This window comes from Calypte anna, chromosome 5, assembly GCF_003957555.1.
Source record: "Calypte anna isolate BGI_N300 chromosome 5, bCalAnn1_v1.p, whole genome shotgun sequence".
Taxonomy (NCBI): domain Eukaryota; kingdom Metazoa; phylum Chordata; class Aves; order Apodiformes; family Trochilidae; genus Calypte; species Calypte anna.
In genome coordinates, this window is record NC_044250.1 from 6758642 (window position 1) to 6902820 (window position 144179).

A 144179-nucleotide genomic window follows, 5' to 3' on the forward strand; every position below is an offset into this window, starting at 1 on the left:
CACGATTTCAAATCCAAGTTCTGTAAACAAAATTTGGAACTCACAGATACTATAATATTGATAAATGCATATTGCAGATTCCTTAGAATTACCCCCATCTGCCATACCTCCTTCTTCCAGATCTTGCTGGGTTTATATCTGCTTAATGTGACTATTAGTTTTTTCTTAAGAGCTATAGTAAAAAACTGATGCCTACAACTTCAACAAACTTCAACAACTATTATGGGGATCTAAGGAATAGCTGAAGTACTTTGTGGGACAATAAAATATGATTATTTTATATTGCATAGTTAGAAAAGTTAGCAGCAAAGAAGACATTTTATGTGATGACCTTGACATTTCTTTTTCCTGCATGTAGCTGAAAGATGCTAGGGGAAGACGTTGTCTTCATGTACTCCTTTAAGATATTAACCATTCTTTAAAAATACCAAATTTAGCTTTTCCAACTTGTTTTAAATCAACTTGGTTTTTTAAATCAGTGTTCACATCAGAAAAGGAGGCTAATTCATTCATTGGACGACATCTTCTGAATAACAGATTGGATTTTGAAGCATTCACAGCAGATAACCTGGAAAGAGAATGCTTTGAGGAGCTGTGCAGTTACGAAGAAGCAAGAGAAGTATTTGAAGACCCTGATGCAACGGTAGCTGTTCAGACTGAATTATGTTACAGGAGATTGTTGACTAAATCATTGCTGTATCTAAATACCGTAGCCCTTCTGAAAACAGCACTTAAGATGATTTCTTATTTCACTGTAAAAGTAGAAGGTCCAGTTAGAGGGGGTTATTGCTCTAGATACACAGTGAATACAGCTGATTATGTACCAGCATCTTAAAGACTTTAGATAAGGGCTCCAATTCTGCAAACAAATATCAATGGAACTACAGAAGTGCTGCTTGTGGATAGACCTACCTGTGGGTTCAGAATGTTGCTTTTTAGCAACTTCTCAGGATCCAATTTGAATGTACTCCACATGCTGTATTTATTAATTGACTGATCTTTGCATTATGCCAAAGAAGCATTTTAGAAGAGAGGAGGACAGAGTAAATCTGTAGTTCAGCTGTTGCTGTGTATTCCTATAGCATTATGTCCTAAATCACTAGCTATATATACCTTGGAAGAAGCCTGGTATAAAAAAGAGAAGAACAGATAAAAACTTTCCAGCCCGATAATAGAATGTGATGATTGAAGACTACTGTGCTCTGCATTAGCCTGCAGAAAGAGCAAGGAATACACTCCTGTTGTGAAGGTGGAAATGCTAGTTTCTCAATGCTAGCGTTTTCCTAAGATAAAAGTGTTAAATTGGAATCCTGATTGAGTCTTTTACTGGGTAGCAAAAGTGCAAAATTATATTGACACACATTTAGTGTGTAACAATCATGCAACATAAACGTTTTTCTCTTAAATTAATACCATTTTGTCTTGTAGCTGCTGTGAATTCAGATACTGTTCGTGCAAATGTCTGATTCTTAAGAACCAGATTTTGCCTCACTAATGCTCTTCTGTGGGGATTTATAAAGATTAATTTTAGCCAACTTTAGTCAATATATGCTAACTTCTACTGTTATCAGGCAGAATGAGGTAATATTGGACAGTTAAATGCACTTTTCTGCTTTGTGAAATTGTAATCCTTATGCAAACTTAACTGTATGAGACAAATATAGCAGGATAAGGATGTACAAATACTTTAGCAGGAGCTGCATCTCTTTATGCCATTGTTAAATTCTGCCTACCAGTACCATATAAAAAAAAATTGTCAATAAGCCTGCCAGTTATACAGCTCATATAAGTCTGGTCCTTTGGTGTTTTATAGATGGAATTTTGGAAAGACTATTCAACTAAAGACCCTAGAATAAAAATAGGTGAGTAATATTTTTATTAGTTTCTTATATTGCAATATTTTACATTTGTTCTAGTAGTACATTCTTAAATACATGCAATGCCTTTTCAGCAAAATCAGAATTGATCTTTTGTCTAAAATTCACTGTGAACTTTGAAAGTATATTGGATTATCTGATACAATAAATCATATTCACTGAAATGTCTTAACAGTAGGATCTATTGTTATTCTGTGGTTAAAAAACATATGATTTTTTTTGTCTGTTTCTTTGTTTTATTATACAACTGGTAAACTTTGCTGTAGTTCTGTAGCTGCTTTCTGTGGTTTTGTTTTCTTTCTCCTCCCCCTCTGTTTCCTCAATAGTAATATAACAGTCTGATTCAGGTTCAGAGTAGACTTATGCCAGATATTTCATTAAAAAGTACTCAGTATGACTTGAGGAAAGATCTGCAGCCTGATTAAGGTCACAGTACATGAAGTAATATTTGGAAGGCATTGGAAGACAGACATCTTAAGTTTTATGTGCTGAAAAGGGTGTATCTGCCCACTTTTGCTTTAGGCTGAATGTGAATGATACTCTTGTATAATTCACTACAAGCTAGGTATCTTTGAAAGGAACAGACTTATAGCACAGCAAAATTAATAATTCACACTATATATGGTGTGGATGGAAAGAACTTACAATGAAAATAACCAATGTTTTATCTTCAGGTGATGAGACACTACAGAAGATTAATGTTACAGTACTACTCATCAGCCTAGTTGCTGCTGGAGTCCTGCTCGTTATAACTGGGCTGCTTATCTTCTACTACTGCAAAAGTAGATGCAAATCAAGGCAACCACCAGGGTAAGGAATTTCACTGCTTTAAAACCAAACCAAACAAACAAAACCAAACAAACAAAAAACCAAAACACCTAAACAAACTTCTTCTTGAGAGTGGTATTTAAAAATCAGTTGCTTGGTCTGAGAGTATTCTCAGAGTCCAATGGGAGTTCCAGTTCTTTCCTGGAAGCAAAGTTAAGTGAGCAATGGTAGTAGTTATGCTGAAGTTAATTAATAACACCGAAATGTAAAACATCACTTGCATGGCTGACATACTGTTGGGGTTGGGTTTTTTTTTCATGTTTTTGGTTCCAAAATACTCTTACTAAAAAGATGAAATCATTTTAATGGGCTGGCATTGCAGGCATGCCTGCAATGGAAAGCCTGGTATGTTGTATTTGGTCTTTAGAGTAGGGTGTATGCTCTGTATGGCATGTAGCCTACCTCAGACATGAAGTAGATTGGAAGTGATGCTTCTCTACCAAATTTTTAGCCCCATTGTTCCTTTAAAATTGAAAAGCATAACAGAGGATTCTGTGTTTCCTTTTCCCCATAAATTTCACATTACTGAGCTGCTCTTACATGGTGGCTTGGGGACAGTATTTGTCTTCTGGTCTTTCTGATCACTGAAGGCAAGTGCTTTTTGGTGCTTGTTATGTTTTTTGTGGGTTTTTTGTTTTGTTTTAGTTTTTGTGGGGGTTATTTTGTTGTTGTTTGGTTTGGTTTTTTTACACAACTAAGACTTTTTTCTTCCGTCTTCCCTTCAAAATATAAACTGCCATTTATAATGCTGTTACCTTTGTTTAGGTACTTGGATTATGTAAGAAGTAGAAGACATACTAATTCATCCAGTATCTTCAGAAGGCACGAAGAGTTTTCCTTAAACCCACTTCCTCTCAGAACTGATGATTCAGGACTACCAACTTATGAGCAAGTAGTTACTTCAGATGGGCAACATGATGTGCCACCACCCCCTTATCCAGGGCCCCCAAAATGGGCAAGGGTGTTTAAAAAGTCTATGTCACTTCCTACTCCTTAGTCACAAACCTCCTTCTGGAATGAGGGGAGGGATTACATACTTTTAAAAAAAGTGTGTGCTACCTTGCATATTGCAAGACAGTTTACAAAAACGTGAGAGATCTTTAGCACAAGTAGGGACAAGTGGAAAACCCATTTGGGAAAAAAGGTGATCTGTTGCACAAGATCCTTTGCACAAGAGCATGTCCTTTACTGCCACCCTCTTCCATATGCACTTTGAGCCATCACATCATACTATTGATATTTCATTAGAAAATTCATCAATTTTTTTTTGTTGTTGTTCTGTTTTTTGTTTTCTTTAGAATGATTTAAATTGGTTTTATTTACACTATTTTTGTGGCTATTAATACTTCAAACCACCGTAAGTAGTCTACTTTGATGTTTGATATGTTCACTTCATTGCTGTGTGAATTTTCTATTCATTCTAGAAATAGATTTGAGTATGAAAATTATTTTATGATTTATTCTTTCAAATGTATATATGTTACTCCTTCTGGATTACATTGGTTTGATTTAGACCTTGCTGGTTAATGGACTACTCAATTTGTGTATTTTTGCCATTATAATTTTGGATTAAAAGGAACCATTAATTACATGGCACATTACATGTTCAAATAAAGTATATTTTTATCAAATTGTTTTGATACTCACTTAAACCTGCTTTTAGTGCTGAACAATGGTTTGGGGGATGTTAAGGAAATAGCTAGAAATTTGTCCTTTGTTTAAAAAGCACACAGGTTTCACAGATAATAATTCTGTTGCAGTTTAGAAATTTAAATGTTGAAAATAACAATTAGCTTGTGAAATCAAGGGCTGCACTACAAAGAAGCACTTTAAATAAATAGGTATTTGCTCTACTATGATGACAAAAGCATAACTTTAAGTAGAATAAAACATCATAGAAATCACCAGTATCCACAAAGCAGTCATGAACTCCAGAGAGTTACTGCTTAACTGTATCAACACAATTTCTGTAGCTCCAGTTGTACCCACTCAATTTTAGACCTTAGTAAAATATCAGCCCGCAGCATTATAAGGCCCACAGACCAACATTGCTGTCCCTTCACCTCCTAGGCAATGTCCCTGTCACAGGCAACACACAGGGCTGGTGTTTTCTTGTAATGTGGTGGCTGAATGATTGGACACCTGAAATCAAGTTTCTTAAGAGGCAACAAAGCCCCCTCCACACTCACACATACTCTCATTTACCCAATGCTGACAGCACCAAATGGTGTTTTAATTTGGTGCCTAACATGCACTTTGTATTATACAGATTGAATATTTGTCTGTAATATTTCAATGAATTTTGTTTTTTAGTGGCACTGTAGGTTCTAGCATGTCGAATGAGATGCAGAGGATTGGTATGAGTTTTTTCATCTGTAAATGCTTCTGTAAAGAATAAAATGCTTCAAATCTTGGAATAAAAAGAAGACACATTGAAAGTGCTCTGTAGCCTTCTGCCTGGCCAGTCCTGTACATATACAACATACAAAATATTCAGTTACACTCAGCTCAAACACTGTGACGTTTTTCTGCTAATGTGTTATGCTAACATAAGACCATGGAAGTAATATCTTTGTTGCTCAAGTTATAAATCAGTTATAAATAAATCAGTGCCAAGTATAAGCTGGAGCATTATTCTGGCCTTTGATTTGTGATTGATTGTTTGGTTTTAATTATGATCAAATCACAGAAAACTACCAACTACCTATTAGCACGAACCTGCATTTCACCCAGCATATGGTCAATTTAAACAAAACTAGACCTCAAAATGCAGTATTGTCATTCGGCATTGTGTAACATTATCCTATTTAAATAAAAAGAGGAAAATAGTAAAGTTTCCCTAAGGGGCAGTGTATGTTAGCTAACACAGTCCTGCAATGGATCTGGCTTCATTCTGGCTGAACTGGCTTCAGGACAAAGAAGCCCATTACTGTCCACAGAGTTGAACTGGGAAGCACACTGGGACTCTAAAGATTTCTACACCAAATACAGCATGAACTAAGTCAACACCTCATCATCAGAAGTGAAAGATATCCGCTTTTTTCTGTCATCTTCACACTCAGCTGCTTCTGAGTGCACACTACCACTGCTTGCTCTGAGCCAGCACTTACTTGATGCAAATCAGGCTGACTCAGCTCAGTGAAATTACGGAAAAATGACCTCTGGAAAAAAAAAAAAAGACAACAAATGTGTTCTTTTGCCAGTGGAGTGAATTCACTGCTTACCTTGTGGCCACAGTGCATCACTAGGGTTGGGAGGGTGGAGGGGAGAGTAAGGCCTTCTCCCTTCTCTTCTGGGTGTCAGCAAGCAGCTGAGGCAGCTCAGCCCTGCTGCCACACCACACCTCTAGGAAGCAGCACTTGCTACAGCTTTGAAGATTGCTCCTCGGACCTTAAGCAGATTATTCCTAGTAAAGCATTACCTTAAGTACTTAAATCTATCCCCTAACCATTGCATGAGGCTTTTGACTCTGTAAAGGTCTTGTTATTTTTCCAAGTGGAGACCTTCTTAGGGAAAAAATGAGCAAAAAAAATAAATGCTGCCCCAGGCTGGTGTGCTGCTCAGATTGTGTTACAGTGCTGTAATTTTAAGTTTTGCTCTTAAGTAGAGGGAAAAATTGTATTAGCTTACACTTCAAAATATATTTATTATATTAAATTATTGACTTGAGAGATAAGCACATAAATTATCTTTACTGGCTACAGGCACTCAGTTATGAACTACAGTTCAGAAAGTGTTAAAGCACACTAAAGCTCAGTTCCTAAATGGCAAGTAATCGCTGCATGCAAAAGGAAAGACTTCCTTACTAACACAAGAATAAAAATATATTCAGTATCCAGAATCATTAACATGTCTAATATGTCTTCTAAATACATCTTAAATGTTTACACTTGGATATACAAATTAAAATAACATATGTAATCAACAGAATCTACCAAAAAATTTTTTCTGTCGCTGACAGATCTTTCAGAAAAGCTGTTCAGAAGTATCAGTGATAATAGGATTCTGTAAAAGCCCACACTCTAAACAGGATCTTTTGTTGCCCTAGAGTTACAAAATATCTTTTGGTTACAAAAAGACAAAATGCCCGAACTTTGAAGCAGCTCTCCTAGACACAGGATAGCTGCAAGCAGCAGGGATCAATTTAACGAGAAAACTGTGGAAGTCTCACCAGCCAGTCTCAGGACAAGTAGAATTACCTCACACAGGAAAAGCAAACCACTGGACAAACTGGCTTTATCTGGTGGCTATGGACATTAGCAATCGAGGTTCCAGTGTAATCTGCCTGTATTCAAACCACGTAAAAGAAATTAAAGCTGTCACAATTTCTGCTCCACTCAGGTTCATTGTTTAATGACAAGATAGAGGATCTACTCCAAGGGACATACTTCCCTTGTAGTATATCAACAATTATCTAAACTATGGTCTAAAGAATGTTTCTCTGCCTTTAAATCTGGGCAGGTGCTTGTTGTTTGTGATGTCTCATGTAACACAATTTTACAGCCATACATTTAAAAGTATTAACACCCACAGCCCTTCTCTTCAGAACAATACCCTGTAACAAAAATGCACAATGTTATGGTACCCTACAAGCTTCCTGTCACCATTACTTCAGAAAAATTAAACAAAACACTGGCAGTTTTACAATTTATTAGTATGTCGTTCCACATTTGTGGCAAGAAACTTCTAAGGTAGTTTTATAGCAACACTGGCATAACCAAACACTACAGCTAGGTGGGAAAAGCATTTTGTATCACTTAAGTCCATGTATCCCCCTTCCATCAGGCCATCTTGAGGGAAACAATGCACATTTGCTGTAGTACTATAGATGAGTCAAGATCCTGCAGGGAAATAAAGACGTGGGCCTTTCCCTGGAGATGCTATTTCAATAGTATCCGCAGTGTAAGTGCTTCATCAGCATAAAACTGGAGTAATTTTCTGTCATCAGGCCTCGTTCATATGTAAAACAGTAACCCTTGTGTTTCCCAGGGAAGGGAGGTCTCCCACCCCCCACATCCTCTCCTCCAGCTGCAAGCAATACAGGTGCTGGCTTATGCAAACACAAGGAAAACTCACTCTGCTGGTTTCTGGCTTTGGTTACCTCTTCTCCTTACTCCCTCAGCCCTTGCCTCTGGGTGACTCGGTGCTGATGACTTTCACACCTTGCTCTCCTCATCCAAGGCTGCATTGCTTCCTATAGTTCACTTTGCTTCTTCTTGAAACTAGGCATGGGAAAAACAGAATCTCAGCTTTTCCTCTTCAAGTCTTTTACCCTCCTGCTTTCTGATTTAAAAATCAGTTTTGTGGTGTTTTTTGTTTGTTTTTGTTTTTTTTTTTAACTGTATGTGTAACATCTAACCCGACTCATTGAAGTCAAGTTTCTACACCCTGCATTTCACTACAAAATTAATTTCACTCAATATTCGAGTTCTATATTGCCTGGAGAACTACAAACTGAATCTTCAAAAGACTACTCATTAGCATACACCTTCCTCTTCTGAAGGAAAAGGTACAGTCAGCCTATTTTCAAGTGCATTTCATTCCTCATCTTTACCTCTGAGGCATCCTCCTGTTCATGCCAGCCTGCTACCTGTAACCTGCAGGGAAAACAAGACACCACAGTTCACTCACCAGCCCCCTGCCCCACACGGCTGTCCCCTTTGCTCCCACCCTGTTCTGCACGGCTGCTGCCCATTCCCCTCATACTTTAACAAACACACAGCCGAAAATATAAGAATTTACTGTCTGTGCACTAGGTGGCTTAGAGTGCTCGAAGTACTTGAATATTCTTTCTGTTCTCTTGCTGTTTGACTTCTGGCCTATCCATTGGCTCATTTATGGGGAACATTGAAGTCTTCTGGAAAGCTCTGATATATCTGTTAGAAGCTTTATGTGAGGCTTTTCACTTGTTAAAAAAAAATCGCTAGAGGTCTGTGCTTTTATAATATTTAACCTCTGCAATGCACTCTGAGAGCGATGACCAACCCAAACCGCCAAGCACCGGTATGCAGGAGCCTGAAGCGGCAAAGCGAAGGCCGTGGGGCTGCCCTGAGGGGAAACACAGTGATGACCTTCTCCGAGTGAACCCCAGCCCCACCGAATTCCCTCTTCCGCGGCCATCACCAGGTGTTCGAGGTTTTTTTTTGTCGGCGGCCCGGCCAGATTCGCCGCCGGGGGAGGCACTCGGACGGACGGACGGACAGGAGCGCCGACCCCGGGGAGTGACGCCGCTCCCCTCCGGGCACCTCCCCTCGCGGCGGGGCAGGGCGGGAGGGAGAGCCGCCCTACAAATTGCTTTACAATGCTCTCCCCGTGAGACAACCCCGCCGCCTCGGGGTGGTGGCTGGGGCAGGGCTCCTGTCGGCCTCCATCTTGTTGTTCGGCAGCGGCGGCTGCCCGGGAGACCGCGGCGCTGCCCGCCGCTGACGCCGCTTCCCCTCAGCGGGAACAAGATGGCCCCGCCCCGGCCCCTCCAACAAAGCGCCAGCGCTTCACTTGACGCGGCCCCGCCGAGAAACCGGCCTCTTCCTCCCACCCCGCCTCACCGCCCGGCCCGGCCGTCCCCGCCTTCAGCCCCCCTACCCCGCCCCGGTGGCGGCTACCGCCCCCCGCCACGCTCCCCTACAGCCGCTGCGCTCCACCGTGAGGCCGTGGCCGCCCGTTCCCCAGGCACAGACCTCCTCCTCCGCCGCCGGCAGCCCCCTCCGCCGCGGCCTCCCTGCCCCCCGGCCACGGAGCCGGAGCCCGTGAGCCCCAGTGCGCGCTGGTGGGGGAGGTGCATCCTGGGAAAGAGCAGCCCGACATGGGTCTCCGCCTGGCCGCCGCGCAGCCCCCGCCGCCGTGCGCAGCTCCCCTCAGCCGCTCGCCCGCCGCCCCCCGCAGCTGAGCGGGAGGGGAGGGGAGCGCAGGCAGGGCAGGGCCGGGGGGCCGGGACGCGGCGGCCTGGCCCGCACCGGGGAGGGGGCCGCGGCGCTGCCCGCCCTGCATGAGGCAGGGGGGGGCCGCTCCCACTCGCCCCACTTGGTCCCCGCCGTCGCCGCCCTGCGCGCAGGGCCCCAGCGGAGCCCCCGCCGCCCCGGCCCCGCGCCCTGCCCCGATGATGGACAGGAACTACCCGACGACCCCCAGCTTCGCCGATCCCCTGGCCCCGGCAGCCACGCAGCCCGCCGCCTCCTGGGCCTACGAGCGGGGCGCCGGCAGCCTCAAGCCCAGGTGAGGAGGGTCCACCGAGGGGCTGCGGCAGGAAAGGCCGGAGGACTGGGCCGGGCCTGGCCCGAGGGCGCCCTGGGGGGGGAGGTGGCCGAGGGGCCTCCTCCGGCGGGAGAAGGCCGGGCGTCTGGGGACGGCTCCGCGGCGCGGTCGGGGGCAAGCGGGGCCCAGCGGCGGGTGAGGCGGGGCGGGGGGGAGTGGGTGGCCGGGCCGCGTCCTGGAGGGCCTCCGTGTCTGGGGGCACGGCGCGGAGTCGGGCGGGCGGGGGGCGGCCGGATCGAGCTCCGCTCCGTCCCCGGGCTCCGTCGGCCCTCGGCAGCGACGGGGCGAGCGGTCACCCCGCGCAGGGCGCGCCGCCGCTGCTCTCCGCCCCGGAGGCTCGCGTTGGGCTGCGGCACGGGTTCAAGAGTTCACGCGTCCCTGCCCGGCTCCGGGAGGGAAGCGGGGTTCGGGGGCGGCAGGGAGAGCGCTCCGCCTGCTCGGGGCCGCGGGCACTGGGGCTGCCTCCCGGCCGGGCTGGTAAACGATGGAGCCCGGGGCACCGGGTGACCTGTCCCCGCTCGGGCAGCCCCCGGGCCGGCGGTGGTGGCCAGAGCCGCGCTAGCATCCCCTTTCTCTCTTTCTTTCTCTGCGTCGTTGTTTTTCGCCCTGCTGAGGCTGGTTTGCCGCCTTCTTCTGAAGCGCTGCTCTCGGGCGTGCGGAGCCTCCGCTCAGCCAAAACTTGTCTGGTGCGATTCAGTCCTACGGAGAGCTCTGCAAAGTTCCGGGAAGTGGAGTAAAAATACAGGGTATTTGGCTCATTTCAGAGGGCTTTTGACTGTGTAACTGCCACCTGAAATGAGTATATTCTAAGGTGATGAGATTTTTGTTATCAGCTGCCTTTTATGCCTCTAGCTTGATGTATCTGCAGTTCCAATCTCAACGACGTTTAAAAGTAAAAGATAGTTTCAGGCTAAAAATACACCGTCAAAATAGGTGCGTCTGTAGCTGACTGTGCATTCGGTCCTGAAAGTGGTCAGGTGTGTATTCTCATCTCTCTGATAAGATTAATAGATTATCAAATCATAAGGACTGTTGCAGTCATTTAGTCTGACCTCTTCATAATGCAGGCCATAGGACTTTTTGTTTTTTAAATCGGTGTTGGAAACTGGAGCTTACCTTTTAGAAGGTGCAGTTAAAAATTTTCAGTGAGGCAAAATTCAGCACAGTATTTGGTAAAGTATCCAAGTGTCTGATTTGTGTTTTATTTCTGATCTGAAGAGGACTACCTGTAGTTTCTAGCCAGTGAATCTTGCCTCGTCAGCACTGAAAACCCCATTACAAGCCATGTTTTCTCAAATGTTCAAATGAGTTCTCATGATCTTTGATTAGTTTGCTTTATATTCTTTATATTAAGAAAAATTAAGTAAACTTTTTGACGTTTTCTGCAGTCTTTCTTTTTTCTTAACTACTTCAGTTATTCTCCCTGAATCACTTTGTATTTATTGTCAACCTTCCAGAATTGTGGACATGACATTTTAGAAGCAATTAAGTCAATGCTAAATAAGAAAATGGGGTATGAGGCTTTAGATTCCTTGTTTCCTAGAGAACTGCAAGGATGGTAAGGTTTTTGGTTAAACCCTTGCCCATGAAGCTGTGTCTAGTTGGGTTTTCTGCAGTTGCCTATAGGGTGAAGTAAGGTCTCTTGCCATTCTTTCTAGTATTTCTTCCTAATTGCAGAACTACTTTTGGTCATGTTGCTATGCTGGTTTCAGTGGAAGTCAGTGACATGTCCTTTCTGTATTACTTTGCCAGCTCTCATAATCTATTGAGGATTGTGCCATCTATTCCATGAGGAAGGTTTGGATTTTCCAGGTCATTTACGAATATGTAGTGCAGAAACAAGAGTTAATCCATCTTGCATCTTAGGAGAAACACAACTACTTGATGATTCTTTTTTATATTAAAAACCCTCTAGGGTTTTTAACCCCAACTTTGATCTTTTTAATAGCTGCTATATTAATGCAATATTGTATATTTTGGGAATTCCTTAATTTAATGGCATGGAAAACAGTCCCAAGACAAGTACCATGCAGATTATTGGATCAACACCTGGTACCTTTACCAAATTGTTAATAAAAAACCAAAATTAGTATTATTGAATCTATTCTTGATAAGACAATATTTATGCTATGTTCTGGGAAGCAATGTCAAGAAGACCTCTCAGTTCTTAGGAGAAAGTTTCATCTCCAGGCTGTTTAGCTGGTCATGAATGATACGTTTTAAATGTGCCAATTGAAACATTTTACTTTTTTTATTAACTGTAGCAACGGCACGGAAAATACTAGGAATCATGTTTTGTGCTTGATACTCTCCTCTACTGTATTCTTAGACTTCTAGTCATTGAAGTAAGAATTAAAATACCTTGTCTTCAGCAATATTTAAAGATCTGAGCCACATTGGACACAGTGTTAAATACAGTCTGAGGTTGCATAGGTGTTTCTGGTTCCTCTATGACTGATAACATTTGTCTTTGTATGGATGGAGCCAGTTGGCTGGGGAATTGGGATGTGAGAGTTATGGCTGTCACTGCCAAGACTTGTACCAGCCTGGAAGCAAATTGTGAAGGTATAGAGGTACTGTAAGGAAGTATTCTGTCAATGCTCTCTGCTTCTGTTACCCATCACTTCACATTTTTCAAAACCGTGTTTCTGATTGTGGTTGACAGGTAGTTGTATAGACAGCTGAAGTTGTATTAGCCTGATGTTAAATTAAAAAAATGTGTGTCATGTTCATCTGGTACTTGCTTGAAAAGAATTCAGCCTTCAGGTGATATAGATAACAATATTTCATTCAAATTTCATTTCATATTTATGCTGTTGCAGGCTGTGTCATGACAGGCTGTGTTCCCTTTGTGTAGAGAGCCATGTTCACAGTCTCAGCTCATCAAAATGATTTTGCCTCCCTACAAGCATTGCTGCTGTCTTCCTGCTCTTAACTTCAGCCATCTGGTTTTTATCGTGCTCCTTATTTTTTGCAGGCACTGTTTTGTCTGTACAATGGCACTATTCCTATCAACTGAAGGGAAATGTGTGGTGAAGTATTATGAGGACATAGCTACCAGGCCTGCTGTGACATAACTTTTCCCATGGATAGTGAGGTGGAGATGGGAGCTGATGGAAATCACTTGAATCACTGCTTTAACTGAGCAGATTGCTCCTACTGAAGAGTGTGCTTGGACTGTGCAGCCACAGCAGCCTTGTAGTAGATCAGGAGGGGTGCCTCCTGTCCTCTGAGTTCCCTTTTCCCCCTGCATCTCTTACATAGGCTCTCAGCATCTTGAAGGAAGTTCTGGTGGCTGTATCAGCACGCTGCCACTTTTGACCTTCTTCTGTGGCTGTTAGAAAAACTTTACCTCTGTTACTTTACCATTCTTGTAGTGGCACAGACTAAAGCTAGTCCTGTACTGAATAGCAGATAATATGTGTTAGGCTTACTTGCTACTTGAGAAAAACATGGACTTCAGAAAACAAGTGAATATGTAGTGAGACTGTCATAATTGTCTGGGAAGAGAAATAGAGATTTGTGATAACACATGAGGTTTCTAGTCTGACTTTGGGGTTTCATTCAGAGAAGGGTTTTACAAGTAGAGGTACCTCTCTGTTCTAGTTTGGTTTTTACCACAGCTCTGAGACTCAGATCTTCTGCTACATGTGGGTGAATTTCAGCCACAATTATTTTGAACTTTTGAATTTTATGGGGACTGCTGTGGTCTCTAATGCTTCATTAAGCCTTGTTGTCTTTGTCCATCTCTGCCCCACCCAAACCTATGGGGTTTTATGTAATTTAATTTGTTAGTGCAGCCTTTATTTACAGCAGCTAATCTAAGATAATGAATTAGTTACAGTGGTAGTTCATATGCAAAGTTATATAAGTGGGAGACAAACTTTTATGATGATTTTTAACTTGTATTTTTGCATAGCTGTCAAACTAATACTTGTTATAACAAGTGCATGATAATTGTGATTTAGTTAAGGCTCAATTTTAAATTCTAATGGATTTTTGCATAGCTGTAGAAAACTAAAAGTGCAGAGAGTGTGCTTCAGAAAAGTGCAGAACATTTTCTTTCATCAAACTAATTGCTCTGAGAGTTAAAAATAATGTTTGTTGTTAAACACATTTTCTACAAAAAGTTCCCTATGGCATTATACATTAATTGTTGAAAGGTAAAGCTCATAAACTGTGAATATATTTAGAACATTTGCTATTAAAAGAAAAGGCACAGAAGGATTAAATAAAGTTTATAAACATATAAAAATATAGGCCATTAAATTATGGCAGAAAAGTTGATAAGATTCTAAATCTAAGTCATTTATATGCACAAAATAGCGTGCAGATACCCTATGGTGTAGCACAGATGACTTGCTAGCTTTTGTTGCTTTTTTTTTTTTTTTTTAACTTGTTTTAACCTGTATCTACTGCACACTGAAATAGCAGTTGTGACAGGGTCAAAGATTGACTGAAAAGAGAGGCTGAACACATTCTTGCTGTATGCCCCTCAGCTTTTTCAGTTGCAGATGTATGGTCATGTGGTAAAGTCTTTGCAAAAGTCACAAAATGAGTGAGCCAGGCTTGCTGGGAATCACACACCCCTCACCTCTCTGAGATTTAACAATTACTTTACATGAAGCATTGATGCATTGGGGAATGGTGACACAGAGCAGTGTGCTGAAGGAATGAGCTGGAACTTAGTGTGAGGGTGCAGTTACCTGAGATGTCTGCACTCACTGCTGCTGGAAGGGGCTCCCTCCCTTCTGCCTTACACTGGCTCTGGTGTTTGTGCACCCTGCACAGGGAGCAGGTCTGCTTTGTTAATTTGGGAGAAAACTATCCTAAAAAGGTGAAGAGCTTTCTCTTGAGCTGAGAGCTGCATTGGTGTACCTGTGCTGTCAGACAGGAATCCAGAGGTGGCACCAGGGGATGGGCAGGGAGCAGAGCTGCATGGAGTGAACTGTGGGGACTCTGCTGTCCTGGGCAGGTTTTAGATGGGCTCAGCCTTGCCATGTTCATGTCTTCTATGGGTGTCCCACCCAATCTGCACCACCTGCTCCCCTACCAGGGTCCCTTAGTAGGTGACTGTGTTAGCTGAATGCTTGACCTCTCTTGACATCAACATGTTTCAGAAGCAACGTCTTTCCCACAGAGCCAACAACTTCAAAACAGGTTACTGAATATGTTGTTCTGAAAGAAAGGGGTTTTGTATTCTTCCACCTATGCAAAAAGTCTTTTAGTCCCATATGTGTATTTTACCTTTTATCCTGTTGACTGTAATTGTAGGCGTTTACTTTATGCTGCCAGAGAACAACCTTCTCCCTTTGTTTCTTCTGTACTTTTGCCCACCTATTATTTTTTCTGAGAGATGCTGTTGATTCTGGCATGATACTGTCATAGGAAAGAAGTTGTTTTTAGAAAAATCATTGTTCCTGTCAAGAAAAAAAAGCCCATATGACTGGATTATATTAATTCTAAACAATACTAAAGCTCTTATAGAGTGGGTATGGTTTCTTTGAATTTTTTTCTTGTATTTATTAAAATATTCACAAATTTGCATGTCAAGAAGTTATTTTATATGATGAGTGCCTATTCCATATATTAAAAAACAAACAAGAAAAAAACCCCAAAGTAAAACCCAGTTAAAAATCAACACGTTAGCAATCTTGCTTCAAACCTCCCTTAGCAGTTAGCAGCCTTAAGTGTGACAAAAATAACTTTGAGCAGCATGTGGAGTTCAGCATTACCAGCACAGTACTTCCTGCTGTACCATGCAAATGACAGAGAAAAGAAAATTCTTAGAATTTTTAAGCAAAGAGAAATACTGTGTTCAGAGAGGACAGAGCTCTTAGTTATTCATTAGTAGGTTTACTTATCTCACTGGGCAGATTTCACAGTTCTTGTTTTTACTTCTGCTATTCTCTGTCACCTCTTCTTGCATTACTTCCTTGTTTTATAACTTGGGACAGATTGTTGAGGATGAATGGGCATTTACATCTGAAGCATCCTAAGAAACCTCTCTGACCATGGGTTACAATAAAAAGTGGCAAGGAGCTTTTATTCCTGGATCCATCCCCACACACTTGAAGTTTTGTACTCCAAAAACAATTCAGCAGAAACCTCACATATGTTTAGACAGGCTTTTATTTGCCTGTATTGTTTTTCTTGTTTTTCATCTTCCTTCTACATGCCTACCTCTGTTGTTCCTTAGGACTTGTGTAAGTGTAACTAATTACACTCAGCAGGAAGAAAGCACCCTTAGGCATCCTTATCTTAGAGTAATAGTATTTACATAGAAGGATACTAAGGAACATTTATTCCTTAATAGCCCTATATGAATTATACTTGAGGCTGTCATACATCTAGATTTCATTGGAGATAGCCCTCTTTTTCCCTCGGTGGTGTTGTGTGAGAGGAGTTTGAGGCCTCTAGCCTTTCATCTAGCATTTCCAGATGTCTGACAATTTGTCCTGAAAGCTTTGGGCACCCAGAACATTCCAGACAAATGTCCATTGCTCCTGTGTGGTTTGTGTATCAATGAACTGGGGTTTGGTGGTGACACTGAGTGTATTGGTGTGTGCTGCAAGGTTGGTGTTGCACTTTTTCTGACCAGGAAATCCTTTTCAGAAATATGGCAACTTCATGTTTCACACCACATCCTGTTTACTTTCTCTCCTTTTGGTGTTAAAAATTCCAGTGCTACACAGTGAATAATCCTTCAATGCCTATGTGCCTCCCATTTCATGATTCTTTCCCGAGTCTGCCAAAGATTGGATTTTTGTTAAGTACCTTCAGTTATTACTGGCACTGATGACCCACACGTTACCAATGCTCAGCAACACTGAAGAGAGATGGGATTTATTTTTTTTTCTCCTCCAAAGGACTTCCTTTTGTAATTCTCTTTAAAGAGAATACAGATGTTTCACAGTTGAAAGATTTTAAAAATTTGTGTGTATTTTTAATGTTTTGATCTCTATTAGAGCTTATTTTTGTTTAGACAGCTCCCTGAACACCATGAAATCTTAGATCAGTACCTGGGGCATGCTTAAGGAACTTGTTTTATGTAGTAAAGTTTTTCCTATCTCAACATAAATGCCATGTAGCTGTTTTCCTACAGTTCTGCATAGTGCACCTTTTCTAGTTGAATAAAAGAAACTGAGTTTGTATGATATCATCAGCTAAATTATAATTACAACGTGGTAGCCAGCGTCCTCTTTGCAAGATTAGAAATGCAAAGTTAAATCTGTTTTAAGATCAAGAGTACAATGGTGAAGAGATACAAGCTAAAATCAAGGACTATGCTGATTTTTCCCAATAAAATTAGGTAGTAACATCCTGTGATGCTTACCTCAGAGTAAAGGACTCTTGCTGCTGCATTTTACAATGAACTGTGTGTTAACATGTTAGATCTTCCCTGGGCACACCTCCTAAATTGGGATAGAAGTGGTGTTAGTCATAGGGATGTGTCTTTATTGGAGGTAAAGGAGCTCATATGAGTGGCTTAGCCCCCATGGTGTGTGGAGGAATGGGCAGAACCCATGCTGGAAGGCTTAGAGCTTATTTAATGGCCTTGAATTGTAGGCTGGATGGATGAGCAAGGATATTAAGGTTTGTGGTCTCAGTGAATGGAGAGCTCTGCAGCTGTGAGCCATGAAGTCATTGATCTTCACGGTGGTTCAGAATGTTGTGAACTGAGCTCTTAGAAGCTTTAATTTCAAAACATTGAGAAACTGACTCTTAGTTCTGAGTGTTTGAAACTCTTGTTGTGAGGGCTGTAGATCTGACTGGGTTAGTGTTTGTTTCTTAATGTCTCTCTATTAAAGAAGGTATTTCATGGGTTATGGAACTGCAAAAGGCTTGGAGATTTGGTAATGAAAAGAACTGTTGCCTAAGATGACTCTGACAGTTGATAGGACATTGGCATTTGCACTGCTTAACTCTTTTGTGATGAGTATCTCAACTTCAACATCATCTTTTCCACGTAATTGGAAAATAAAGGTCGTATTGAGAAATGGGATCTCAAGCATTCCTATGGTATCCCAAAGGTAATACTCAAGCTTTCCACAAAATATGACACAGTAATAACTGTGGGAGGATAAGAGCTGAGGAACATTTCAATAGCTGAAATGAACTGTAATTTTAATAAGGTACTGATGTGGCTAATACATACACTGAGATCATGCTTTCCTGATTTTTATTTTGAAATAAAATTTTATTACTAAAAGTAATGAAATTTTTTGTATGTATTTTGGCCAATTGTAATAGAGGATTATGCTGTGTTCTCAACTGTTAATGCTGTAATAATCTTGAGAGGAGTTTCTGATATGTTAAGGGCTGCTTTTGAAAACAGAATAGCATCAGGTACTGAGGGAAAAACTCCTAGGTTTCCATTGTTTGTTACAACAATCCCTTGAAACTATGAGTGAAGTTCTATAGGAGAGGAGTATTACCAGTCTAAAATAACTACAGGTATTGTCTGCATGCTGGGTACAGAGAAAGTTATTTCATATAGAAAAGGGAAGGGAGAATGATAAAGAAATGTGGTGACAAAATAATCCAGTGCTTTAAAAGGCAAGAAAAGATTGCAGTGTTTTCCATGCTGTTAACCACACAGGCTGTAATGGGTACTTGGTTTTCTGCAGGAAACAGTAGAGTGGAAGCTGTTGGGGGAGACACATGAACCTCCAAAACATTGCTTGGCAAACAAAGGTCTTGGAATTACTTTTGAAATTTCATTATAACATAAATTGAGTGGTTGATGTGGGCATACCACTGTCTAGATGTGGGGAGTGATGATCCTGAATTGGTAAGGACATCAAAGTTACGCTTCAACATTCAGAGCATGAACACTGGAAGCTCCTCTCCAGACCTTCAGTTTTTAAAGTGGCTCAAAACTGGCATGGCTGTAGAATAATTGAGGCATGTCATAGCCCTGTTACAGTAGAAGAGAACCAGGGGGAAATGTGCAAGCTGTAAAAAGCTTCTTAACCAGTACTGCACACTGTAGTCAGTATTTTTTGCAATGTTCATTTCTAAATGTGATTGGCATTTTTTCCTGTGGGACGTTTTGTGTTACCAGTTTTAATCCATTCCTCAGAAATGCCTGAATGGTCACACGAGGGTCTCCAGCAGAAACCTGCCTCAGCCTTCAGGGGTAAGGCCAGAGGTCAGTGGTGTGGTACTGCTGTGTCACCCCAAGTCCTCCAGCCCTACTTCTAGACGTAAAAAAAGGCAAGTTAGGTTGTATAGCTTAAAAATAAGAACATGAAGTAGTTTGTCCAGTTTCTCCATAGTAACTGAAGTTGAAGTCTATAAATAGCTAATTTCTATCAGAATATTAGTTTTCACATACTTTCAAGACATAGTTTAACTGATTTCATGAAGAGAATTACAATTGTCTTTGTTATTAAGAACGCCACAGGTTACTTAATCAGACAAGCCAGCACTTGCACTGAGGTATTGAAGCACCAGTAAGACTATTTTGGCTTTTCTGAAGCTGTTTTGGGTTCTTTTATTTTTCAAAGGATCAAGCATAAGGATTTCAGAAACATTAATATGGTAATAAAAGGGAGAGGGACCTTTTTTGCCATAAAATCTTTTTTTTTTTCTCTTCAAGATTTGACACATATTTGAGTGAATAATCACAGGAAGAGCATGAAATTTTCCTTATTCAGGTAGTTCCCTACATGTAATTTTCTGCCTCAGAATCTGTTTCTTAGAAGCTCCTCAGGTCTTAGAAAGCAAGGAAGTCATTAATGTTTCCTCTCAAAAATACCGCTGGGCTGTCTTTGGTCCACATCTTCTGTCTTGTAGAATAATATTATTGGATAGATAATAATAGTTTAAAATATTGACATCTGTTAATTTCTTGTGTGAAAATTAAAAAACAGGCTAGGCAAATGCTAAAGATGAGTGCTGTACTGAAAGGAACACTTTACATACCTTTAAAGGTTTTTTCTAATATTAAAATAATTCTAAATAGGGACCTGCCAGCAGATAATGCTTGCCAGAACTTTATTTTACATGTTTAAAATCAAATATGGTGGGGAAAACCACATGCAAGTTGCATATCAATTTATGTATCTTATACTTAGGGGAGTATTTAAGATTTAGAAATGTGTTTGTCATTTTTGTGTTTGGATCTTAAGCAGCTTTGCTTTTGTCCTCTGGCTAGAACTCAGTGTTGCGTAGTTGAGCAGCTGGGGTAGAGGGGGAAAACTGAGTAATATTTTGCCTATTTCACATACATCTCAAGTCAAATAAAATGCAAAGGGTGGGTTTTCAGGTATTCTCATTACAAGGTTATCACTTTTTTAATCTCCTTTTTGGTGACTTAATTAGAAGTGGACTGTATGCCCTAGCCATTTTCCCACAGGAGTCAGAAAGCTCCTCTTGTTTTCAGGTCAAACAGGCTGCCCAAAGATGAAAATCAAATTCTTTCACTCATCTACCTCGAATTTGTTCACCTGTATGGTGGGTGCTGGGTTGCTGCCTTTTGTGTTTTTCTGGATTTGGTTGGTTTGGATCTCAGACTTGTTATTCTGTTATTTTGTGCAGGAGCTGGAGGTTGGGGTCCTGAGGCTTCCCCTTGGGGTGGCTTGAGCACAGGTCCTGCTCAGTTCTCCTGCTGTCAGGAGTTTTTTGTGCAATTTACTGTCTTGTAGGTGTCCAGTTTCACTCTGAGCATAGCCTGCACCATCTGAATACTTTGAAAAGGCTTTGTGATACAATTTGGCTTTTTAGTAGTTTTCCTTTATATAAGAGGCAGAAATTACAAGTGCCTAAAAAATCTTAAAAATTGCAAAGCCCAAATGAAAACTGATCTAGAAAATAAAGTGGAACAATGAAAGTGCCCTCTTTTCATGTGAGGATACTTTTTGTATCGAGTATTAAGTAAATTAAGATACTTATTTGAGGTGCTTCTGTATTTCTTTCTGTATAGATGCCCAGAAGAACCAGGGTATTTGAAGAAAAATGAGCAAATTAAAAATAAAGACCTATAAGAAAAGTCCAGTGTTCATTGCAATTAAATTTTGTTTCCTTGGAAAAGTGATACTTCCATTTGAGTCTGAAATTAAGAAATGCATCTATCACTTGTGTAAAGCAAAAACCAGATAATTGTGTTGGCAGAGAAGGAGAGTGGAGAGTGCAGTGTAAGCAAATAACCTTTTGCAGGTGAAGACTTAATTAGATTGGAGAATGCTGTGGAAATAATTTACAATAAGAATAGCAAACTAAACAGAAACATGAAGAAATTGGTTCAGGGAAGACTTTATCTGTGCTAACTAAAAAGACTTGTAAATCAAGGCTGAGGTATTTTAGTAGCACTAAAGTGCAACAACTATACATTTTCCTGAAGAAATTTTACTGGAGAGATAATAATCCTTTATTAGCCCAACTAGTGGAGCTGAAAAAGTCAGATTAATATTCAAATAGTTTCACTTCTATTGTTGTAAGGAATTTTTTTGATTGCATTGTTACAGCAATGACATAATGGTGGCATCACTAAAATGACACTATGTATTATATTAAAATTTAATGGACTTTTTAGATGGAAAATACTTCAGGGGAAACTATTTTCCAAACTGGTACATCAAATCTATACTATTCTCTAGCAGCAATCACTCTGTTGTGCAGTTAACTGTGCCAGTAGAAGAGAGAAATCACTCTGATGTATCTGTGATAAGGGAGAAGTGGTTTTGGAACACTGTATAGCAACTCATGATAACAAATAACAATGTACCAAGTAATGTGAATGTGTTTCTTCAATAACTAACTTGACATTTTAATACAAGGGAGAACTCATGGAATTTTAACAAACTGAAACCAGCGTACAAAAGGCTAGATATGATGTTATTTGCCATGCATAATTTTTGACATGTGAATAGCATGCTGTGTAAGTTCATCTGTTTAAAAGCTAAATTTTATAAGAAGAAACCCTAAGGCTATAATCTTCTTTCAGATTGCTGTGTTTGTGTTTAGGATAAGCAGATATAAACTGAAAGCATATATGCAGGGTTTTTTGGAGATAAGAATCTACATTCCAGCAACTAGTAATTATACAATAAACAATTAAGTGTTCTAATAAATACAATGTTTTATTGAAAGATAGTAATTTTTGAGGTTGCGGTTGCACTATGACCTCAGAGTTTATATATTAAAAAAAAAAAAAAAAAAAGGCATTGTGTACTTAATATTCTTACCGTTCCACTAGAATATTGATATTCTAGTAATTAAGGTGATTTTTGTGCTAATAAGTCTGGCAGTTATTTTGCATCCCAGTGTTAACTCCAGTGTCCTCAGGGTTACAAAGTCTTTGTCCAAGTATCTTTTACAATTAGACCATTCTGCCTCACATCTACAAGGTCTGGTGTTAAGGGTGTCTTGTACTCCTTGTGTGTGCTATACCTTTCCTTTGTAAATAAGGTGTTTATTAAAAGGGAGCAAAGAGAGGGAAGTGAATCAGTCTGCACCGAACAACCAGAATGAAGAGAAAAATCTTGTAAAAATATTTGCATTTAAATTTGCTTTATTGCATGCATAATGTTTTATGTGCAGAACACTTGTAGGTTTTTTTCCCTCTGGACATATTAACATTTTTTAAATGCTGTAAATAAAAAATTAACTTATGTATCATGCAGTCATGCCTGTCCATAGTAATGATGCAAAATATTAGATTTCAGTCAGCATATAATAGAAGTCAGTTGCTGATTCATAGTGCTGAACTTTACAGAAATCCTCTTCAACATAATGCAGCGTCAGTGGGCTGAATCTGAATTGAGGTTTAGTAATTCTTTTTGCAGTGAGAAAGGGTTTTTGTCTGTTTGTTTGGGTTTTTTGAAGGATTTTAGTTCCTTCTTCAGGCTTGTGCCTGGCTTGCTGACTGTAGGAGCACTGCTATGCTGCAAGTAGCTGAAATGAAAATATATCCTCTGTTAAGTGGATCTCAGGCATGGAAATTAATCTGTAAGTCTAAAATGTTTGAGTCCCTTAAAAACAGACTCTTGGTGGTTCACAGTGTGTGGAGATCACAGTGCTCTTACAGGCTCATCAGATCTCCACTTCCTCCTCTTGTTGTCTTAATGAAAACGAAGCAGATCAAGTAGCATTGCCAATTTTTATATTATTTGGTGACTTCTAGAAAAGTTTCCCATGATGTCATGATTCCTGGCATCAAGTGTTCAGTTTTTCCCTTATGCAGAGTGACTGCCCCCTCATCCCAGGGGATGAAAGCTGGTAGGGGAGGTCTCCCCCACAGCAGCCAGCAGGGAGGGCTGTGGGTTTTGCTGTTTGGGATTTTGGCATCTGTTTACAATTGAATTTTGAACCTAAAGCAATCTCACATGTGCACTGGAGGTAAGGAGCAGCTACCTATAAACTTAACGGCCAAAAGGGAAAAAGAGAATAAGAAACAGTTACTTGATCATGCTGGCTTTCATTTTTTTCCATTTGACAGGTGGTACACAGAGCTGAATCTGGAAGCTTAAAAAGCTTCATGATTCTGCTTTGCTTCCCCCTCCTTTTTCTGCCTTTTAAGTTGGAAATCATTAGTGCTTTTGGCAGGTTCATAATGTTGCTGGATGTTTAGATTGCATTTCTTTAGTTTCTGCATTATTGCTTTTGCATGGGTCCAGATGCTGTATGTTTTCAGTTAGCTTCCATTAAGTGTGATTAAAACATCATGTTAATTTCGATGTCTCATTTCAAAATGTTGAACAAAAACTGTGGATCATTAACTTATATTTAATGCCAGGATATCTGAAGCCTTAGCTTTGTCATTTGCTAATTCAGTCAGTTTTGTTAGAATCATAACAAGATTAGCAGATCTTTAACAAACTATTGCTCTCTCAACTTCCTAGTCATTCCAGCCTTTGTTAAATGTGGTTCTCTAACTTTTAATGGGAATAACGTGTTCCCCCCTCCCAACTTGGACTCTTTAGGTTTTGTAGTAAATTTTTTTTTAGCTGCCTAACATTTTATAGTGATGTCCTAGTAGTACCATGTCTGTCATAACTTGGGCTTATATTGTTTGGGGTTTTTTCTACTTTTTGGCTTGTTGTTGGGATTTCAGAGTTGTACTTTGTTTCTATAGCTGTTATATTCTTGTTAATTATTTTTAATTTCTTTCTTAGCTTAAGTTATGGAGGTGGACATTCATCACATTCAGAAACAGATCTCCACAGACAGACATACACAGCCTCTCATCAGCTTCCTGGATACTCTGCTGCACACCATCCTGCTGGTAACTGTCCATACAATGAGGTTATACTTTATATAGCTAAAGAAAAAAACCCCCAAACTGTTACATAATTTAGTTTCAAGTTGGTATATTTTATGATTATGCAGGTCGTGGCAAGTGGTATGAGAAAAGCTGAGTTTGTAGTAAAATGTTGTATGCAGAAAGAAAAATAGAAGGGTGGGGGCTTATGCTCATTAAGTTATCGTTGGTTCTTAAAGAAACTGTTCTTTAGAATACAGTTTTTCAGGATTTGGCCTATTGCATAAGGGCCAAATGTAAAGTATGCCTCAAAGCCAGATGCAGAATCATGCCAGTTCTTTTAGATTACAGCAAATCACAAAAATAATGCAAGTTGGAACAAACTGTTGCTAGTACTTTCATGTGCAAACTAAGGCAGTGCAGAGGGAAAGTTAAAATTTACTTTAAATGTAATAGCATGTTAGGCTGTGTTACATCTGCATCAGGATCCTATCTTTGTGCTGATGATCCCTGTTTCCTTGAAGGGCATGACCTCTTCATGCTCACTTTGCAACCCAGTTTCTAAAGAAAGATATTTGAACTCATGTGCTGGCTAGAACCTGCAGTCCCATGGCCAGGTCCTCCATGAGGACAAGAGAGGGTCAGAACTGCACGTTTTGGGGTGCAGACCCTGCTGTCTTGACATAATCTCAGTTGTTCAAAAGTCTATTTCTCCAATAGTTCCATTAAGCCCCCCACTACTGAAAGCTGTGAGCAGAGGAGTGCACATCAGGGTGTTTGTTGAAACAGGGAATGCAACCAAAATCCCTTTTCTTGCACCAGTCTTACAGAGAAGTTGAAACCTCTCCAAACTGCTCAGAGGGGAAAAAGTTGATACAGAGAAGTTGAACCCATCTTAGAAGGAATACTGTTAAAAAAGTTAATGCAAAAAGTGGAACAGTGAATCTTCAGATGAAGGGTCAATATCACTGGTTGACCTAAATACTGTTTTTAAGCAGCATATTTGATATACATTTAATAGTATATTTTATAACATATACTCAAGTTCCACTTTGCAGTTGCAACACAGCAAAATTATTAAACACTGGAAATTTGTATTTAATAGTATAGCTAATGTTTCATAGATTATTTTTAGTGAATTATGAACATATATTCATGTTATTTGATTGGACTCCTTATAAATTTATCTGAATTGTCTGTTTTGCTTCATTTTCACCCATTCTTGTCTAGGTCTTTCAGGAATATTTGATACCAGTATGCACAGTGCTGGAAGCAACACTAAGGAAACTTCTTCAGTTATGAATTTTCTCTCGGCTATTGAGTCTCGTACTGCTCAGGCAGTCTCTTCAGGATCTACCCTTTTACCACAATTCAGGGCTCCTTCCTGGCAGACAGGTGAAAAACTTCTCTTGAAATAAAGTTTTGTCAGTATTATATTAAATATTTGGGAGAACTTGAAACAAAAATATCCTGACTAGCTGAAAAAGCTACGTGTTTTCTATCTCTTTTCCATCTTGGTATATAAAACCTGAAAAATCAATGAAATTTTATTAGCAGAAGAAGAATCATTATGAGCAGAAGTTCTAATTACTTAGAAGGAATTTAGATATATAGGTTGTTATTTTGTCAACTGAGTCAAATTTATTCTCCAGCTTTGTTTGGATTTAGTCTCCCCAACACCATAAGCATACTCACCTAGACTACCTGTTCACTGTAGCAGATCTTTAATTCTCAAACTCTGTACCCTGTCATAGTTCTTCTGTGATATTACTACTGAAAGTCAGCAGGTAATGTCAGCCCCTTTGTTACACAGAAGCAATGAGCAAGATGTTCTTAAAAAGAGGGTCTGAGGTGCAAGTCGCATAGAAATAAGTGATCTAATTTACAAATAAACAAACATGCTGTCTTTTTTGGCAGACTGACTGCCTCCTATAAACCTCACCCATCTGTCAAGCCTTCTGTGCAGAGCAGGAAACTGCATATAATGAGGCACATATAGACAGCCCCAAGAAGATGTGTTGATTCTTCATTTGTGGGTAGCTTCAAGTTATGCTTAATCTTCTGTGATGATTATGCAGCTGTGCAGTGAATTAGGTCTATCCACAGAGCTGACAGAAAATGTTTGGGTGGGTTTTTTTCCTTTGGTGGGATGATTTTCCACTGTATCAGCAAGCTGGTCTGTTTCTCAGTGCAGCTGTATGATCAGTGCTTCTGATTTAGGGGAGGAGGCATAAGGTAGGAAGCAGGAAGACTGGAACAATCCTTTTGTGTACAGTTTACACCTGGTCTGTTAAGTGTAATGTGCAGCTTCATTTGTGAAGAGCTACTCAAAAGCTGAGAAGAGGGAATGTGGCTTTTTAGTCACCATGGACAAAAGCAGATACGTGGGAGCACAGATGCGGATGCTCACTATTAGTCGATCAAAAAAATCTTAATATCAGTGGTGTTTAGAGTTGTGATGACCCATCCTCACATCAGATTGTCAGCTGGGAAGAAATCTTTTTTTCTCTTCGTCCTAGCATTTTCTCCATTGCAGCCTGCCTAACAGTGAATTGTGAAGAATGGGGAGACATGCTGTGGGTCGGGTTTGATGTTGATACCAGTGATTGAGAGACTTCTCAGTACTCATTACTAAGAACTCATCAGTAAGCCCATTTTCAATATTACCAGTTCTCTGAGCTTTCTGTTGTCCTTTAATACTTTTGCTGCTTTTTCTGTATCCCCCAAGTGTCTTTTGAGAGCTTTGTCTTCTGTAAATTTTTTTGGATAAGGGAAAATTAGTGCTGTTTGCTCTTCAAGGTGACATTTTTTTTTCCCCAAAATGCTGCAACTGCTGATTTGGGGTGGGGGGGAGAGGAGCACTGTGTTATATTATCCTATCAAATTTTCCTTTGGTATGTAGTATGTGTTATTGGTGTTCCAGTTTCTTAGAGTAGTGGGAAGTGTCTGTGTACAATTTACCACCTTTGCCATACTTTGTGTCTGCTCCTCTACAAAATGAAATATAAAGTCTGGCAGTTCTGCCAGAATAGTGCTTCTGTGACTGGCTTAATATGCAGAAATCACCTGCATATTAGAGTATCCAGGGCTTTAATTTATGAAGAGAAGGGCAAAATACAGGTTAGATGATAAGTGAACACATGCAGTTAAAATAGGTATAAGTGCCCTTCTTTGATGCTTCTGCATGCCCTTACTTTATGTTAGTGGTAGGGAATGGTAAAAAGAGAACCCAGTTTTACATGATGCTGCTTTGCTTTTTTTTTTTTTTTTTTTTTTTTTTAGTATAGGGAAAAAAAGCATTAAAACACTGCTTATGCTTTCTTACTCAAAAAGACCTTATTGTTGACTCATTAAAAACACCTTGGCATTCCTTCAGTATCTCGTCTTTTCATATCAGCTGAGCTGAAAGGAAAAAACAAAGACTTTCTTTTGCAGCTTCATCTGAAACTTTCAAAGCAATTGTGTGATTAAGTTGCAATCAGTTTTAAGAGAACTTAACGTATTTTAAAATAAAGATTGATTTTTTAATTTTTTTTTTTTTTTGTAACTGAAGTATTTGTCTCAAAGCAAGCTTTATTAGCTGAGAATTTGTTTTATTTAGTCTTAAATGGTCCCAAGCTAAAAGCTGGTTTAGGCATCCAAGAGGAACTGAAAAAGGTCAAATTATACCAGTGATTTTAATTTTACTGATTTGTGTAGCCTTGTAAGTTTCCAAGTGGAAATTGATTCCTTTATAAGAAGGTTAAACCTCTCTGAGAATAAACTTGCCTCTTTTTTTCTGTTTATAGACGTTAGAAATAGTACACAAACTTCACCAGTATGTACAGGTTACAGAGTGAAAAGCTCTGAATAATACAGATCACTGCTGTAAGCCCCAAAGCTTGCAAGGTAATTTCACACTCATATTTCAGTTGGAGTAGTATATTCTGTTGAGAAATCGTATTTAAGCCAGGATATCATGCCAATAGCTAGATGCAAATAAGTAATAGTATACCTCTCAGTTGGATAGTTGTGGTTGCACTGTGGAGGTGGTTGCTGTCTGTGGATTATTTGGACTCCAGTGTTTAAATTTAGAAGGTATAAATCATATTTATTCTTTAAATTGAAAGTCAAATCCCTCCTTTAAGAAATATCTCACAAAGAGTGTAGACTATTAACTATTTCACTGTAAGCTTTAAAATGTTGAACATTGAGTTATAAAATAACTATGTAGCATAGTATTAATATAGGAGATGAGATTATTCCTTTAACTGTATGTATAAAAACTGCTATGGTGTAATTTTTCCTTTTTACTCCTTATTAAAGGTGTCCAGGCATTTTCATCAGTTGTCTTCTACTATGAACTTCTTTTAAAACTGAACTAAAACTTAATAAAGACCCTTCAGTTCCAAAGCGGAATTAATCTTGTACAATTTTTTTTCTCCACAATTTACATCTTAAGGACATAAAGATCTTACAATTAAATGAGTTGTAGAAATGCAGAGTGTTGTAACTTGTAAATCTCCCTTATGCTCTTTTTCCCTTCTTGTTTTGTTTTTGTTTTTTGCTTTTTTTCCCAGGTATGCATTCCTCAGCAGCCACGGAACTGTTTGTTACTGGAGCTTTGCCAACATCTGGAACATTTCCACCAACATCTGCTTTATCAGCATATCAGCATCCCAACACTTTCAGCAGTAGAAACTTTGCTACTAGCCCTTCTCTTACTCTTCAAGATAATACTTTCAGTGCTACATCAAATGGTCTCTTAACTACCCATGACCCTTTACTACAGATTAAAACATCACAAGGCACTGTTCCAACTGCCTTGACATTTGAGCGCCTAGGCAGTTCTGTTTTAAGTACCAGTATACCACCTCAATCATCAACATATCGTTCTGCTCAAGAATCTGCACCCCATCTTTTGCAACCTCAATTTAGTTTGTTGCCCTCAACCCTAGGAGGAGCTCAGCAGGTTTCTCAGGCATACAGCACATCTGTCTTTACTGGTTCCACTGCTTCTATCGATAGAGCACTTCAGCGAGAATGTAGTGTTATTAAACACCATCAGCGGCCTTCAAGTACTCAGTCTGTTCAGGCTCAAATGACTGTTTCACAGCATTCCTTACACAGCTATTTAACAAGTACAAGTGGAGTTAATTTTCAGGATACATCTAGGCACTCAACATTATCCTGTAGTCCAGTTGGAGATGTTACTCAGGTGAGCAATGGAGGACCACAGCAGAAGACTTCTCAAGTCACAGTGGAACTTGCTCAGTCGTACACATCTGCAATTCCATCTCCTGGTTTTCCATCTGCTTCTACAGCAAAAGTGAAAAACTGTTCCACAAAGCAGCCTCCAAGGTCAACGAAAACCCCCAAGCCCCAAAATGTAGCTCCCACTGTGCAGACACAAAGCTATGCCAAAACTGCACAAAACCAGAGTTCTGTCATTACGGGCCAAGCACAGATCTATTCTACAGCACAGCTCCCGAGCCTCTTGTCAGTCAGCCAGTCCCAAAACTATGTTTCATCCCAGGCTCAAAATGTGCCACCTGTCAGTCACTCACAGGATTTCTCATCCACCAAGGTTGAGAAGCTACCCTCACTGTATAAAACATTGACTTTTTCTGGGCAATCACAAACTGTTACTTCTGATAGTCAAACTCTAAGTTACTCCTCAGAGGAACAGGTATTGACTTCAGTTCCAAGTGAGAACTACTCTGGGCAGACAAGAGAACTTGCTTCGGTCAGCCAGTCTCAGAGCTATTCTTCAAGTCACTCTCAGGGTTTATCTCCAGTTAGCCAATCCCAAGTTAGTTTTTCATCTCAATCACAAGTTCTCTCAGCTGTTAGTCCTTCAGAAAGCTATTCTTCAGGGCAGTCTTTAACATTAACATCACCTTCTCTTTCCTTCAATGCCTCTCCTCAGATACAAAATCTTCCAGCCTCCAGTCCTAATCAGAGCTATATTTCTTTACATTCTTCTCAGAACTCTCAGTCACAAGACTCCTCCTCTCCGCAGTCTCAGAAGTTTTTGCCATCTGTCCAGTCTCCTCCTTTTGCATCTCCAGCTCATGCACAGACACTGCAGAACAACAGACCTTCCTCAGAAACAAAGTCATATGTTAAAAGGAAGTCTGACTCTAATTTGTATGCCTCATCAAAACAAGAGGAGGAATTATCAATGCAGAATATGCAGGCATTGCAACAGCAAGCTACTCTTGAATCTTCCACTCAAAGGCTAACTGATGAGGAAATCAATGTTCAGGATGCATCCTATAGGGTCTCAAAAGCAGATGACAGATATTCTCAAAGTGTAATCAGAAGTAACTCTCGCCTTGAAGATCAGGTTGTTGGACTGACTCTTCAAGGAACAAAAAAAGATGAAAGAATGGTTAATTCTGTGGAACAGCTTTCCCGACATATTGGCCATATCACTAGCCTAAGCCATGATATAGAAAAGACAGCTGATTTAATGCAAACAACACAAGTAACTGTGAGTGCTAAAGAACTAAACCAGCAACATTCCCTTATGCATAAGGTACATGAAAGTAAAGCTCAAGAACAGCAAGGCCAAGTCATTAGTACACCACCACAGGTTCAGCCTCATGCTTTAAGACATGGTCATCAGCTGTGTTTGCCCAGTGCACAGGTACTTCTGGAGTCAGCTTGTGACTTGCAGATTCTTCATCAGTCAATACTGCAGTCAGGTTTAGGACAAGTGAAGGTATCACCACAAGTGCAAAGAATACAGAGTCCTCAACAGGTGACACATCCATTCCTTCAGATGGATGGTCATGTTATTCAAAGTAATGGGGGACATTCTCAGCAACAGCTTCATACACAGAATTCAGAAGTAATGAAAATGGACATTTCTGAACCCTCAAAACCACTACAGCAACATTTGACAACAAAAGATCATTTTACTCAGGCAAATCAACACGATTCAAAGAATCAGTTTGTTTCTCTTAGTTCAATATGTTTTCCAGAATCTATACTTCTCAGCGATGACAGGAATATCTTATCCAATGTAGATGACATCTTAGCAGCAACAGCAGCAGCCTGTGGAGTGACACCATCTGACTTTGCCAAATCAGCTTCTAATGAAGAGGACATCCAGTCTGTTGAAAATAGTGAGGAGTCTAAAACACAGTTCCGATCAATGGATGTAAGACATGTGTCTTCTGGTTTCAGTGCCTCCCCTACTGTAGTTGGAAAGCCAGCAAGCATAAGTAATATTTCTCTGAATGGAGGGCAAATTACTATAAATCTTACACCAGTGTCAACAATGCAGGCAAAGACTGTGAACCTTGATCAGCACCACATTGAAACATCTGATCAAAATATACCAACAAGAATAACCTCTCCCAACCTTGGCCCTAGTCAAGAGGAGCAAGAACAAGGGTCTGCTCCAGGTAAGAAACAATCTAGCATCAATCATGAATCTGAAGAAGATAATGATGCTTCTGCTGATGGAACACTGAATGCAAGAGACACAGAATTTGTTTCAAGCAGTAAGAGTCTAAGTGAAGAAAGTGCTGCTTCAGAGAATGATTTTAGTATGGGTGGTGATGATGGTACAGTATCAGGTAACCAGTCAAAGGGTTTATTGCAGCCACTATCTGTGTCCCAAAGTGGAGATGGAACCATTAGAACTGAAGAGGAATGCCAAGATTTAACTCAAGGGATCCTTCAGAAGAAAAAAAGCAAAGGAAAAAGCCAAAACAAAAATGTTGCAGAAGATGACAGTGCAATTCAGAAACAGGTAAGAAGAAGTGGACAGTGTAAACGTCAAAATTCAAGAGGAAATGACTCCTGTTTGACGTATTCCTCTCCTGTTTCTGAAAGTTATGATACTTACCAGCATCAGGAAAGAATGAGACAAAAAATTAAAGAAGTTGAAGAAAAACAGCCTGAAGTCAAAACAGGATTTATTGCATCTTTTTTAGACTTTCTAAAGTCTGGGCCTAGGCAACAGTTTTCAGCTCCAACTGTGCGAATGCCTAACAGGACTAGGAGACCCGTTACCCAAATAGTTCGTGCCCCTTGCCTACAGTCCTCTGCAAAGCCTCAGACAGCAGCAGCAGCACCTGTAGCTGGTGAGGTTAGTGGAGAAAGTCCAACCAAAAAAGTTGATGAAGAACTTAAGAAAAATTTAGAATCGTTGCCTTCATTTTCTTCTGATGAAGATGATTCTGTAGGGGGTAACCATGATCTTCAGAAGAGCATCTCTACTGCGTTGTCAGCCCTGGATGATACATCTGACAGAAAGAATAAATCAGGTAAAATAATGACTAAAATGTGTATCTTGAAGGAGATTTCTGAAGCTGATGAGAGAAAAAAAAAAAAAGAGTAATTGTGGCTATCTTCAGGTAAAGGTATTGATTGGTTTTGGTTTTAATCACAACTGTAGTAGAGTTTTGTTCAAAAATTGTGTTGACTGTGAACTAAACTAGTGCTTTTCACAATTAAGAAAATAAGTAGATAAACTTTTTCATGCTACTTAAGCAGAACTCTTATAATGGCAAAATGTTATTTTTGCCCTGAATTGGAGTAATGTGTCTGTTCTCTTCTTCTCTGGCTTAGAATGCTAAATATGATATTCATTTGAAAACCTCAACAAGCTATCATGTCAGAGGTTTAAAATCTTAGTTTTAAAAAATTCTGGTGAGAGAACATATTAACAATTGCCAACAAGCAGAGGTTATGTCCTTCCTACTTAGAGTTAAACATGATCTTTTTGTCATAGTAGAGTTGCACAGGATCTTTATGAAAACAGTTTTTTCATTTGTAAACTTGAGCGCTGGTTTGGGTAGTCTTGGCCAAGATGGGTGTCATCTGACATCATGATACATTGCTAAAAGAATGACAAAATCTGTGAAGGGTTGTTTTGGGTAGGGAGTGGCAAGCAGCACTGATCACACACTTCAGTTTCACTTGTGTTACATCTGTGCTGTGCTTGACATTGGCAGTGTTAATAGCTTTTATCTGATGCTGCTTTGTTATGAAGTATTCAATGAACAACGAAATATGCCAAATCTGCAATGATGTGATATGATATATCCAGAATTACTTATTTCATGGCTCAGCAATCTTACTGACTTGATTTCATTAATCTTCACATACCAGATACATGCTTTTGTATCAAATAGTTTGTTTGGATCACTTTCACTAAGTATCTGTCATATTATCTTTGTATTTTTTCAAGTGAAAAAATCAATAAGGAAAAGTGATTGTAACAAAACTGTAAAATGGTTACTTTCTCAAGTGTAAAGCCAGTTGTCTAAGTGATATTAGTAATGTTAAAGCTAATATAACTTGCTATCTTTTAGATCAGCAAGTCTGTTAAAAACTAACGTACAAAAGAGCCTAAAGTAATATCTAAAAATATTCTAATATTTTTCAGGTGAGGAAGAATAATAATTTTGAAAGGTGGGCGTTTCCTTTGGCTCTGGGGCATAGAGGAGAAGAATGATGTTCTTTCTCTTTGTTTTGATCAACAGTTTTCATTGCTTATCTCTGTTAATACTAAAAATTAGGATATTGCCAAAGTTTTAATCTGGAACTTCCAGTTATATTATTGCAAGATATAAATGATAAATGTCTAAGAGTCATACAGCAAATATTCATTTCTTGTGCATTTATCTTTCCTTAATCCAAGTTTTAAAAAGACTTCATGTAGCAGATTGGAAACAAGATTCAGTGTTGTAAACTTTCGTATTGTATTTGCTTAGGCATACAAAGTACAGCCCTGTTTCCTGCTGATCATATGTGTAACTATCATTCATCTTTGTTATTTCTAGATACTAACAGATGCAGCAGTTAATACAAACAGATGTATACTAGATCAATATTTTGGATTTTTTCTAGGTTTGTTTGTGGCCACATGTGATGCTTTATTTTAACTCCTAAACCAGGGATTTTTCTGTGATTATTTGTTTTTATTAATTATTTTAATAAAAAAGAAGAAAAATAAATCCAGTTCAATTTTTATGTTGCTAATCCTTGATAATTTGACTAAAATTTGGATTTTTTTCTTAAGAAGCTGAAAAAGTGGCAGTTGTTACTGCTGCTGCCTCTACTGCTGCCATAAAACAGGAATCTCCACAGACAGCTGCTTCTGTAGTCAATGTGCAGGAGAAAGTGAATCCAGCTGACCCCTTAAAAGTAGCTCAACAGGATCCTGTGACTTCAGACCAATTGGCAAAAATACAGACAACTGTTGCAATAGAAGGATGTACTGATGAGGAGAATACGGACAGTGGAGGAGAGGGCATGTATAGAGAACGTGATGAATTTGTAGTGAAGATTGAAGACATAGAGGCACTAAAGGTAATTCAAATATTTGCTGTGACAAAGAACAAAAAAAATAGCAGTCCTTCCTGCATATGAATTTACCCTCAACAAACTACCAAAAGGGAAAAGGCTGCAGATTAGTTTTCTGGTTTTATTCTCATATTCCCTGTCTGCTGTCAAGATGCCTTAAAGGTGTCTTTCCAGTGTGGGTTATGAACATGTTTTGTATGTACATGACCCACTTTATACTACATACATAATACAGGTTTCTTTTTTCTGTTGTTTCAAGTTCTGTTGTTGTTTTGGGCTCTGTGTGTGGGGTTTTTTTATGACAGTAAGCTTTCAAGTGTAAGGTTTTGATGAAATGACTTCTGGGCTTTTGAAAAAGATCTTGGAGTTGTCTTTTTCTCTTTTTTGAAGAGGCTCTGTTTCCTGTTCCAACAAGAAATGGCTTCCAGAAGGAACCACTACAGATCTTCACAGGAGTATATAGGAATGTTCTTTGTCTCTTTGATTTCTTGTTTTATTTTGCTTTTGTTGCTTCTCCATTTTGAGTTCTTCTGCATGTTTACATTCCCTTTTGTTGTTATCATTGCCAAGAATATTCTTGCCATTAATTATTAGTAGTTTTGGTTACTTGTCTATGTGTTTATCCTGTTGAGCTTAAGTTTAAGTTAATTCATGTATCTTTGTTACATGAGACTGATATTACCAGTTGTAAAATATTCCTCTGTCACTACAAAATTGACTACGTTTAGTTATGAAATATTTTGGATTCTAAGCTCTGTGGTGTTTATTTCTTTCATTATTTAAACAGTCATGAAAAAACAAACAACTGACAGTACTTGATTGTATGTTGTCCAAAAAGAGTGGTTTTGAGCAAGTAGTTTGTGTGAAGAATTTGTAGAAAATCCTTATTAAAACTAATAATTACAAATTTGTTTCTGACATAATTAATTTCTCAAACTACATGAAAAACGAGATCAACTCAAAACTCATTTTTGTTGCAGTGAAGTTGAACTGAAAGTGTAAATTCTGTTCACTAATTTGTTCTGACCTCTTGTCACATTACTACAAGCATCATGCTGTAATGTACCTGGGCTTCTGCTACAGAATCTCTAGGGACCTGCAAAGTTTTTGCTACTTAATGCAATTCTTATTTTTGTTTAAAAAATACTTAATAGAGCAAAAGAATAAAAAGCTGTAAAGATGTTACATTGTTGTTAAAAGTAGTTCTGTGGCTCAGTTGTATGTTACACCAGTTAAGATGTAACACCACAGGCAGAACTGGCTGGCACAACTTCATCACTGTGAAAGAAAAATTTGTAGATCACATTCTAGTTACTACAGTTGATGACATACTGTCTTGATGGAAATGACTTATAGTGCCTATGGATTTGGAATTTTGAATTACTTATCTCCATTTTACCCCAGGGTAACTTGCTTAAAAAACACAGTGCTCAAACAAACTCTTAGAAGAAAAGTAAGCACCCTTTTTAGCAAATAATTTAATTTTCCTACAGGTTGCTTTGCAAACAGGAAAAGAGCCTCCAGCTATCTGGAAAGTACAGAAGGCTTTATTGCAAAAGTTTGTTCCTGAAGTGCGAGATGGACAGAGAGAGTTTGCTGCAACTAACAGTGTGAGTCTTTGTTCCTTATGAAGTTTCATGGGAACTGATTTCCTTAATGAAAGTCTAGGAAACAAAATAAAATGTGATTTTGACATAGATTCTTAGCAAGCATAGAATGACAGAATCATTGAATCATCATTGTTGGAAAGGACCTTCAAGATCTTAGTGTCCAACCATCAATCCTTGGGGAAAGGAAAAAGAAAAGCTTCTTGTTTCTTTAAATCTATCTCTAGATGTATTTATGGAGAGATGCTTTGCTTTCCAGCATTAGTTATTTGGTACCATTCAAGCTGTGTAAAGGAACAAGTTCTCAAAACCATAATAAAATCAGTGGAAACAGAAGTGTGAACCAACTGCTTTCCACAATGGGAAGGATACAGATAGGATACAATTTCAACAGACAGACCTTTGCCAGGCAGATAATGCTTTTCAGATAACACATGGAGAGGATTAGGAGAAAATGAAGCCTAAAGTACCTCTTGCCTTATTTTCCTACTTTTAATACTGTGTGGCAATCCTTTGGAGAATTTATCTTAAATTATAAATGCTTGTAGGATTGCTTATCTTTGTATGTAAACAGGTTGCCATTAAACTAACTTTTTTTCTTTGCTATTTAAATTTTTAATTGTCAAGTGTTTTAGTTTAAGTAAAATTATTTAGTGTATTAATTAATTTTTTTTTTTTTAGTATCTTGGATATTTTGGGGACGCAAAAACGAAATACAAACGAGTGTATGTGAAGTTCATTGAAAATTCAAATAAAAAGGAATACGTCAGAGTATGTTCAAAAAAACCACGAAGTAAGCCTGTACAGTCAGCAAGGTACTTTAATGCCATCTGTTAATTTTATAAAATAATCATAGTTTTCCTAAAACTAGCAAGGATTTTGATGCTCGCTCTTTCTTGGGCTACAGGAGATTGTTCCAGAACTTGTTCTGCCAGTGTTCAGAAACAAACCTGTCTTTTAGCCAAAGCATGATCATGACTAACTTGTATCCGTATGTTCTCCTCTCAGTACATTTTTTGGCTTTTATTTCTGTCTTTCCCTGGTGGTTTTTGCTGCATGATGGATTTCTGGAGAGCAGTCAGGTTCCACTTCTGTCTTTGTTTCACTAAGCTGGATTAATCAAGGTCTTTCAGCTTCCTCATCTAAGGCAGACCTTTCATTCCACTAGTATATATTGTCTCCATCCATCTTGGTTTGCAATCTTCATCACCTTCATAGGTGATAGTCACCTTCATAGATGACTCGTTTTCTCAGTGTTCCAGAAGATACTGCTTCTACTACCTATTTCCCAGCTTTCCCAGTTGGACAAAATAATCTTGCCTGGCACTTCCCAGGAGTGTATTCCCTGCCATGTTCTCAAAGGTGTAGTCCTATTAAAGTCATATTAGTCCTAAAGTACATAACTTTGTATTTACAATATTAAGTTTCCTGTTTCTTTTCCTGTTTTGAGTGGTGGGAAGAGAAAGGAGAAGAATTGTCTCATTTTTTAATTCCAGTCCTGAGGATCTTGCATTTCTCCTGTCTTTGTATGATTATAGCACTCCACATTCACTTTATCAGTGAATCTCATTCATTATTAGTATTTGTTCAAGTCTGCCAAGTCTTGATTTTTTTTGCATTAAATAATACATTTTATTATTTGCTGTAATCTCTGAAAGATCATAAATTCTACTAACATTGGGCAATTTAAACTTTGTCTGTTACATAGTTACAAAATGGGAATACTGCTTAATCATGGGTAGTTGTAGTATAGTATGTACAACATAATTCCTAGTTATATGTGGCAATTAAAGAAGTCTATATAATCTGTTGGCAATATATTCTGGTTAAGTAAGGCTGCAACTATTTAAATAATGGCAAAACTTGTGTGGTAATTATTTTCATAAATATAATCTTCGTGATATTGCAGGCCTACTCATTGCAAACCCAGTAGTGGCAACAACAAAACCCCTGATCCACCAACACCAAAACCAACAGCAACAAAAGTCTCTTCTGTGAAACCCAAAGCTAAACAGCCAAAAGTAAAGGCTGAACCACCACCAAAGAAAAGGAAAAAGTGGAAAGAAGAATTTTCTTCTTCCCAGTCTGATTCTTCACCTGAGGCCCAGAGTGATGAGGATGGTGAGTGACAATTATTGTTAGCATTTAGGCCTACTCGAACTTAACTGAAAATAGATAAAAACAGGTAACTGATAAAAACATGTTGCTCAGTCTCTCAAACTTTTCTTTACTACTAGCCTCAGAAAAAAATTATAAAATCTGACAGTGCCATGCAAAATTGATTGCTTAAACATTTTTACTTGTTGTTTGTGTATGAGTAACTGTGTGCAGCTGAAGTTACTGCAAATGTAGTTTATCAGATAAATATGTTTTTAGTACTTGATTTCTAAGACAAGTAAAATTGCAGAAGGAGCTGATTAGATTTTCGAATACATTTCAAGAATTGAATTCTTCATTAATTTTCCATTGCAGTGCCATGCCATGCCTAAAATAACATTCCTGCAGTGCCTGTCTGCATGCATATGTGGGCAGAATTCAGATGTTACTGTTTTGTTTTCAAAATCCAAGGAGAAAAAGCAGTTCATTTTTTGACTGCTTCATTGCTTGTCTGATTGCCAGCTGTTCCAATGCAGCCTGCTGAGAGGTTTGCTCTTAAGACATTCATAACAAATACAGAAGTGTACTATGATTATAGAAATTGGCTGTGCTAACAAATATACAAGTACATTTTGCAGGTTTTTTGTTAATTTTCTGCATGTTTGGAATTAAGCTCTGTAGTACCCATGTTTTGTATTGCTGCATTTCCAAAGCGTTTTGTCCTCAGTCACTTCACCTATTAGGGTTGGTGTACTAGAACAGTGCTGAAGTCAACCCCTTTAAATAGTAATCTCTAAAATGTCATAATCTAGGTGCTGATTATGTTACAAGTAAGTGTATGTGTTTCTATGAAAGGTTTTTTCTACCATTTGTACTAGCTTTTATATTTTTGCCTCTTTTTGGCATGTAAGTAGTAATTTTGAGTATTATTTCTGATTACACTGAGGTTTAATCTCTTGGGTTACCAGTAGAGGTCACCAGTGCTTTAAGAAAGACTTCAGTTTTGAAAAACAATTATTTGTAGGATACTGAAGGGAAAAAAAAATACATTGTATTCTGATTAATTTTCAGAGCTTGTGCCTTCGGCTCCCCTTGTTACTCGCTTTTTGAACACAAGAGCTATGAAGGAGACTTTTAAGAGCTACATGGAGTTGCTTGTTAGCATTGCTTTGGATCCAGACACAATGCAAGCCTTGGAAAAGAGCAATGGTACAGCATGTTTAACATTTGTACGTTTTTATTAGATTGCAAAATCAGTAATTAGTAAGGCAACTGTACTTTTTAAAAATAAAGCCCACTGAACTTATAACTACATACCCACATCTGAAGAACATGTAACACAAATTACTTATGTTGTGTGCATATATATATACAGATGTATATTTGCACTATCTCTTTGAATAATCAAAGTAATTTGGACAAGCTGTTTTGTCTTCTCTGTTACATTAAATTTGTGTTGTGAATGTCAGAATTGAGCTCTTTGTTCCTGCTATTATTATTGTCTTTTAAAGTCTTAGGAAACATTTACTTCAGATTAGTCTTTCAAGTGTGTGTCTACTTTCCTGTGAAAAAATTTCTGTATTTTGGTGCAAAACCCTTATAAGTAGTTCCAATTCTCGGTACTGGTAAAAATTCTCAGACTCCAAAGGTTACAATTCTGGTCCAAGACAATGACATTCCACTTTTTCTTGGAGAAGAAAATGTACGGAGTTATTTACCATAGTGGACTCCAGTATACATGTTAAAACTTCTATTTCTCAAAATTTAGCAAAACAATAATGTATGAAGGTCCCAAAAGAGCAATCATTTAACTTATTTGTTGCAGGCTGTTGTTGGGGCTATATTCTATTTTCCTATATTTAAAAAAAAATCTATTTTCTAGAGTTCTGGTTGTGCATCAGTGCATGCTTACCTCAAGGTTTCATACCTATGCATTATGTCAATAGTCTCCCTAAAAGAAGAGGAATCAACTTTATAAATAAATGGCTCCATTCTGAGCTGTAAATGTTCATTCATTGCCACATACCTACATTCAAACACATTCAAATGTATAGTGTGCAGTTTACACTGATTTATCAAATAACTTTCATCACTTAGCACTTTCCTCAATTTCTTTTGTTATAAGTGCCAGTGAGGTCATCTCCAAAAACACACACTTGTCTTTGTAAGACTTCCAGTTGTACTGCACAGAAGAGGATTATCTAGGAGAAGTTTTGAAAATTATCTCCAAGATTTGCATTCTATTTTGCTCTATCTTTGTTTTTTCCTTTTAACAAGGAAAAGTTGGAGAAGGAGCAGAATTGCAGTCAGTGATTAAACTGCATAATATCTAGACCAGTTTAGTAGGCTGATCCAAAAATAGTATAGATTGAATAGGAGTCTCATTACTGTCTTGAGCAACTGCTATGATTGTTTTATGTGTGTTTTAGATGAGCTACTTTTACCTCATATGAGAAAAATTGATGGTATGCTGAATGACAACAGGAAACGGCTGCTTTCCAAATTACGCTTGGATCATACTTTCAAGGTATTCTCATTTAAATTCTACAATTTTAAAAGTAATGTTATAAGTGAGTCATTTAAAGCCTACCATGCAGCCATAATTTAAAACCTGAAAGGCAGTCTTGTAACAGAGGTGAGTATGGATTTGAAAGAGATGCTATAAATTCAGTGCTTGCATATGGCATTTGGAGAACATTCTGTGGTGGAAGATGATCCCTTGTTTTAGGGATGAGATCATCACTAAGCAGTGAAACAACTTTAATTCACAGGATTCTTGAACTTTTTTATTGTTAGTTATGCTGTTTTCCCAATAGCTGTATTAACCCTCAGTTTTTGGTTTTCTTTCATAGTAAGAGTTTTGTGTTAATAGCTATGTCTTAGCAGCTTATTTTAGACCTATGCATACAGAGCAGATAGGCCACATTAAGGTAGGATATGAATTTGTAGAATGTGTAGAATTCTGGTTACATTCACAGTACACACAAAATGAGAAGTAGCTTTTTTTCCCCGCAGTTTAAAGGGGAAAAGACATAATACAATCTTCTGTAATACTGCCATGTAACTACAGCTGCTTATTCTGTTGTGGTTCATAACTCATATAATAGCTTTGCTGTGTGTTCACTTAAAAGTAGATTATGTTTCACATCTAAAATTAGCTTAAGCCTCTCTTTCATAGTGTGATCTGTAAAAAGTTAATGGGGTTATGGATGTAAGGAAGGGGTCTGCTTTTGATGTAAACTGTGAGATAAAAAGCCTTTTATGTTTGCATTCTGGTATGAAAGTACCAACTTTTGCCATCCTTGGGTCAATATTTTGGGTAAATGTGAAATGGTTGTCATCATGAGTGTGTTGATTATTAAAATGTGTTTGCTATTTAAGATTCAGGTTAATCTGATGATTAATACAGGAAAGCCTGCCTCTCTTGATTCTTGGGTAGTAATGGAATGAAAGAGTCACAGATGATAATCTGAAATATAATCAAAGAGTCTTCTAATCTTGAAAAATTACAGTAGTCTAGAACAGGTAGCTATGTTTTTCAAACTGTTGTTGCTTGATCTGATAACTATCAGGTCTGTGTGGAAGAATAAATTGTGACATGATAGGCTGCACACTTAACTTTTCAAAGAAAAATGGCCAGTTTATCAGCACTCTGGGTGCCTGGCCATGCTTGAATTTTTTGTAATCCTTTTTTCTGTATATTCTGTGTTTAAAGAACGCTTTGGAAAACTTTCCTGAACTGACAGTGATCACTCGGGATTCTAAGACAAAAAGTGGAGGAGCGTCTGTGTCTAAGATCAAAATGAATGGTAAAGCTTACAACAAAAAAACACTGAGGGCTTCTAAATCGGCCACTAAATTGGCACAGGTGAGTTCAGCAGGTTTATTCCTGCTACCATCTGACTTTTGATATGATAACCACATTTATATAAAATACTGCTCTATGTTTTAGGTTTTTTGGGAGATTTATCAAAACATAAAATCATTGGTTAGTGAGGTGTTTTTCCTGTAACAAGAGAATTCTAAAATAACATTTCAGCAGTATATTAAATTGTTGTTTTAACTCATTTGTGAAACTTAGTTGTATTCCGGTAAGGAGATAAAATACAAGAAATCATTTCATAATCATTCCCCTTATTTAAGTTCAATGTTTAGACCCAAATACAGGAAGTTGTCTGTAGCAACTACTCCAGAGTGCAGGAGGATGAAGCAGTAGTGTGCTGTTCCTTAATGCAGGGAAGGGAGAGGTGAGTTCTGCTCTTGCTGTGCTTCTCACTCCTGCTGGAGCCTGCTGTGCTTCTGGCACCACCAGAGCAAGGACTGAACCTCAGACCCAGTTTCTGCATAGCAGTCAGCCTCCTGGACTGTTGCTGAAGCAGCAACCTGTTGCCTTCAACACTGCAGTTGTGGTAAAATCACTGGGTAGCTAACTCGTAATGGTAACAGCTTCTTAAACTTGCTGCAAAATGTCTAAAGTAAATGATATATTTTTTTCTAACTAAAAAATGAAAAAGAAAAAGGAAAAAAAAACCCCACAACTCAAAAACAACTTTAAAAAAGTATTGTGGTAAAGCTTGAAATTTACACATTGTTTATTTGCATACTATTGCTAGGGAACACTAAAGCTAGAGTTTGGTATGTACTGACTCAAGTAGGCTTCCCTCCCAGCAGTAAGTAGTGGCTAGACAAATGAACTGTAAATACAGCCCACACTCTTGACAGAATAACATAAGTATAGAATCAGGTCTTCTGAAGAACAATCTATATGCTTTTTTGCAACTATACCAAACAATCTTGTAGAAACTCAGTTAAGCTTTGGTAATTCTTGCAGTAATTCTTGAGATAGATGATGTCTACTGCTTTACACTTGAAATGTATTCAGGAGGACTCAGTGTTCTTAAACCTAGTTTTGATAAAACAACTTGGTAGGAGAAGTGGAAATAGGAGATAATTGTGGTATAATGGGAATTACAGTGCATGAAAATACTTCAATTATTTGAATGAAATACTCCATTTCTAAATTGTTGAAAACAAAATGTTTCCAGAAGAAAAGCCTTTTGTACTCTGCCAGGGAAAATAACATGAATTTATGTAAACTCATGTTCCTTTTGCAGGAGTTTACGGTTGATCCAGAAAAAATACAGTTGTATTCTTTGTATCACTCACTCCATCATTACAAATATCACATATATCTAACATGTAAAGAAGAGGTAAGTATTCTCTTTGACATACTTTTACATCGATTGAGGGAATTGAGTCCACCTAGAGGGACTGTTCTCTTCTTGCTAAATCATTATGGATTATGCCTCCTATCTTAATTAATTCTTTATGGCAATGAAAAGGATATGCTGAGCAAGTGTATTGCTCCTAATGGGCACTGCTACCCAGAATGTTCAGATGTATGAGGCTTACATGGTCGTGTGAAGTCAGTTTCCCTCAGGTTAGGTAGGAATTCCTCACTTATTCAAAATAAGCAAAACAAATTTTACTGGTGTGTGCAACTTGTCAGATCTAGAAGATACCTTTTGTCTGAATGTGAGTGCAGAATATTATAAAAATAAAAATCTGGAAATGCTGGCAACCTAACATGTATATGCATATGCATTTTATTCCCTCTTCCCCTTCCTTGTGTTTTTTTTTTTAAATAGATTTCTTCTGTTCAGAAGAAGAGTGCAGATCTAGGGCAGGAAGAGATTGTGCAGCTGTGCATGAAAAATATGAAATGGGTGGAAGATCTTTTTGAAAAATTTGGTGAACTTTTGAATCGTGTCCAGCAGAAATGCTCGTAACAAAACTGTATCCCAAATCTCACATTTTTATACAGCACTAACCTGATGGAACAGAAAGCTCAGAGAAAGGCTCTGATTTCTTTTACAATGCCAGACTGCGTTCTTGTTCATAGCCATTTTTATTTCTCTTTATGGAACTTTGTGCCTTGGCTCTTGCTGAGGAAAAGTGATGCTGCCAAGGAAATCAGTCCTTTGGAGGTGGAACTAAATGTAAACCTAACCATATTTTTAACCTGAAGAATTATTTTCTATTTTATAAACTATTGGATAACTTAGTTTTATTTTCAGAAATGTTTTTGACAAATGATAAAGCATGCACTACATATACTTTTTCTTTATTGCTACAGAGATAACAACACTTAAAATACTACAGATTTTTCCATCCCTGACTGAACGACAGTAAAGTCAGTGTTGGAGTGAACTAATTTTTACATGTCTGGCCACCAAATTTTGAGTTTTGTACATTTTCTGAACAGAGCCAGAGAGACATCAGTTTCTGCATACATTTATTGTCATCATAAAATCCAGAAATGTCATTATGCTTTATGGACTCCTTTTACTATTGTCATGTTCAGTTTACTGAACATGGAGTTGGTGCAATCTTATGACTGCTTTTTGTGTCAAATTATATTGTAATGAAAGACAATGACCCTAACTATTTTCCTTGTTTTGAAGAAAAAAAATATTTTCCTTTATACTGTGTTTTTTTTTTCTTTTGGAAAAAAAAATTTCAATTGTACATTTTATCTCACTAATAGTTGTATTTTTCACAGAGAAAATATTGTGGTTAAAATTGTTTCATGTATCTTTGTAATACACTTTCCATTGTTTTCAGTAAATTCTATTCATTTATATGTTGATTTCATATTGTAAACAATATATCTTGAGGTAACCCTTTTGTTTATACAGGTTTGCTTCAGTGTTAACCAGAATAATGCATACTAGACTAGTTTTGCTTTAAGTGTAGTTGTGTTAGACACTGCAGTTATTTTCTGATACGTGAAAATAAATTTCTTACTAAACTAGCACTTGATTAACTGAGAGTTTAAATGAAGAGCTACTACACTTTGTTTGTCAACAAAGATTGATGATTGAATAGACTATATGCAGTGTTAAACACAGCTTACATATTGTTTGTAGAACTGGCAGTTGCAGAGCTGTTCTCTTTTTGGTGCCTTTCAAGTCTTCAGACATTTTTGTAGCTTTTTCCCTCCAGTTTGTTAACAGTAGTGCCACTAGTCACACTCAGACAATGAATGTAATGGGCTCAAATCAGGAGAACGTTTTCTTTATATTTGCCAACAGAATGCCTTACTGAGTCATTCAGAATATGATATGAACTCTACTGGCGTCCTAAAAAAAAAAAAATCATGTTGGTCTTTTTTCAGATAATATAGGAAAAAAATTCACTCCTTTATTCTTTCACTGCCACTTAGTGCCTTAATTTCAGCCAAGAAAGCAGGGTTCACTATCCATTGGCCAAATGAATAAAGTTCATTGCCATTTGACCTTTTTTCCCGTTACCTGTTTTGATCCTATTTAGTTGTTAAATATTCATTAGACTTTAGAACTATAAAGAGTTTAATGAATAGATGTGAAAATGAAATTATTTGATCATGAGTAATCAAATAGAGGTTTGAATATTAAAGTATGTATGGAATTTTAGCAGATTAGTTTTAGAACCTTGTAGGATGTTTACCATATTTCCAAAGCTTTTCATCTTTTAAAAGCAATAATCCTCCTTTAGAATTTGTATGCAGACTACAGTGAACAGGAACAGATATGTGCCCTTGCCTTTTTTAAAGCCTCTTCATACTGGTTTTGCTTTAATAAGGAAGGTCACTGTTATGTTAATAGATGTGTTGTGCTACTGCTGTGTCTACTATAATCAAGGAGAGCAAGATGGGGTTTGGTTTAGGAAAAATGTACAGATTGTTGGAGCAATCATGAAGCTAATTCATTTTCACAGTGAAAAGGAGGGTATGCACAGGGTTGAAGAGTTGCTGTTGTTACAGTCATACTGTTTGAATTTGGTAGGAGCTCGAGTTTCCATGGTGAAACCAAACAGCAACATTACCAACATTAATAACAATCAGCTAAAATTATTTTAATGTAAATATGCACACTGGAGATGTAGTAGAGATGTGCCTGGTATACTCTTTAATCTGTAGTGCAGATTCCCAAATTTACTTAGTGTATTCCCTTATTGGTGGGGGTGGTTGGCGGTGTGTGTAGATTCATGAGTTATTTACTTGCCCAGGCAGAGTTCTGTCTTCCCATTGTAGTGACATGCACAGCACAACCTGGGAGTTCCTAATCTGTAGTTTTATTATTAGAGTGCAGGCTGAAGGAACAGTAATATTGGCTCCTGGATGGTATAGTGAAGAACTCATCAGGCTTTGTGTCTCACATATCCTTTCCTAATATGACTACGAAGCAACTAATTAAGAGGTATCTCTGCTTTCTAAATTAGTTCTATACTGCTACTGTAGACTTACTCTAGATTTTTGAATCTAGAAATAGCTTTAGGAAGCTACTTGTTTTAAACCAAGTCTGTAGAAGCTTGAAAAAAGAAATGAGGCTTTTGGAGTAGTTTGTACCTATTTAAAAGGAAAGTAATTTTAGCAACAACCATTTAAAAAGCTCAAACAACAAAAAACTGGCCAGGATGCTCTGCACTGTCATAGAAGGTAACCTGGCTTATTTTTGGCTGTTTTATTCCCAAGGCTGGTTAAATAAGCACTGTGCCTATGAAAGACAGGAAAAACCTGTCTTGAGTAAAAGTAACTACCAGACTATTAAAGATAATATAATGGAGCTTCCGTCTTTGTCTTGGGCTGCAAAAATAATAGCTGATTATTTTAATTGACCAAATTAAAATAAGTAAAACCACAGAATTCTGAAGTGTGTTGAGGGATCGTAAATCAAGATAAAGCTTTGTTAGTGGGATTGAAGAGATTTTTTTATACTGAAGCAAACTTAGAAAAAAAAGTCAATGTACAAATTACTTTATTGCACAAATGGTTTGCTTTGTTCTGTTGCATTTTAGATAATTAATTCTGCACCCACACCTCAATCTTTTTTTTTCTTTTCATGAAGTAACAATGAGTTCTTCATCCCTTAACATCTGACAGTGGAAACAGCACTCATTTGACTGTGTGAAAAGATGCACTAAGAAGGAACAAAACCCTCCTTAGACTATGAATTAGCAGAACAGAAGTTAACCTAATTGCATGATTAATTATTTGGGTTTTAATTCTGCTATTTTTTCATATGTTATGGCATCCCTGTATACATTAGGTTTGTTTTTATTGAAATACAATATTTCTCTTAAAGACAGGTCTTCTTTAAGATGCTACTTCCAAAGTTTTGCTAGCAAAAAATCAAGAGACAAAATTGGATTGAAAAACTATTTCTGAAAATGGCTAAGGACTTTAGGGTCTTCAAAGTTCTGTGACATGTGTCGTATTCATATATTGTCAAAATTAAATACTACTTTTTAAAAAGTGAAATTTTACAGGCTGTCTTCCAAGTAAATGATTTCCATAGGGAAATATATTTTAAATGTTATTTAAATATTTACTACTATTTAAAACAATTTTAAAACAGAAAAGCTAAAAATATGGTCACAAAATGTCAAGTGTGTCATCAACCATTTCTTCTTTTGTTGCCAACACTTGACATTTGGTCTCTCTTATCCTATTACATATCTGTGCACTACACAATGCACGTTCTGCCATATTATTGTTTAAGCTAATAACAACATGGCATTGTTAACAAATGCATGTTTTTCTGTGTGTCTCTGCTACATATGGCAAAAAATGAAGCTAGGGCTAAGTAAGAGACACTTAATGCTTTTATTAGTCCAGATTTTCAGGTGGTCCGTAAAACAATGTATGGAAATGTGAAAAAGGACGGGTTTGTACCATTCATGATGTTATTAACTAAACCCATTAAAGTGACAACACTTTTTAAAAAAACAACTTACAATGCTTAGTGATTTATTATTAAAATACTAAATCTTGAGAAGTTAGACTGTTGGGAAAAAATGGCAATTTAGACTACATTCTGATCTCTCTATGAAGAAATACAGTTCTAGGGTGGGTTGCTTTGGGTTTTTCTATTGCATGGATTGAGCATGGGTTTCTTTTTTTTTTTTTTTTTTTTTACATTGAAAAGTTCTAAATGTTCTGAATTAATTTTCACAATGTATCTCCCAGGTCTTAAGCTGATGTGATAAGTGAGGAGCCAGACAATTGGGGTGAGAGAGACTGCTCTGAATTATGTGGGTTTTAGCTATAGTATTTAGTTTTGTTCTCTTTCTTGCTAAAATATCATCTCTGTGTATCTGTGAGAAGAAATGTGTAGAAGGTTTCAGTTTTGGGGTTTTGTTGACTTTTTTTGTTTTTTCCCTGCAACAATGAATTATTCTAGATGTTCTTACAAGTATTTTTCACAGACACAGAGGGCCAAAGTCACGTGTGGATAATGGCCATGATATATTGTAGGCCTTCTCTGAGCTGCTTACTGGCAGAAAAAAGGTAAATCTAAAGGCTGGAATATTTTATGTAATGGTGCTGTGTAGAAGAACTGCTCGCCAAACCAAGGTGAGTATAAATGAGACATCTGCCTTTAGAGCTGATTGTTATTGTCTCAAAACCCCACACTTTTGGAAATGTGTAGGCACAGAGTATGTCTCATTGCAGTGTGAAGGCTCATGCTTTTGATACTGCTTTCCAGATACAGGTTATATTTAATTAAGGGTGTTTTTTCTTAAAGAAAAAAAAAAAGCAAGAAGCAAAGTGTATGCAACTTTCTGAAGAACAGCAGCCTTAGTATCTGCAGTTTGTTGGTAAGTATATTAGGCAGTCAAAATAACTTGTTCTGCGTTTGCCTCTCCTATAAAAAAACCTAACTATTCTTTATTTCATTTTTAGAAACTAAAGAACAGAAAACAGTTTTACAGTTCATTTTATTTGATCTCTTTTAAGAACACAGCAATAAATAGAGAGAACAACCTGTTTATAAAGGAGAAAAATAAAGGGTGAGTCAGAGAAAATGGCAAACAAAGAGTACAGCCCTGCAAATGTTTATCTTGTTTGTCCTGGGTATGTCTTACATTTCTGCTTTTAAAAGTTTCACTGGGATATTTCTTTTGTGTGTATGTGTGTTTAGTTTTGGTTGGGACTTGAATGTAGCTAAACTGCTATTATTTAATCAGTCCACCTGGTTGGACTTCTTGGTAAGATGAAGATGTGTATGGTAAGCATACCCTGAAGCAGCCTTAGAAGAGGGGCATTCAAGAAAGAGCAGATTAGTGAGAGAAGGATTAACATGAAAATGTGTGATTAATGATGCTAGCAGTAAACTAAAATTTCCACCTAGTATACAGTTAATTTATGAACTTCAAAACACTGACAGAATACTCTAACTAATGGAACAAGCTGAGCAGTTAACTATAAATCATATAGTTTGTGTAAGAGCTTTAAAATGTTATGTAAAAACTATGTTTGTGGCATCATCCTCTCCTTTTTAACTGTGGTGGCTGCTAATGTGATTTGCCTGTGCATTATTCATGTATCCCATCTTTTTGCTCTGGCAGCAGAAGAGGAATGACACAATAATTTAATAAAAGCTGAAGCATCAGTGTTTTATGTGTTTAGGTGAAAGTGGTAACTCATTCAAAGCTCTGGGAGAGTAAGGATTTAATGCAGCTTTGATGGTTTAGGAAACCTCTCAGACTTTTTTCTTTTGTTGGTCAGTACACAGAAATTTCTATCCCTACAGCTTTGGTAACTGAAGACAGTAAATGAATGCTTTTTATTTGCTTCAGTGCAAAGTCCAGCAACTTTGTATAAATAGCCAGGGAGGTAGTTAGGCCAAAGTCAATGAACTTTGCACTAAAGGAGTTGAAAAGAAAGATTGTGTGTTCTGTGAGAATCCAAGTGTTGCAATACTAGAACCATATTGTTGGAAAGAGAAGAAAAAAAGGTAATAAGAAGTACTTGGCTGAAGATTTTTCCTTTTTTTTTTTTTTTTTTTTTTTTTAATGTGAACTCTGCATCTTCTCTTTGAGTGTTAGTGGGTTAGCAAGGCTCTCTGCTTCCAGAGGCATTTTCCCTAAACTGTGGCAAAACATGGCATAATTGAGTTTAATGGCCCCAGCACATTGTACAGTAATATAAAAAGTGAATTATAGGTTCCTGCTTGTAGTGTGCATAAACAATAAATCCAGTTGTTCTAGAACACAGGCCTTACATTCAGCATAAATTAAAATTGGTATGTAGCTGTTTCCCAAAGAAGTGAAAACAAGTCACCGCTCAGAAAACCCAAGAGTTATCACTTTTTCACCCTTTATTTGACAACTCTCCTTCCGTCCCATCCAGCTGGTCCCACCAGTGGCCTCTCACTCTGGGAGCAGGGATGTGAAACTTGTCCCTGGTAGATCAGTGTTACCTCACCACACTTCAGCTGGAAATCAGTGCTCATTCAGCTGGACCTCCCCTAACTCTCCACGGCTGTGTAAACTTGTAGAGCTGCTCCCATAATTCTTTGTGAATTTACCTAAAGCAACTTTCAGTAGTAACATGTGAGTGTGTTTGGTTTTGTGTTGCAATATGTGGGAGTTCACATTCAGTGACTGCAGCTCACAGTGGTGACTCCCAGCTGGGCAGATGGCAATATTTCCATTATTTCTCTCTGATTGCATTTGCTCCTTCTGGCTGGACAGGTTTCTGGTGTGTAGATGATGGTGTGTCTTTAGTACTCTGTGAGGAGTTTTTTATCCAAACAGTGTTGCTAGGATCATGCTGTCCTGTGCATATTTAGGCAGGCTGTAATCAGTCTCTGATTATAACACATAATTCTTGAAACTCTCAACTTCTATAAGAGGAAAGTTGAAAATTTCATTTAGACAAAATTCCTTAGTATAATTAAGACTGAGAAGCAGTCCCTATGGTTTTGGTGACATTGCTATTAGTATTTGCCCCCCATACACTTCCTTAGATTCAGCTGTCTCAAGTAATTCTGGCTCTGGGTTGTTCCCTTTCCAGCCTGTGTGTGGATTCTTCCTCAGAGTGCAGCGTGCTCTGCCAGAGGTCACTGTGCACCAGCTCAGCCTCAGCCTGTCTCCTCCCTGCCCTTCATTTGCCATTCCCCTGCTTGACTTTGTCCCACAGTCACATTGGTATTCCAGCCCAGGAATGGGAGGATTGCACCCCTGAACAATGCACCCTTTGTCGACACAGTCATCCAAAAGCGTCTGTCCTGGGAACTTGTTTATTGTTCCAGTCTGCTCAGAAATGCAAGGGTGGAATCCTTACATCAGTATAAAATGCTGAATTTTGTGCTTTGGGAGTAAATCATACCCTTGCCCAAGCAAGAGTGCAAGTAGCCTCTTCATGATGGAGCAAATATTGGCATCAAGAGCTGAATGGATGGCAGGATGGCATCACTGCTTCCCACAGCACCTACTGCTCTATGATCTTCATAATTCAAATGTAGATGTGAAAAGGGGAATAAGCAGAGTGAATCTGTGAATAACCTGCTCTGCATCATAAGGGAGAGTGCCAGTCCTCCAGCCCATGGAGTTCAGCCCCAAGCAAGCCTCTGATATTCTTTTGTACAAATAGCAGAATGTGTTAAGTAAAAAGACAGATTCACTGTGGGAGTTCTTTCAGCCTCCTTTGTATCTGTTTAGTGTATCAAATAGCCTTTTGCAATAAAATATTGCACGAGTAGATGTTAATTTTCTTAAATCTGGGATTAATAAAGGTAGAAAAGAAAGGTTTCTGAATTTTTTAGAACAGTTTCATTATTTTAAAAACCCTCACATTTGACTTTCTATCTTCATGCAATGAACTGGAGGAGATTTGGTAATGTTATGATAACTATGACTTAAAAAACAGAAATTTATGTAACTGAAGCTGTTGATTTTCCCTTACATGAGTATGTGACAGTGAACCATATGTTAAAATTTCATTTGTCTCATTATTTGTGAATGGAACGGAGCAACATTTCAAGGGTTACTGTTTAAAATGTTCTCTTTTCATCAACTTCAGCACTGCAATGAATACAGGCATTGTAGATATTTAAGTGGGGAAAAAACAAAAGAGTAACTGTTCTAAATAACTGGAATGTTTTTCTGAATTTTTATGGTAATTATTAATTGCTATGCTTTTTCAGAAACAGACATGAAGGTTGGGTTCAGTAGATCTTTGTGATTATACCAATGAAGTTGTATGTATATATAAATTTAAGCTGTGTTGACAGACACTTAATCTTTAAGGCTTATATTGTTATGGGATGACATTTGAAATCTAAAGAAAAATGTTTAGAGGTATAAGAGAGGCTTCTGTAGTCTGATGTTTGCATTTGAAATGTTAACTCTTAAGAAAAGTGGGATCTAAATTCATTTGAAAATAAGAAAGTAGATAGTATTCTTCTGCAAGAATGCCCCTTTATTTCAAAGTATTTTAGGTGACAAATCAATTTTTTTTCTGTTTTTGGCACATAAATATGGATAATAATGGGAACATAAAACATTTCCTGGGTTCAGAACATTTTATTTTCCATGTTTGATGTCCTTTCAGTTTTTCTATAAATACTGAAGTTGAAACAGCCTTTTTCCTGTGTTTCTTTCAAGAATACATAACATTTCCCAGTCAGTTAACTAAGGGCTGATCTGCCGTAGGTAAAACAGCAGCATCCCATATTTCTACTGCATGCTTTCATCTTTTCCAGGCAACTTTTGTGTTCCCAGTGTCATTACACTGGAAGACTAATCACAGAGTCTTGTATTCAGTTATGTTTCATTTCTTTGTTCCCAGAATACATGGAAATTACAGGCACTCTAACTACTGGTTGGCTGCCCAGCTGCCAAGTTCATTACGGAAAAAGCGAAACAGCACTTTACTTAAAGGTATCCATCAGTTTCTCACTCTGTGATGAGATGGGTTTCCATTTTGCCTTCTCTCTCCCCTTAAGCAGAGAAGACCATAATGTGGTTCTTTATCCTTTATCATTATCTTTATCCTCAAGCAAACTGAGTAAGCTAATCAGATCCTGAGCAGCAGACATGCCTGAAATTGTGGTGGTTGAATTTGAATATTCCATTTCCTCTGCATGCTTCTAATTAAACCCTACAGTTCTTCTATGAGACTCGCCAAAATTTCTGGAAACTTAAGTCTGTAAATTCTTCAAAACTCTCTTAATAATGTTGTAGTTGGCCGAAGCATTTCTAGATGGCCTGAAAATAAATCAAAATAGATTCTTCTTTTGCTTTTCCTCACTATAAAAGTCTTTTAAAGAGTTTCAAGTCATTTGACACAGCTACAAATTAGGACCTAGCTGGCATAATACATTTTAGTCACCATACCTAGGTCATAAACTGTTCTGTGCAACTAAACATAACATTATTAGAAAATCAATGGTAAAGCTTTCCATATTAGCAAACTTCCTTTGCTGGTGCTGTTTATAATCTCACTTGCAGACCTATACCCTACAAACCAGGTTTTTTTATATATTTGCCTACAGGAGCACCTGTCTCTGTACGTAGTCCTGTATTTTTCAGTGGAACTGCTTTTGGAGCAGGGTTACTATTCCACATGTACTTAGGAATGCCACTAAATTGGTCCTAAGTGATTTGGCAAATGAATTACATTAATCAAGTTGTTGTAAATGGCTTTCTCTTGAGCATCCTCTGTTCAGCTTTACAGAGAGTAATTTGGGGAAGCCATTGTGGAAGGGGAAGCCAAATAAAAAATGTACTTTGATCCTGAGATCTCTGCACTGTAGTTTAAGGAATTATACCAGTGCACCACTGCCTGGATGAGACTGCGGTCTTTAAAATTACTATATACAGTATAAATTGTGTACATATTAATAATTACCTAAAAGTATATCTGCATTTTATTTTATATATATTTATATATTATATAAACCATTTTATAATAACATTACTGGAAGAATTACTAGGAGTTGTATAGCATTTTTTTACACCCTTTGATACCAGATTCTATTTGACAGCAGCTGGCTGTTACAGCTGCCATCTGCCCATACAGTTGTGGTTGTGATCACTGTGGGGAAATATGCAGGCAAAGGCAGAAATCTAGGGTAGACTGCTGATCACCTAGTCATAAAATGCATGGATAAAAAGCTTATAACCTGCTAAATTAGCAGCTCGTGGGCATTATACATGGTTCACTCTCTTCCCCGCAAGCAGTATTTGAACAAATTTTCCTCTCATATAATATGTAATGTTCTCATTAACTGATTGCTACACCTCATCTGAAAATGTTTGTAGATCTAAGTTAGATCAAGATTGTGGTGAACCACTGCAGAATGATTGCATAACTTTATTTCAGAACTATGCAAAAATAAGTAATTTTTTAAAAGTTAAAATTAACTCAGGCATTACTGATTTGCAGTTAATATATTATGCAATGCATCAGAAAAAGTCTAGCATCAAATTATTACAAATGTAAGGAGTAATAAAATATCATGGATATCCCCATTTACCCCGTGCATTACGTATTTTTTAAAATGTCTTCCCCAAGAAAGAAATCTCTGTTTGTCACTTCCTGTTGTTGAAAACCAATATGAACTCTTATTTTCTAAGGCTAGCATTTTGCTACACTTTGAATAGATTCCTTTTTCTCTGGGCTTAAGACCAGACACTTAGGACTTCTTGTTAGGTTTTTTTCAGATGAAGAACTTCTACCCTTTGAGTTCCATTATTACTTTACTGCTGTTAGGGAACACGAAGAAATGTTTGTCTGCCTTCAATTTGTGATATCTAGTTCCCTGAATCCCATTTTTCACATACTAAAATTTGTTCACTCATTTGTACAGTATGAAAAATCAGTGTTCTGGCTTTAAGTGCGACAAATAAGGTTAAAAGAAGGATGACTCGAACTTCACTGAATAGCAGATGTCCTGCACTTCACACCTTCTTCCATGGAACTTGCAAATGGGCTAAAGTTTCAGAGAGGGTTGGGTTGGTGGTTTTTTGTTTTTGTTTTTGTTTTTTTGCAAAACTACCATCAAAAGTTTGATAATCTGGAGACTTAAAATGAAATTTTGTATCTCTTTTGGCATCTATACTATTCGGTCTTTAATGTGCATTATATATTTTTGAGTTTGTGTGTCATGGATATAAATGTGGCTTTGTGTCTGCTCCTCTTGTAATCAGTCAAAAACATGAATTTTATTTTGAATTTTTGTGTTTGTGATTATATCCTGTCACCAAGTAGGCATCATCAAAATATTCCCTACTTTGTAGAAAACCATGTTGGATCTCTCAGCTGTTTCCTGCAGACAGAAAACTTTTATTACTCTGGAAGTGAATTCATTATTTCATTCCAATTAATGAAATTGCCTACTGGTTGGGCAAACAGCTCATGGGGAGGGAATCACAGGGAAATGTCACTCAAGTGTGGCTGTGACACCAAGCCGTGTCTCCTGGTAGCGAGCAGGGACACAGATCAGTTGTTTATCCAGGGGGAGGCCTGTTCTCAGGGTTAGCTCAGAGCAGGAGGACTGATCGCTTTTTTTTTTAATTACCCAGCAGATGAAGGGGCCAAGGTGCGTTCTGTGCTCTGACACCAGGGCTGCGCACGCCGGTGCTGGCAGCGCGGGGCCGGGGCTGCGGGAGGCAGAGGGGAGGGAGGAGCCCTTCTGGCTGCGGGCTGGCAGCACCCTCTCCCACCAGGACCACCAAGCGGGTACCCAGGCTGTTTGCTGCGGTTTCCCCCCTTTTCTCCGGTGGCAGTCACCAGTCATGGATCCTGCTGCCCTTCGCATTCACAGTAGCGCGATCTCGTAAACCTGGCCGCCCGCGGGTCCGGCTGCGCCCGGTTGGCGGGGGTGCCGGGACACCGCTCTGGGGCGGGGTGTTTAGAGGGGCTTTCGCAGGCCCTGGGAGTGCGGGCGCCCAATGTCCCCCAGGTGTCCCCTCAGTGTCCTCCCCCCTCCCCGCGCTGCCCGCTCCGCTCTCGGCTCCTCGGAGGCGCCCGTGGCAGCCCCGCAGCGGCACGCGCACAGCCCCGCAGCGGCTGCCGCCTCGCACGCCCCGCCCCCTGGGCCCGCAGACAGCCAATAGGAGCGGGCACGAGCTCGGAGGCCCCGCCCCCCCGCGGGTTACCTCTGGCGGCGGGCGCGAGGGGCGGCAGTGTGCGGAGCCACCTTCGGTCATGGCCACGGTGCGGGAGAAGGCGGCGGCGTTGAGCCTCAGCGGTGTCTGCAGCCCCGCCGTCAGGCCGCCGGGTACGGGGCTGGAGGGAGCGGAACGGCGGCTGAGGAGGGCGGTGGGGTGGGGGAGCGGGCTACGGGGCCCCTTCGGGTGGAGTGCGCCCAGCTCGGGCTTAGTGGGGACAGCCGGTGAGGTGAGGTGAGCTGAGGCTGAGCGGGTGCTCCCCGCTGGGGGCTCGGAGCCGTCTCGCTCTGCGCCTGGCCCTGTCCTACCCGGAGCTCCGTGCCGGCGCCTTTACCCGCTCCACAGAAGTTCAAAAGTTGGCCGCTCTCCGCCGCCGGTGGAGGGAGGCGTTTCCGCCCGGGAGGCCCCGTCAGGACGTCGCGTCTGCCCCGACACCGCCGTTGTCGCGGCGGGGAAGCCCCGCGGGCCGGGCCAGGGGGCTTGAACGCGGTGCCTGCCCGCGCCGCCGGGGCTGGCTGCGGGAGTCAGGGGGGTCCGCGAACAGCTGTTTCTGTCTTGAAAGTGAGATAAAAGGCAGGTGGCTCGGTAATACGGTGTAAAGGGCTAAAGGTTTCTTGTTGAGAGCAATTTTTGCTTTTTCCCTAAATTTTGTGAAGCTTCGTAGCCTGTATGCCACGTTTAATACCACTCCTCCCTCCAAAAACATAAAATTACTTCTGGGAGCGTGTGTGGAAAGAAGAGGTGATAAAGCAGGGGGTAATAGTAGGAGTGTAGTAGCATTCGCTGATACTTTAGGAACATGAAGTGTGTCGATATAAGTTCGGTTGTGTTGCATTTGGTTGGCTTTTTTTCCATTAACACACATCCTGCTGACTGGAAATTCTGTATTCTATTAAATTTTTTGTGTCTACCTGAAGGTGTCATCAGGTTAAAAGTATCAGCAGGGACCTATTTTTTCCTATCCTGTACTTCTAAAGCTTTGGAAATGGCACCTTCTGGAAGGTTTCTACCTTGGCTGATTCAGTGCCTTGCTTTAAAAATATTTTTTTCTCTGGTGTAAACATCTTCAGAAAACAGGTGCTTATTTGATAGTAGCTCTGAAGATAAGATAACTTGCTGTCTTCTGTAATAGTATTAGTGTGTTCATATGCTATTATATTCTTTTTTTATTTTCTTTTTTTTCCCTTTCTTTAATTTTTTTTTTTTTTTTTTAGTTTTACCCCCCAACAAACTTTACTGCCCCCTTAACTTCCCCCTCCTCCAGTTTGCTAGTTTCTGGGCTCTCTGGTAGATGAAGATCAGATGGAAATTCTGTATTCCCATTCCCAGAATGAGAATACAATTCTCTAGTGCCACTTCAAACCAAACAGGAAAAATACCTCCTGCATCTCTGTGGAAAATGTTCATGGTAATATGTTCTAGAATGAGTTGTGTGTTGTTTTTTCCTTAAACACTGCATGACACTGTTAATTAATTTGGTTTGAGGTCCGTCATAACCCCAGATGGCTTTCTGTAGGATTACTGCCAATTCCTCATTCCATATTTTGTCCTTCAGCATCTGATTTCTCTCCTCTTCCTCTGCTTTCTGTCTCAATAAATTATTCATCTGACTTACTGAGAAATGTGTATCCTAATTCTGACATCTCTAGGGGCTGCAACTCTTCCCAGTCAGGTGCCACCTGCAAATATATTCTGTACTTTTAAATACTTGTGCAGGCTAAATCTAGCCTCTGGCCAAACTGTGAGTTGCTAGCATGCTATTATTAATCAGATTGGTAAATGAGTAATAGTTCAGTAGTTTTACTAGGGGAGGGAAGACTGGTTGGCTCAAGGAAATGGTATTGAGTACACAGACCTTGTGATGCAGTTGAAGCTGTGGTGGTAGAAAGTTGTTCTGTGGGTTAAGTGTCAAATGAGTGGTGTCTGAAGAGAATACTTGATTCTGAAGAGAATACTAAGAGAATACTTAGTGATACCCTAAGCACTAACGTTGGGTAGCTTGTATGTATGTGCAGTCTAGTAGGAAATAAAGTTGTGGTGTTACTCTTCAGCCTTGCTTCCCTATTCCCTGCCCAACTGTATAGGGTTTGTCAGGAACTGAGAGTTGTAAGTGCCAGCAGCTAGCTTTTGGTTATGGGAACAGGTGTGCTTAGGAACAGGTTCTGCAAGTGTAACCATTAGGTGATGGAGGAGCATGCAAAAGGATAGTGCCACAAAGAGACTCCAGGATGCAAAGCTTCAGGCTAATGTCAGAGTGAGACACATTTGGTACAACATTGGTACAAGGCGATGCAGGCAGACTGGCCTAGGAAAGTAACAAAATGCTAATTCATGAGCAACCCACGCCAAGCTGGAAGTCTCAAAGACTTTTAAATCCTTGCAAGATTGATGCAAGCTAGTAGCCAGAAAGGGGGCAGTTCTGTTCTAATTGCAGCATGAATCCAATCTTTATGCTTTCTCTGTCCTTAGGCTTTAGCTTGGCGCAGAAACCATTCGGAGCAACGTATGTCTGGAGCAGCATTATCAATGCCCTTCAAACTCAAGTGGAAGTGAAAAAGCGTCGCCAGAACCTGAAGTGCTATCATGACTGCTTCATTGGTTCAGATGCTGTGGATGTTGTCTTTGCCCATCTTCTACAGAACAAGTATTTTGGGGATGTTGATATTTCCCGTGCTAAAATAGTGCGTGTGTGTCAGGCACTGATGGATTGCAAAGTATTTGAGGCTGTTTCTACGAGAGTCTTTGGAAAAGACAAACGCTCTGTATTTGAAGACAGTAGCAGTAGCCTCTACAGATTCACAAGTGTCTCAAACCAAACAGAATTTGATAAAGATTACCAGCAATGTACACCACAAAGGTTAGTATGTAATGCAGATTACATGCAGATAAGACTTTTTTTTTGCCAATAGGAAAATATTGGGGGAGAGAAGGGAAGAAAACTCTTGTACAATAACAGGATTGGGGGTGAGGGGGTAATCGGATACTGCAGCAGTGTTTGTGGGTGGGAGGTAGGTAGGAAACAGCAATTTGGAACAAATCCATTAGCATGCGTAGCTACTTGCTTTCTGTGTCTATTATCACGTTGCCTTGGGGGAATAGGAGGGTAAAATTAAGTGCATTACAGCTATTGATCTATTTGGCTCTAAACCAATATTAGCAACTGGAATTCAGTTGCGCCACAAAGGATAATGCAATGGAGCAATCTTCAGCTGCTGCATGCCTACTCTGGGATATGCCATGAAGCCATCCAGTTTTTAAGGAAAATCAATTAGAAGTATTTTCTTTTTATAATCTCAGCTTTATTACACTTCAAATTTAGCATTTTGAAATGTTTTCAGGTGTTTCTTCATGCAGGTATGACTTGCTCTTAGGCTGGGCTGCAGGCTGTTATGCTACTGCATTCCATTCCATTGTAGAACCCAAGGGAAGTGCAGTGGTGAGGTTTTGTTTCCTCATCTCTTTAAGAGTGAGCAAAGAAAGCCCTGATACTAACTAAATCATCACAAAACGAAACACACACAAAGATGATACTTTGCCCAACAAGTTGCCTTATACAGTTTCTGTCAAGTGTTCATCTCTGAACATATTCTTAAAAAAACTACATTTGTGTAGTTATTGCAAGAGTTCTAGCAATACACACTTTTGAAAATTACAAGTAGTATTGACCTAAAAAGAAAACACCTTACATGATTGATATGTTCGTGAGTAGCAAATGTGGAAGTGCATCAGCCCAACTGATCAGAAAACTCCAGAAGCAGATAATAAAAATAGTTCCTGGTCCTGCTTCTCCTTTTTCCTTTTCCCTGAGTAGCTCTTCGTCTGCAGTAAAGCAAACTGTCATAAGCCTTTATTTAGACAGGGGAGGATTAATGGCAAATGAAAAACACTTGAATCAAATGTGGTATTTAAAAAAGTATTCATCACAAGGGCTTTTAAAGCAACATTTAGAATATATCATACAAACAGTCACGAAACAAGGTTATTCATGTTTGAATAGTGTAGAATGAAGGTGTTTTTTCTTCTGGGCAGGGCACAGATCCATTGAATTACATTTCTTCATTTAGCAAAAGGAACAAATTGTTGATACAGATAGCTTGTCACATACGTAGAAAAGATAGTGGACATCAAAAGGATTTTGCAGTGCCATAAAACAGAAGCAATAGAAATTAAAATAAAACAAATATGGAGAACCAGTAATTTTGTGACTGGTGTTGTTATGCTAGCTATTCAATAGCATATGAAAGCAGATGTGAGAAGAAACAGCTAACACACAGAAATGGGTGACAGGTTTCTGAAGCCTTCCATTAGTTGATGGCATGAACAACCCACATAACTTTGGGAGTGGCATTGCTAAGAAACATCCACAAGCTGGCTGATTCTGGCTACAAGTTCCAAAAGAGGAACTATGCACTTGTGTGCAACTGTTGTACACAAATAATTCTTTAAGGTATTCTGCAGTCTCGTGTGACTTGGACAGAGGAAGTGTCAGGTGGGAGGAGGGGAGAAGGTTATATAGATATCTATATGGAGAAAACATTTTTGATGTCACAGTTGTCCATATCTATATGCTAGACAATGTGTTTTGTTACCCACATATATGGATATCAATATATATACAAACTGTTTTTTTTTATTTCAGATATGAGAAGAGCATGTTGTTTCAGTCTACTCCTTTTAAACCAGAAAACTTGGAGGATCTCTGGGAAAACCTGAGTTTAAAGCCTGCAAATACCCCTCAAGTAAACATTTCAGACAGTTTGTCCCGTCGAGGTAAGCCAAATAACATCTCAGTCATTTGTGGGAGAAGGAAGATAATAACTGTAGGACTGGAAATACTTAGGCCCCTTGGATTCAAGAGGGAGTCAAACTGATCCTCACAGTATTTTGTTTTGAACACTGTGCCATAACAAAGGCAAGTTTTATATCCTAGAATAGTTTGGGTTGGAAGGGACCATTTAGGTCATTTAGTTCAATGTTTCTGCAATGAGCAGGAACATCTTCCAGTAGGTCAGGTTGCTCAGAGCCCCATCTATCCCAACCTTTAAAGTTTCCAGGGATGCAGCTTTTATCACCTCTCTGGGTAGCTTGTTCCAGTGTTTCACCACCCTCATTGTAAAGCATTTCCTACATACTTGTATCTAATTTGAATCTATCTTGTATCTAGCCTCTTTTAGTTTAAAATCACTACCTCTTGTCCTATTTGAACAGGCCCTGCTAAAAAGTCTGTCCATCTTTCTTATAAGCCCCATTTAAATATTGAAAGATCACCATAAGGTCTCCCTAGAGCCTTTTCTTCTTCAGGCTTAAAAAACCACCATCTTTCCAAGCCTTCATAGGAGAGGTGTTGCCATCCCTGTTTTGTGGGCCTGCTCCAACAGGTCCATTTCTTTCCAGAGCTGGATGCAGCACTGTGGGTGGGGTCTCATCAGCACAGAGCAGAGGGGCAGAACCACCTCGACCTGCTGGCCATGCTGCTTTTCATGCAGCTCAATACACAGCTTCCTTTTTTTTGTTTCTATTTCATCAGCTAGCACCCATCATCTCTAGCTGAAGTAAATCAGTGTTGAAATTCGTTGAAAAGAATGCACCATTGTATAGAGCTTGATTTGAGATGGAAATGTTCTTCATAACACTGTTACCTGCACTACTTCTGTGCTTGACTTAATCATGGCAAATCATCTGCTGTTAGTGAAACTCTTCCCAAGCTTTTTAAGCTATCTGCAGTGTTCAGTTCTCCTTCTCTGTTGTTGTATGGAAACTGTTCTTCTTTGTGTCTTCTCTGTCAGACTAAACCATGATCTAATGTGTTTTTCCCTTTGGTTAAAAATGCTGATGCATCCTAGAAGCTCTCAGAACTCAAGCCAGATCATAATTGTGGAAGCTGTGATAAGGAGAGCGTCACTGTTACTTTTTTTTTTTTAAATCACTTATCGAGAACAAAGCCTACTTTCAAATTAATGCACAAAAATTGCAAGGCACTTCAGACTTATCAAAAAAGCAGTTCTCTGACACTCTAACTTAACAAATGGCTAATTCTTTTCTTTTGTGGTGATAAAGTACACTTAAAGCTGACAAGGGCCACACTCGCTGCTACTGTGAATCTTTATTTCCATAAAAATAATCTGTTAGATTAGGGATGAGAGGATGGAGGAATTTTTTTTCATAGTATCTTGTTCTGCATATGCTGAATTTCTGTGTGCCTTGTGTGTATTCCACTCTTCCTAGTTATTAATGAAGTATGGCAAGAACAAACAATTGCTCGTCTGCTGCAGCTTGTAGACCTTCCACTCCTCGAGTCTTTGCTTGAGCACCAAGAGATCAGACCTCAGCTTTCCCAGCCGAGGAAGGGAACTGGATATGTCATCACGAGTAATTACCTAGACAGAGAGATTCTCAAGGCTTTCAGTGACTCACAGTAAGTATCTGTCACTCAGTCTCTCCACCTTTTGGAAATAACTGTTGCTAAACTATACCAGAAGTAGCTAAGACAATTTCTGCTGAACACTGGAAGAGTTTTTGAATGCAAGTATAGGATTTGATAGTATTCAGAGGGGAAATTTTTTGATACATTGAGGGAAGAATAGAGCATTTTGCAATCATCTTCAAATTTCTGTCTTAAACATAAGGAATAGTTTAGTTTCTCCTACTATATTAAAAAAGCCAAGAATATTGTCTGAAACTGTATATAAATACAGTAAAAAACATGGTCTGAAAAACTTTGACTAACCTGAATCAGATCAAGGTGCATGTTTCTGTTTATCTAGCAGTATCTATGTCCTTGACTAACAGTGGAGGACATTGCTAACGTTAGATTTAAGTGCTTGTGACTGTTTACCTCTGAGTTACTAATTCTTAATCTTGATTGAGTTCATAAAAAAGAGGTAGATGGCTATGGTCTACCTCTGTGTGTCAGGAAAAGTCCTTTTTTTTGTGTGTGTGTGTGTGTGTGTGTTAATTTCTAATGTACCAACACATGCAGTGAGAAACCAGTCTACTTAACCTTTCCTGAAAAACAATGCAACCAACTCAGTACATAATGCTACAAAGTTAAACCACTCTGCCTTGTAGAACAGACGAATGGCTCTCAGCAGCAATAGATTGCCTGGAGTATCTTCCTGATCATATGGTGGTAGATATTAGTAGAAACCTGCCTGATCAACCGGATAAAGCAGACACATGGAAACTTCTGCTGTTTGAAAATATTGGTAGATACTATGGCCAAAGAAAGGAGCCACTGTTAAGCCACGCATCAGAAATTCACTTGGGGATTGCAGAACTATTAGGTAAGCAAAGTGAAGCTCTGTTACTAAGCTTATGTGACATATGTGCTGATAAACTGAGTATTTACTACAGCAGCCAAGCTTAAAGGTTGACTTCTGCAAGTTGTTTAATTTCTAGTAATGATGGTTGTGCTCTGAAATGTTGATCCTGAAGCAGTTCAGTATTTTGTGTTGGGGTCTGTAAAATGTCTAAAAGAGGAGTGCTGTAGTTCGGTAGTAGTTGGCATCCATGGCCAAGTACCTATGGGAAACTAAATATATATATATATATGGCCTAATATTAAGTATTTAGGCTGTAAGATCTAAAGTTAAACTGTATGAATACTTTATCCTGTTCACAACTCTCACTTCTTGTCCATAGAATTGTGCATTTCTTCAAGTGATGTCTAAACATAAAGCTTAGAAAGCTTTTGATGTTTTAGTCCTCAATTAACATCCTGTTCCTCCTCATTTTTCATCCTTCTCTGCCTTGATGATTATTCTTGTTCCATGTTTGCAGGAGTATTTTGCATTTATATCCTGCTCTTCCTCCTTGCATGATAAAGGGGGACTACTAAATGTCCCCCTTCATGTAAATAATTCACACATCTAAAATGGGTGTTCTGCACAGTAAGATCACTTAAAGCTTAGCAAATCTATACAAAACAGTTGGCAAGTAATTTATCAAGCTCATCCATTTCTCTAGGACACATTCCTCATTTCTTGGGAGATCTCTGTTTCTGCAACAAAAGGTCTTTCATTTGCTTAACAGAGCTGTTTTCCCTTCTCAGTATTTCACATTTCATTCAAGATGGCTGAACTAAAGTGACTTTTCTGAAATACCAAGCTAAAAGCCTGGGTGTGGGCTGTTCTCTGTTTGTATGCAAAAACTCTTGTCAGCCTGTGAGAAGTTTTTGTGAGGATGAATTGCTCTGATTCACCAGTTCTGTTTAGAGAGATGAACATCTCTTCAGTGGCTTAGATGTTTTATTGTAATGTTTATTTAAATAAATATGGCAGTAGATACCTTTGTCTCTCCCCAGTGAATGGGAAGATGGAACAATCTTTAGAAGCTGTTCAGCTCTATTTGAAACTTCTAGACAGCCAAGTCAGGGAGGAGTTCAGAAGACTACTGTACTTCATGGCTGTTGCAGCACATAATTCTGAGCTCAAACTGCAGAACGAGGTACATGTGCATACTTAACTGTTACATGTTTATTTACACTTACTGAAATCTAGAGGTCCCAGATACTGGTCCAAAAATACTTTTGCAGCTTGAATGTGTGACTACAGAGAAAGCAATGACTCTAGAAGAACAAAGCTGGTGCACTTCTTAAGGGGGAGCAACCAAGTCTTCTCTCCTGGTCATTATTTCACATTATTCTTTAGAGTGACAACAGGATGGTTGTGAAAAGAACATTCTCTAGAGCTATTATCAACAATAAAACCTTATCCAGAGGGAAAACTGACCTCCTGATCTTGTTCCTTGTGGATCACCAAAGAGATGTTTTGAAGGTAAGTGCTAGAAAATCACCAGGTGTTTGTTATCTTGTATGTTTATCAAAAATTACCTTTTTCTAAGCTCCTGTTTAATTTTCTTGTCTTTCTATTGAAGATCCCGGGGACATTGCATAAAATGGTCAGTGATAAACTGCTGGCTTTGCAGAAAGGCCAAGATCCTAGTAAGATAACAGGTAATAGTTTTCAACTGAACTTTTTATTCTTGTCATGCACCCATATAAGAAACGGAAGGGACTAAGATGATGCAAAAATCCTTGCTGTAATTTGACTGATTTGACTCTAGAGGAGGGTGAGTCTGTAGATTCTTGAGGGTGGTTGACTGTGGTGTTAACTGTATAAATGTCTCGTGTTTCCTTTCAGGCTATACCTTTTGCCAAAAACTTGATGAAAGAGAATATCGCTCCAGTACAGAGAAGACTACAAAAGATGAGCTATTATCTCTTTTGAAAACTATTGATGAAGATTCAAAGCTCTCTGACAAAGAGAGAAAGAGACTGCTAGGTCAGTTTCATAGTAGTAATCCAAGTATTTTCATGCAGTATTTTGGAGACAGAGTTACTAATATGTGTGTGTGACTTGAAATGTATTTTACTTTCTATACTCCAGCATTGGAAATACTAATATATTTGTAAATCTTTTGTATTAATGTATCTAATAAAATTATTTTGTTGAAATAGATGGAATTTACATAGTTATTACCAAAGCCAACAGTTCCCAAGTTTAGCTTGTACTTAGAGTTTATCTTTGATTATTCTTAGTTGCTTGGGGCCAAAGTAATCCTTTCTTTCTCTTGCCTGAAGACAAGTCTACTGCCACCCTCTCTTCAAATATCAAAATTCCTGAGATGGGAAACATCTCTCTGTGGATGAGGTGTCTCTGCCTTCTTTTGCCCCAGCACTGAATTATGCTGAACAGTTTTTATAATAGTCCCTCATTATGTGACTCTCATGTAGCATTGATCTTTGACTTGCTGTGTAATGGGCAGAGCTGAGTAACATCTGCTTGGCATTCCACAGATTTTCGTCAAGCTTACTCTCTGCGTATGACACATTGCTGTGCTGTTTTAAGCTAAAATGGCACCTTATTGAGGAACTGTCAGGGAAGATGACTGACACTTCCAGCTGACTCCTTCTGTACCCTGAGCTCCCATTGACTCTCATGGGATGGTAAAAATGTTCTGTGATTTGTTTTGTTGGTTTTGTTTTTTGTTTTGTTTTTTTTTTTTTTGTCTGGTTTTGGTTGCTACAGACTGTACTGGTTTTGTCTGATTGTCTTCATCTGCAGTATTTTGTTCTGTTAGTCTCACTGATGTCACCAGCTGTAACTATAAAAGAGCTGGAACAAATTAAAGGTCTTTGGGTTTCCTTACACCTATGTACTTTAGCTGTGCCTAGTCTAGAGCTGTGCAACACTGGCAATTGCAAACAGGAAAATATATAGCATGATCAGAGATCTAATTTTGACTCATTTGGAGTGATCTTTGGGATGATGCCAGTAAAACATCATTAGAGTTACTGTTGCAAGAAATCCTGAACTTTTTTCCATATGCAGTGTTGGTAGGGCTCTGGTATTTTATTTGGGGGTAAAAGGTAGTTTGATTTGGTTCAAAGGTAATTTAATCATGAAAGCAAAGCAGTAGTAATTGTTACAAACCTATGTGGTGAGCTGATTTTAAAAACACAATCCTATTAGAGGTACTGCTCTGTAATACATCACTAAGTGACTCTCCTGACTGCTTCTCCAGAATACTTGCTCTGAAAGTGAGATGCTGACTTGGTGTGCAGTAGGACAATGTATTACTGTATTCTGATGGGGGATGGAAAACAAATGTATAAGAGGCTTATTCTAGTCAGTCAGAAAGGACTTCTAAAAGATAAGCAGTTCTTGAAAACTAATAGTTTGGAGGAAGTGTAATCCTTTTTAGTAGTTATTTTTAGTACTTCTAAGTTTTAATTGAGGACTTTCAATTATAAATGTACTCTCACAGAAAAAGTGGATTAACCCACATGGTAAAATGTGGGGATGGAAAGGTAGTTTCTTGTCCTTTAATTTCTGATCATACTTAAGTTACTTGGGCCGATGCACTGGTTGCCTCTTCAGCAGACCTGCATTGCCTTCCTGACTCCTGATTCTGTGTGCTGTCAGGGATGACCTCATTGTTTAAATGGATGAGATTTCTATCTTGAAAATGGGTTCCTGCCCATGGGCAGTGCCTGCTGGAGTATAAACTCTGAATTACAGATACCTCTGCATTGTGTGAGTCACTGGGTTGGCTCTGGTGCCAGGCTTGCACTCAGGCTTCTGGAAAGCAGTCTGCAGGGAAGAGCGAGGTGGGAGAAATGCTGGGGAGGAGTCTTCACTGGTGGGTACAAGGCAGAGCCCGTGTGGCCTTACCTCTACTTGGGTGTGATATAGCTCATCTTAACAGTACCACAATTTAAGTTTGACTGAAGGGACTGATGGTCACGGTGTGAGCTGGGTTAGGTGTCTGTAAGCAAGCACAGCCCAGTGAGACAGCAAGGAGAAACCGTGGCTTCTTTCCGGGGTTGTTCTTGGCTTAAAGCAGGGCTGTCCCTCCCTGTCTGCATTTAACAGAAACAAGCAGCGTGCAGCAGGGCCAGACACCTCTCACGAGTGCAGGTGGAGCAAGAGGGGTGCAGCTCCGAGTGCTGTATGGAGCTGCTTCTTGCTCAGTTACATACAGACAGACCCCCCAGAACCTCGATTGCTCCTACACCCTGGGTACAGACTAGAGTGACGCCATACCCCCCTCCTATAGGCCCATTTTGAGGGGAAAACCCACAAACCCCAGGGAAGGGCGGTGGGAGCTCCTCGCCCCGCCCCGGAGCCGAGAGGCGGCGGGGCCCGGCGCGGGGCGGGCAGCCCGGAGCCGCCTCTGCGGCCCTCCCCTCAGCTGGGGCTGCGCCTCCGGCCCAGCCTCGCACCGCTGGCCGGCAGGAGGGAGCCGGGGTTGGGTGCCCGCCCCGTTAGAGCCGGCAGCCGCGGCTCCTTCTCCGAGCGGCGGTAAGGCGGCGCGGCCTGGGGAGACGGCGGGACCCCGAGGCGGAGGGCGAGGCGGCTGGCGGCGGCGGGGAGAGCTGGGGAGGCCGCCGGGGCCTCCGTGGGCCTGGAGCGGCGGGGAGGGCCCCGGGGCGGGCGGGGCTGGGTGTGAGGGCTGGGCGGGGGTCTCCCGGTTCGGCGGGGCCTGTTTGCTGGGGAAGGTGTCTGGGGTTCCCGGCTGGCTGAGGGAGGCTGTAATAGCCTCGTTTCTCTCCGTGCCTCGCCCGTCTGGAAAAGCTCCCTCCCAGCTGCGCTTCAGGGGCTCCTTTTCCGTGTGGCCCATTTAGCAGCCTCCGTGGTACCTGTGCCAGGAGCTGCTGCCACCACCCCGGGCGGGCAGTGCAGGGAAAGCGCCTTGAAACTCCCGAACCTGTGTGGAAGGACTGATTGCAGGATGGTTTGTGCCCCCCGGAACAGTAACCCTGCTGCCAGGGCCTGACACAGAACAGGTTGCAGGCAGAGCAGCAGTTCTCAAGCCTCCCTTTTAATTGGGAGGAGGGGCAGAGGACGGGCTGCAGCTTCACAGAGCTGAGGTGTAGCTTGCCTTGCAGTGGATGATGAGGGATGGTGTGTGGTGTGGCAGGTGAGCAGAGGAATGAGGAATGAATTCAGCGTCTAAATATCTGGGAGCCTGCAGAAAGGTGGCCTTCAGGGCTTGTGTGCCTGGCCTGCGGGCAGGGGGAATGGTTTAGTGTATCCCATACAGAGCAGTGGGGCCACGCGTGAAACCAGGAGGAACTCCTTCAGTCTTGTGTGTATTCCATAGGACCACAGTGAGGCTTATGTAATGGTGGTTGTGTCAGATAATTTGAGGACCTTAGATGAAACGAATGTGTGAAAAATATTTTGTTAAAATTTTAATTTGTGGTGATTTCTCTTGCACTTCTGTTCTTATTTAAAATAAAATGAAGGAAAATGCTAAGGAGTAGACTTTGTTCTATTAAGACTCAGCTGTTTCTGTGAAAGGTGATGATCATGCTTTTGGAAGAGGTATTGTCAGGCTTATTTACCCGGTGGAAAGGGGATTTGTTCTAGATGTGTTCTCACAAATAAAAGCAGTAACCCAGCAGAAAAGAGTACACTGCTGCAAACTAAACAATTAAACCAGCAAGTGTGCCTGTTTACCTCATCTGCTGAACAGGTAGTGTGGCCCAGTTTATGTACCCACTTTCCACAGCTGAAATAGGACCTTTTTTTTTTTTTTTTAAGCAAATGATGTTTAAATGAAATCTCAAGTTTGTTTTGAGACAGTAGGTCTTGGCCTGCCATTTTATAGACAGCCATGGTTTAGAATTTAGTCTACATGCTATGAATGATGGCCTGGTGGGCAAAGCTGGGTGGGGGTAGTAATCATGAAACTGATTATCATCTTGGCCCTAGGGTTAGTTGTAAGGAAGTTGGGGTTTTTATGAAAGGCAGATTCTTCCTGGCCTCCTATCTATTTTTCTCTCTCAGCTACATGTGTTATGGCAAGGGAACAGTTTCAGATTTTTGGGAGCTTACTAGCAATGCAGATTAAGGAAATGGTAGCTGTGTTGAAAGCAACATTTCTTTTTTTATGTGAGGTGAGAAGTGAGTCATTGTGTCCAGGTCCCCTACTGTTATGGGAATGACATCACATAATTCCCACAAGATTTCTTTTTTCATAATCACACAAGATTTCTTTTGTTTTTTAATCAGGAGAATTCTTGTGATGTTTTCCCACTTACCCATGCAAAAAAATGCTCATTCGTTACATTTTTCATCTTTTTTCCTTTTCTGAAAAGAACCAGCTGAAAATGTCTCAGAATCCTGACAGGCCACATTCAAGTGCAGAAAAGCTGAGTGGTTCAGAGGATGGTCAAGAGGAGAGCCTGGACAACCCAGATCAAGCTATCAGGAAAAGAATACGACAGAGTGCCCCAGGGTCACACAGAGATGATACACCAAAGTGTAAGCAAAACTGCTTTACTGAAAAAAAAAGTAGTAAATTCTATTTAATTTTTTTTAAAATCGTGGTCCTTGATAGCAAGTTTGATTGTTTTGCAATTAAATATTTTGTGACTCCTTACTATTTACTTTAAAACTGTAGCACCTTTCTCAGGATTTTAGAATCATAGGTTGGTTTGAGTTGGACCTTTAAAGCTCATCTAGTCCTATTCCCCTGGAATAAGCAGGGACATCTTCAACTAGATCAGGTTGTTCAGAGCCCCATCCAACCTGACCTTAAAAGTTTCTAGGGATGGGGTGTCTACCACCTCTGGGCAGCTTGTCTGGTGTTTCATGACCCTCATTGTAAAAAATTTCTTCCTTCTCTGTTGTCTCCATCTCTCTCTTTTTGTTTAAAAAAATCACCCCTAAAAATCACCCCTTAGGCTCTTGCAGAAGATCCTGCTAAAAAGTCTGTCCCTATTTTTTTATAAGCCCCACTTAAGTATTGAAAGATCACCATAAGGTCTTCCTGGAGTCTTCCCCAGACTAAACAATCCCCACTCTCAGCCTGCCCACACAGAAGGGGTGTTCCATCCCTGTCATAATTTCTGTGGCCTTCCTCTGCACCCACTCCAGCAGCTCCATGTCTTTGTGCTGTGGACTCCAGGGCTGGATGCAGTGCTATGGGTAGGGTCTCATCAGAGGGGGAGAATCACCTCCCTGGACCTGTTGGCACACTTGTTTGGATGCAGCCTAAGAAATTATTTGCCTTCTGGGCTGTTATTGGATGTTATTTACTGGCTCATTTTGGTTTAGCCCTTATTTGTTCACAATAACCACGTTGCTCTGAGCCACATATATCTCAGCTACCTCCACGTGGCTGCACTCATGGAAAATGAAAGCACTGCTCCAGTGTATTAGAGGTGAACTATTGTTGCTGTTTGCATTATCAGCTGAACCTTCTGGATTGCTGCAGCCTCTGTTCACACTGCAGGGCCGAGGAAGGCTGTTATCAAGAAAAAAATGTCATCCCACTCCCAGTACAGAAAGTTGTGTATTTAATCTAAATGCTATTTGTAGTGTCAAGAAGGACTCGGTATTTTTAAGTTTATTCCTAGGAAATATTTTTTCTTTGTGGTTTTGCTCTTAACATGAGAAGCTGGATGCAAGGTGGCTGCTAGTTATTTCTGGCAAATCTATAGACAAAACCAAGGGGAAGTTTTTTGGTCCTAAGGATTCAATGCAAAGAGGCAGGACTGCTTAGATAAGAAGTTCAGAATCTCTATAGAGAGTGTCTCAGTCTGTAATATTTTATTTGTTGTATTCTTTTTAATTTTTAAGGGTGCTCTTTATTACTTGAGGTTTAGTGTTGTGTTCAGTGTCATGCAATATAAGAATGAGGTAACATGATGTAAGAGCTCTCTTAGGTAAACGAAGGAGTCTGAGCTTTTAATGCATCTACTGCTAGAGTGAAGTCATTTGGCAGTTGGACAAGAGCACAATCAACTATAAACTTTGTTGTCCTTGTCCTGCTGGTTCTTCTCAGGATATCAGTCCTTGCTGTGTTCCCAGAGTAACTGTGCAAGATTAAGCTCCAAGCAGAAGGAAATGAGGGTTTAGGAGAACTGCACAGAAGAACAAGATGTTAAGGAACAATCAGCATTTTGGAACCATGCTGTATATACCTGAAACAGCCTTGAAAGGCAGACACATGATGGACAGTTACTTTTAAAGGACCTTTGCTATGTTGTCAGTTAAAGTCCAGTCAGACTCAACTTGAAGACGTGCTTGTTGGACTGGGAGTAGTGAGAATAATTAGCTCAGTGTTAATGGTGGTTTGTTTGCCAACTGCTTTAGAGATGAAGTCACTTCCTTGAAAAGTGTAAAATTGGAATGGCAACATCTGCACAATAATTGGGGAAACAGTGCAGTGAAAATGCTGGCATTTTTAACTATTTCTTTGTACAGTATTGAGGAAGATGCTAAGATGCTATTAAGTAGTCATAAAGAAGTGGGAGTTGGTTGTTTTGAGGTTTGTTTGTGTTATTTTTGAAAAGAGTTTGATGGAACTTGGGAGCAATTGACAAACTGAGCCTAGAACATCAGCTGGGGTTCACACCTTTGCTTTCTGTTTTCCAAACCTGTGTCATCCACCAGCTGGGAAAGCATGGGAAGGAAAGGAGAAGAATTTTCAAACGATGCTGTCTTCTGGCTCTCTGTACTACTGTCAACACTGTGGAAAGGGTCCCAAAATACTAGTGGAGTTTTTTCCACAGACCTTATAGATAACTGTCTGACAGTATAAATTGTGTTGCAGCAAGTCCTCCTCGGCCTGTGTCAATAGAAGAGCTCATGGAAGCAGCTAAGGGAGTAACCAACATGGCATTAGCACATGAAATTGTTGTTAATGGAGACTTTCAGATAAAACCAGCTGAATTACCAGAACACAGGTAAGATTGTTACCAACCAGGTATTAATTTTTATTTCATATTATTACTTGGTGTTCTTCTGGAGTTGCAGATTATCTGTGTAAGTTGGTGCACAGACAAGGCTCATATATTTTACCTGGTCATATTTACCCACAGCTTAGAAAGAAAAGTGAGAGATATTGTGCATAAAGCTTTTTGGGATTGTCTGGAAGCTCAACTAAAGGAAGATCCACCAACATATGACCATGCAATAAAACTACTGGGAGAAATCAAAGAGGTGAGATGATGTGATTTCAAGGTAATTTATTGGATTTTTTGCAGCTGCACTGATATGAATGTGAAAAAGAAGTTTTTCTTAAAGGACTCTCTTGATATTTTTCATTACTGTATTATTGTATTCACAATATTATACCGCAGGAGAGAAATTTCAATGTAAAAACAAAACCAACCATATATGAATAAAAGCTAAGTATCATTAGCTTCATAATTTCATAATTCATAATCCTGTCATGTTATGATAGTGGTATTAGTTACAGAATGAATGGGATGTCCTGACAAAAACAAGTACAAAAGTCTAAAGTATGAACCGTACTACAGAGCATTAACCACTTAGTCACTTCATTATGTTATAGAATGGGGTGGAACATTTGGAGTTGGTGAATAGTTGGTTAAAATTAAAAAAAAATTTAAAAAAAGGAATGAGATCCCACTTTTAAATAGTAATTAATTTAAATAAAAAGTGGTTCAACAACCACTGTTGTAATCTTTGTAGTCTTTGACATGTACAATTAATGCTCTGTTAAAAACTTTCCATTTCAGAATCTCCTGTCTTTCTTGTTGCCTGGTCATACAAGACTGAGAAGCCAGATTACAGAAGTTCTTGATTTGGATTTGATAAAACAGGAGGCAGAGAACGGGGCCCTTGACATTTCAAAGTTGGTTGAATTTGTTATTGGGATGATGGGGACTCTCTGTGCTCCAGCTCGAGATGAAGAAATTAAGAAACTGAAAGACATTAATGAAATAGTTCCTCTGTTCAGGTACTAGAATTGTATTTATTAGTCATGTTGAGAGTCCCTGTTAGACAAGGTGAGGCATTCCAGCAGGGCAGCCTGCAAGTCTTTGTAGGAAAAAACCCAAAGTGATAGGAAAGGGAAATAGTTGTGGGTGTGAAGCAGAGAAATGCTCCAGAAGTCTTTCCCCAGGACCGTGGACCCTTTTTGGTCTGGCAGACTGGAGTGTTTGTCTGGCTTCTGCATGTCACTTAAGGTCATTTTCTTGAATGCCAAACACATGTAAGCCTGAAGGTAGCAAATGAATGGCCTGTTTGTATCAGAATGTGATATAAACAGCACAAGGGGGATAAAGCAAGCAGGAGCATAGGAAAAAAGTATTATTGATTTCCAACCAGTTCTTTCTTTCCCCCCAGTTTGAGCTGTCTATACCCACTTCACCCTTCTCCTGGTATAACATCCTTTCAGTTATAAAGGGAGTGTAGATGCCACAGAGCACAGAGAGCCTTCTGCTTTGTCTGTGTTCTCAGTTGAACAGCTCAAGGTCTTAATATTTAGAAGAAATTTCATTAACCTTGTCATTTTCTAATTTGATAAGCCTCCAAGAGTTCAGGATTGACTTGGAAGAAATATTGCTAGCAGGAATTAGGTTGAAATTAAAGTGGGTTTCTTTTTTTTTTAATTGTTGTTTACTCTCTTGGGTTTGATTATGTACTCCCTGCTGGCTGGCTTTGTCTGCCAGCAGTGGTAGTGTGGGAGCTTGAAAATCCAGATATCTTCTTATGTTATTCAACACACAAGATTTCACATTGTGGGAACATAACCTATGGAGCTGGTAAAGTTAATGCCATGGAGGCTTTTACAAGTGCAAGTTTAATTTCCTACTTGGAAGAGGCACATGCATGCATATACATGCTTGCTCAAGCTTCCTCTCTGTCTTGTGCTCTCAGATTGTAAAGCACCCTGTTAGTGTTTTCCATGCATGTTTTTGCTCTTTCCTTAAATGATCTGTAATAAATCTTGTAAAAAAGTACCTCGTAAACATCTGCAGCCTTGAATAACTTTTTCTGTTTGTTTGTTTAGAGCAATTTTCTCTGTATTAGACCTAATGAAAATGGATATGGCAAACTTCGCTGTCAGTAGTATTAGGCCAAAATTAATGCAGCAGTCTGCTGAATATGAAAGAAAGAAGTTTCAGGAGTTTCTTGAGAAACAGCCAAGTATGACTTTGTTCCTTTCTTTCTTCCCCTCTGACCTCCCAGTAAAGTGCGTGTCTTTTCTTGTAGATCATGAAAAGAAAGCAGATTATTTTATAAGTTCTAGGGGTCATGTGGTAAATGACAGCTTGTGCCCTGAAGCTGTAGTTTGAAAAAATCTGCTGGAACAACAGTTCTGCACTTAAAGCACTGGAGTTTGGTTTTATTTCAGTATGGCAGAGGGCATAATTAGCTGGCAGCATCTCACCTCCAATTTGCTGTAACTGTGTGGGTTTAACTTTGTTTTAGATGTTCTGCTTAGTGCAATAAATGAATTGCATGTCAATAACTGATACCATGGGTATTAGGAATAGTGACTGGTGGGATTATTTGGCAATTAGTGGTAGAAAAATCTGACTTAGAAAAGGATTTTTCTTAACAAGACATTTTTGTCCCTGCTCTTCCAGATTCTTTAGACCTTGTCACAAGGTGGTTGGAAGAAGCAGCAGATGATCTTGCAAAGCTGAGATGTAAAATGTTGCCTCCCCACTGCAGCAGTGATGGTGCTACTGCTGGAGATTCTGCCTTGTGCTCCACTGCTGTACAAAATCAGGCCTATCTGAAGCTCCTGAAATGGGATCATTTAAACAGGCCTTTTCCAGAAGTAGGTATTCAACAGAAAAATTGATTTATGTGCTTATTCTGCCTTTCTAGAGTATAACAGAAGTTATTTGGGTTCGTAGTCTTGCAGTAAGTATAGTATTAAAACACCTCGTGATTGAAAGCTCTTATAGCTCTTAGGTACTTCTTTTTCAGTATTGAAACTTGCTTAACTGGAAAAGAGGAGTTAATTCCTTCCATTTGGTTCCTGATGACTCTCCTGCTGAGCACGTGTTGCTCTTTTTGTCTTCCCTTCATTGCTGTGAACAAGCAGGCATCACAGTGTCACTTCTGGGCTTTCTGAGTTTATTCTGTGCTGGCTTCCTCATCCTTTGCAGACCGTGCTGATGGACCAGACCCGCTTTCAGGAAATACAGCTGGAGGTGGAGCAACTCCTCCTGCTGGGGACAGTCCTCCTGGTCACCTTCAGTGCAGCCGGCTCAGCGCTCGCTGATGTGCCCGGGTTTGCTGAGAAAATCAAAACCATTGTCAAGGTGCTGCTGACAGGAATGCATCTCCCGTGAGTATGGAATAGTGCTGGTCACACAGGAGCAGGTGTAGCGCAGTTTTTACCCTCGTAAGTAAGCAGTTTACACCACTGTCTGTAGACCCCAGATTATGTAGAGCAAGTGCTGAGGGCTTTTCACAAGCCCAGGCTGATGATTTTTATTCAGCTTACTCAGAACTGTCTTTTCTTGCTCTGTTATTTTCTGCTACACACATGCTCCTTTCTTCAGAGTACGTTTTCCATGATGCCTGACTGGCACATGAGGATGCAAACAGCTGCCCATCCTCACCCTTTGGGCCAGGCTCCCTTGACAGTTTGCATCTTACAGGAAGCTGCTTGCAGATTTAGTGATTGCTGTGCACATCATGGGTTGCTAACTGGGTGTTGATGTCAGAGCTGTCTGTGCAGGCAGGAAGTCAGCTCTTGCTTGGATGGATTGTTCAGGGTGGAAATTTTGAGTACTATCCTGCCTCCTGGTTTTATAGCTCAACTTTATTTTTCATGTCTAAAACATGTATTAGTCTTTATAGTTCTCTTTTTTTGGCTTATGCTTCTTCCATTATATGTGATAAATAAGGCAACTGTAATTGGGTCGTTTATTTTTAAAAGGCAGGGAAAAAGTGAATAACTAAAATACTGAAGTAATGCTTTACTCCACATTCTCTAGGTCCTTTAACCTGAAGGAATCTTTGGCTACCATCGGTGAAAAGGTGTGTGCTGAAGTTAACAGCTGCCTCTCCCAGCATGGGTTTACACCATTCTCAGCTGAGAGAGAGACTGTACTTAAGGGACAAATCCAAGCAGTGGCCAATCCAGATAACACCATATGCAAACTCATAGGTAGGCTTTGAAAAAATGCTCTGTTCTGTCCCTGTAAAACAGTTGGTGGCATGTCATGCATGGCTTCTCCTTGAAGCTGTTTCAAAGTCTTGTTTACTGTGTTCAGGCTTTCTGTATTTTCTGTGAGATTACTTTATTTCTGCTTGTCTCTTTTGAAAACAAACCAAAGCCCTTGGTCCAATTTTTCCAGATGCTCGAATTCAAAAGTTTCTGGAGAATTATCTTGCATCTGGTCACCAGAAATCATTACCTGCTATTCCTGGAGGATTAGGCCCTATTCAAAGAGAGCTGGAAGAAATTGCTGTCAAGTTTGCTCGTCTTGTCAACTACAACAAAATGGTCTTCAGCCCTTACTATGATGCAGTCCTTGGCAAAATACTGACTAAGGAAGAATCCCAACTTGTAGGGAAGTCAGAAGAATCATAAAACCAGTTTGCTCCTGATACGGTATTGTCAGCTATTTTTAAAAATTGCACCAATATTTGTCTAGGAAAACAGCTTTCTGTGTAAATACTGGTTCCTTTTAATTCACTAGTGATGACTGATAAGGAAAATACATGAGTTGTAAAAGGTGTTCTGAAGTAAATGGTGAGAGGAATATATTTTTAATGTAAGCATGCAACCTAAGGGGGTATTGTCTTGGTAGTTTTCTGGCTGCAATTTTTAGATTTTTGAGCTGATGCTAGGTAGGACAAGTTTAAGAACCAAACTTGGTATTTAAGTGGCTCATTTTAGGGCATTTTACTCTAATTTACTGTGAATTTAGTTTAATTATTCCAGAGCAGACTAGCAATGGTTGTTCCCAGAAAGGGTGATTTGGCTTTAGAAATAAAATCTTACTTTAAAGACTTAAGAAGTAAGTTAAACTTCTAGGTAAGAGAAACTTTAAACAGGCAAAACCAAAAGCCAAACAGCACTTTATTGTAACATTATGATTAGTATGTAGGCTAGTAGTTTTTTCTGCATTTTACTGCATTTCTAATAGCATTTTTTTGCTGTTTGTTTACCTGCAGATCTTACAAAACACATAATATATTTTTGTAGCAAATTTTCTGGTTATTGGGTAACTGTCCTCTGCTATGTACAGTACTTACAAAGGTGGCAATCTTATAGATTGCAGCTGTATTTATCTCTTGTAAAGACTTAAGAAGGGCAGAGCTAAAATGTTTTGATAAAAGTAGCATTTCTTACCGGTTTTTTTTGGCTGGTAGTTTACTCCTTTTTATGTGAAATACTAATTTTGAAGTAAATATTTGTCATTTTCAGAAGATGGATTTAGAGTGTGTGGAACTTTAGGCTGAAAATTTTACTTGTTTTTTTTTTAAACTACAACTGGAGATGGTTGCATATTCAATCATGTCTTCAAAAATATCCAGGAAGTGCAGAGCACTGTGGGAGGTACCAAGTTATTTCAATGTACTGTGAGCAGTGAGTGGTTTAATGTTGGTTTGAATACACAGGGAATCTTTTCTGTAGACTTCTTTCACTTTGTAGTGGTGTTCTTGAAACTTAAAATACTTGTAGGTCTTGAATTCATTTAGCTACCTGTTGTACAGATGAGTGTTTGCAGAAGAGCACAATGATCTTAAGAGGCTTTTTGCAATTTCAAACTCAGTTAGGAGGTAAGGACATAAGAAATTTTCCTCTAGCTGAGCACAAGGCTGTGATACAGTAACCAAAATTTGATTTTATGAGTACCTCCCCAGGGAGCTGGGGCAGGCCTTTCAACAGTAAAGATCTAAAAGAGAATTTTAACAAATGCCCACAAGTGGAAATCACATTAGTGATTTTCCCAGGTTGCTTTTTTGTTAAATGATAGTGGGTTGGAAAATAGCTTCTCTACATTGTCGTGAAAAGAAATAGGGAGGTACAATGAGGTGGGAAAGCAAAAAAAGGAATTCTAGGATTGGTAAGGTCAGGCCCTACCTCCATGTGCACACTTGTCTGTAGACAGGAGCAGGGATCTCCAGCCTGTCCTGCTGGCAGTGGGAATGTTCCTCAACTTGGCTGAGTGGTGCTCCTGCTCTTGTCAGAGTGCAATTCTGAATAGTCAATTAGAAGTTAAAATTTAAAGTATGCATAGAAGCTGCTTTGAAACTTCATATAGTGTTTTTGTTATCTTGTTTGAAAATAACAGGTTAAGCTGTGTAGAGTATATATTAACATGAAGCTTTGTTCATTAAGTGGAAGAGCACTGCGGGTACCCAGGAGCAGACTGTGTCAGCGTGCACTCCTGGACAATCCACATCAGAGTCTGTTCTGAGTTTGTCTTCTTTCAACAGCCATGGAATTAAAAGCAGAAGTATACTGTACCCTCTAGAAAAAATGGAAAAAAAGCTAAGTCTAATATGTATGCTCTGATCAATTTCCTGTGATGGTCTTATTAACATTGCTTTTGAAGTGGCTGAGTTATATTTAAGAAGTAACTTGTTGTGTTTGAATAAAACCAGAATGAGGCATGATGTTATGGATATCCTTTTATTTTAAAGGAATGTTTTTTCCATTTTCAACTACAAAACAGATTCCGTACATTCTGCCATAAATAAAAACAAACAATAAGGCAGGACACTACATGAACAAACTGAGAACAACTGTTTTCCAGAAAATGTGAATTAAAAATGCTTCACAAGTATAAGCCATCCAGTTTTTAAAATAAAACTGTTGAAAACCCACAAGATTTCAAGTGGTAGATGTGAACACCCTTGAAGAACAAAATGCAGCGTGACATTTTGCACTTTTGGTTTTGAAAAACCTCATTTTGTTCAGAGCACATTCTATGGTTGTTCTGGTTGTTTGCAGATCAAGAACCATACGGGAGAAGAGGCACCACAGTAACAAAACCATTTTCAAGATTTTTCTATGTTTGCAGCTGTCCCTTTCAAACGCTTGACTTTTAAAAGGCTTTTGATGGACTCAATGCAAGTCTTTGTCTCTCAGGGCAGAGCTCCAAACTTGTTTCACCGGATTCTCTTCTGCTGCCGTGCTCTGTAAATGTCGTGTACAGGGGGAACTACAGATCCTTTCTCCTCGTCGTCGTCAGAATCTTCGTGTGGTCTCTTAACAGCCTTGTTGAGCATGGCATTATTTTCCACAGGTCCATTGCCTTCCACAGCTATTTCAGGTAGGCCTCCAGTAATTATTCGTACAGCTTCATCAACAGCTTTAGAAAGAGAGAAATTTGTGAAACTGAATTCCCCAACTGAAAATCAGCACACAGACAGGGACACCAGGACACCACAGATAAATTGTGGTCACTGCTGAAACATGTGACAGTTTCCTGCCCTGTTCAACGAATGTTAAGAATTAAGCCACAGCTGTCTAAAACTCCAGGCTAAGGCAAACAGAACCATAAAGCACAGGCTGCTGCCTCAGCTGGAGCCCTCCCTTTACACAGGCATCGAGGTCATTTGCAAGCTTAATGAACCAGAGAAGCCTATGGGGGAAAGAGTACAGCCAGTTCATGATTCACCAGAAAGTATGCATAGCAAGTCTGTTTCTACTTATCAACAGAGAGAGCTTCAAAACGACCATGTGCAATTAAAGCAGATGTTTTATTTTCACTCTAAAAGAAAGGAAATCCTAGCTTGCTTTCCCTCTGATCCCTCGCTCCTTAAACTACCAGAGTGCAATGAAAACGAGCACACTGTCATCTGCCACATGAAGCCTGGGGTATAGATAGGTCCTGGTTTTATACTTCAGATCTCTGCCTTCTCTGGAGCAGCTTGGAAAATGCTGTTCTTGGATAGTTCTCAAGCAGTGCAACAATGCACAGGCAGAGTTGTGCCTACCAATGAACTGACTGTACAGCAAATTTGTCATTTCATGTTACAGTTACAGTGCTGCTAGAAATAATGCCTTGCTTCTTTTAAAGCATATTCTGGACCCCTTCATTTATTTCTTCTAATGGTTACCATCAAAATGTTATTAAAGTAGCAGCTGCTGATACTCAGGAGCTTTTTGACCTTTTTTTTTTTTTAATCTTCCCACAGGTAAATGTACAAACATCTCTATGTAGATTCCAACCTATAAGCATAGCCAATTCAACAGTGTACTCTTAACTAATAATTACACATCTGTAAATGAGATCTGGGTTTTAGACAGCAACATCCATATGTATAAGGAATCACAGACTCCAGAGCAAACAAATAACTTACTGTCTGGCAGCTTGCATCTTCTAAATATCTCCATGAGCTCATCCACTTGAACAAAGGGACCCTGATTTGTTACAAAAAAAAAAAAAAAAAAAAAAGTTTAGAGGATTATTCTCAATCAAGTGATACGTCCTGTGGGTCTGTTAAAACAGAATCTCTTCCACAACTTTCTGAAATTTTCAGAATTCATTAAAACAAACCTGAAAACAAACAGGAGGTGGCAGGAGCTTCATGAGAACTACAGCTGCTGGTGGAACAGGAAATACACCACCAGGGACAGGATGTAAACCTGGAGCTGTAGGAAGAAAAACTGTGTTGAAGCCAGTGGAAGACAGCTAGGCTTTAATTGCTTCTGCAGCATTATTATTTGATGCAAGTAATTACTACCCAGTCACTTTTGCCTCTACTAATTATTGAAGTCTATGAGCAGTGTGTGTAAGAGCTTATTACCATTTACCAGGCCCCCAACTACTTGTATTTATTTCCATTAGTAATAAGTAAAATATATAAGCCTTTAGCAATCTAATTAAATAGCAGCCTAAAATTTAAGTACATGTTTAGATGACTGAAGACAAGGAAAGTCTCTGTGATTAGGTTTGCTAAACATACAGGTTAATAACTGTCTTCCAGGTGAAAAATAACCACTTCCCACTGAACACCTGACTTACGTGCTAAGTGTCTTGGCTGAAATGGAATCATTTGTTGAGTGTCTGGCTTTGGATATTCAGGTTTTCTGTCTACTTCATCTTTGAGAACAGGCACGATGGAAGGTGCAACCACAGGGTCTGGGATTATAGCTGCCAGCTTGGCACGGGAGACATCCTGCAAAAGGCAATTAGAGAGCATGAACTTGGCAGGAGCACATTGCTTGTTTAAATTACAGAACAAAACATCTCTCTAGACCACTCGCTTATTCTCACTTTGCATCATTATCATTTCAGATGTCTTCTTAGAAGACCATCTGGGCAAAACTTGCATGTTTTCATCCAACATTTTAGTCCTGCAGTGTCCCAGCTGGGAGTGGAAACACTTGTTTTTGTCAGTGAATGGGACCATATTTGTCACTTTTGAGTGGCTCGTTTTATGGTGAAAGAGATTTAGGTGAACAGGTGGAGAGCACTAGGCCTTCACAACTATCATTTCTCCCCCATTTCATTCCCTAGATTGCTTTAGCTGGAAAAGAAATAAAGCATAAGGCAGTCAGCAGGCATGCAAAGCATCAGTTCAGACAGGATTATATTTTGGCATGTTACAAGCAACAGAAATCAGCCCAAAGGCTGAATCACCTCAGCTCCACACCACCTCACGTGCGTTTTATCAAGCTGTACTCTCTCATGAGCACATTTTAACTTCAAAATAACTTTTTCCTGGTGGCATTAAAAGTATTCAGTGTGTGAAGATCAACAATTCAGCTGCCTTGCTAACTTGGGATGACTTCTGTATTTTCCAAAAATTACTATGTAAGAAATGAATGGAAGGTGAAGCACTATTTCTGAGCCATGAATGGAAGCTTTCCTGTTCATGCAATTGGGAAACAGAAGTTCCTCCAACAGAGATGTTTCTACTTCTCTGGCAGTCTATTTTACACCATGCTTAATAAATAAATATATCTATTATTCTGTTCTAATGTTTTTTCAACGTTACGGCCTTTCACATGACTAAAGTAGAAGTTAAAATACATGTGGCCAGAAACAAGATGAAGGACCCCCAAATACAGGTGTCTGAGCTAGATTTTTAATTCTGAAAAGCAGCACCTGAGCCATAATAAACAATAGGATAAAAAGCAGGCAGCCATTGATCTCTGTAGATAAATTTCCTCAGCCACTTGCAGCAGTCATTGGGTGCTTGTTCTGATATGGTTCTCAGTGAAGTGAGCAAGTTTTGACTCATGGAGTTGAAGGGCAGCCAGCAATGTTTCATACAGATGACCTGATTTAACAAACCTCCAGAAGAATTTTAGTTTTTAAGGGAGCTCAGGTTTAAGTCTGAAGTAGAGGCAAGTCCTAAACAAGGAATTGCTTAAATTTGCTAGGAAAGAAATGAGTAACAGTAAAATGAAGTTTTCTTATCCACTTACCTTATAACCAAGGGCCTTCAGTTCGCTAGCAGAGCAAGGGTACAAATCCATGAACTTATACCTGTCGACCAGCAGAGCTGTTTCTTTGCCCTCATATTCCTCCTTGAATGCTGTAAACCTCCGTTTTTCAACTTTCAGAATACTTGCTAGATCACCAATGTTACTTTCAAAAGCTAAAAAACGAGCCCAGATTTCCCTGTAAAAGAACAGATAAATAGAACTTGACTGAAAGAGAAAAATTTACCCAATTAAAAACATGAGAGATTCAAAGGAGGTAAATCTGGGAGGACATGGCCATTTTTGTTATTTGCTTTAGATAAACCTATAACATTTATTTATGTCCCAGTGCCTTCTGTAGTTCTGTAGAAGCATTCCATCTAGTGGACTGTAAAGGACTTTTTTATGGAGAGGAAAGGATTACTGGTAAGTAACCAGCATTTGAGGTCAGCTTTTATCATCAGTGTAAGTGCAGAAGTAGATTTTACTCCACAGAATTTTTGGCTCTGGTATGTGAAGGATTTCTCAGTATAGCTCATGATTCAGGTCACCTCCACAACCTGCCATAGCTTGGCAGGCAAGAGCAATGCCCTGAAACACAACAGGCAGCACTTCAGAATTTTACATTGCCCAAAATATATATCATTGCTGCTTGTTTATCTGAAAAATCTCTAACCTAAGCAACATCTGACCAAATTTCATTTTCATGTTTTCATTTTGGAGTCCATCTTTGAAGAAGATTAAGCTTTTAAATTCTTGTTCTTTTTACCACTTTTAAATTGGACATAAAAATATTTCTCACTAAAGATGAGAATTAAAGTGCAGAACGAATCTTCACAGCAGTGAGATGTTTGATTTCTTAGGTTTGATGCCTGTATCTACCAGAATTATAATGGCCAATATTTGGACCACGAAGGGTTTGATAAGCATTTTTCCAGAGAAATAAATTTTTTAAAGTAGCAAAGAAAATGTGGGGGTTGGTGATTAATCCAAGTCTTTTCTGATTCTTTCCCTATTTTATTTTCAGTTGGCTGGGAGATATTTAACTTTCTTCTTAATAATTTCCTGACTCACCTGCTACAACAATGCTCCTGAAAGATGTCCCAGTGCCCCCTCTCCCCATCGAGCTAAAGCCCTCCTCTGGTGAGCAGTAGATGTCATCAGTCACCCCACCTGCTCAAACCATTGAATCCTTACTGCACAGAGGGGTTTTGCACTCTATCCTTAACACTCCTGTGACACTGAGGCTTTAACCAATAAATCCATGAATTTCACTGCAAGAGGGACAGGGACTCTGATACATCTGTCACAGTTAGACATTATGAAGAGGGGAAGGAGCATCTGTACCCTAATTTTGTCCTGCTGTTCAGTTTTCTAATCTCTTTAGGATGTTTGTAGTTGAAAGATGTTATGTATCCTTTTTTAGTGTAGTGGAACTGCTTTTGCAGACATACCCAGATTTCTCAGGTGGAAGGCTCCCTGAAGTTAAAACACGTTCAAACAAAACTCTTGTATTATTGTCCTCTTTAAAAATAGAAAGAAAAAAGAAAAATCACACTGAGTAAAGTATATTAAAGACAATTTAAAGTCATGTCTATTCAAAGAAATATGTACATTGAATTAAATATAAGCCTGACATTCTGATAGCAGGTTTTGAATTTCAGTAAGTAGAAAAAAATTCTGAAACCCCTACAGAAAACTTCACCAATGATAAATTCTACAGTGAATTTGTTATTTGAAGATCTATTTTTGCTTATAGCAACAAACAGTTCCTAAGACTGTTCTTTTATAACAACACCATTATTGCTTGGCATCTCTACACCATCTCTGTTTTTTTCTGTTTTCTTTAATTATCACAATGGCATAATTTGGTTATTTTTAATTCCCATTAATTACTTCCCTTTCAAATTAGAACAATATTAATATATTTCTTCAGAAATCCTCCCAAAATTACTAGGCCTGGTTTCCAGTGAACAATGAGATATTGCTTTTATATTTCACTCATCAATTTGGGGAAAACAATTTTAATTCTAGTAGGCACCAACTAAGCCATCACTCCTTGTGCTGATTCCAATCTCTTAGACCTCTCTTTCCAGGGGATTTGGATTTCTCAGTGTACTTCCAGCTGTGCACTTTACAACAGATGCTGTAAACTGCTGCAATGCCAGTGAGAGGTGGGCTGCAATTGGGAGTTCACTCTCCTCTGTTCCAGAGAATCAAAATCTAAAGTTACTAAATTTCTGGAACTTCAGTAAGGACAACACAGCAGAGTTGGAGTCTTTTTATCAAATTAATTGCAGAATTTTATGAAGAGGCTTCATTGCTCTTCAAGACAAATTAAGATTAAAATACAGCTTGGTCTGAACACAGACTCCCAGGGAAGGCACATTAATGCTTCATTAGCCCTGTCAGAGCTTACCATTGAGGTGAGAAAGGTAGTCAATATATGCCAGCACATATTCTGGAATGTCCCCGTATTTTTTCAGCCCCAGCTCAAAAATTTTGAAGGCCACAGATTTATCCTGCAAACATTACAAAAAAAAAAAAAAAAGTTATTAGCTTCAGTGAGCTACACACCCTCTTGACAGTAGTATCAAAAGGAGCATCTATGATTACCTTACTACAGTAATACTCCATTAAAGCTGCTGTGACATAGACGTGATGGCGGGTCCGGGTGTCCTCTCTTGCTTTCTTAAATATCATTCTTCCAGATTTTATGCCTTCTGCTCTCCTTGCAAATTTCATATATTGGATATAAACCTAAGGTGCATATTAATATTTATATAGTATCAGTGCTAACAAAGAATAATGGGATACAGTAAAGCTTATGACTCTAACTGAAATAATGTCTACTTACAAAACACATCTAATTAAGTCATAATAGGAAGATGATTGTGTTGTGCTTCTATGTTGCTTTGCCATGAATACTAAGGCAAAGCTTTTTGTAGACTTTTTTCTTTTTAAAATGGAATATACCCAAGACTGATTCCCTGAAATTACAACAGTTAAGACATTGATTTTTCAAGGAAGGGGAGGTAAGTAGATGGATGTGATTCACATAAGCTGGTGCCTTCAGAGAACTAGAGGCTTATTGTAAAAATGGTACCTTTCCAATAAAGAAATCTAAGGCTAAAAAACTTATAGTCACTAGACCTGAAAAGGCATTTTACTGTACATTATACAATCCAACATACAAATCAGCAATATTCTTCAATACTTATATGGTGGACTGCAAACCAGGTGTAGACAATACAGTGTTCTTTGTGTAGAGAGAGCAATGGGCAAGTGCAATGTGGTTTTAATCAGTTCAGGGGAAGCAAAGTGAAATTTTAGTTGTACCAGCAAAATATACATCATGAAAACTTTGATATCTTATAACTTCATTGCTTGTTTTAAGAAACTCTCCACAAAAGACAGAGGAAAGTGCACGTGGTTTAGTGCATCTAAGTGGATTAAAGGCTATAATTATCAACCTTGCTGAAAATTTAATTGAATTCTGTCATCTCAGTACTCCACCTGCTCAGTCATTCTTGTGATCCAATGAACTCCTGCAAGTACTCTCCCATTCTTTGAGTGTACTCAGGTGACTATCCATGCAAATGTGAAAAACTCAATACTAAATATCACCTTACCAGAGTGGGATCAATGTCTTCAATAGCCAGGAGTCGGTTGTAGATGCTGTGTACTTTCTCATACTTCATTCGACTCTGGGTAAATAAATAGGAAATACAGACTGCTTGGTAATACTATTACAAATCACCTGTGAGAATGCAAAAACCACTCTGAAGTAAAAACTATTTTTTTTGTTTCATTTTTCACCCAGCTGAACGCTATGTATGTCAGTCCCTTAACATAAGATGCTACTTTTTGTCTTGTGCAGACATTACCTCCCACATTCATGTCTCACTAGTGCTTACAGACATGCTTTTCAAAAGTCTCTGAAGTCTTTTTTTTAACTTGGTAATAGTGCAGCAGTACTGCTGTTGTAGGTGTTTGGGATAAGAACACTCTCCTTTACTTCCATCTTAAAGTAATGTGCAGAGAGAGAGGAAAATCACCTTCTTCACACTCCAACCTATGCACTTCTAATGATCCATTCAGTTCCAGCCAGAGGCAGCCCCTCAGGTTACATTGTGCAGCCTTAAACAATCTGAATTGCCAGTACACTTGGGATTCAAGAAGCTGCACTGCAAGCCAAGGAAGACTTTTTCTTTTAAGGGCAAAGGAGGTTATTTGCTGTTGTCTTCAGCATCTTTCTGCAAAGACTCTTCCATGTTATGGTAAGTGGATAAAATATATCCTGCAGAGGATTCCAAAGTCCTCATCTGATCAGTGAGAAACAGTCATTATTCCTGATGGTTCCTGTCTGAACCCAACCATTGTCAGGGCACTACTCATGTGCAATATGGCAGTAGCCTGAGTAAAGAGACTTCTCAAGAAACCTGCAGTCCAGGTGCCTCCCCATCTTCTCTCACAGCCATGCAAACACAAACATGAAACACCCCAGATTTAGGCAGGAAAGGTGTTCTTTATCCCCACTTTAAAAGTGAGGAAGCTGGTGGTCTGGTAAACATGAATCTATCAGCCTTTCAACTTCATCATAATTTGAAAAAGAGTCAATATTTAAGTGGAAAGACAGATTTTCAAAATTTTGTTAACTCATACCATGGGCTTTTCCTCTCTGTTTTCTCAGCTCAGCCTCAGAAACAATGAATAAGAATCAGTAAAATAATTCTATAGAAGTCTGTGTACTCATTATATTTCAAATGAATGACACTGAAGGGAGATGTCTTTGGGTTTTAACATCAGTACATCACTATTTTTGCTCACCTCTTCATAATCTGCATATGCAAAATAAAGAAGCATATTCTTCTTTAATAAAGTGCTGATCGCTCTTTCATAAATATTAGCAGCCTCATCACTGAAAAGTTTAGCATTGTTCATGTCCTGTTATAAAGAAGTATGATAATATAATTGTTCAGCATCTGTGACAATGAAGGCCAATCTATGGAATATCTTCTGTGTGTGAAAAGTCCCAGTGAACTTCCATGCAGTTCTCCAGTAAAGAGATAATAATCTCCCCAATACTTAAGTAATCGCAAATTCAGGCCAAAGAAAAACCCCAAACAACGTAACCCATTCCTAAAACTGGCAAATACTGAAACAGTTTTTCATTGTTCTTATCTCAAATGCAATTATGTTTTTTCTTCTTAAAATTAAAATTCTGCACGTGACACAACTTATGGTACTAGATATTTTTCATTCCCCCCTCCTTGGTTCTTAAGTATTTGAGGAAAAATTAACAGTACACCACGATGAAGCAATGAAATAAGAAAAAAAAAATTACAATTGGCTTACCCCTTTTTCTGCTAGCAGTTTGCTAGATTGCTCGAGGTACTGTGCAGCTTCATACCAGATATCTGGGTGATGTCCCAGAACCAACAGGCATTGCTCATAGGCAAACATAACTAACAGGAAAAATGTAAGAAATACTCTTTGTATATTATCAGCAAAATGGCACCATCAAATACCAATAGAAGTATGGAATACAAAAACCAGCAAATAAATCAGACATTATTAACACTATTTGGCTTTGAACACAATGATCACAACTGCAGGTTTTTTTATATTACCAGGAGCCTCATGAATCATAACCAGCAGCTAAAAGCTGCTTCCTTCACAAAGAAGTAGAACTCATTCAAGAACACAAGTCATTAAATCAGGCTGTGATCCATTTCCTGCCCTCCAATGGAAGTTCAGTAGCACACAACTGTTCCCCAGTGGCCCACTGTCTCCCAAAATCCATGTATTCCTTTCAGCTCAGCTTGGACAAAAGCTGAATAGTAGCTCATAACTCAAGAAACCTGATCAACTTCTGCTTCACCACGTTGCCTGAATGACCCCTGAATCACATCATTACTTACAGTCCTGGGCATTAATGGAGCCAAGGAATACAATTCTCCATGTCCTAGCACAATATCTAATTACCTCTTTTTGTTATGAGAGTTTGATCTTCTGTACGCAGGGGATTGCTCTTTTCCCACTGGATGTATTTCTTCCACATGTCTACCTGCTGAGCCTCCTGGGGGGTGTTTTGTGGGGGGACAGAGGGAGCATTGCGGTCCAGACCTTTCATCACTGTCTCATATTCCTGAAACAGAAGCAGTGTTTTGAACGGCAGATTTAAACTTGTTTGATGCTTATTTCAGGTTCTGCTTTATAACCTGAAACTTATGCTTTTATACATAGGCTGAGAGAGTTGGGGTTGTTCAGCCTGTAGAGAGAAGGCTCCAGGGAGACCTTACAGCAGCCTTCCAATACTTCAGTGGGCTTGTAAGAAAGAGGGGGACAAATACTCTAGCAAGATCTGCTGTGACTGGACAAGGGGTAATGGCTTTAAACTACAAGAAGGTAAAGTGAGGCTTGATAGAAAGAAATTTTTTATAATGAGAGCAGTGAAACACCAGCATGGTTTGCCCAGAGAGGTTGTAGGTGCCCCATCCTTGGCAACATCCAAGTTCAGGTTGGACAGGGCCTGAGCAATCTGGTCTAATAGAAGGGGGGTTGGACCAAATGACCTCTAAAGGTCCCTTCTAACCCAAACCATTCTATGATTCTATAAAACGACTGTGAGTATTTTAGCATACCAACCTTATAAGTCTAATATGCTTCTATTAAAAAAGAACCAAGTTTAATGACAGTAGTAGAATTAAATAGAACAAAGAAAAGTCAACAGAAGGTTGTACCTTTGCTACACGCCGTGCATTCATATAATCTCTACTCCTGTCTTCGATCATCTTCTTAGCTAAGTGAATATTGATGCCCTGGAGAAGGGTGAAAAAGGGAATTGGGAATGTGCAACTTCATTTGGAAATACTGAATCTGATTTTATACAGGGAAGAATTTGAAAGGGATGCAGAAGTGAGAAGGAAGGAAAATTTTACAATACTGATCTCAAAAGATAATGCATTTCTCCCAATAAACACATGGGCAAGAATTTACTTATCAGAGAATAAACTCACTACTGAAAAACAATTGATCTAAAGCACCTCATATTTTTAATCTCTTGCAGCTTTCAAAAATACAATGAACTTGACATAAACCTGCTGGGGGAGAAAGTGAAGACTGTATTTGTGATTTACATTTTTCATTTTAAATCCTGACTGGTGCTCAATCAGAGTCCCAGCTCCCTGCCCAGCTGCTGGCTGCTGCTCACCAGGTGAAGACTGAGGCAGCACATGAACAACTGCATTTTCTTGGACAAGGAGTAATAGAGATTGACCTCAAAGCTCAGCCCTCTCTGTTCCCAGAGGAATGGACAGCTTTTACAAGAGGTTTTATTCAATACACACCCTGTCATACATGTACCTGTGTCAGATGAGAGACTTGAGACATGTCACTGCAGAGTGTCACCTGTCTAAGACCACACACATGTGCAGATGGCCCTACTGTGCTGCTGAGCAAGAGCAGCAGGGGATTTGGGGCAGCCAGGCCCCCAGGTACAACCCAAATCCCAACAACAGCAATACAGGCCAGGGCACAGGGTCCCAGGCCCAAACAAAATCTCTAAGAACAGCTCTTATGGCAGGATTGGCAACTGTCCTTTTGTTTGCCTGTGTCAGGGTGAATTTTGCTGGTGTAGCCAGCCAGGACCTGGGAGAAAGATGAATGAATCTTTGAGTTCTATTTCAAACAGATACCTGAGCTAGGTACTGTCTCATCACAGAAGTGAGACACCGCATGGGCTGTCTGGGCCCATGTAGGTATTTTCCTACACAGTGCTGTCTGGGCAAGTCAGATTACAAAACCAGCAATGTCCAAGTTAACTGAGGACCAGGCTGAGGGTGCAGCAATGTTCTGCCAGAATGCACTCCCAGCCTTGTGAGGTGCAGCTGTGTGGCTTTGTCAGCCAAAGATTGTCACTTGTCTGTCTCTCTAGGGTGTTAACACTTCTGCCCATTTGTTTAATTAAAGATACTGGTGACTGACAGGCTGACAGGGCTACCCAGTGGCTGCCAGATGAACTAAAGGGAAGTCTGAGAGTATTTCAGTTGCAGCAGACAGCCAGTAACCTTCATAGCAGGACCTGCAGGTGACCTCTATGTTACTGATGTGGGGAATCACTTCTCCCTCAAAGAGCTCTTCTGGTGAGGAGCATTCTCTTCCCTGTGCCAGGACACCTGTACACAGCAGCTCTTTCCTTGGGCTTAGCCTGGCCAGGATGTGCAGAAACCCTCATCCAAGCAGAGCACTGGCCTTTGGCTCCCAGCAGCTCTGAACAGCCCAAGGCACTGGCTTGTGTTACAGCTGTCAGTCAGAAGGTACAGAATGACTGTAGGACAGGCTTCAGCTACTGTTCTGACAGTTTCCCTATGTATTAATGAAGTAGTAGGAACCAGAAGTGATTGCTATGTGGGAGGAAAAGGGGAGATTTACAAGGAAGTTGTACTGGGTATTTTCCTAAGCAGGAGAAGGGATGTTGCTGGGTCCCTTTCCTGGTGGTCAGCAGGCTGGGGTTGCCTTCTGAATACCAACAGGATGGTGAGGGTTTACAGTACACTTGTGGCTGGGGATGCCAGGTGGTACTCCCACTGACTAAGCACAGTGGCTTTATTAATGTCAGGTCACCAACCCTACAACTTGCATTAATTAGCTACAAAGAAAGATAGATGGTCCCTTTTTCCTGGCTCAGTGCACAGCTGACCTGCAGCATGCCAGCATCTGCTGCCTCCGGGGCAAGGAAGAGGACTGAATGAGCATCCCTGCTTGATGGTGCTGAGCACCAGGGGAACTGCCCTCAGTTCTGCATTCTCACCTCTGCTGATGGGCAAGCCATTACCAAACTTGTTTACACACTATAAAGGTGTAGCTACAAATTAACTTGAAAGGTCAGTGAGTTCAGGTTATGCTTGCTGAAGAAGGGGTGGTTGCACACTCACCTGAACTGATGCTGCAATAGCTTTGGGTGAAGGGTGGTGAGGAACATTTTATATGTACCTGAGACAAAGGTACATAAAACTGCTGGGAAGTCCCAACCATCATAGCTGACTGCCATTTCACTCTGTTCATCTCTGACCAAGAGGAGGGGAGTGCCTCCTTGGGGAAGAAAGACCTCATTGCCAGCTGATCTGCTCTAGCTTCTATCAGATACATTCTCCAACACTGATACCAGTGATTTCTAATCCACTAGCAATTCTACTGGGCCAACTGGGAAATGGGACGTTTAAATTTATCCTAAAGAAAGTCTTTAAAATAAAAAATAGTTATCATTCTGGTACCTGTACAGTTTTGCCACAGATTTTGGTACCCACTACATAGGCAAAACATATTTATGCTGCTGGTCACCTCTTTTATACAGAATTATTTAATGGATACAGTTTGGGCACGATACTTAATTATATGGTTAAATGTAACAAATAAATTTAATGTTCTTGGTTACCTCTTCGTATTTGTTATAATCTCTCCAGAGCTGTTCTATGTTTATCATTGGATTCACACAACCACGCTGGTAAACCCTACGGACAGCTGTTATCCTCTGGTTTTCTGCATAAGATCCTACAGCTTCTCTAAACAGTGGGGAGAGAGATCAATGTCAGCTGTTACAGATCATAACTGGTATGAACATCAACATGACATAAACTAAGCTTAAAAAATTCTTTTAAGGTACTTACACGCCCTTCAAAAAATTGATGTAATCCACCCAGATCTATGTGAGAAAAAATATTACAGATAATGAAACCAATGTTTAACTGTACTTCTTATAAAGTAAAAAAAAAGTTGTTTTTGATAAAAAAACATACCTGGTATGACATGATTTCCATGCCAATCTTATCCAGAGCAAAATCATATGCCTGAGCCATTTTTTCTCTGAGGAAAAAAACAAACCACAAAGACCATAGAGCAAGTCTTTAGTATTTTTTAAAAAAATCTTTATTTAAGAGTATTCTTTTATGAAGCAAATCTAAACAAACACAAGGTATGAAAAGTATCATTCAGCAGCTGAGAGTGAAAAAATTGGCATTCAGACAGCTTTAAATTCTGCATTTAGAGTTTTGTTTGTTTATTTTTAAAGAAAATTATTTAAATCCATTGATGACAAACACTCTAACATTTCCTGATAGCCCCCTCCATAAGTAAACAGATATCCATATGTACCATGTGCACTGAAGTTGAACAGAAAGAAAACAACTGCTCTCTGTATCTTCTTAGTGGACAGATGTACCCATGACTTTTTTTTTTTTTTTCCCTAGAATTTCCCAAACCTTTTTGTAACTCTCCAGCAACACCAAAAGGCTGGGGCAATTAGGAGTAGCTCCCCTGTGTGCAAACTGGACAAAATCTTTCATGTGATTTCTTATCCACCCAAGTTCCAAGTATTTTTCCTCAAATTTAAAACCCCAGGCAGGTTCGTCACCCAACTTCCTTCCCACCCCCTAATAAAAAAATCAAGAGCTTCACCACAAAACTGGAATAATTCAGAGGAACTCTGTTAACTTACTTGTAGCTAGGTAGCTTCCCCTTGGTTTCTCGTACATAGGAAAGGTAGCATTTCCATAAATCAATGTGCAAAACCTTCATAAGGCATCTCTGAAATAACTGTTCAATACATCAAGAAGATGTGGTCACGATTCCAGATACAGAAATTATGTTTCTACTTTTAAAGCTATGCAGTATGAATTAAAATAAACTTTGTAATTATGACTGAGATTTTTTAAAAAAGAATAATTTAAACTACTCCTCCTTTGTGATTGAAGCATCTCCAATGCTAAACAAAGGAATGGGAGAGAATTAGGCAGACAAATTCCTCTGCACTCTTTACTGATTACAGCTTGACAGCAATGTCAAACTGACTTTAGTGATAATTCTTATCTGTGTTTTGAATAGCATATTTTAATGACAACTATAGTTCTTCTCAATCTGCTTTACCCTAATCACAATATAGTTGTTATGATTATATTTTATGTATATTGATAGGACTCACCTTTTCCACTTTGTCATAATTTTTTGCTTTAATCTATAGGGAAGCAGAAAAAAAACAAATCACTTAAGAAACTATTTTAGAATAGTAGGAATATATTCTTCATACAGTCCTATAACATTCCAGCTTGTGCTCTGGCTACCTAAACTAATTACATTGTAACCACATAGTGTTGCAAAACATAATTAAACAGACAAATATAATTTACTTTGCTTAGCTTTCTCAAAATCAGTGTTGGGGTTTTCCTATTTTTCACAAGGGCCAAAATTTAGGTATCAGTATGCAAAGTTGCCTTTCTATAGCCTAGTCTGGACACTTCAGCTCTTCAAGTACCCTGCTCCCTTAACTCATCAGGCTTAGGCATCAAAGCCTCCAAATCAGGATTTAGTAAATTCAAAATAGAGTATCATATGTACAAATAAACATATTAGATTTGAATATTTATTTCTCAAAGCACACTGGGCCATAACCTGATACTGAGTAAAGGGAGTAATAAACCATAGAGAACAGGCACCCCACAGGGGCAGAGGGGGAAATCTAGTCTTGAAGTAAAAGGTTGCCTTTCATTCAGGACATGGAAACCATGAGCCAGATGTTGATGGCAGACTGCTACCCTTCATTTATTTACTAGCTCCAGTTAACATTAACATAATAGGCAACCTGTAGAGACACACCTTGAAGAAACAATGAAAATCTACAGTGACTCTAGAAGATGCTTATCTGGACTGAAATAAGGATTTGTTTTGCTGTATTGGGTATTTTTTTAAGTATCAAACATCCCTTTTAAATCTCATTTATAATCATTTATTTAGGGGACTCACAACCCTTTCTGTGTGTTTGTGTGTGTGTGAAAAACAAGAGCAGCTCTGAAAGCCTTTCCTTTTCCCCAGGAAACACAGCAGTAGGCAAACAGCACGCTTTTGTACCAGATATTAATTCAATAATTCAAACAAGTCTTGCAAAAAACTTTAATGGCAAACATGACAAACCAGACCCCTGTGTCCACACCACTTTCAAACTGGAGCAATACCCCACCCAGGTCCAAATGATTACACAAAAATCAAAAAGACTGCAGTTATTACACACTGCACACACAATTTTCACAGTGTCTTTCTGTTCAAAGTATTCAGTGAAAAGATAGCTGGCCAGAGAAATAATTGTTTACAGAAATACCACTGCTCTGGGATAACATGACTGAAACAAAACAGGAGGTGGAATGTCTGTGATACAGACACCACCTCTAAGCTCTGCTCTAAGATTCACAGACCCAACACACCCCAAGCTACAGGTAAATATCCTACTGCCACCATCTCACAGCTTTTTGTGAGATGAGCACAATCTTTCAACCTTTAAAAAGAACTTATAATAACTGTAGGGCTGTTTAGACAGAAGTCTTTTGTGGACACAAATTAAGGAGTCCTTAATTTACCTCCCATTTTACTTCATACTTTTTGACAGCAAGAGTAACTTTCTGGATTTCTCAACACAAAATATGATGAAAAGGGTTCTTAATCACAAATGAGCAAGAGCTCTCAGCCAATGCCTGCCACCCCCCTGCAGACTCTTTTATCTTCAATTACACAGTGGAAAAGACAAAACGAATCTTGGTTTGTATGTCTAGCACAGAACACAGCTTCCTACACTTTTTTTCTAGTTGAACTTTTTCAAGTAAAATCTTCAACTATAAAAACAGAAACTTATTCAAATAAATAAATAAATAGAAAGAGTGAATCCCAAGGAGATAGCATAAATACTTTTTCTTGTGAAAATTCAGTAAAATTAATTCATGGCTTTGCCCCTGACAGAAGGCATCACCTTGTAGTTAATTCAATAACAAGACCAAAAAAACACTTTTAAAAACTCTGAACGAAAGGGTATAAGCAAGCAGGGAAAATATTAATGTGCCTTCCAGGTTCAGCCATGTAAAAACGTGTTTTGCACATCCACCTTGAGTTACTGTACCAACAACAATTTTTAGATGTAGCTGACAGGGCTGAGAATGCTGTCTGCCTGCTTAACACATCTCCCTGTCCCTTGTCACACAAAAAAACCCAATGACAAACAGTGCTCAGTGTCTGTGATCCAGACTGACCTCAGTAATTGTGTGCAGCACCAAGGGAGCACACAGTAATCCCACTTCATGGTTCAGCAGTTTTATTACCATGTTGTAACCCTGGCACCCAGCACCAGCAAAAAGACAGAGCACAAGGAGTACTGAGCAGTGAGACTACATGCATTTTCAATAACCAGAGACCTTGAAAAGTAAACTATTTTGCTATTAAAAGAAAGCTATATTCTTTATTTGCATGTGTTATGACTCAAAGAGCAAAATGCCTTCGACAAGGTCTATGAAAAGTATCTGTTCATATCTGGACCTAAGTCCAGTTCATTGAACACACACAAGTGGTTTGATACTGATACCTGAAAATTCTGAAAATTCAGAAATCTTGGTACCAATGAAGTTAGGAAGTTGGAGATTGGCAGGATTTGTTAGAAATAAAGGAAAAGAAAAAGCAGTATTGGCCAATTCTTACTGGGTGTCTCACTGAGAATTTCTGCCAAGCCCCCTGAGGCAGAGGTGTTTCTTGGCTGCCCATTCCCAAGCAGGCAGCTCTGGAACAGGGATGGGGAAAGCCCATCACCAGAGAGGGCACAGATCCCAGGTCCCTCTCCAGGTCGTTTTTCCTATTACAGACACAGGGACAGGCAGAGATGAGGCATGGACAGGCATTTAAGGGTTGACATTAATACTATGTCTTTGTCCTTAAAAGAAATACAACAAAGTGAAGTCCTGATCATTACAACAGATTATCCTTTAATTTCTAACACTGCCTATAATCCTATTCCAATTGCTTTAATCAAAGAGGTAAATTTACCCTCATGGAAGCTAATGTACAGGGGTGTCTCCACCACCTACAGATTGAGCTTAGGTGTATTGTCATTAGAAGGTAAAACTGCTGTATATGAAGATCTGCCCTACATCCTTCAGAGTATACAAAAGCCACCTAGTCTGGCCAGTCTTGGACATTCCTGTAGTAAACCACATCTGACCTTGCTTTTTTTTGCCTGCAACACCAGGAAATTCCACCTGTTTTGCAGACAGAGTAACTTCTATTTTGGTGCTGCAATAGGAAATCTAAGTCACTACTATATTGGATTTGTCAAAGAATAATTTATAATAACAGGGTCAAACTTCTTCCCAGAATAGAACAGGCTTCCCAATAACAAGCTTCAAAAACATTCAAGGGCAAAGTTTAATCCATAAATTACACTGCAGTTCACCCTTTTTAACAGACTTGTTAAAATACTTATGTATCATTTATGATTATGCAAAAAATATGGTTTTATTCATCTAAAGATAAAAGACGACTTGCAGCTTCTGGAAACTTACAACACAAACCTAGAAAGGTTGCTTGTTTTATTTTAACCTGTCAGTGTTTTTCTGATTTGACCAAGCTCCTAAGGAAGCAAGGTCAGCACATGGCTTTTCCTGTTTCTGGGCCTCATCTATTTCTGTATCTCAACTACCTCTCCTTTTTCAGTGGTTATCTTTCAAGGAAAGAAAATATTTCCTCAAGCATAAAAAAAATGTTCCCTTATCCATTGCCTTCAGCTCTCTCTTGGGTGAGGTAAACCCTCTTCCCTTCCCACTGCCCTTGTGCTGATCTCCAACAATGTTTGGAACTTCTTTTGGAAAAGGGACTTGAAGAGAAACTCTGTGCACCACTGGCAGAGAGCATCAGAGAATGAGGGATCACAGGAATGAGAAACACCACAGCAGTGCCAGCATTAACTTTCCTAGCATTTAATTCACAGTGGCTGCTATTTTTAGAATGACTATTTCCCAAAATCTAATTTGATTACAAATACTATAGTGTATGCAACATCTTTAATGTGGTTTAAAAACACAAACAAAACCAAAACAAACACACACACACACAAAAGCAAACAAAAAAAAAGTAACAACACATACAGGACATATGTTTCAGAGTACAGAAGTACAACCAGAGCATACATGTCTATCTTTGAAGTACTGATTTTGTTTATTAACTGAAGACAGCTCACTGTTAAAGATCTCAATTCATTCACACAGCTAGATTAGTAGGTCGTAGGTAAGTAAAAAGTTAACATTTTAAAAATAAAATCAGGCTACACAAAGTTTATCAGTACTGAATCCACTTGGGTTGACCACAAAAATGCCAACTGTCAAGCCCAATGGGATGTCATTTGGGGTCTCTACTAGTACAGATATATACAGGTGTGTGTATAAATATATATAACTGTAGGTGCAATAGAAGACATTTACATTTCTCTATTTGTTTCCAAAATATAGGCTAGGATTGGCTGGAGAGATGTTCCCATTTTATTTGCAGAATAAATACTACTTGGACAATAGCAGTCCAAAGTTGTCAGACTGCCCCCCAAAAATGTGCTCTTTGAAAAGGAAGAAGAAAGTCCAACATGCTAATTCATTCTTTAGCACATTCAGTCCTTTGTTATTTGCTGAGGTTTCCAGTCAGTGACTAATAGCAGAAGCACTTAACAGGACAAACTCATTTCCTTACAGGTCAAATAACATCAATGACTTTCGCAAACAGCAAACCAAGCTCTGCTCTAGTACATGAAAAGCAGGTGAATTGCAGGACTAACAGCAGTGGTCATTAACCCAAGGAGGCAGGATTATAACTGCCTAGATAACGAGATGTATGTATGTATACTGAAAAAAAGTATGTATTTCATTTATGCAAGACATACCAAGTTTTAATGGATTAAATTCTTTAAGAACATTTGCATGTAATTGCAGATGTAATTTCTGTTATATATCATTTTACTACAATTTGAACCAGATAAGGATTGAATGATTCACTATTTCTGCAGTTTTCAGTCAGAGTTTTAATGTTCCTTGTGAAAAGATAGCTTTTATCTTGCTATTATTAGTAAAGACAGCATGGTATAGATATTACAGTACACTGACTATGAGAAAACTAATTTTCTCAAAATATAAGAGGATGACATTCAAAGTATTTTCATTCAGTATGGCATAATTTTTCACATTCATATAGTTATGTGTCTCAAAGTCTGCCACACAATGGGATTTAAAAAATTCTTTGAAATTATTCTAAATGAAATGCCTCCAACTACAACTACATGTATTATTTCTAGAGCTTCTCCAACCATGGCATTTCATAAAAATTTTAAAATGGTGTTGTTTCCACAAGATGTATCATTCCTAGAAAAATAATCTCCTTACAGGGTGAAGTTACTGTTGCCTTATTCATGCTACCAAGTGAAAGGCACCATTTTGCAGTCTGTTTCCTAATCACAACCATCTTTTAGGTTTCACAATTGTTTCCTGATTAAATAGTGGCCTACTATATAAACTACCTTGTATTTACATTTATATTTAGATATATGTAGATGTACTTCAAATTTCCTTGCAGTATTTAAGCATTAGTCAACTTTTCAGTAACTAATTGTTTAAGCTAATGAACAGGAACTGTAATTCTCCATATCCTACATATATAAATATGACAACAGGCTCTTACTGGGCAGCTAATGAAGATGTTAACTTTCTACAGCAAAATTCTGGGCCACATCACCATTCTATCAACCTACAGGACCAGTTTGGAGAGACCTCTCTACATTAACATTTCCATCATCTCACTAACTGTAAAAATAAAAGATAAAAATAAAAGTGTGTGACTGAAGTCTTGAAAAGAATATTTCCAAGACTGTGAGCACAGAACTAGATTTATCTGGAAGTTTGGGAAAGAGAGGAACCCATCTGCTCCTGCCTGGGTGTGATGAGGGAGCAGCTCTCAGCAGAAGTCCTTGCAGAAAAGAGAGGAAACAAATTGTGAAATGATATTTGTAAGATAGAGCAACATTACATTTCCTCTGCAAGTGTTTTAAGACAGCAGCTTCCAACAGTGTTTGATATTAGGTATATAATCAATACTATATATATATAAATATAATCAATAGGTATATAATCAATACAACCAGTGTTCTTTGCTTCTTTGGTATTTATGGAGTTCTGTTGTACAAGACATCTTTATCTGTGGTACTCATTCTTCAATAGTTTCTCCAAATCAGGAAAGTTATTACCTTTTTCATTTGGGCAGTTTGCCCATTATACAATCTAATGTACTATTAACTGGATGCAGTAATTTACAAATGCTAACTATCCTTCTATTTCCCACTCTTTCTAGCCAGAATCAACTTCATACCTAGATTCTCAATTTGTCTGCAGATCTCATTTTAATAAAAAGTCAATTTTCAAAATACCCTGTGGCTTCTAATTTCCTCTTCAATTTCACACTCACTTTAAGCCACAGCAGAAACCATCACCTCACATTCACACAAACTACCTTGCTTCATTCCAGACTTTAGAGTTTTGATTCTTCCTACACACTGCAATTCTCAGTGTATTTTATATTTTACAGAAGCAGTGAAGTTTTAAAAGTGTTTTGAGATCATTAAGAGATCTACTGATATCCTTTGCAGTCATTAGGAAGTATGTAATTTCACAAACCAGTGCTTTTTTTTGCCTAGCATTAACTTCATATTGGTTCAAGTATCCGAGGAACAAATTCATAGGACTAAAAGTCATATATAGCATCTTTAAACATGACAAAATGGAATGAGGTCAGCTAAAGACTTGCTCTTACTTATATGCCAGATCACTGAAGTAAAGAAGCTAAATTAAAAGGGAAGCATAAAAGCAAGGTACTTGGCCTATCTCACTGGGCAAGAGATCAACAATTTGTAATCTCAGATAAATTACACCAGTTGTCTACCTCAACTGCATATCATAAGCAGTCAGGTTTATTTAGGTTCCAGTATCTTACCCGTGGCTGCCAAACTGAGGAGCACAGACGCACTGCAGTCAGCAACCACCACTAGCAAGGTACTAACCCTGTAATCAAAGCTTGATTAAGTATTACTATCTAAAAAAAAAAAAAAAAAAAAAGCCAGTTATTTTATTATACCTTGCACATTAAAATGATCTTGCACCTTAAAATGTTCTAAGATCTAATTTAAGACCCTGAACCAGAAATCTAGTTGCTTTTTACTTCTATCAGCAAGAAGTGTTCATAACACTAACATACATCTCACAAAAAAAAAAAAAAAAAAAATATATATATATATATATATATATATATATATATTCTCCTTTGATTTTGGTATCCTCAAGATGTCTCAGAAAAAGTAAACCAAAATTTCCAACAAAGTGATGGTTTTCTATTTATTTTGATGATACAGCTAAGGAAAATGGGACATTTTAGGGGGCATTAAGTTCCCCACAAGGTTTACAGTTTAATGACTTCTCACTACAGTTGTTGCTTGCCTACACTTTTGAATGTATTCTTTTCAAATATGGTACCATCAAAATGGAGAAAAGTATAAATCTGATAACCATAGTTGTTTCACACTGTAAATTATTTATCAGAGGAATCATTTTTGTAGCAGTTATCAAATAATACTAATTTTTGTATGGAAGGTTTTAAGAATTCTTTATTCATTCACAGAGAATATATGTTAAAAATACACCTGAATAAGCTAGAATTTTGAGGTGATCTTACATTTTAAAGAGATCCTTGAACATCTATTTAAAAGAAGAAGCAACACATCTAGAAGGCAGCAAAGGTCCCCTTAAACATTCTCTACAGTGACTTGGGGAAGAAAGGGCTAGTAGTCAAAATGAAGAAATTTAGGACCAAAAATAACTTCTGCTCTTTGAGTGGTCAAATTCATTCAGAGATCATGCATTAATGTCTTCCATTTTATAGAATGGACCTGGTCTAATAAAAGCCCTCTCCAAAGTAAAGATAGCCAAACAAGCAGTTTTCCTAAGAAAAAGAAGCACAAATTGTTCAAAGAGTAAAAAATGGTACTAGGAGATGAATTTGTCTCACACAGCATAACCTTCTGACTGTTACTCTATCAGCACAAGACTTGCTTGGCCTGTCAGCTGAGGACAAATTTTCTTAATGTTTTGTCTCCATGTCTTGAATGTAAAAGGCAATCTTCCAATAATCTGTTGCAGAAATGGCCTGAAGAATGGTTTTCAACTCATTCGATTGATCTTAAGTCTCCAAAGATGCCCAGGGGCTCTAATGTTTGACCACAGAAGACAGTCATCTCATCACAGGAAAACAAGAATCAGCTACCTAAAAGTTAATTTTGGAGAATAATGCTCAGGCACAAATAACTCCCTGCAACCACATCCCTGCATAAATTTGCAGTTGACAAAATACTTACTGCATTACAAAATAAACCTTGCTAAATTCCAACTAAGTGCACTTGAAGTGCCATGCTACAAAAATAATTTTTTAAGGAAGGGATGTGGGTCCTGGCTTTGCCATGGATTTCCTATGAAATCATTAAGAAACATTTCTTTTCCCAGATGTTTACTAAACTGGGAAAATAAACTGCCTCAGAGATCTAAGATTAACCTAATGAGTGAGCTGGTGTTGTTCTACAGCTAAGCCACACTCCAGCTGAGGCTCAGGGAATTTGTATATTTTTCAAATCCAGGCAGCTGCTTAATCAAAAATCTGGCATATGTCTGCTAGAAATCAAGAAAATGCTCTACTGTTTCCTTTCTGAGAGCATTCTTAACCTTAGCTACTTGAAAGTCTCACCTATAATGTTAGAAAAAGGAAAGACTGTATTTTAGAAGTCAATTACACAACTAAAGTGCCAGATTACTGTCTTCGGGCAATGAAGAGGAAACAAAATTCACTACAAAAGTAGCATTCAGAACTAATACTTTCATTCAACCTACGAGTTCTACTTCAGGGTCTTTTTAATACCAAGTTACCAAGTCTGGAGCAATCATAGACAGCCCAATCTGAAACCACATGAACAATGCAAATCCTTAGTTAAAGCCTTGATCCAAAAAACATTTATGTTCAGACTCTGCACAACTACCCTGAGGCCTCTGTTTTCAGAATACTTGAACTTCTCTTTGCTAATCCAACTGCTCAGTACATTAAAAAAAAAGTTTTTCAGAATATTTAAATGCTATACTGCTTTCCTCACTTAAAACACTGTACAAGTATAGGGTTTTTTTTGTCTACCAGTTTCAAGCTCTGCAGGCTCCCAGCTGACTTCTTGCATTTAAATTGCACAGAAGCACACACAGGATCTCAGAAACACTAAGATAGTTCTCTTTTGTTATGACTGGATGCTGTAAACTAGGATGCCAAGAGTATTATTTAGTGTGATGTAAAGATACCAAGTACACAATAACAAACCACTGCCTGTAAGAGCAATTTCTAACACAGGAGGCTTACTGATAATCTCTATCACTGGCAGAAAGTTTTTAACTATAAATAGAACTGTAACTATATGTAAACTACCTAAATTGAGAAGATGCAGCTCACACAGCAAGGTAAACAAGGTTCTCAAGAAAAGGCATGGAAATTCCCACACACAAACTTTAGCCTAGCTTTGGAAAATGAAAAGTGCTTGAGTTGGTTTTGGTGTCATCATGGTGAAAGCAGCGTGCTTGAAAGTCCAGTCTGAAGATTCAGCAACATGGTGAAGCACCACAAAACCTCCCTGAATCACTGAATAAACCAGTGCTGGAGCAGAGAACTGACCTCATTTATGGCAGAAAACTGCTCAAAAAGATGAACAAGATGGAAGTCTAGAAATGTTTTTAACAACTCCGCCAGCCTGGAAGAAGGGCAAAGCACAGATAATACAACTGAATTTGACAGTCAGAGCAACTCAACTGTTGGTCATGGCTTCTGTCTTGGAGTCACAGAAGTACACCCTAAGAAAAATAAAAAATGTTTGACTATAAAGCTTTTAAAGGAATGATGGACTGCTGTAAGTCTGTTATGCAGACTGATGATACCCTCTCATCAGTAGAGTGTCTTCAGTCAATTCAGACCAAAGATCAACAGTTTATCTACCTTACTTAGCAACACTTCTGTTTTTCTCATAAGTAAATTCAAAAAAAGTTTTTAAATCTTATTTTTAGAATTTCTGCAAATGGGAAAGAAAAAATTCTGGGGCTAAATCTGAACCTGAGAAACATCAATAAAGTGACAAACATAATACTTAGCTTTGTGACTTTTTTTCTAAATAGGTGAGATTTATTATGCAATAGTCATTTTTTTAACAGCTAGCAGCAAGAGCAGCAGAAACTGGCATTATGAAAAGAGAAACTTACCTCCATCTGCTTAGTGCTAGAAAAATATTTCTGCTGAATTAATTTGTCAGCTAATTTTAAAATTTCACACCACTTCCACTTTAATAATCATCTTTAACATAAACAAAAAAAGCCATGTGGGATATAATTTTAAAATACCAATCTTAAATTGAGTTGGTTTTTTTTAAGCCTGAATTTTGTTTAGTCACATCTTATATGGAGAAATTAAAATTTTATCCTCTAACTAAACTGTAGTCAGTTTCATGCTCAGGATTACCAGCACTGAGATTTTATAATGGGCAAAATACTATAGAATATTCTGACATTTCAAAAGACTACTTATATTGTCCATTCTGCTACAGCACTCCTGTGCAGAATCTCAGCACATAAACACATTAAAAACATCTCCCTGAACAATGCCAGATAGTGGGCAACAATAACGGGCAAGTAACATACTTACCAGGGCAGCAATTCTGTTTTTTAGGGGGTGGAGTAGGGCTGGGGACACTGCTCTGTATTAAATATTTTAGTTTGCAGCCACAGTGATTTTTCAGGTGATTTGCAATCAACAATTAATACAGTGAGTACTATTTTAGAGTGCATTTTCCTGAAAAAAAACCACCTAAGTAGCTAGTAAGGATGTCAAGGGTATCTCGCTGTCCTTTTAAAGATTTATCCCAGCCTATTTAAGACCAGTCCCTCTGAAACTCTACACACTTAGAAATTTACTGTACTTTGTTATTTTTTTATATAATGATCAGTCATCATCACCATGGAACAAGCATTTCAAGCACAATTTTACAATTAAGGCAGAATTTATAATTCCCAAAGCTACAGTCAGTGCGAGAATGATGAAATTCCCCTAGTAAAACCACCAGACTAAGGCTCTTGGTATAAGGTTTGCCCTTCTAATTTGGTATGAAGGAAACCTTTCTTCATGTCTGAACTTGTCAGCCCTGCCAGATTATTGAGGCAGACATTCAAAGCATAATGGTTGTCCTAAAATTTTTAATTACTGCAAATGTTTATGGAAAGTCTCGAGAGGGGTCCATGGTCATAGCTGAGGGAAGGAAAGCTGCAAGCACAACTTCCACCAGCAAGATGTTACAAAAGCAATTTTCTGTGAACTTACTATTACTTATCTACAACTTACATGAATTGCATGTTAGTAAAAGTGCATAACACTTTAAAGCAGATGAAAGTCTACATGTATTAAATTACCATAATTCTATTCTCTACAATAACAAAACATCAATGGAAGAGCTTCTGGCACCTCAAGCTCCTGCACGATACAACGAAATTAGTTTTATCTTCATCACTTTGCAAGTTATCTTGTTAGTTGAAATGCATGACTTGCAAAGTATTTTTAAAATAGTCATTCTCACATAAACCAACACAGAAATATCAGTTTTTATAGTAATGAGTTTGTTCTGCATTGGTCATGGGTTACCACTTCAAAGGGGGTACACTAATTTTCCTTTCCAGTTTCACAAACTGGTTATTTCTTATTCTCTATTTCATGTACTAATTCAAACCATGAGGAACTGGAGAAGGTAAGATACCCTAATTAGAAACTCTATGCCTTATACAGTCAGATTGCAGGGATCAAATGAGGTGAGACAGCTGACCCTCCATCACACTACTTTTCAAATTATTTGATTCTGAGGAACAGTTTGAATTACCAATGATAAAGCCTATACAATTTACACACATGCAGAAGTTCTCTGTTTCGCTGAAACAGTGAACATGAAAACAGGAGTGAAATTACCAAGCTCCCTCAGCATATCAGTAATTCTAGCTCTCCTTTCAGAGGAAACTGAAGCTGTTAAAGCTCTGAAAGCCTTTAGCCCAGCAATCAGTGTGCAAGACTTTTGTTAACAGGATCTGCTCATAAATCAGCAACGTGTGCTCACTGGACCCTGTCAATGGCTCAGTACAATCTGGGTTTAGACCCAAACAAAATGTTTACTCTTCAGGTTAGGAGTTCTATGAAAGAATACAGTCTCAAGATGTGAACATATTCCACCCTACAGCTGTATTACTGAGAACTGTCCACAAACTAAATCTAAATAGAACATCTTTCTACTTACAATGCCTATCCTTAAACAGAAATATTTCTGATGCCACAGTTCAATAAACTCTGAAAATGCTCCCTTGCCTCTAACATTATGAACATTTGTTACTACTGAACTAGTTAAATCCCAATATGATTCCCAGATTCCAATCACTGTGAGATCTCATGTGTAGTTAACTACATGCATACAATGTGCCACAAAAAATGTGAATACAATCTGTGCAGTATGCACGGTACAGTTATGCACAAATGCATTTCATTTCCTCTCACTTTTGTTTTATGTAAGTCAAAGTTTAGTGTATTAGGCTACGACACTTCACTGCAGAAGTCCAAAACTGTTATTAGATGTAGAACACACATGACACATTGAAACCCTCGGTCAGAAAAACTATCCCAGCAAATGGAAAAAACAATGCACTCATAAATGAAGCACATTTGTACTGAAAGGGCACAGGAGGGCCAGAATGAATGGTTTGCCTTCACAGAACTCTTTAGTCAGAAGCCACTGGATTTCATCACAGTGACCCAAAGCCTTTTCATAGTCTGCAAAGACACCGTACAGCAAATGAAGTCAAGCACTGGTTTATGTAGTGGCAACTTAGAGATCAGCTTTAACAGAAAGTTTTTTATCAGTCATCAGGCTTCTCAAAAACTGAACAGAGTATCAGGCAACTCAAGCCGCTGACATCTGGAAAAGACATAGAAATGGATGAGAAATTATAATTAAAGTTCCCTCACCCATGCAGATGAAGATAACCCATCTGTAGCTAATATGAGGTACACAAGTAAGCTCTGTATTTTTACCTCTGGTTCTCTCTGGTTTAGACATGAGAAAGTAGCTCAAAGTTTGTGCCTGACCTAAGACATATATTTTACCCCCCAGCACATTAACAGAGGGACCAGCAAATGACTTCCACAAAAGAAAGGACACAATGAGAAAAGTCTTCACTGTCCTCATTACATCTGAGAGTGAGACTTCAAAAGTGATGTGAATGAGATTTTTATATAACTAACACTTCTAATAGGGATGTTTCTGCCACCTCACATGGAAAGAATACAACAGAACAAGAAGCAGTTCATGTTTATTCATGTGCAATTAGCAACACACTATAGAAAAGAGTTCATAATAATATCTTCATTAGGTATCACTTCCAGAATTAAAACTCCTAACACTTTCTTATTATATTTGACCAAATACAGACAACAGAATTACAAAGAAACCCAGTATAGTGCTATACCACATATCTTCTGAAGCTACATATGTCAATTATGTGTATAACTTTCTGATATTATACAACTTGTATGACTATGCAAGATGTACATGCCTGTATTCACATACTGAGCAGAAAAGACAGGAAAGAAGTTGCATATTCACTTTCTAGTATAGCAAATCTACAATAATCACACAGACAGAATGACATTTATTAACAGAAATGGAACAAGAGTCCACACATAAGAAAAGATCATAAATACAGTTGTAAAAAAGATTTAAATTTTCAGACTGAGGTAGTCAAGAATGTGCAATGTAGGTGTCTGTACAGAGCACCTGTACAGCAGTTTCTCAAAGGTAGAAGTTTACTATGAGAAATGTGGCAGACTAGCAGGTGGGCACAGATTATAATGAGTATGTCTTCCATTAAGAAATCAAAGATCAGTGTAAAAAGAATCTCAGCCAAGAAAGTCTATTCTACTTTGACTTCTGATCACCCCAGCTTCATCCTGACAGAAGTCAGTTCCCATTTTTCCCCAAGCAAAAGAACTTTGGTGTTATGTATAACATTTTTTTTCTGAACTCAGAATGAGACTAAAGCAAAACGGGAAGAAAATGCTTTGAAGAAACACAAACATTTTAAACAAAAACAGTAATTTTTCTAAATGGTTTTATTTACATTTTTCATATACAAGTATGTTAAATGATACATTCTGACTAGTATCCACACCAGTGTGAATTACATGAATTAAAGTACTGATGTATTGCATATTATGAAATGCAAAACAATCAACCCTAAGCTTTGGTCCCACTCTCTGAATCCTCATACAGCATCTAAGGCATGTAAAATTCAAAGTGTTCACTTAAAATAGAAGTTAGCTGAACAAATGTATCTAGTTTCATTTTTTTTAAACAAGCAGTAGCACAGGACTCTTACTTGCAAAACTCGCAAGACGAAAAATACATATTAACAGCCAAACACTTTACATGCATGTTCCTAGCTTTGTATTTACTGTTTCTAGGCTTGGGGTATTTGCACAACTGTCTTGTGCTTATGATTTTTCATCTTAAATTATGGCAGCCTTTCAACCTCTACTAATAACAGTTCAAAGTGATCAGGATATAATGCAATAAACTCAACAATAAAAAAGGTAAAAAGGTGTGGTGTTAACTGTCCTGAAACACTCAGGACAATTACAGATCAAAGTTTCCACTTAAAGCAAGTGGACGTAAAAATTCTTTGGATCATCAGAAAAATGTTGCATATACATGAACATAGTTTAGTAAATGTACTTAAGAGGATTTTCAAACTGGTGATCTCTCAAAGGAAACTAGAAGAGAAAGAGGTGACAACTTCAAATGCTTGCTTCAGAACTACTGAAATATTTACAGTAACTGGCAAAAGTTCTTTCAAGTGTGTAAGAAGCATTATCAAGTCTTTCTGTATCTAAAAAGATGGCTCAAACAGTTGGAGAGACAAAGGAAATTGACAGCGGAGCCTATGGGGGTCACAGGGTGTATTACATCAGAATTTATTTTTACATTTCTGTAGCACCTTTTAGCCAGATGCCAAAAGTACTTTAATAACTAAAGTGAGCCTCACAACAACCCTGTGAGGTAGGTAGGAATCTGTTTTTAAAATGGCAAAACAGGTTAAATAACTTACCCAAGGAGACACAGCAAATCAGCAGAGCAGGCTAGAATCCAGATCATGTCATATATGAATTTAACATTATGGCACATGTGAAAGACTTACATGCTACTTTTAAAAACTGTGTAAGAGGCACTGATGTGAACTGATTCAAGTTTTCTGGAAGTAGATTGTACAGTCAAGGTATCAAGAGGAAATGTGCAGCTAGAGAAAACGAAGAGTCTGAGCAAGAAGAGTGGCATTACTGTCCCACTTTCTAAATTATAGTAGTAGACGCAGAATAGCAAGTTAACTATTTTACTTGCTAAAATATGTATCAGAAATAGATAACGTAGCTTGTCAATTTCATAAACAAAACTATTCTCACAAGTCTTAAGCATTCAAATGCTATGACCCAAAAGCATTGAGAGCTGGAAGCTGTTTCATTCAGTTCTATTATTTCAATGTCCTGCAACTGCTTCTTTGAATGTCAGAAGAAATAAGAGCCAGTGTGAGAATCAAAATTTTTTTATAAATTCAAACTTTAATAAAATTCCCATTAACAAACTGTCAAAGCATGCTCTTTCCAGTTAATCTCCATGTTCTACTAACTACCAAACCAGTCATAACAGAGACACCAGAGCATATCAATTGGTGTTTGGCAAATAAAATGGAAGCATGAAGTATTCAATTACTTCAGCACAGTCTGTATGTCAGTATCATTAAGTCAGACAACACACTAAGTTCTGAGAAATGCTTTAAACTATCTCAGTGGGGATCAAAGTCACATAAAGGAAAAAGTCCATGAGCTGAAAAAGCATCATCATAAAATAGAGGCAATCATAGCAGTAAGGCCTACATTTAGTAGTTTTACATTAAAAAATGAAGAGGAATATGTCAAGGAAACAGGTTTTGTTCATGTAGATTTTAAACAATGATTTCTACTTCCCGATTGTAAATGACTAAAAAGAACACATTCCTCAAGTTTGGCAGAGGGAAATGTGAAGATTTCTAACAATTTGATAAAGAATACAGCTGTTAAGGGCTAATTACTTTTCTGTAAGGTCATAATAATAACCTTGACCCTAGACCATCTTCCAGTAATAGACCACCACTGTGTAATGATACTCAGCTCAGATTGAAGTAATTTAGATGCCAGAATTCTCTAGTGAAAGCAACCTCCCAGGAAATAACCCCACTTTCCTTTCCCTTCTGGTCTTTTTTTGTGATACAAAGAGGAAACATTCTCATTTAAGGAGAAAAGTATTAGGCTCGTTTTAACATCAGGAAAAACACTGTTTAGAGATGACTGCAGATTTGGCAGTTTTCAGGCTTAAATACCAAGGCAGTGAAAGTAAATCCAAAGTAATGCTAAGCAAAGGTTTACCACAAGTTTCCTTGCCCAACTCAAGGCTGCAAAGAGTTGTACTTCTGAACTATACACGAAAAACTGTGTAGCAAAACACTACTAAGATTTCCAAGGAAAAAACATTTGGGAAATACCTTCCCGATATTCCTTGTACATCTTAAAGCAGCAGTAGAAGAAGCTTCAAAACAATTCCTCTATCTCAGGTAGGCTTCAAAAATTAGTTTGTCTTAATTTATATTAAGCTACACTGTTCAAATAACATTTGAGAAAACATTTCATTTTTATTTTACTCTAAGATGGGGCTGTATACATAACAGGTAACTTAAAACAACTCTGACATCAGTGCCCAATGGTGTGAATATGAGTTTTCTAGAGAGGATGTTGAAAATAAGGTTATTTATGTCAGCTCATAGCTGTAAATGGTTACATATACCGGGGGGGAATAAAAAACCTGAGATAATGACGTTGCCTGTCAGTTAAATTGGTCCCTGTGTAGGTTTTGAGAGAAATTACTGGAACCAGGAAAGAAAAGTTGAAAATTTGAAAATTTAAGTCAGAACTGGAATAGAAGATAAATTTCTGAAGAGTAATTTCTTTTATTTCTTTCAACTATAACCCTTTGCAGTTGTAAAACTGAACTCTACAGTTTGCTTTCCCATTGTTTTGAATAGAAGAATCATATATTTCATTTCTCTTATATTTCAAGTGTAGTTCTAGGCAGACACACACATTCAAGATAGTGATCTTTCTTCCAATTCTTTCCTTCCCCAGTTTACTTTGTATTACCTGGTTACCATACCTGTTTTGTTGAAGCTGATCTTCCTTGAAGAATCAGGTAAAACCTTACACCCTAGACTGTTGAAAGCTTTGCCACTGTTAATGTTTCTGAATACTAATAGATTATAAATTAGCTAAAAGCTGTCAATTAAGGAAGTCAATGTCTGTCAATCAATCTCAATGTGGTTCAAGACAAAATTTACATTGTTAATAGTATTTTCTGCTGAAATATCTACAATGTAGGCTTTCAGAGGTGGTCTTATTCAACCTTGTATTTGAGGCACGGAAAGATAACGTTTTTAAATAAGTACAAATTAGGTAACTTAATGTAATAATCCAAATATATTAAGTCTAAAGTCTAGACCCCGTAGCAAACACTGCAGGATACAAGAGGCTAAGAGATTCAAGTGCAGGATGCCAAGAGGAAAAATACACATCTGTATGTGTTAGCAAATTCACAATCTCCATAACATGTCCAATCACTGACATTCCAAATACTACAAAGTATTGAAAACAAAATAGTGAAAATTCTATATTTAACTAGGTAATGTTAAATTTAGGTTGCACTCTGTTACACTAACATCTTACTATAAACTGCAACATAAAAAATTCTATAATTCTATTACATTCCCATGTTCTCTATTTTATTTAATAATCTTTCAAATTTTCTGCCAGAATGCATTTGGATATGTAATTTAATGTAAAATAACTACACAGTGCAGTTTTGCTACTTAGATTGCTGCTTAGCAAGTTTCAGATAAAATGGAAAAGAATTCTCTAATTTCTCATCTACACAAACTGGTCCCCACCCCTGCAGTTCAGCATGTAGAGTATCTGTCTCTTAAAAAATGTGCAGCTAGAAGATGCTCACAAAACGCATGTGTATTAGTAGTAAATATCAGCTACAAAAAATTAAATAATACAATTATACAGCACATTTCATGGCTTGTCATTAAAGATCATTTAAATGATCAATACAGTTAGTGGGAAGTCTTATGTAGTTATGTAAACACATGCAATTCTGTTGAGATTTTTAGAAACTAAGGAGTTGTGCTAACCCATTTCCCCAGCATTTTCATTCCAGAAATGACCTTCCAACCCACACCCTCCCTAAAAACACTGAAACACTCAAAAACCCCACAAAAATTAAAGGACCCAGACATTCACAGAAAGTCATTCAAGTTTGTATGTATAAATAAATAAAAAAAAGTCCTCTAAGTAAGTGACACGGAGGCAATAAATTGACACGACAAGTAAATAAAAGGCTAAAGCACTCCAATACCATTGAAACGGTTTTAATGTTGTTGCAATTCCATAATGCAACAATCATCAAATCATAAAGACCCAATACTTTAGCATTCATTTTTAATCACTCCTTTGTACCTATTTTACAAAATAAAGGCAAGGTATATTTAATATAATCCCCTTTTCCCTATATATTATGTGCCTATCTTACTTATGCTTATCAAAGTGTAAACTTAAACTCCTATTAAATATTATATAAGAAAAAATGTAAAAATATTAACCTCTGCTTCAATGTACAGTTTCCAGAATCTGCCAGAACTGGGGAACTGGGCAACAAGGCGTTCATAGGTCTTCCGGGCTTTGTCTATAGGTTGATTCTAAAAATTGAAAATCAAAACAGCATTTACAATATTATGATTTATGTAAATGAATATGCTGACTTTACTCCAGAACCAAATAGTGTGAGTGGACCATAGATAAGGAAATGTAATCCTATGTCACTAAACCTGTGCCTCTCGAATGAGAATGCTCCAAGCGTCAAGGTCATATGGATTTTCTTCTAGTTTCTTTTCAGCTTTCTTCACTTTTTCTGGGACATATTCAGCAGCCTAGAAAAGCAATAAAGAACACATAAGAGATCACAAGTAGAGTTTTAAAAGTTCTACCCCAGATAGAGTCAAGCTCACAATGCAACATTCTGACAATGTAACATTCCAGATCCAGATTTTTACTAGACTGTAATTTTACCTGTAAAACAAGTTGTTCCAATAATATAATGCACTCTTCCTAACAAGTTCTATGTATTTGGTGATGCAACAAAAAGCTAGACTGTACTGACTGTTTCTAAAAGACTAGAGGAAATCTGACTTTGCCAGAAAACTTAATGCACTACAAATTTTAAACAGTTCAACCAACATGAAACTTATAGGATGCAACAAAGTAAATTCAGACCCATTTTTCTATTGCAGACTTCAGCCAAACAAGCCCAGGTCACTGCACAGATCCTTCCATAAATCCAGGGCAGTAATTTGTATGACAAGTTACAGATTTGACATGAATTCTAGGAGATAACAGTACTAGCAGCAATATATGCATGCTATTCCAACACAACTGGTTAACTTTCTGATGTCAGTGGGTGACTTTGGAACTGCCTACCTTAACCTGTTTTTGTTTTTTTTTACATTCATTCACACTGGGGTTTAAAACCTTTGACAGCAAAAGCTTTATCAAATTGAACTTTAACTTCTTAACACAGTTACTGTTGTAGGATAGTTTTAAGGGTTCTTTTAAAGGCTTGTGAAAAATTTCTTAAGATATCAATTTTTTTTCCTAGACTTAACACTGTTAGCACAAAGTAGATGAAAAAAATTACAATCTGATGATCCCATGCAGACAAGCCTTAAAATATGTACTTATTACAACCCTAAATCATATGAAGCATTTTATTAAGCATGAAACAAAGCTTATTTACTAACTTTCCAAACTTGATTCACTTTCAGGCAAATGTTAGCAGTCCTCAGTCACAGGATTATGTAGATTTTTGCCTTCATGTGATGAAACAATAATAACCTGTAAAGTACTATTACAAGACCTTTCTTGTGAAAATCTACAAGTCAGCTACATATTTACTGTTGCAATTCAACTTGATAATTTAAAATTATACCATTTTTTTTCCAGCATTAATAGTTTTTGTGTCAGTATTACTAGCAGGATAAATTGAATGCCTATGCCTTAAAAGAGTTTGAATTAAATTTATTAATGTTGCAGAATTGTTACACTGACATGTAATAGCAACCATGCATGAAAAGGAAAAGAAAAACTGGAAATGGGCTTTTTAGGAGTTTAAGGACCATTACTCCTTTGAATTCAGTTTTCAAGTAATTTGTAGTATTAAATGCTCAGTGAGAATCAGTGCAGCTTCAAAAGAAAGTTTCAAGTCTCACAGCAAGCTACATTATTAATTTGAATTTTTAATAAAATAATTATAAAACTAGTAGCTCAAAATTGTCAGCTCAAAAGTAGCAAATTTATAAATTTTATATATTTATACATCCTTTAGTGAAAAATTCTGACTCTGTAATACTGCAATTTACAGTTCAACTGATACAGAACACAATATGACATGAACTAGTGGTCTTATTTCTTCCAAAATTACATATATAAACAAGTTTCTGCTTACAGAAGACAGCACTGTAGCTGACATCGACAAAGCCTAGAGAGTATTTATGTAAGTCAACAGATTGGAATTCAATAAAGCACTAATTCAAATTCATCCACACAAGTTGTAAGCATTGCTTCTCAATATATTCCATCTCAATGAAATTTACTAGTCTCAAATATTCATTAAAGCATGTAATATTCTGCACTCAATTAGACAGAAATGCCTAAAAGGAGGTACTATTAACATCAGCTAAAACAACAAAAACCACCCCACAAAACCAACCAAAGCATCTGTGGAAGCACAGTCCTGCACTGCAAACTGCAACTTTCAAAGAGGAAAAAGTAGAATGGGCCACCGCAGTACAATTCAATCATCTTAGTAGTTCAGTTGTAGTATCTTAAACCTTTCCACATGACATGCAAAACTCAGCTGACATTGTAGTGAAACTCTTTTAAGACTTCCAGGAATTTGGTTTGCATCTATGTACATGAAGGGGCTTTACCTAGGTCGACTGTAGCGAGAAAAACAAACTTCCATAACATTGCACCTAATCATAGAGGCTTTTAACTTTTATTTACTGCTTGGAAAAAAAAAAAACAGGCGTATGAACTGAGAAAATACTTCTTTCTCCTGCTTTTGGTAACTGTGTTTGTTATAGCTCTCACATAATCATGCTCCTATCCCACAAGCAACTCTCTTGAAAGTCACTTATTTTAGCACTTACAGCTCCATGTACTCAACTATCTGTACTGAAACTGTCTAGTCTGAATCACAGATTGCCTTTGGTCATTTATACACAGATAAATAGCAATGGATTTTTACTTTCATAGATACTAATGATAAAAATACTTATACAACCAAATTCTTTATATGACTATGGTTTCCAAAATCTGTGAAGACCTAAGCACAAATTATCCAACAGGAAGTCTACCAGTTTCTTCTCTTCAAACACATCAACTGCACAAAACCCAAATTTGGATTCATAAAAAATGCCTGAGGAAACAAGAACCAAATACACAAAGCTGACTCTCAGTATTAAAGTTCTTTATCAATCACCTTCAAGGAAAAATTGTGCCTTCAAGGCCTCTTAAGAATGATTCCTCATGCCTCAAAAATGCATAACACCCTAGCCAAACACCTCTTTCAACTATTCACACCACCTAATACATCCAATTGCTTAAAGCATCCTCCTGTTTCCATAAAAGGATCTTCTACATAGAAATGTATTTTAACAGCTGTTCCACCTGTGAAGTGGCCAGTTTAAAATGCTTTAAAAACTACCACTAATAATAAAATTAGAACCTCTACTAACAAGACATACAGGCTGTGGCACACAAAAGGGTATGAATTTTAATGGCTTGCTCCATCAAGCTGGTGCAACATTCAAAATGAGTTTTACGTCCACTAAGGTGGAAACTACTGTTTGGAAGTTTTGGTTGGATGTTGCACAGTTTAGGATAGCCCTGACTGTAACAGACCCAAGGAATTTCAAATACATAAATATGCAATTTAACAAGCACTATTAGTTGTCCAATTATGCCTATTTACAGGTTTGTCTAGCCTAAGGTTTTTTCCTTATTTTTGTTACAGCTGCATGTGCACAGAACAAGCTTTAAACGCCTTTCTTCAGTAACAAATTGCTTCTCTACACTCTAGTTACCCCTTATCAACCCTTGCATTTTCTTAAATCTGCCTTAATTCCTTGCATTCTTCTATTTTACTCCTGTGTCAATTCAAAAGTAACAGTATCTTGAAAAAAACTGTCTTTTAAGACTGGGTTGCTATTAACAGACCTAACCCAGAACACTTAAATTATTTTAAAATTATACTTTTGTAAATACTGTCCCTGCAATATGATCTGGGCTGTTTTATATCTCTGAACAAATCAAGAGTTTTCAACTAGGAATGATTACCATTCTTTCCTCATAAGACATCTTCCACTTTAACTTCTTGATATACCTGGAACTAAATGACCTCAAAATGCAACTAAAATATTGTATTGTATACTTTTGTGTAAAAACTGGAAAAATACCCACTGTATACTTCCTTCACCTTGTGTTCCGATTTTATAGTAACTGTAAGCTATGATACCAGACCCAGTTTTACCATATATTACATTAAACAATATGCTGAGGGAAGGTTTTTTCCAAAGGGCTCCTCCCAAGATGTGAAACCCACATAAAAGTGCAAGAATAAACTGCTTTCAGTATTATGCTCAATGGCATCTATTTCTAAAACCTTAAGCTAAAGTTAACTACAATAATATTTACTATTGCATTTAGAATTAATAAAATTACATGATGTATCAGCGACAAGGTATGAACGAGTAGGAAGGGACAGAAGTGCCAGTAAAAAATGGCACTAGCCTGCTTTAAGTCTTTTCTGTAGCCACAGAGACAGACACCTTTTTTCCCCCCACAGCTCAGTCTTGGGCCAAATTCACATTCACATAATTCTATAAATGATTCAACAAAGTTACACGCATCACAGACTGAGGTAGGTATCTTGGAAACAGTTACAGGAAGCATGAAATGAATGTTCTGGCCTTAAAAGATTAGAAGGTAACTAATGCAGGGAAAGAGCAAATATTGCATCAAGTTTTCAGATATAATTTATGCCTGGCAAATATGTGTTTATTATATAGGTAAGAACAGTGGTTCTGTCATGGTAAAAAGAGACAGAAAGCACAACAAATGTAGGTCTTGTTAGAAAATGCAGGAAACAATCACTACATGGAAATGAAACCAGATGTATACATTAAAGTCCTGAAAAATATGAAGACATACTAGATCAAGAGATTGGGAAGAGCTTGTCAGGGAATTTTCTGCCCAAGCAGTGGCAGATGCAGCCTTTCAGACTACAAATGAGTACTTCTAACTATAGATACAGACAAGGGTAAGTGTTTGGTAATCTAAGAACTGACCTTGGTTTAACAAACCTTCTGGTTTGCTAAACATCATGTATCCCTTGCCAGAAGTTTGGCAGAGACCTAAGAGATATAAGTCCTGACAGCATTCAATTGTTTCTGAAGAAATTAATTTGGGTCCAGCACAGTTAACACAGTGCAAAAATTTTAAATATACTGCCATGGTGGTCACATTTCTTTGCTCTCCTGCTCCAGTCCGTTCCACAATAATTATACAAAGAGACAATGAACACAAGGCTCCTGATCCACTCAGCAAAGCAGCCTAAGAATGCCTGGACCTAAGCTAAGCCTAACTGCAGTGAAGCCACATTTCAGTTGCACTGCACGTAATAAATAAAGATTCCTAAATCCCAGCTGGGTCCTTAACCTTACAATATCTTCACTTCCCCACCCTTCATCCAACATTCCACTGTTTTTCCTTCTCACAATACCACTACTTTGTATTGGCTGGAGATGTCAGGGCAATGTTATTCACCCTACTGCTTTTGGAAGTCAACTCCAAACCCTTAGATATGGGAAGTAAAATGCAGACATCTCTCTGCAACAGTGAGTAAGAACTAAGTTCTGATTTGTCAAAGATCTTCAACATCTGCATCATAGACTATCATGTGTACATCTTGCACACAATGTAGATGCAAATTACACTGTACAGTCACCCTCTTATATTCATCTATGTGACTGTCAAAAAAAATGGCATAGCTCAGAGGCTGGCCAATGAAGCAGCAGATGAAACCTGAAACAGGAAAGCCAGACACAAGCCAGTCTCTGCCCACCTTCAGCTTCCTACAGAAAGGAACTATAAAAATATTCTGCATGTAAAGTCAGATAGCCCTCAGTTACAATATACAGCAGCTGTAGTGTAGGTAAGAGAGCAAGGCACAACAGCCCCAATCACAATGCTTGTTTGCTCCTCGTTCCACAGGGACACAGTGAATTCAGGTCTCTTATACTCAGTAAGACCACAGAGCAGCATCAATGCTTACCTAAGTTCCACCTGCCTCACTACACCACTGCATGAGTGGGTGCCCAAGGTGCAGAAAGCTTCCTGGTGGTCTTGCTAAAGGCAGTGATATCAAATTATGGCCTAATGTTACAAGTAAGAAACAAAAGTCTGCCAGGGTAAGGAAAAAGAAAATATTGGGCAGCTTAGTGAAAGTGAGGAAAATGTATGCAAGAGAGGTAACTGACCACAAAAGAGACTTCTAGGGAACTACAACCCAAAGGCCTCCATAAAGAGGACAGACTAAGAAAAAATAACAACCCAATCTATATAACACTTGTGGCTTTCTAAAATTTTTGAAGTGTACCCACTGTGAAAAGAGTAATCACAATGGGTAAACACAATCAATCTTAATATGGAACAAGACGCCGAATCCTATGTTCTTTATATAGGTTGCAAATACCAATTTGCATTTTTTTGAATGCTAAAACCCCTGTGATATAGCATCACAACAGCTACAGAAACACACTACTAAGTAAGACTATACTACTATACATTTTGATAATCCTGATTCTTACTTATTTGTAGCCATCTATCTTGCAATGAAGTTAGCCATTCTGAAGAATCTCTTGCTTAAACACACTACAAGCTTGTTAATCTGACCAGCTTTGAGCATACAGGCTAGTAATTTTTAAGATATTTTCCTAATGAGACAGAAACTGGTTATTTTACATTCTGAGTACTTGTCTTTACTACCCCCTACAGAATTGCTTATCTTAGAGTTTACACACTAACCTTTCAGAGTACAGGCCCAGACACACATAAGCATAACCTGTTTTGAAAAAAGCCTGACATTCCACAAAGAAAAACTTCTAAGGGTGCATCAAGTCATCACCTTAATATTAAGCTTATCTGCAGGCTATACTGGCCACTAAAGCATGCCCACAGTGCTATCAGTCATTCCTGTCAGTCTAGAACTTCCCTCCCCATTCTTCCAATAAATTTTAAACAGTCCTAACTGTTTTTAAAAGACCCGTTTAGAGAAATTCTGCCAGTAATCAGGACAGAGGCACCTGCCTAGAATATGTCGTGACAAATACATACTTTAGTATACAAAAAAAAAAAAAACCTCAAGCCAAAACCAACTGAAACAGCAGTGTCCCCCAACAAGAGAAAAAATGCTATTACGTAAATAGGATTCTTTTATTAAATAAGCATATTCCTATTCTAATTTATAGGTGTTTTAATAAAACCTTATTCTGGAGGAGCAGAGTACTGTTAAGGAGGTACATTGCCATATATGTTAAGGGCGTATTTTCAGCAAACACTGTTTACAAAACACTGCAAAGGTATCGCTGGGAACAGCTTATCCGGGTTTCGATTTTCTTCCGGAGTGCGTGTACTCAGTGACCACGAACACAGGAGACGGGGAAAGCGAGGTTCACTGGAGTGCCTATTGTCCACCTCATCCTGAATTCAAGTTTGCTTACCAGAAACCAGAAGGCCGACAGAGCCATTATTTTCGACTCATTACCGCTTTTACCGAGCGAGGACGCTGGGAGCGGCTCCGCACCCTCCCTTCCCCCAGAGCAACGCTCGGCTGACGGCATAGACGCGAGTTCCACAAAATGGGTGTGTGCGGCGGGGGAGGGGAACCTTTCGCCGACGGGGCCTCTGAGCAGCCCGACAGAACCTCACAGGGGCCGGGGGAGAGGCAACGACCGCGCTCGCCCACCGCGCCCGCGCTCCCCTCAGCGCCCGGGGCCCAACGGCGGCTCCGGGGGGCGGCCGGGCCCGCACCATGCGCCGGACGCTCAGCCCCGCCAAGGCCCGAACAGCTCCCGTGCAGCCCCGGGTCGGGTTGCGGTACCGCCACGACGACGCTCGCCCCTCCGTGCCCCTCAGGGAGGAGCGGCCTGCAGCCTCACCCTCCTCCCCCTCACCTGGTCGCCGGCAGCTCCTTCTGCAGACATGGCGTGTAAAAACAGGGCTGGGGCAGATAGCCCGGACAGATTAAAAAAAAAACCACAACCAACAAAAAACTTTTAAAAAGCCCTCAGCGCCGCCGCCGCGGGCAGCTCCCCCGGTAGCGCCAATCGCTGCGGCCCGCAGCCCCAGCAGCGCTACCAACAAAATGGCGGCGCGGAGGCTCCGCTCCGGGTTGCAGCGGGGGCGGGGGGCGGAGCGACGTCGTGCGGGGAGTGCTGGGAAGAGCGGCGGAGGGGAGGAAATGCGTCACGGCAGCGCGCGGCTCGGGGCTGAAAGTCGTCACTGAGCGCGGCCGCGGCCTGAGCGAGGGAGGAAGAAAGAGAGGAGAGGGGGAGAGAGGAAGAGAGAGGAAGAGAGGGCTCTGCTCCTCCGGACCCGCCCCGGCTTTCCCTCCCGGTGTTTTGGCGGGCAGGCCTGTGTCTCTCCGCGTAGGAGCGGGACACTCTGTGAAGGAAGGTCCGGGGGTTGTACTCATGGCGCTCCTTACTCGTGACGTGAGGCCGTGTCCGTTTCCTAAGGAACCGCTTAATGTTGAAACTCTGAAGGACAGTGCGCAGAAGCCATGAGGTTTTGGTCGCCTCTCGCCCTGCGGGTTGGTCAGGGGTTACTCCGTTAAGGAAGTGTTGCCTCTTGAACTGTCGCTTTTTTTGCAGAAAAGGGGCACTTTCCCCTAGGTGAGGTGCTGTCAGCAATGTCTGCTAGCAGGAGGCTCATCCCTTCCAGCTGACAAGAGCCCTTGTTAATCAAGGAATGATGTCCAAAGTACAGACCAAAAGGTCATCACCTCAGAAGACCTCAAGGACCCCAGAGGCAGCTCTCTTTAAGGCAGCTTCACTTTGTTTAAAACGTAATCACCAGTCTGGCCCTGAGAGAAGGCTCTTGAATCAGCCACTGCAGAGAAGCTAGAAATGAATTCATTGAAAGAGGCTTGGCAGATATCAAGGTGAAAGCTGGCTTAGCTGCCTTCACAACCACAGTGTAAGTGTTAAAATTGTGTAATAAAGCTATATATATGCAAAAGTACTTGAAGTAACTTGATACTAGTTCCTTTCTGCTCTATCTTCCAAAATACACCTTAAACCATGGTAATGTGTGGAGAGAGGATATAAGAAATGCATAATATGTAACTTTTTAAATAAAGCTTCACCATAAGCCTCTCCTCAAAAAAGGGAAGCAGATAGTATGCACCTATTTGACCAGGCTCAGTGTAGTAGACCAGAAGTAGATCAGAAAAGTGCAGTAACAACAACTATTTACTTGGTAATTCCTTCCACGTAGCTCAAACTTTTTTGTTTTGTTTTAAATGTGGTTGTTCCTTCCCTTCCTTCGGAAGTGTTTCATCTTCAGTGGAGTATCTGGAGGCTTCTAGCCTGAGGTAACTGGAGCAGGGAAGCCATGATTACAGGCCTGTCTGCCTGGGAAGGCTGCACTTTAATTTTCAGATGGTTTGTGATATCAAAACAACAGGACATTGCTAATATGTACTGGGCTGTAGTGATTCATGTTTAGATCAGTAATTTACATGAAGCTTAATGGCAACCCATGAATTAACAAGTAAACTGCTGTGGATTATCCAGCTCTCTGAGCACTGCAGAAATCGAAAACAAATCTGAAACAACATAAATTGAAGGCCACTATACCTACAGTTCAGTGCTACTTGAATATCCCCACATGGAAAAAATAGACAGAAATTATGTGTCACTTAGAAAAAACAACTGGAAGAAAATGAGATCTGGAAACAAAACAGCTGTGGAACCCTGAAGGCTGCCAGGCCAAGATCTTGGCAAACCATAAAGAGGAGCAAAGTTGTCCTGGAGCTGGGACAGCTGACATACCTGTCTTTCAAGTGATTTTACCTGCCAGAGCAGTTTATTTTTTTAATATTAGTTATGCAATGACACATTTTGTGCAACTCTTTTAGTGCAGCTCTATAACCACTGGAAACATAGTTCAGAAACTTTACAGGATTCCCTCACAGCTCTAATTATCCGCCCAATGCTAGAGACAATGGTTACAGCTCCTAGGTTTGAACTGCCCTGTTAATTTTTTTGTGTTAATGCTGAGCTACCTGAATGCAGAGGGTGCTGGGAATTGTCTTCCCCACTCACACACAAATACAGTGTTGTACTATTGCAGGCTGTGGGCTGTGTCACACCCCTTTGAAGCTGGATTTCAGCATATGTAAGGTGGACCTGAAAACTGAGAGACCCCAACTTGACACTGCCCAGGGTGTTGGTGGGCCCTGTTGTTCCCTCAGTTCTGCAGTACCCAGGTATCCCCCTATAGAGCCCATAATATGTCCTTTCATATTCAAAGCTGACAACACCAGGGGAATTCTGTGCTCTAAAAAAATGAAGGTAGGCTAAATTTAAATTCCCATGGGCCATAATTATGAATGAAATTCATCTTTCTGCCAAACTGGTTTTGCTCCCCATTTGACATCCACTTCTTTGGAATTAGGTGTGTCTCACTAACTGGTTGCATCAATGGCAAAGATGAGAAAGGAAGTTAAAGGCAAGCTAAGAAGCTTTGCTGAGTTTTTCTTGGCCTCTGCACTGGTAGTACTGGAGTTTGTAGTGAAGAGGTGAAGGGGAAGCAGCTGAGGGATTTGGGTGATGAGGAGCAGAAGGCAGTAGTGCTCAGCTGGAAATACTCTCCTATAAAGACTACCCAGCTGGCAGGACTGTGTGAAGCTGTCTGCTGGGTATGTGGCATCAGATCTATCTCCTGAGTAACAGTCTCTGAAATACAATTCTTTCTGGGCCTTTTCTCACTCTGATCACTGTGCCATGTGCAGCACAGAGCTGCAGATAGACTGTCTGTGCTCTGGCAACATCATTCACAGGTGCTGAAGTAGGAGGTTGGAGCAGGGAGCTCCTTGCTCCTCTAAGACTCAGACTGATCCCTGCTTTGTGGGGGCTGAAGTACAGCAGACCTTAATGTGTCAAAACGAGGCAGTCTGGGCACTGGAGCTGTTACTGTTTCTGTGTTGTGGATCCCTTAGTGTCCTTGTTCATCATCAGGAGTTGGGGAGGATACCTTCCAGTTCTGCCTTGTTTCAAATTCCTGCTCTCTGTCATCAGCTTTCCTGTTTGAGTCCTGCGGGCAATCTGGGCAGGAAAGGCATGGCAGGCACACACCAGGTGTGCATACTCCAGCTGCCAGTGTCTGAGCTGCTGGTGAGTATCCCAGTAGAAGAGGTTTGCAACATGGAAAGTCCAGAGAGGGTGATGTGTGGTGAAAGATTTCTAGATTACAGGAATAGAACCACAAATTATGAGAGGAATAGCAAAGGATGAAATTCTGTGTCCTCTGAAGTCAGTCAGGCTTCATGATCACAGCAATAGTGACATGCAGTGGTAAATGTAATGGAAGAAAGCTTCTTTTTTGGAGAACAGAGAGAAATTCTTTAGGCTTTAAAATTAATTTAAGGAGTGAAAGTAATTTAGAAGTTTATAACCAGAGAAAAGCGAATGCATTAGTGAATGAGTAGGGTGAACTGTAGAAAATAATTGTAGAGGACTGCACAGTTACAGTAATGCGTTTTAATACTGTAATAAGATGTTAAAATTATGGATTGAATTCTAGCCACCTCAACATCTAGTTTGCTTGAATTGCTATCTTTTAATGCTAGTGAACATAGTATTTGCTTATTTTTTGCTAGCAATTTTCAGTTTTCCAAGAAATGTATAAGTAATCCACATGTAGGCTAAACAAGCTTTTCCTAAATGTTTTTCTGTGTTTATCCCACTGTTTTTTTCCCAGTGTAAGTAGTTCTCTTCCTCTGTAGTGGGTCAGTGGTAGTATTCATCAACATTTATTTATGTTGCCTTGTGGATCTTTGAAAAATTTACCATAATGAAATGAATTCTGAAGTTATCTCTCTGTCTCTGTTTAAAAATGTATTTTAATGATAAAACATTAAGGAGCAAAAATAGTGCTAAAGGTTGCTTAAGCCAGTAGCTGGATATCATCGCAGACAGGGTTACATTGTTTTTTTGTTGTTTGTTTGTTTTTTCTTAAGATTTGTATCCATATATTTATGAAGGTAACATTTATAGTCTACATACACTGACTTCAACATGTCTGAAATGTTTTGGGGGTATAGTATGTGTGCAGATTACTTCTCTGGTGCATGCACAGTCAGTCTCACATTTCCAGCAGCCGTTTCTGCATGCCTACCACCAGGCTGCAACAGTGTCTCAGGGTTTGGAAATCAGACAGGGACTGACATCCCCTCATTACTGCCTGGACAAAATTTCTATGCAGAAAAATAAAACAAATCTAGAAAAATTCAAGTTGCAGAACAAAACCCCTCACGCAAACAAATGAAAAAAAACAACGAACCAAACCAACCCCAACTGAATAATGCTGTCTGTCTGTGTCCTGGGTTACAGTGGGCTGCAGGACAAGCTTTGCAGCTGGAGGGGTAAAGATGGAGGAATGTACACAGCTACAGCAGCACTGTTCACTAATTGCAGCAGTCTCAAATTTTTGAGTGTTTGACTTTGTAATGTAAGTATTTTGAAGTAGTTAAAATGTGTGTAATGTCCACTGCCATGGCAAGAGTTCTTCCTTCATCTTGTCCCTCTTGGCAGGTGTCCACTTTGTGTCACCAGCACCTTGACTCACCCAGGAGGTGGCAGACAAACACCACTCCAGCTGGGCTGGAAGCAGAGCCAGGGGACAAGCAGCAGGTCCAACACAGAAAAAGGCATGGCAGTAATTTAGGGTCTTTTTTCTGTCTAGGTTACAGGACATTTCCCACATTACTATTTGACATCAGAAGTGGCTTTCTGTGAATCTCACTATGAGTCACAGCTTGCAATGATGAGTCAGTGAAGAAGTATTTTAATTTTACCTTATTTTAGGAAAATGTCATGTGCATCTTGTTTTTAAGAGTGTTACTACTCAATAAGGGCAGAAAATAGAAGCCTACGAAAGGAAAACAGAAGCATCAAAGGATGACTGGAAATCAAAGAGGGAACTTGCTAGTATTTAGCATAGCAGTCATCATCCAACAGATAAAAAGAACAAAGTGAGGTGGGGCAGAGCATACTCATTTCTGGTGCTGCACACTTTTGCATACCAGTAATCAGCCTCAGTTGCTTTCTGGTGTATGCTTACTCTGGTTGTAAATACACAGTGTTTTCAAAACATCGTGTTGACTGCACTTATTTCTCACTTAGGATCAATTATATAAAACTTGGTATTAATGGTGGTTCTCTGTTATAATTCTGGAGTGCTTCCAAAATGTTAGTGATTAACAGCAAGTAGAAATAAGCTATCTAAGTATAGTGTTGCTTATGCTCAAATGGCTCCTACTTAGCTGAACAATCAGTCATCATGAGGGTGTCAAAGTAAGTTTATAAGACATTAAATGCTATTAATTTTCATAATGTACTGGAATACATAAACACAGAACATCAAAAGTTTCCACCTTAGGCTGTTTTGGGTATAGCTCTTGTTTTCTTTAAGAGCTGTCCACAAACTAGGAAGTTCACCCTGCTGTCATTAATCCTACCTATTCAAGTGCTGTGTTTGTGCAGCCTAGAGAAACAGGAAAGGTGGAACTGGCCAACCAGTCCACCTGTAGTGGGGGTGGGGAGGTTGCTATGCAACTGTAGTATTTGATGTTTTTCTTGAAAGCTCTGCTCCAGGAAACAAGGGTTTACATAAGAATCAATCAATCTCTCTTTCTTCCAAATTAGTTTCTTTCTATTAGGAAACAAAGCTTGTTTGTGTGATCCACGTACATTGTAAACTTTGAGAAACCTGAAATTAGTGTGAAAGAAACAAAAGCTGAGGTTTGTTTCAATATTCTTATTTTAGGGAAGCTTGACATCTTGGAAATGTTGGTACCCTCCCAGTGCTGGAATCATAATGGTCCTCTCCTTCCACGCTCATGGTGTACAGCTTGAGCCACAAACTACTCCTTGCCTCCATTCTCCATCAAAATTTGCTGTGACTGTTCTGTGTTTCCCACCTTAAGCCACTCTTCTGTCTCTAATGCAGCTGTTCTCCGAGTTTGTGAAGGAGTAACATGCTTCTGACCTCTGCAAATCTATACTGGTGATTTTATCTAGTCTGGGTTTAGACCTGCATACTGCACTTGAAATAACAGCTGTCTTTGAGTGTTTGCCTGGGTAAATTTACCTTGTCAGATTGCATGCTCTTTGGATTAAGGGTTGTGCTCTAGCATTTATCTATAAAGCATCTGGGTGCCATGGTGATCAGTTCAGACAAGCAGACAGTTAAATTTGCACTTCATGTTAAATGATGATGTCAGGGTCCTTTTCTGTAAGAAGTTGTGCTTCATGTTAACAGATCTGTGTTCTCTACTAAAAACAGTGGTTCCAAGTGTTAGCATGTACTGTTTTTTAGTCAGTTAATGGGGACACAAAGCTATGGAGGTGCTTTTACATTATGTTTATCAGCTAAGCTTGTAAGGTGCAGTGGTTACTGCATTTAAACCTCAGTCATAATACCTCAGCTCAGCCACCACATGCTGTAGTAGAATTTATTTTGTTTTGTAATTCTGAAATAGCATAACACTGCACTTTGAAGACTCATTTAAAGGAAATGTCTCAGCCTACATGTAAGAAAAAATATCCTTTAGGGTACTTTTCAGTCTGAAGAGTATTGCCCCGTCTAGGCAGCTTCAATCATATATTGATTGTACTTAAATCTTATATTATAGTTATTTTCATGTTATATTAATGCATTAGTTATTTTTTCTCTTGTGCTATTTTGACAATTTAAAAATAATAATATGTGGATGAGTGTTTACTTTGGAACACTTGTTTCATTTTATTAGCATGCAGAGGATAATGAGGCAGAAAAGGGAATGTCATGCTTATAATTAACTCTTGTTTCAAGTAGTAACTTTCCTAAGACTGTCTGGGAACAATTCCTGGGGAAAATTTCTCCCTGATTATGGTACACATCACACACTGAGTTGCTACTGCTACACAGTGAAGCAGTTAAAAACCTTAATGGTCAACTCCAAAACAGACCATGAAGCAGTCCTTATCATATGTTACTATAAATTTAGTTGCATATGTGTGTATGCATGTGCAAAATCACCCAAATTATAATGATTCTGCAAAGATTTAACATGAAACTTGAGTGCTCCTTGGATTTTTACTAGAAGTTTGCTATTTATGATTGTTTGGAAAAAAAAACTAAAATGGAGCTGTTGTGTATCAGAAGTATGCATCCATGCCACTGTACAAAAAACAGAATTTCAGTGCACATATGATAAAACATTAATGAATCCTACTATTTTCTTTTGTATTTTTGTACTTCATTAGAAATTATGAGCACAGTAGGATGTATGTATTCTGGCACAGGTTGGGAATATTGTTAGTGCTAATTATCTTGTGAATCCAAGAATCTATTGCTACAGCTGTAGTTTTCTCAGTTACAAATGTATTGCTAGCAGACCAGAAACAATTTAGCAGTAATTGTTTTCACAGAATGGTAGAACCATGCCTTTGGGCTGTTGTTTGGATGGTAAAAGTACCGGGGGACTTTCTCACCAAGCTGTATGCATGGAAGAAGTTCTGTACCTACTGTGGGTTAAACATCAAACTGTGCTTTTCTCTGCAGTATGTGCTGCTGTTCCTGAGTGAAATGCTGCTCCTGTAGGAATCACTGCTCTGTCAGAACAGAAGCAGTTCAGTCCGTGGATCTGTGCCAGTTCAGTCTGACAGAGTTGCTGCTAATGCTTTTGTGGAGTTCAGCTCTAAAACAACTTCTGAAATGCTCCTTACAGAAATGTTGCCTGCCTAAAAAGCAACAAGTCTTAGTATTTAGGGAGAACAGAATCCATTTCTGTGTCATGTAACAGACTACATGTATGTGAACTTCGTTGCTACTAAGAAATAGATTTCAGGGGCCTCTTTTATCCCATGATCTCCTTGATGAACAGGGAAGTTATCCCTTAACTTCTTTTGGGTGCAAGCAAGAACTGATGCAGGATGCTGTGGCCCTGCATGTCTTGGAATACAGAGCCAGAGAGCTCTAGTGCTCTGCTTACTGGTGAGATGGAGGGCATGGCAGCAGCACAGAAACCATCACCAGTGGGGTAGGGTTCTGGAGGGCTATACAAGTGTTGATCATTCACTGCTTGGTTTGCACACTGATGAGAAATATTTAGGGAGTATGATAAGCTAACTGATGACAGTGTGCATATGTGATTGACTGGGAGATGGTATGCAATATGTCTTGTAAGTTATTTGGTCATCAAAGGATGTAATTATGTTTAGAGAAGCTGAAAGGCAGCAGGTTTGGCTGGTTGTGTTACAGTACTTAAAAGACTTAATGTATTGTGTGTTATCTGGCTCAGTGTGCTTTTTCCAGTGGGATCTTTGTCCTTCCCCTTTGCCTTTTGTTTCCTCCTTTGCTGTATGACTCATTTTTATAATATATTTTTGCTACAATTATCTGGATAATTAAATCTGTTCCTTCCTTTTGCTACTCTCTTTTTCAGGTTTGATTTGAAAATTCATGTGTTTATAAATTTGTGATCTTTTTTTGCATATTTCTCACAAAAGCCAGCTTCCCATAATAGTTACTTGGGTTAAAGAACCATGCTGAAGCTATTTTCCAGACATATTCAAGTCTGTAGAGGAAAACACTGGTGTATGCACCAGAAAAAATGAGAACGCTGTAAGAAATGTAATACCAAGAAGTAATTAAGAAAAATGCCTTTGTTTTAAATACGCCCTTACAATGATAGATTTTGAAGCCATGTTTACTCAGCATTTCAAAGCCCTCAGAAGAATACTGTGGGTTAAAAACCATTAATGCTTGTTTTATCCCTCTTCTTTGTACTTAAAAGAGCATCTGTCACTAATATTCAAACAGAAGTGCTCCTAGCTGGTGCTAGGAGCTAATAGTTAGTGCTAATATGTTGGTTTAAACAAATTTTAAATGTCTGTACAGCTTTTAAAAATGCCTAAATCTACATGCATGTATGAAACTGAAGAAACAACTGAAGCTTCTCATTCCCAGCTGTATTTCATTCATTCTGTGACATGGCAGTAACAACATAAAAAAAGGCATTTCTAGAACCCAGATCTAAGGTGTCTGTGTAAAAAGGCAGTTTCAATCTTGTTTCTGGAAATACAGATTTTTATTTTTTTTTTAAATTCATAATGTTAAAATGCATTTTACTTCAGACTGGCCTTAACAGCTATTTGGCCTGATGCTTTTGTTTCTGCATGCTCAGGTCATTGCTTATATATTTTCCCATCATTTTAGTTACTTGGCATAAGGTTCTAGAAAACAAACTGAATTGACAGCACTTGGGAGCACTTGTAAAATAATAAAACAGAGAAACATTTATTTTACTATTCTGTGATGAGTACTTGCAAATAACTGCAGAATATCCTTCATAGGAGTTGTCCAGATTTTTACTGGGGATATAGAGGAGATCTCATTAGTTGGCCTTCTGGGTACTTCTTTTTAGGGACAAATGCAGTTTGTTTCTATTAAAAATGGGCACATACTGAAAAAATAGCCTGAAATAATGTTTAGAATATAGTGTCAGGGTGTGTAAAAATTAAACCTGCCATAGGCTAAAGACGGTACCAAGATCTTGAGGGAGAACAGAGTAAGGAGAAAGTAGTAGCCTTTCATTGCTTTCTCCTTCTCCAATTTTGTACATAAAAAAATGTAAGATACAAAGCTAAAATCTTCAGTGTGTCAAAATCTGTCTCTCTGTAAGGAAAGGATTCCTGCCTTCAAACTGTAGGCAGTCTTGAATCACTGAAATTTACAGTCAAACATATCCCTAAAGAGTAATGAGCATTTAAAATTAGAGTGTAATTTGGAAAATTCTATAAAAATAAACAACACTCAGACCTGGAGTCACCATTACTAAAGAAAGAAAAAGTCCAAATAGGCCATCTTGAGAACTTGTGCTTTCCACACAACTATCATTTCATAGTGACTGTTGGATCCTAATTTCTTTTTCTTAGATTGTCCTGCCCTTGTCATTATACTGAATTCCAACCCTAGGTAAGTTAATTGTAAACCTCACAAAGATCTTGCAGTGGACTGCTTTAAAGAATCACTTTTAATTTGCAGACCTTTTGTTGCATTTGTCTCCTAGCTGTAAGAATAAAATCTTCTTGTCTCTAACAATTGCTATAAAGATGTGAAGAGGTGCTTTAGTTGTTCCAGAGCAAATTGTATTTCTGACAGCTATTGGCCCTTCAAGTCCTTTTAAGAACTGGCTATCTTTGGAAAAAAAATCACAAAATCATCATTGAATTTGCTCTCTGGCCTGCATCCCCTGATGCTTCCTGACCATAAAAGCAAAAAGGTAAAAAACCCCCAACCTTCTACTGCTGTTTGAGTAGGGGGAGAAGTAAACAGCATTTACAAACAAGGTTCCACTTGCAAAGAGCAAGGAGGTAAAGCCATCAGCAGACATATTAGCTTGCTTCCTTCCCTACTTACTAAACTTTTCCTACCAGCTTTTGAGAATCCTGTCACATCCATCTCTGCTATTCATAAAGCATTTGCCCTGCTTTTTATTACTGTTCTTGCTGCCAATGGTATGCTTACAACTCACTAGTTCACTACAGGCTAGCTCTTGTAGCAAGTCAGCATGTGAAATCCAGTATGTGCTTTGGGAACTGTAAAACTTCTCCAGCCTAGTAGGTACAGAGCTGGGATATTGTCCCTGCAGGATCTTCCCTATTGTCTCTAAAGGCTTGTAAGACTTTTTTTTCTTGTCTTGCCAGCCCAACATTAAATTGTGACACTTCTTTATTTAGTTTTTTTTCTTTTCTTTGTACAGAGTATGTGCCATGGTACTTATTAGATTGTGCCCTGATTTCTTCAAGTATCCTGATGTAGGAATTGTTACTGAGCCAACACAAGGACCACTATGCAACTGCCTTGAAACAAGTCACTGGGGTGTGTCAGGATCTACATACACAGTGGTCTGGATTGAAAATTGGCTTTTTTTTTTAATTTATTTTTTTTTATTAAGCAACTGAGAAAAGCAATTGGGTATGGAAATGTCTATGTAAAATGAGTGCTAAAGTTTTCCACTTTTCTGTGCCCTGCTTTGGGTAGGAGAGAATAGAAATGCTGCTCATGAGCTGACCTGAGCCTGCATGAAACTGATGAGTGGGTGGGTGGCTTTTCCAAATGGCAGTCTGCTCACCTCACCTGTCAAGTCTGATACTGAAGGCTGAGTGGAATCATTCCCAGGTTGCACTGGGAAAAGTAATTTCTCTATTTTATATAGAGAGCCCTTGTGTTGAGTCCATGCTAGCCTCATAAAGATGCAGAGCAATCCAATGAAGGATTCAACTTTGTTCTAAACAAGCATGGTTGTGACTGTTGAAGTTGTTCTGAATTCACAGCTTTTACATTTGGCTAGATCAAGAAGCAAAAACCTTTTCAGTTAGCTCCAAATGAAAGAACAGTCTCTAGAGACAGGCAGCAGACACAGTTCTCTCATATAAAGCCATAAGTTGCATACAGCTGCTTCTCCAAGCTTTTTGGCTTTTTGTGTCTGTACAGCAGATGTGAATGCACCTGAAAATAGCAAGTCTGAAGCTTATATAGTCATCATTGTTTCTTATCTTAAAGCATGTCTGTATATTTTTATATGTGTATAGAAAAAGATGTATTACAAATATGTGTTACAGGCCCCTTTAATGCTAATCCCTCAGCCATTCATTTGCATTGTGTGCAGCTGAGGAGCATTTATCTGCTGTGTTCTCCAGAGCCTATTTTGTATGCTAGCATCCGTGTTGCTCTTGCTGGTAGGATGTGCAGAGTCTGTAAGTGAAATTACAACAGCCTGACAGGCTTTCTGCTACATCATCTCTTGGAACAAAACTAACTCCACCTCCTTCCTTGAAGCAGGGAACGTGTAGATGCTGTTCTATGGTTTCTTCTCTTTGAAAGTCCTCTTGAAAATCCTTCTGAAACTACAAAAGAGAGGCAAGTTGCCTAGTACAGGGATACCTCCTTGTGTATTTTCTCTGTCCTGTGTTGTACCTCTTTATTTGTAGTAACTAAGTAACTAAGTAACTGATAAAGGCACCTCAGACAGGTATTGTGTGATCTTCATGTACTGGTGCTTGTTGGGTTAGATAATTTCAAAATTACTTGTTTTAGCAAGTTACTGTATGTTGCCTGATACTTGTTCCACAGGTACCAAAAACAGATCACAGATATTAAAGATCCTTTTGAAATACTCCCAGGTTTTTGTTAGTAGGACTTTGAGGAGGTTTGGAGTAGTTTAATTTGCTGTGGTGTCTGAGAACACATACAAATTTAGTACTGCTGGGTTTCTTCACTAACTTAGTCAGTCAACTCATTTCAGACTGTAGCCAGAAGGTGAGATGGCATATAGGCACTCTGAATGCAAAATTGAGATTGAAAAATAGAAGAAAAATAAAGGTTGAAGCACAGAAGTGGTAGAAAGTGGAAAAATTCCTCCAAAGACCCTGAAGGTTCTAAACTTGATAAGGCTAAAAATTATCTTCTTGATCAGAGATGTTAAAATACTGAAACAAGGAGAGTATCAGAATACTAATACACGTGGCAGCATCCTTGCTTCTAAAAAGGTCATGCAGAAACAAACTGTATTCTAAAAACACATGCAGAAAGCTTGGATATCCACTGAATGATTTCTGAATGAGCTGCTACATCCATTGACCTCCACACACAGGTTTTATTGTACCAGCATGTAGTTTCAGGAGAAAGATTAGCTGTGAAAAACAAGTTTTAAAATAATTGCTTTAGAGGAGTTTTGAAAGGACTTTTTTTTTCTTTCTATTCAACCATGAAATGAAAGTGTCCTGCTGATGGCTCCAGCATAATTTTTAATTGAATAATTAACATGGATAATAGGCATTCAGCAACATTTTTGTAAGTAATCACCGGATTTACTAATCTCCCAGAAGGTGGGATGATTCAGGATCTTTTAATGCCCCAGAATAGAAGATAATTAAACCCCTACATACTCAAGTTGAAATAAATTGAGTACACATGCTGAAGAGGAAAGATTAGAACATGAGCTTGAAGGAAAAATTTGGGGGGGGCAGAAATGAAAAAAAATAATAGTCCTAAGTACTACTAACAGTGTGGAAGCTTATGAAATGACATTTTAAGCATTTGAAGTTTTCCTTACTCTGTCACACTTTGACCAACGCTTCTTTCAGAAAAAATCCTCTAGTTTCTTTCTTAGCAGGGCTTTGCTGCTTGCTGCATGGTAGGTGTGAGGGCTGAGAGCAGAGCTCATGAAGCTGTGTGGCCACCATGTGATGGATCTTAGGAGAGATTTGCAGTGGTCTCATGTTCGTAGAGGGTGGGTGCTGCACTAGTCAGCTGCTGAAAATTATGTGTGTAGTAACTGTCTGCTGAGCTGTGTCGTGGTGAGAGGAAACTTCCAGGGTTATTGTGGGGAGGGTTAGCTCATAAATCAATGATACTCCATTCAATAAAGTCTCATGAGCAAACATACACCCTGGGTGTAGTGCATCATGCATCTGGTAATGGAGATGAGTTGCAGGCTCCAGAGCCATGGTAACATGTAAAGTTGCATGGTTTTGATTAATCTTTTGTGTGTTACCTTTCATTGCAGCAATGCAGTCCTGGATGTAGACCACTCCTGGTGTTCTGTGTATCACTTACTACGTATCACTTACAGTCACTTGACAACAGGGGGGCTGCTGCTTGCCACTGGAATTAATTCTCACAGTAGTGAAGAAGACAAAGCTAACCACTTTCTCTCCCAAGTGCAAGAGAGATTATTTTAACATGAGCTTTTCCTCCTCTGAAGGGAGTATAAAAAGAAACTGCAGTTGACAAATGTTAGCCCTGTCATTTGCTTGATGAGATGAAGGCAGTCATGCTGAGATTATGGCCACAGGATGGAAGTGAGTTACTAATCATCCAGTGTCCACAAAACAAGGCTACTAATGAACCTGTATAATAAGTACTCTTTTTACAGAGGCATAGTTGACACCTGAGGCTTCACTGTTCACATTGATGAACTAGTGATCAAGTTCACATGGACACAAGGCAGAGCAGGGCAGGGCTGGATTTTTCTACACTATACTTCTTTGCCAAATTCTGTCTAGTAAAACACATGAGTACTGAAACATTATTTACAGCCTTTGAAAAAAAGATGCTGTACAAAGGCAAACATTATTTGCCAATTGGGAACCTCCCTTTGGCTTGTGGCAAAAATCTATCAAGAAATTAGGGGTCTCCAGAGAAGTCTTGTCTGCTCCCATAGAAATTTGTACAGTCCAAAATACTGAGAAGTGGGTCCAAGAGAGATACAGGACAAGAATGGGCAGAGTGTTCCCACCAGTGTAACCTTAAATGGCTCTGACTCAGGCTGTGATGCTCTCCAAATGAAGACTGATCACAGACCAATTGTATCTTGTCCAAACAATGATGAAGACCAAAGAATCTTTCTTGTCACTACACAATTCTGGATTAAAAACTGTCATTCATTAAATAATCCTTCTAGAAAACTCTTCTAGAATACAACAAAGGACTCAACTTTAAATACTGGAATTAAAACTAACCCACTATTAATATTGTGATAACTTTTGGATTTCTGGCTAACAGCTTTAGTTTCTAGGTCTGTGTCACAGTAGCTTTCACTCACCCTCAGCTATCCCCAGGAGTGTCTATATAAGCAACAGTATTTCCCCAAAACTCCATGGAGTAGTACAATATTTTGCCACTGCAATGCCATGGTTTTTGGATTTTTTTATTTTATTTTTTTAGCATCAGTTATAATCACATTTATTAAATATTCCCCATATGTCTAATTCTGCAAATGTTTAATCTTAGAGTTGCTCAGGTAAATACATTTTTACAGCAATAAAAGTGTATACCCTAAATATTTTAAGTTATTTGATATATAAGGATTTCTCAATAAAAACTAGGATTTGTAAATAGAATACAGGTATTATCACTGAGTGAGGCTTCCTACAATGTTTTTTTAAAAATTTCTCCCCTTCTGACTTCTTTCAAGCATCATAACCTATAATAGATGGCTTTGAACCTGAATTTTAATTCTCAAGCTTGTGTGAACTAAGTGGTAGAGCCTTATCATTAGCTCTGAATTAACTTGGGGTTGCTCTGTGCTCCAAAAGTCAATTCATTTAGTGCTTTGAAGTACAGGAGTAATCAGAGAACACACTATAAATGGTAATACAATTTTATTACATCAACATTAAGATGAATTATGAAATAAAAATGCCCAATTCAGTAAATTCAGTTTTAAAGTAGAGAATGGGTGGTGCCTGTATTCCTTCACAGGATCAGAGGAATAGCTGCTAGTTAGTAATTAAAAATTGCATTCTGTATATACAGAACTGTGGAAATAATTGTGTTTTATCTGATCTTGAAGATACTTTTAATATAATTAGGAGTATTTTTTGTTAGCCTGATGGTATAATTGTTGGAAAGTCAAATCTCTGATGGTATGCCAGAGTTCACTTTTTGTTGTAGTTACAAGACATTTTTTTACTGATTACAATCTTTACGTTTTTTAGATAGGTATTAATATCTTGGGCAGCCTAAGATGTAAGAAAATATTACAGTTTAATGCATATTTAATCTGTTATAATTTTCATAAGTCTGCATGTCATTTGCATGGTACATTGTATGATGACTTGATCCAACAACACTGAATTATCTGCTATCTGAGCTGGCTTCATTACTCCAGTACCTTCTTACTACTATAGCATGCAAAAATTCTGAATAAAGGTTGCATTAAAAGGTAATGCTGTCCTCTGATTTGCATATGCTCTGATTTGCATATGCTAACCATGATGCTTAATTGCAAGGGAGAGGACTCTCCTTATGCATTCCAAGTCTGAGCACTCTCCTTCTGCAGGAAAAGCAAAGGAAGTGCCTTTAATTGTCTCATTTTCCAGCTCTGTGAGCAGAGTGGAAAAGAGTAAGGTTGCAGGTGGGAAGTTTCAGCTTCTCTTGCCCCCTGACTAGAGGAAAATATATGTTGGCCTTTAAACTGCTGTGGAAAGTGGCATTTCCCTGTGCTCTGTTAAAGTGTCCCTGACTTGAAAGAAAAGGGACGAAAAATATCACCCCTGGTAGAAGGTTCATAGAAGTGCTGCTTTTTCACTTTGAGCTATCTCTTTGAATTTTTCTGACAATAGGCATTAGTTGGTTCTGCTAGCGAATGCTGGGGGAAAACAAAACAAACCAAAACCAAAACATCTAAAAATGAGAAATAGCTCATTTGTATCAAATGCAACATAATTGCCTGGATTATCCAAGTAAGACGGGGTACAAGTGGTGCTGTGCCATTAGAGACTGTGTTTGCAGTTGACTTTGTGTACCTCCTTCCACTTCCAAATATAAAAATTGAAGCTAATAAAATCAGTAATAAATGCTTTACATTGTTCAGTTTCTCTGGTTTATTTTATGTTTTTCTATCCATTGTATATAACAAGAAATCTATTTTAAAAGCTTTTTGAGAACTCTTTGTCTTCCATCTGGCATGTAAAGCATTTCTAGAGGGGAGGGGAAAGAAACAGAGTACTGTCTGAGGTAAATTTGATAGTAGAAGATGGGATAAAACAAGAGGCACTTAGACTAATTTAATTAATGCCATGGTGAATTTAAGAATATGCTGTCCTCTACAAGCATAAACATAGATCAGTAGCTGATTTAAGGAAGCAGTATTAGACTGCACCTGTTGGGTTTCAAACTGAATTCAGACCTTGTTTCAGTAGTGCAGTTGGGACTGGCAGTTGCTGAAGGGATTAAATTATTTAAAGCCTTCAGCTGGCTAGTGTAGGCTAGCAGTAGCTTATAAAACACTTAATCTATTTTTTTAATCTCTTCATATGTTTGCTTTACTTAGACAGTAAAACTATACATGACACACACCTGCTACATTCTGAAGCTTCTTTGTAAGATAATTTAAATCTATCAATTAGAGCAGCCTTTAAACTGTAACTATTTAGGTTTCTCTGACAATATGCTGTTTGTTAGCCTGTGCATTTTCTTTGATGAGCTCAAACCCAAACCTGACATATACAGGCATTTTCTTTTCCCATAATATATATTTTAAATAGAGGTTCCCTAGTAAAAGCAAATGGTGCTCTCCAAATAATAGTTATTGTTACCATTTGGTTTATGAATTTATAAAAGAACCTAATTCCAAACCATTTGGAGCTCTGAAACTATTTTTTTTTTTCATTGCATTAGCCAACTGCTTACACAGTAGTACAGTAAATGAGTTCAAAAATAGGTAATGCTGTTTAGCTTGTTACGTGAAGGGTCACTTGTTTCTAGAAAGCTAAGAGTAACTAATGAGTAGTTACAATATAGATTGGATGGAAAAGCAATCTGGATAACTGTGCAACACAGGATTAATTAGGTAAATCCTCTTAGGTTTGATTAGCCATTGCTTAGATCTACAGTTTATTTTGTCATTGGTTGCTCCTATTAATGTCTTCTTTCTGTCAAAGTTTATTACTCTGGTTTCAGTTTTGCATCATACCTTTTTTGTGTCAAAGTCAAGTGCCACTGGATTAACTTAAAACCTTCCAAATAATAAGCAGAGTGATATCTGGCTTCAATTCAAATAAATGGCATTCTCTTCAGTGTCTTACTATTAATAAACTTTTTACATGGATAATTTCTGTTTTGTTCAGCAAATGATGTATTACATCATTTTAATTTGGCCTTCAATGTTAAGTTACAGGACAAGTAGTCATACATATGTGCTAACAAGGATGAATAAATGCTTAATCATGGAGATGAGATGGTGCCTGCAGTATGTTCTTCATAGAAAGCATATGTTGTTGGTATTTCTGGATGACCTTTAATTTTTTTCTTCTTTTTCATTACAATGTGAAACTGTGATTTTATTTCTGTAAAATGAATTTTTGTAGTACCATCCATGCAAAATAAATTAGCTGGTTGTTCTACTCTAGATTTTTTAATAATATGTAGCATAAACATGATAAATTTGAAGTACATATGTTGATGTTGTTACACTAATTATTGTTCCTTATCTCATACTACATGTCAAACTTTTTTTCATTTTAGCTAGAGAATATGCCAGTCTTCTGGAATGAAAAAGAAAAACCAGAAGAGAAATAAAATTCTAACTAAAAATAAAAAATCTTACTCCTCCTATAAAGCGTAGAAACAAACAAACCATCACTTCAGGGTTAGAACTAGATGGTTCAGTCAACTAGAAAGATAAAATATGCAAAAAAGCATGGGAGCCCTGGGATTTTGTAGTGTTAAACAATTCTTTGTACAGGACAAGGCTTCATATTTGATATGATACATATAGCTCAAAACCTGGAAGAACAGTGTCTCTTTACACTATTCTTCCTGCAGTGCAATTTGTTAGTTAGACTTTATTGCAAATACTAATTCAATAATTATGTAAGTGCTGTTTTTTCTGTAAGCAAGTATTACATCAGAATTTTTTTTACCTTCAATGATGTTAGAAACCGTTTCATGTATGATTCATCTAATGTAATCTATAAAAGTGAGTTGGGTTACCATGTCCTCAGATCAAACCAAAATAAAACTTAATAGAAATTTAACTCTTGATACAGATCCTTTTAATAGAAAATCAATTTAATATCTTAGTGGTTTCTAAAGCCTGAGCCAGAATGGTAGTGGAAAGAGAAATGTGAGGAATGCAGATGGTTAACTGGCACCTTTACAGCTTTCCCATTCCTCAAGCAGGAGCTGGGCTGGTGTCTGTGGAAGATGAGAACTCTTCCAGTTTACTTCTGCCTGACAACATCCCAATCCCTTGGGATCATTCCAGCAGCTCCCCAGGCTTGGAGTGCAGCTCGTGCCCTGGCAGAGCTCTGCTGGAGGTGATGATGCTGGCACAGACCTGGGCTGCAGAAACCTCAGTGCCCACAGTCGAGCAGAATTACAGCACTTGAGGAGAAAGAGAAGGGTCTGAACATTTGAGTGTGTGGGAGGAAGAGCTCTGGAAATGGAAAAATAGTCATGTAGCCAGGAAGAAGTGTGTTTTTAAAATAGGCTAAAAATAAATCAATGAATGTGATTAAATTGGAGAATCTTAAATCTACAGAGGTAACCGTAAAGTTTAGTATAATCTCATTCAAAGAAAATCAAAACCTTGCTGTTAGTACATCTGGTTTTGTAATAATGATAAACCACTGCAAGGCGCTATGGTTGCCCTTAACTAGAGAGTAAATTTACTGTAAAACTTTATGACAGAGAAAAAAGTTACACGATTTTTCCATTGTTTCTTTTTGATTCCTTGTTTAGTTTTCAGTCCTGCTGTGTTGCCAGACCATCAGGGATATAAAACTACTGTGGACACATCCATGGGTGGCTTAGCTCTGCACTGGGATGGCATCAGCGAGAGGAAATTCTGCAGGTGAGTGCATAATCTGTCACCATACACCTCTCATTCCATGAGTGAAGGGGACAGTCTGAAAAACATTGAAAAGGCTTTGGCAAAATGGTGCAGTTACTACCCACCTGCTCACTGCTAGACAGAAAATATGAGCTCAAGTTTCAGGGCATGAATATCTTCCTTTTCTGTCTCCCCATATGCCCTGTCCTTGGCAGGTGTCATTCCCAGCCTGCTATGAAGCCTTTCAGATAACTGAGCAACATGGGGAATACTTGATTGGCAGCAACCATGGCTTGCCTGAGCCAGCACTTGGTCAGAAACTGGTACTGAGGCACTGTCAGTGCTCCCTGCTGTGGGATGGGATGTACCAGCTGGCCTTGTAAGACAAACTAATTTCAAGAGCTTTATTAATAGGGGAATGAGTATCAATAGGAGAGGAAACAGCTTTGTTTGTTTAAACCCAAAGAATAAGTGAAATCACACAATTTGCAATACTTGCACATTCCCAATGCCAGGGATGGAATCATATTTGTAAGGTTCTCTTACAGAATAAGATATTTGGAGAGTTTTTATTTTGATTAGGAGCAAGATTAGATTCAGTAAGATTTGAAATATTTACCACTCTTTTCTGGGAAATACTGTATAAACCTTGTTTTCTACTAAGAAAGACTTATTGAACTCAACTGGAAGGATTCATGGAAGTCTGATGATTGTGTGGATATTATAATCATGTCAACATGTTTCAACATAATCAAACTGTTGCATTTATATCATGTTTTTCTTCCAATATATATCATCTCAATTACTTCTGAGGGCTGACTTGGTATGTCTGACATAGAAGACTCTTTCCATAGATGTCAAAACAGATGTTTTAGGGTAGGTGTTAACTGCCTCATTTCTAGGTACCCATTAGCATCACCTAAGGAAGACAAAGACTATAAAGAAATAAAACTGTTCTAAGGTGTCTGGGAAAAAAGCATATTTCTGATTGTGATTTGTGGAAATAGGAAGTTGTGAGTTTTCTGTGAACTGAAATCAATTGTTCTAAAGTAGCACTGGATATATTCCCTGCCACAGGTTACTTTTGTGCTCCCTGGCTCAGATAAAATTATTCTCTGAGGTACTATTGACTTCAGATTAGAGTGAAAAATAGATTTCACTTTCTCATGTTAAACTGAATCCAAGCTAAGATTTAAATTAAAAGGTTAGAATCAGGTCTCAAAAATTAATCATTCTGGAATACTCACAACTTCATTATTGTTTGTCTAATAAAGGTCAAACTTAAAAAATTGTTCTCTGGAAAGAAACAAAATGAAAAGTGTTACTCAGAAAGGAGCTTTGCCAAAGATGCTTTAATGAGTAAGTTTGGTTCTGCAGGCACTTAGAGAGGGTAATGAAGTACAAAAAGCAATATAACATCCCTGTCAAGAATGCAAGCACAAACAATGCTAGATATTACAGAACTGAGCTTGCTTGAGCTTGCTAGACCAGAAGGCATTTATGAGGCTAATGTTGAAAGATACTCTTACTGATATGAAAGGGGAAAAGCATAAATGAACAATCAAGACACTCCATCACTGAACAGAAATGCAGCTAGGGCCTGTTTCTTTTTTTCCAGATATATAAAGCAAATCAGTTAAGAGACATGAGTTAATCAGCTCGTTTTCAAGAACCACTTAGTGCAAAGGCTGCAGACAGTGATTAAATTAGTTCTAAGTGTCTTGTAGTAAGAAGTACACTGTTAAAGAACTAGATAACTAGACAATTTCCTATTGTATTTTTAATTAAAGATTAAATTTTGAGCTTGGAATTAAAATGTGAGAAAGTCAAAGAAGTTATTAGTGAACTAAACTAGTACTTTTCAGTGTCATCCACTGAGTGGAATGCTAAGTCTGGTTTAAAGGTCTCATAGAAGCAGCTAAAGCAATCTTTCACCTGTAATAGATACAAGTATTTGATAAAAAATTAATGAAGAGCTACTTGTACCTCGCTGTGAAATAGTTATTTGTTTCTAGTGTAATTGCTGAATTTGTGTCTGCTAAAGTAATGCATTTAAATGCTAAATAAAGTTTTGAGGACTGAAAGTTACATTTCATGTGTTAAGCCAAAATATTTATACTGCTTTGAAGCTCACAAGTAAACAGGTGTCATCATGCCAGGCTATAGAAAGCTGATTTCCTTGTCTTTATGGCATGTAATGATGAAGGGAAACACAGTAACAATCTAGTTAGCTCTTGTTGTTTGTTGGGGTTTGGGTTTTTTTTTTTGGAGGGGTTGTTGGTTTGTGTTTAGTACTTTTCTCAGAAAAGTCTTGACTACCTGGAGTGCTGATCCCCAAGTACTGACTTGTGAGGGAATGCTGATTGCTTGTGCAATCAACTCTTGAAGAAATGGGAAAATATCTGAGTAAAATCTTAATCCCACACAGGTCAGTGATGTACTTCTTAAAGCTTTCAGTGAAGATTATATTATTTCTTGGGTATACACATTTTTGTGTTTCAGAAGAGGGAAAATGTTGGCAGCCCTCCAATAATGAGTAACGCTGGCACTGGCAAACTCTTCCTTCAGGAAATAAGGATTCCTGAGGCAGGAGGACAGCTGGTGCACTGATACAGCTCTGCCTATAGTGCTGGCCAACATTGTCTCCTTTTTCCTTGTATACCCCCTTTTTCTACTGGAATCCATCTGTCTCTTGTCTGGTTCTTCACTAACAGGCTTAGTAAGATTTAATTCAGAAGCCATCAAATTGTTTTATATTTTGGGTGACTCCAGACCTGAATTTCTGGTCTGTAGTTTGGGCTACTATGATAGTTTTACTGTATCTATTAGAATTAATACTAATATACTGTGTATTATCACTAATTCCTGGTAATTTAATTTAAGCATTATGTGACTTTGAGTTTTATGTAGTAAGTCTACATAAAAGCAAGTCTTCCATTACCTGTAATCTCCTCCAAGAGAAACTACAGCAAGATCATTGCACTGCTGTTGCAAAACTCTTAAGATAATGTTAAAACTTTTGCATGTACACATTCAGTAAAATCTCATCATGCTCTAACCAGGCTCAATCTTCCTGGTTTAGCAATAATTTTTGATGCTTTGCAGTCTCTGCCCCTCCATTTGATCACCTGCTGTATTTCTTCACTTTAGTGTTGAGCATGAGATGTCTGTGACCATGTTTGTATTTATAGATACAGATTTGCCATTTTTCTTTCCAGTTCTGCTCTGTCATCTTTTAAACATCAGATCATCTGTGTGTAGGGTTGTACGCTCTGTTCCAATAACAGAGGGTGATAATTATAGGAAAAGATTATAAAGTCAGAAAAACAAACCAATTTCCTGTCTGCCTTCACCCTAAACCTAGTTAAAATGTTACATGGGTATACATGTTGTCTTAAAAAACTGATTCTGTGGCATTTTAATGTACCTGAGACTAAAACATTTGTTGTTTAATCAAGTCTTTGTAATCTAGTCTCAGTAACAACAGTGTTTTAAAAAGTAAGCAATAAAAATATTTCTAGACCTTTTCCTGTGACTAAAATGCTTGCAATCTTGAAGTGTTACAGACTAAAGCACCACCACCCCTAGCTGCACATGCAGTTAGCTGGCCAGAGATGTTACCTTATCTTCCCCTCTATTGTTTGTAGAGAGACTGCTCAGAGGTTACAGTATTTTGTGGACCACAATGACAGTCTGCTGCTATTGTTCTTGTGATCTGATACTTTCTGCCAAGTGTCTCATTACTTGGAGTGGAGATAGTGTATTTCACTCAGTCAAAATAATTCATTAAACTACTGTTTAAAGTGTTAAACTTACCCTTCGGAACAGATTTAGACTCTTACAGGTTTGGAACAGAAAAATTAAAAAAAAAAGAGCATACTTTAGCTTTCTAACATTTAAGAAAAATTCATTAAATTATTTGTATCTCAGAATAAACTTATTTATTGGAAAACATGTTCTTTGCTGAAGAAGTAACTGTTTTTTTCCTTACAATGGTTTGATCTGTTTCATAACTCATGATTAAAATGCACCATTTCCGTTTCTCATTCTAAGAGGAGAGTCTCTAATGTGATAATTTTGATCTTTAGAAGATTTATTTAACTGGTATTTCATTACCGTTGTCTCATGGGGGAAAAATAAGGAAGACTTTAAGATACTATGGGTCTAAAGATTATTTTATTTTATTTTATTTTATTTTAGGGATGTTGACTGTTGGAGGTGGTGATCTTTGAGGTCTTTTCCAACAATGACATACCTGTGATTCTGTGATAACTGCTTTTAAAAAGTAAGAAAACATACGGGCAAGTTCCCAATGTATTAAACTCTTAAGAGAGGGCGTAGGCAAACATTTTCCATCCGTGTGCAAATTGACTGAGGTGAAACTACTTCTCAGGAAGGATTTATGCAGCCCTCAGATTAGTAACAGGCCTTACATCAGTACAACAAAAGCAGGTTTTGTTTGGTTTGTTTTTTCAATTTTAATGGGATTGGACTGTAGCTACTGATAACAAAGCCCTGGCTCAGTCCTCAAGCACTTGGATGGTGAAGTGAGAGGGACACAGGTAATGAGGTCCATTTAGATC

General features: G+C 38.6%; 5 protein-coding genes across 10 annotated transcripts in view; 4 read left to right on the forward strand and 1 right to left on the reverse strand.

Annotated features, from left to right (window-relative positions):
- PRRG4 (proline rich and Gla domain 4) overlaps positions 1-4058 on the forward strand; it is a 7528-nt gene extending 3470 nt beyond the window's left edge. The window contains exons 3-6 of the mRNA XM_030451490.1: positions 480-643; positions 1814-1862; positions 2552-2687; positions 3471-4058. Of these exons, the coding sequence (XP_030307350.1) occupies positions 480-643; positions 1814-1862; positions 2552-2687; positions 3471-3702 (581 nt within the window). The 3' untranslated portion in view covers positions 3703-4058. The remainder of the gene's footprint in view (positions 1-479; positions 644-1813; positions 1863-2551; positions 2688-3470) is intronic.
- Positions 4059-9686: 5628 nt separating this feature from the next.
- QSER1 (glutamine and serine rich 1) lies at positions 9687-47940 on the forward strand. 4 transcript variants are annotated; one of them, XM_030451096.1, is made up of 13 exons: positions 9687-9917; positions 24077-24186; positions 25393-25557; positions 28722-32423; positions 34187-34473; positions 35961-36077; positions 36756-36889; positions 37984-38195; positions 39243-39380; positions 40601-40698; positions 41887-42039; positions 43286-43381; positions 43820-47940. In XM_030451096.1, the coding sequence occupies exons 1-13, from the start codon at positions 9691-9693 to the stop codon at positions 43958-43960; spliced, it is 5580 nt and encodes a 1859-aa protein (XP_030306956.1). In that variant the 5' UTR covers positions 9687-9690; the 3' UTR covers positions 43961-47940. The 4 variants fall into 4 exon arrangements, with proteins under 4 accessions (XP_030306956.1, XP_030306957.1, XP_030306958.1 ...); XM_030451095.1 differs by having other exon boundaries at positions 9688-9917; positions 34184-34473; XM_030451097.1 differs by lacking the exon at positions 39243-39380 and having other exon boundaries at positions 34184-34473.
- Positions 47941-56091: 8151 nt separating this feature from the next.
- DEPDC7 (DEP domain containing 7) lies at positions 56092-65581 on the forward strand. Its single transcript, XM_030451194.1, has 9 exons — positions 56092-56224; positions 58584-58971; positions 60754-60884; positions 62340-62529; positions 63183-63397; positions 64417-64559; positions 64763-64888; positions 64989-65067; positions 65255-65581. The coding sequence occupies exons 1-9, from the start codon at positions 56152-56154 to the stop codon at positions 65467-65469; spliced, it is 1560 nt and encodes a 519-aa protein (XP_030307054.1). The 5' UTR covers positions 56092-56151; the 3' UTR covers positions 65470-65581.
- Positions 65582-67735: 2154 nt separating this feature from the next.
- Positions 67736-78970, forward strand: TCP11L1 (t-complex 11 like 1). Of its 2 annotated transcripts, none has more exons than XM_030450980.1 (11): positions 67736-67918; positions 69721-69886; positions 72183-72315; positions 72451-72571; positions 73114-73334; positions 74391-74527; positions 74971-75167; positions 75502-75683; positions 76339-76511; positions 76702-76958; positions 78649-78970. In XM_030450980.1, the coding sequence occupies exons 2-10, from the start codon at positions 69733-69735 to the stop codon at positions 76935-76937; spliced, it is 1554 nt and encodes a 517-aa protein (XP_030306840.1). In that variant the 5' UTR covers positions 67736-67918; positions 69721-69732; the 3' UTR covers positions 76938-76958; positions 78649-78970. The 2 variants fall into 2 exon arrangements, with proteins under 2 accessions (XP_030306840.1, XP_030306841.1); XM_030450981.1 differs by having other exon boundaries at positions 78696-78970.
- A 3-nt stretch (positions 78971-78973) lies between these two features.
- CSTF3 (cleavage stimulation factor subunit 3) lies at positions 78974-120395 on the reverse strand. Of its 2 annotated transcripts, XM_008504764.2 has the most exons (21): positions 120158-120395; positions 112694-112795; positions 112469-112564; positions 93718-93750; positions 93235-93332; positions 92537-92603; positions 92408-92442; positions 92176-92302; positions 89483-89560; positions 88725-88887; positions 88095-88204; positions 87567-87683; positions 86369-86443; positions 85353-85496; positions 85156-85258; positions 84191-84260; positions 82740-82935; positions 81331-81484; positions 80863-80957; positions 80666-80726; positions 78974-79671 (listed from the first exon to the last, which is right to left on the reverse strand). In XM_008504764.2, exons 1-21 carry the CDS (start codon positions 120185-120187, stop codon positions 79469-79471), a joined length of 2157 nt encoding a protein of 718 aa, XP_008502986.1. In that variant the 5' UTR covers positions 120188-120395; the 3' UTR covers positions 78974-79468. The 2 variants fall into 2 exon arrangements, with proteins under 2 accessions (XP_008502986.1, XP_030306839.1); XM_030450979.1 differs by lacking the exon at positions 87567-87683.
- Between the last annotated feature and the right edge of the window lie 23784 nt (positions 120396-144179).

What these genes read in the sequence shown, in the direction of transcription:
- QSER1 (XM_030451095.1), top strand. Translation starts at nt 9,691, where the DNA reads ATGAGGCAGGGGGGGGCCGCTCCCACTCGCCCCACTTGGTCCCCGCCG. An exon ending in GGCTCCTTCCTGGCAGACAG is followed by an intron (nt 25,558 to 28,721) that starts GTGAAAAACTTC and finishes TTTTTTTCCCAG; the next exon opens with GTATGCATTCCTCAGCAGCC. An exon ending in AAGCCTGTACAGTCAGCAAG is followed by an intron (nt 36,890 to 37,983) that starts GTACTTTAATGC and finishes GTGATATTGCAG; the next exon opens with GCCTACTCATTGCAAACCCA.
- DEPDC7 (XM_030451194.1), top strand. Translation starts at nt 56,152, where the DNA reads ATGGCCACGGTGCGGGAGAAGGCGGCGGCGTTGAGCCTCAGCGGTGTC. An exon ending in AAGGCTTTCAGTGACTCACA is followed by an intron (nt 62,530 to 63,182) that starts GTAAGTATCTGT and finishes TCTGCCTTGTAG; the next exon opens with AACAGACGAATGGCTCTCAG. An exon ending in AGCTCAAACTGCAGAACGAG is followed by an intron (nt 64,560 to 64,762) that starts GTACATGTGCAT and finishes ATTATTCTTTAG; the next exon opens with AGTGACAACAGGATGGTTGT.
- TCP11L1 (XM_030450980.1), top strand. Translation starts at nt 69,733, where the DNA reads ATGTCTCAGAATCCTGACAGGCCACATTCAAGTGCAGAAAAGCTGAGT. An exon ending in GAAATAGTTCCTCTGTTCAG is followed by an intron (nt 73,335 to 74,390) that starts GTACTAGAATTG and finishes TTGTTTGTTTAG; the next exon opens with AGCAATTTTCTCTGTATTAG. An exon ending in GTTTCTTGAGAAACAGCCAA is followed by an intron (nt 74,528 to 74,970) that starts GTATGACTTTGT and finishes CTGCTCTTCCAG; the next exon opens with ATTCTTTAGACCTTGTCACA.
- CSTF3 (XM_008504764.2), bottom strand. Translation starts at nt 120,187, where the DNA reads ATGTCTGCAGAAGGAGCTGCCGGCGACCAG. An exon ending in CTACCTTTCTCACCTCAATG is followed by an intron (nt 84,261 to 85,155) that starts GTAAGCTCTGAC and finishes CTATTTTTAAAG; the next exon opens with AGGACAATAATACAAGAGTT. An exon ending in AAGATGCAAGCTGCCAGACA is followed by an intron (nt 79,672 to 80,665) that starts GTAAGTTATTTG and finishes CTCTTTCTAAAG; the next exon opens with CTGTTGATGAAGCTGTACGA.